The following is a 144,179-nucleotide window of genomic DNA, read 5'->3' as shown; positions in this document are numbered from 1 at the left end:
CTATTAAATATGATTACTTGGCCTTGAAAATGATGGATATTGGACAGAATTATAGAATCACTTTACAAAAGAAAGGTCTCTTTTACATCCTTTCTTGTGGAGCTTAAAATGAAGCCTGGGGAAATCCCTCAGAGGGGTTGTGGCATTTATAGGTTAGGTTTATGAAAAAGGGAATTGATATTCATATTAAAAACTGTAAAAATTGAGCAAGGTGAAGATAGTGAGCATGCAGACAGCTGTGACGTGTGTCTGAAGGGTGAGTGGCATGTTGCCCAACTGATTTACTTGCTTTAATTATATTAGTAATGTGAAAGTTGACATGATTTGAAACAAGCTCTTTGGGTTTTTCATTCAAATACTAGCCCCCAGTGACTACTTTTTATGGTCCTCCCAATTTCCAATTACTTAAATGTTCATAGCTGAAATACTTCAGAGTTCATTGCTGGGTTTGCTTTGGAGGTGGCCTATGCTTGAGTTTTTATTTAATTACATTTTGTTCCTGGTTATAAAAGTAATATATGGTCATTGAAAAAAAAACACAAAACATAAAAAATTGTAAAGAAGAAATTAAAATCACTAATAATTCTGCCACTCAGAGATTGCCATAAATATATACACATATGTTATTTTAATATAATACATATATAATATTTTATTGATATAACATCATGTACACTATTTTCTAAAATTTTTAACTTTCTACTATAGCATGACCGTACTTCCACATTTTAAGTAGTATTTTATAATGAGATACTTAGTTGTTATATGCTATTCGTTGTATGTATGTACAATCAATTTTTAAAATGACCTGCAATTGATGGGAATTTAGGAACTCTACATTTTGAGTTAACCATTTTCAGATAACTCTTTGTACATATCCCTGGTTATTTCCTTAGGATATATTTCCAGAAAAGTTGCCATCTCCTTAAGTTTTAAAATACTAGGCCTTTTTACATGTGGCTGAATTGCACATTTCTCCTATCATGCAAAGTCTCCCTTACAGTATTTATTTACCATATCTTCTGACCGTTTATCTTGCGAAGACCAAATTAGTGGAGGTAGCAAATAGAATAGAGATTACCACCATTATATTTCTGGTTAGTGGTGAATTTTTGCATTTAGGATAAGATGGGAGCAGCAGTAGATTCTAAATTATCTCAAAAAATAAAGACTCAGGAAGGAGAATGGGGAGTTATTAGTTCATGAGTATAGAGTTTCAGTTTTGCAAGATGAATAGAATTCTGGACATGAATGGTTGCACAGCTATACAAATGTACTTGATACCACTGAACTGTACACTTAAAAATGGTTAAGATAGTAACTTTTATGTTTTGTGTACTCTACCACACAAAAAAATTGAGGTGGGAGAACAAGGAAGCTAATGGAAAAAGTCTCGACTACTTGTGTTGCAGAGACACACGTTTGGAAAAAAGAAGTAGGCTCCCCATATTGCATGATGTTTTCCTGATGTTGAAGCCATATCAATACTAACCTTTATATGGTACTATATAATTTACAAGTGCATTTCTACACATAATTTCATTGATGTAACAGCCTTGTGAAATAGTTGATTATCCTCATTTTGTATTGAGACTAAGGCCAAATAACTGTTCAAGGTGAATAGCTGTCAAGGAGCAGAAACCAAACATCATTCCAGGGCCCCAGCTCCTTGTCCAAACTGTTTCCTATGAAATACGTTACAACCAAGGTGGTAGCGAGCTCCTGTACTGGGAAAACCATCAGGTGTTACCCTCTTCACTACCCCTATCCCATTAAGATACAGAGAAAATGTACGTATTTCCAAATTAAATAATAACATAAAAATAGATTTTTTTAAGTGTAGATTTTCCCTTGTTCCCCAAGTTTTCTTTGCCTATTTTTGGCCACAGGATCTGATCAAAGGTTAAAAAGTTATTGGATCTTATTCCTATTCAGTATCACCTTAAGTTATAATAGATGATTTCTCCAACTTTTCAAGATTTCTTAGAGTTTTGTCCTGGATGTCCCCAAATAATTTATTCTGACAAGCACATGTTTTTGGTAAACAGAAATCTGGTCTGTGAGATTTATTTTGCCTGTCAGCCATTTATCTTTGAAATGACAAGTATCGTAGACATCTGAACATTTCTTGTTCTTATACATTGACTAACCACATGCATTCGATACACATTGTTATGGACCTCCTACGTGCCCCGTACTGCAGAAAAAAATAAAACACAGCCCCAAGGAACTCCTACTATATTAAAAGAGAAATTAACACATACACAAGTTATTAGAAATAGGCACAATACTAAAAGTATATGCATATTCTCTGGGATCACAGAAGTATTATTTTTGCCTCTATGAGTAAGAGAAAACGTCACAGCGATAGAATCATCTGAGTTGGAACTAAAAGGATGGAAAAGTTTTCATAAGAAAAGAGATGGAAAGGTTTATGGACATATGTTACTTTGTCTCTTACTTTATGATTAGCTATTTTTCTTCAATTAATATGGGACCACACAGTACCAGACGCTCTGACGCTAACATAACAAACATCTTTAGATGTCATAGCCAGTTCATTATTCTTTTGTAAAGTCTGCATTGTCTTTAAATTCCCAAACTATCATCTTCCACTGCGCCTGCCATTGAGAGCACTGATGACAATTCATTGTTGATCAATGAACACTAAGCGTAGCTTTTAAGCTCCATGATTAATTTACCAGGGTACTGGTAGCATCAGGCTGCCCAGCCGTGTGAATGCTATCTGTGGGACCTTGGGCAGTCATCTGAAAGTCTGTTTGATTTAAGGTGTTTCTCTCCATCTCCCTGTACACAATTCTATTTCAAGTACTGCATTTTCCTTTCCAGTTGAACTATACTTATCGTAGAATTTTTAGAAAAAAAAATGCTGCCAATTATTTATGCTGGCCACTTGTCCAGTTAATTTGGTTACATAGAATTTCTAGAATGGCAGTGATGATTTTCTAAGATACTGTATCATCACCTGTCTTAACCTCTGACTTGTCCTGATACAATAAGGATCCCTGAACAATGTAATCTCCATTGTATAGTTGATGTTGATGGGTTTTGGTCAATTGATAAATGCCAGGTTTATTCAGAAATCATGCCAGCTTTGAGATTCCTGATCAAATATGCTTGCTGTGCATTCCTTTTTAACCTAATAGCAATTTGGTGTATCTCTAACTCCTTTTTTGATGGTAAATCAGCTCATAAATGGTCTATTGTCTACCATTCTGAATGGCATCTACTTTGCTTGTCCTTTGCTAATAGATATTCCAGGTCACTTTAAACTATACGTTGATTTTCTTTACATATGTGAAACAAATGGATGATAGACCAATACATATATGGTTGTTTTATACAACCTTACTTTATTTTTTAAAGTTTTATTTTAGATCTCCTCTATACCATTAGATTCCTTTAACTTTGATGTGTCTGCCTGGCAAGTATTCTAAACAATAACATTTCCTCTGATTTAGATTTTTGCCCATCAGAGGCTATAGACCTTTCCTAAGATTAGAAAATTCTTGTGAACAAAGCGGTTTGAACATCCAGTATTCACTTATAAGAATGAGTGCTGCAGGACTTCCCAGCTCTAGGATTGTTTGTGTAATGGCAGAATGAAAACAACAGATTGTAGTTGTATGAATGTCATCTGTATTATGCCAATGAGAAAAACATCAAATTCATTCTGAATCAGATCAAATAGAACAGTACAAAGAATTTTAAGAGAGGTGGAAACATCGTCAATTAATTGAATTGGGAACCATTATTTTCAGTGTTTCAACAGCATATATTAAAATGAAAGTTTCTAAAAAATATTAATTCAAATCTTTCCAAAGGATTTTGAATTCCATCACATTTATTTTATTTTTTTTTTTTGGAATCTTCCACAGTGTGGCATATCGATGCTAAGGGGTCTGCACAATCATGTGTGATCACCCCACTGTAATACTTCTGTGCAGGTCCCTCATACAATGACCTCTTCTTAGCCGAAAAAGATGGCGATGACTACTAAGAAACCAGTGATTCGGCTGTGAGTACAGACAGAGAAACACAGATTTTTCTGTCAATGAATCTGCCTCTGTAGTTTACTCACCAACAAATTGGGCACTTGGTCAATATAAAATCAAATCTATCAAAGATCAAATCTATCAATGTTTGTCTTTATTTTTCAGTCAGTAAAGGAGTGGCTTTTGGCTTTTTTTCCTGCACCCAGAAAAATACAAATACGTCTTGTAATTTATATGCAGCTTCATGGAGTTGCCTAGAGTGTTTCATTAGCAACACGTACAGTAATGTTTTAACACTGCAGGGTTAATACCCCACCTAATTCAACCTTATTGTCTTCCTGAGATATTCCGGGGATGAACAATAAAAATAATAATTTCTAAAAGAAAAAAACCATTGACATGAGGGTGATAATTAGGTCATAGCCATAGCATCTTCCACATCTCTCAGTAAATGCCAAATCTCACTTCAGTAGCATGTTCTTTTCAGATGTTTCTCTAATGTTGAATGGCCTCGTACTAAACCTCTTATCTAATAATAATAAAAGTTAGCCCTTGCTGAGCAATTAAATATGTATTGTCCCAAACACATACGTATATTATTTTATTTAATACTCACCGTAACTCTCTGAGGTAGGTACTATTAATAGTCTACTTTACAGATGAGTAAATTGAGGCACAAAGTGGCTAAGTGACAACCCGAGGTCACACAACCAATAAGTAGTAGTGTATTAAAAGCCAGCTTGTCTGAGAGATGACTGTTACTCATCAACAAAGAAAAGCCTAGTCTTATAAAACAAACAGGAAATTAAAGTTTTCCTTCTGCCACATGAGGACCACAATGGAATTTTTCCTAAAAGATTATTTTAGAAAGCAGGAGATGCACTATAAAATTATATATACTAAATTTGGGGAGGGGGGGTGAATTCCCCCAGGCGGTGACCTTTATTACTGAGATTTGATTTGGAAGCCAATTTTTATAGCTCAGTTAAAAACTGCTAAACCCAAGCACTTATATAATAGAAATGCTGACATGACCTTAATTCCAGAGGTGCAAAGGGTATAATTGAATTTAAGAACAATGTGTCTCATCCATTAAGTCATTAAAATAGATCATAATAACCTGACACATTTTGTAAGTACTGCATGAAAGTGGTTAACAATGATATGCAAATAAAACGAGCTTGCACTATTAGCTACTGTATTTTAGGTTGTGTTTGCCAAATATAACATTAAATTACAATAGTCATTTAGAGAATGTTATGGCAATATATTTTAAATGCTTCTGAACATGATGCCAAGATAGAGGAAGGGAATATTAGAGAATCTACAGGATCTTGCCAAGTGCCTATGTGTAATTCAGATAAGTTATATTTACTGTGGGTAAAATTAAACTTAAGCAGAAATACATCCTTCTGACCCAAACTTCTGGAGGGTCCCAATGGTGTGGTGCATCTGGTTGAAGAACATATGTAAGGATACCAACTAAATGCCAAAACCAGAACATTCCGCCACACAGATGTGTACGTGTCACTGTAGAGAAAAATCATCCAGATGTTTGGCATCACACAACCGAATGCCTAAATCCAAGTGAGATCGTGAGTGCAACACACATTCAGGGAATTTAATCAATGTAGACATCCAGTCATGCTCATTCTAGCTCAACCAAAATAAAACAAAGCCAAATCCCTCTCTTCTTTCTCAAGGTCAGGGCTAGAGACCTGGATTTTCAATTTATAGAGTCTCAATTCTTCATTTAATCTGACTGCTTATAAAGCCAGAAATGAAGTGTACTAATTATTTCAATCCAGTAGTACAAAACATATTGGGCCTCAGAATTCTAAATCACCTGCTCGTTTTATTTCCTTTACTAATGTAACAAATACGAGTTAATAAATAAGAATATACCTAATAGATTTTCTGGATAAGAGCTGGTCACAGTAATTGCAAATATATTCAAAGGTCATATTTTAGATTTGTATATAGGCAGCAAGTCATGGATATAAACAGTGCATTTATATAAAAAGATGTATAACACAGTGACATAAAAATTGAAAATATCAAAAACCACTGCCACAGTGAAATAAATTAGAAACAATCAAGTCTTTTAATTGAATATAGTGACGCATTTAATGTGATTGCAAAAATGGCTTCAGCTTTTCTCCCCCGTTACAGCATGTCTATACATCTCCTCCAATCAGGATGTAACATTTATTTGTCCCACCCTCCCACCCCTTGAATTGGGCTATCTTGCAACTTGCTTTGGTCTCTAGAATGTGGTAGATGTGATGGGGTGCCATACTAAGCCGAGGCCTTAGGACGCATTGTGCCAACTTCTTTGTGCTCACGCTCCCCTCTGCCATGAGAACATCTCTGGCCTAGCCTGCTGAAGAAGTAAGAGACCATGTGAAACAGAGCCATCTTGTACCAGCTGTGGCCATCCTAGATCAGCCAGCCCCCAGCTGACCCACCAGCTGACCACAGATGCATAAGCAAGCCCAACTAAGAAGAGCTGAGTCTGACACAGACCAGCAGAACCTGCTCAACAGACTTGTAGGCTTATGAGAAATAATAAATGGTTGTTTTAAGCCAATGAGTTTTGGAGTAGCTTCTAACGCAGCAATAATAGCTGACACAATGTCAGACAATATTTTATAGCAAAATAATGCACATATCATGGTTATCTCTAAGTATGAATGAATCTTAAATATCTATACATGCTATATTTGTAAACACACTATCAGACGTAGGTTGTGTGATAGGTAAGACAAATATGATTATCTTCATTTTAAGGATGAGAAAATTGAGACAAAAAAATTCAAATCATTCAATCAGCTGATGTTGAAGAAAGGAGTGGGGGTTAGGATAGATTAAAGAATACAAACCAGTTTAAATCTACATCAATTTCCAATAATCCTGATGATCTTAACTGGCTTCCTTGTGAGTTTGATGTGAGGATTAAGAAAATCAGCATTCTGGTACTGGATGGCAAGTTCTATCATCACCATGAAGAAAACGAGGGTATCACTGCCTCCAGTGACAATCTGCTAAAACCCAAAGTGAGAAAATCTCCAAAATACCTATACATAATTTAATATTCATTGTTGGTTTTTTCTTGTTGTTTGTCTCAGGCTTCCATGATGTTTACTCTTCACTGAGAAGAAAAGCGGGGGGGGGGGGAATTCACCTCTCTTACTTTGGTGTCAACCTTTGGACCACTTAATAAACCAATTAAAATACAGAATGTCCAGTCTTTACATTGAGATAACCATTGAGCAATCAATGATAATTTAAAAAAATCAATTGGTCTTCTGTAGTAATTAAATTTATCCACTTAGATATAATTGATATTGTTCACAACTAATTATCCTAGTCAGGGAGCTGAGGGACTTGGAGAGACTAAAGGACTGAACCAAAGATTCTTTCTAATATACAATTGGGCTGGATGCCATGTTTTCTCAAAAACTGATTTAGTCTTCCCTAGAAAAACAGTATTGAACCAACTCAAATACAGTTGAGGAAATCAGTATTTCCTTAGGGGCAGTTTAGCATGCTTTCTGGTACTCTCTATGTGACAGTGGACTAATCACTTAACCCTTGTGTTTCAGTGCCTTAATCCATAAAACAGACATAATAATAGTATCTACCTCATGTAGTTGTTGTAAGCATTAAGTTATTATCAGTAAAGTGTTTACAACACTAAGCCCTATGTTAATATCATTATTATTAGTTGTGTCTTGGTACTATTTTTAAAAAGAATGGTAAGATAGTCACCAATCACAAGTGTATTCCGTTGTTTCACTCTCACTTGCACCTAATTCCTATAGGCATTTTTCATTTAAGAGTTACTACTGCCCTTTCACATATTATGAGATTCAATTGTTCTTCTTGGGATAAAAGATGGCTAAAATAGGGAAATGGGAAGTTCACATTTGCTGAGTGGCATATCTGATTACAAGTTATTAAGCCAATCCTCCCTTCCCTCTCTTAAGCAATTCATTTCTCAGCACCAGAGGGGAGGAATAATAATAAAATAAAACACTGGATGATCTTATCACTGATGCTTAGCATTTGTATATTCACTTAAAAAGGTGGCAGAGCAATTTACTGCAGCCCTCAGGCGGCCTAAATGACACGTTAGCAAGTTATATAGATATGCTATTACCTATTTATTCTGATACCCAATGCAAAAATGTCAGGGAGATCCCTATTTAAGTACACTAAATTACTGACTCCTGGGGCTGGAAAGTACAGTGAGAAGCTATTAGCTACTGAACCCATCGCCTGGATAAGAATCTATGGCCCGTATAGATGTGAACCTTTCCAAATTCTAGAGAAAGCTATTAAACTATCTTCTACATTAAGATCCTCACTCTTCCAGGAAATTTTTTTCAAGGTATTCTGGCTTCAGCTTAAGTACTTGTGCATTTGTTGTATCATTTGATGGAATGAAAATGGCTGGTGAGCCTTCTGACCCATTCAGTACTTCCTTTGTCCCAGAGCTGTATTTCCCAGTACCCATAGGACAGCTTTATCTGAATGTCATCCACTTATCCTATAACCTGTCTTCTCATGAGATTAAATTACAAATATTCTATGCACTCTGATTCTGACAATATAGGAATCATATCTTGAGCTTTGCACTCCATATATGCCATCTTCAACCTTCTGAAATACCCATCAGTCAAATAAGGGCTAAGGAACAAGAATAGCATCAAGGTCAAACCCTTCTTGTTACTGCCAATAGTGGGTTAAGCTCTCTGGCCAAGGATCAGAATTTGGGCCAGAAGGCCAGGAACAGATTATAGTAGCACAGTTCTTGACACACTGTAGCTTCTAAGTAAATATAGAATTGAAAATAAGTAGTTAGTTGCATGAATGAAATACAATTTAAAAAAAAAAAAAAAGCTCTTTGGTTTCTAAGTATATTTCTTCATTAGGGTATACAACAATTAGCAGTTCAACTTCTCTGTCACCCAAACCCTGCTTCCCTCCCTCTCTTACAAGTGTTGTTCCCTAGAGCTCTCTCCTTTAAAACATGAAATCTGTCTCAGAGTCTGTTTCCCGGGGAACTAACCAATGACACTTTCCCAGATGAAATACACTTCAGGGTAACAAAATAGTTGATGAGGGAAAGTTCTCTCAGTAATAAGTAGAGAAAGAATGATATGTTAAGACACCATTTTGCAAATTTCTAATTAAATATTGGATCTAGACAGTGATCATCAATGGCTGCTGATATCACACAATGAGAGACAACTGGCTATTATGTGCCTCCTGACAGAAGTACACACCACTACCAGTGGCGTCTTCTTGCAAAAAATGTTTAACCTAAATTAGACTAAATCTCTAGATCCAACTACCAGTTTACAGGAAATACAGGGACCGAGGGTCATGTTAAATGATACCATGGGGATACAATTTTTAAAATCCAGAATGTAGAAGACTCTTCAACTAGACAACCAAGTTTCTTCAATAAATAACTTGTAAAGAGTGGGACGGGTGGGGAGGAGAAGAGGAAGGAAGAAACCTAATAACAAATGACAACAAAGGGACTTTAAGAAGAAGACACACACACACACACACACACACACAAAACTATGAGATCATCATGGAAATTTTAACACTCATTAGATATTTGATAATATTAAAGAAATGCTGTTAATTTTTTAAGTGTGATTATAGTATTGTAGATGTTTTCTAAAAGATCTTTATCTTTTTAAAATATACTGAAATATTTTCCAATTAAATACACTTACCAATGAAATAATCTTATATCTAGAACGTGCTCTAAAATAAGTGAGGTGCTTGTAAAGGGGAAGAATGGGTGGAGGTATGGATAAAACAATATTGGCTATGAGGTGATAATTGTTAAAGCTGGAGAATGATACATGGAAGTTTGTAATATTCCTTCTACTTTTGTACACATTTGAAATTTTCAATTAAAAAAATAAAACAATCCCACTGAGTGTGGAGCAAAATGAGTTAAATGCAGTGCCCAAAATTTTCCAGTATGTAAAGTGGTGATTTCTTTCATTTGTCTTCAAATAATACATTGTAATACATGGTATTGATCTGTAGTACAATAAAAGGACCATAATGATAAAATTCCTTATTGATTTAAGGTTAAAACTTGGAAGAGCCCAAGAAATACACAAAATAATTGAAAACGTAAATTAAATCCTAATCTATATAAAAAGATGAGTGAAACACAACGGCTATTTTGAAGGGAAATATAATTTTAAAGACACTAACTGATACTAAACTCATTAAAGCAATGATACTACAGAAAAATATTTCTATGGAACACTTTATTTTTTCACTATGGAATAATTAGAATGGAACTAAGTGGGGGAGAAGGTCCAAGATGGCAGATTAAGAGTCAGAGCTACCATCCCAGAGGAACTGCTTTTCATGTCTTATGCCTCAAATCTTTGAAATGTTCAAATGGGCAAAATAACCTCTGGGGTAGGCCTAAAGCAATATTATGTCCCAAAGAACTGTTTGCAAAGATAACAAGAAAGCAGATATGACTACTGGACTGATGACTACCGGACTGAAAATTACAAACATTGTTTAGAATTAATGTCACTATTGTGAACAACAAAGGGGCTTTATAATAAAGCTAACAAATTCAGTGACTAACAGTAACCTCACAGAGTGATCTGATCACAAATTTTTAACTGGGCGGGTCATGGTGGGTAGTTACACCCCAGGGATGTAACTTCCTTAGTGAAAGGTTCATTTTTGCTTTAAATTAGTCCTGCCCATTGTTCTTGTGCCTCTAGGTTAACACACCTTTGAAATCTGAGTAATCCTCTTTTTCAGACCCCTTTGAGGTATAACCACCCTCAAGAGAGCACATAATCTGTTAACTACCCTGTAATCCAACCCGCCTTGCTTTCTCCCACCTTAGTGGAATTATAACAGACTGAAATGCTCACTCCCTCTGACTACATCTTAATTCAGTTTGCATTTCTCCCAGGGCCATCAAGGAATAGCTCCTGCTATAGACATGCTAATCATTAGAAGAATTCTGCTCCCTGGGGTTGGAGTTTTTGAAGAGCAGCTCCCTTGCCAGAAGGTACCTCTCTGGAGGAGGCAGGGAAATGTGTACAAAAATAATGATTGTTAATCAAAGATTTGTAGGAGCCTCAAGACCAGACTTGGATCAGCAGCATCAACAGACCAGGAACAAAGAGATGGAAAGATTGCGCGCACTCTTCCTGGGCTCCCTGTTGGCAGGTGCCTGCAGTTGTCAATCACTTCTTGCCTCACCCATTCTCCCTTCTCTTGACATGAAAGATGCCTGAATTCTGGACTCTCTTAAAATAGATTTGAGGAGCACCTAAGGCCTACCATCTTCTCCAGCTGGCACCTTCTCAATCAGTGAACATTGCTTTACTCCAAAATCAGACATTTTGAATACTGGCTTTTTGAATCATCAGGAACGGACTTTGAACCAGTAACAGAATCTTCCTTACATTCCCTCCTTAAGGAACTGCAAAATTGTCATTCTCCAGAGCATTTTCTCAGTCTGTTGAAATCTTGCTTCCAGGCATGTCCTCTGTGTGGCTCAAATAAACTTGGAAGGAAGGAAGGAAGGAAGGAAGGAAGGAAGGAAGGAAGGAAGGAAGGAAGGAAGGAAGGAAGGGAAAAGAGAAGAACTAAGGGAAAAGAAGAGGCCTTCCAGTAAAGGTAGTCTGATAAAAAGTAAGACATCAAGTTAAATTTGGATTTCAGATAAACAACAAATAATTTTTGAGTGTAAGTATATCCTAAATATTTTTATTTCCTAAATCTGACAACCCTATTTCTGATTTTTCAGCTGTTTTTTTTCCAGTTTTATTAAGATGTAATTGACATAGAACATTGTATAAATTTAAGGTGTACAATGTGATGATTTGGGATACGTATATACTGTGAAATGCTTTTGCTTGTTTTTGTAGTTGATTTTTTTCTTTCTTACCACCATTTGACCGCCTGTCCTAAAATGTTATCCATATGGTACTTCATTAAGGCGACTGTTATTTAAAACCTCTCATGTTAAGAAGCCGAGGGAAATTTCTAGCAATGTCACCTTGGAGATTGCAGTTCTGGTACAAGTATTTAATTTTGAGATCTCAACATACCAGCAGAAAAATTATCCCCTAGAGAATGAGGAATCTGGAAAGTGTTTTTGACAGATACACCACATTCTTAGGTCAGCAAATGCTGCCACTATGTCTCTCTCTTTCCTTCCCTGTTCCTTTGCAATAACACACAAACTGTATTAATCAACCAGATAATGGTGGTGGTGAGTGGGGGTTGATGAGGGCTCCACTGTACTTACTGCACTGACTCGAACAGACATATGGCTTGAGGTGGGAAAAATGGGAACCAGAACATGGTCTCCTAGTTCCAACCACAGCCCTTTAGAGATGACCCCATCTCTTCTATGTCTCCACGACTGAGCACTCATATTTGTACTGTTTTCAAAGTTCTTTCCCACACTTTCCTTTGCTACTCAGAAAAGCTCTGAGAGATAAAGAGGTTAAGCAACTGGCCAAAGGTCACACACCTGGGTGAACCCTGTACTTCTGATTCTCATCTTGAGGTTCTTGGCACCATAATTTAAATAAGGTTGAGCTTTGGTAAAGTTAGGGATTCTATCCACCGGAGTTCCTGGGAACTGATAACAGTTCCAGACCTGGCCTTGGATCCGTCTAAGTAAGGGGCTCGCTATGCGCATAGCCTTAGTTTCTCAATTCATTCAACCAGTGCTCAATGAGATTTAATGCACATTGAACTAGCTATAAGGAAAGAGTGGTGGACAAGACAAAAGTGTTCCTGCCTTTGTTGAGCTCACAGTTTTGGAGAAAACAGGCAATTAGATATGTAATAACAATGAAATGTGATGAGTGTAGTGACAGAGTTGGCAGAACAAACACTAAGAGTCTCTAACCTCTATGTTGGGGAAGCCTCTGAGAAAGGGATGCTTAAACTGAGACCTGCAATAGCATAAGGTAAGGGTAAGAGGGTGAGAGAGAGCAGAAGAGGATTCAAGCGACGGGATGAGATGTGCAAAGACCTGGAGAAGAGAGGGGGTGATATGGGGAAGGTGTGAGAGACAAGGCAGGACCAAAGTATGGGGGCAATGCATGAGCCAGATCACTGATTTTGGGCACCTTCAAACCAATATATTTAGTATATTTGTTCAATATTTACTTGGAGGAGAAGTTGATTAATCCTGGAGAAAAAAATAGTGGGGAAAACACTGGCGGTCACTCAGCTACTCCTCTGTGGTTCTAAACAGTGACAGACTTTGGCCCCAAACTTGCACAGCTTCTCAGCCAAATAGAAGGTGCTGGTAACAGGACCTGCCTTCCTTAGAATCAGTCTAATGACCATCTATTGTTACTGAATTAAACTCGGGTGGGGTGAGAGGGCTCATCCTTTCTCCCACTCATTACCCCAAGAAGCTTCTTTGCATCTATAAAGGCAGTTCTCTCTGAGGTGTTCTTCTAAAAACCATTTCCTCTATCTTGTTACGTTTACATGTTTTGTTTTAGCACCTTTCCTGATTGGCTGGCTTTCCCCAATTCTGACCTTGTGACAGGGACAGATGAGGCTGAAGAATTGACAGTGGCTGGCGGAGAGGAGGGGGTTTTGTGCAGGGAGCAGTAGTTGCCAACATCACTCACACACTGGGCTGAGTCTTCATGCCTGTGTGTATCCTGCCTCACTGTTGATATGGGAGCAGCAGTCCTAGAACTTTCCTGACCAGCAAATCAAGGAGGCTTTTAAAAATACGGATTCCATCGTCCTATTCCTGACTGAGTTATTTTCTAGGGGTAGGACTTAGTTAGCAATTGGTATTTCCAAAATTCTCCTTGAGTGAATCTGGTGTCAAATAATTCTGAGACTCACTGGACTTTATTATAAAAAGCACAAATTTCAGAGCCAGTAAAATCTGATTTCAAACTGCAGCTCCAGCATTTATTAGCTGTGGACAAGGTTTTTATTGCTTCTCTGAGCTTCAGTTTCTCCAGTTTAAAAAGAAAAGAAAAAGGAGAAACATGACTTATTTCATATTATTAGAGGATTAAATGATATCATAACCAGCAAGTACTTGACTCAGTAGTCTATAAATGGTAGTAGTCACATACTTGACTTGACCTTACCTCACCTTACCTCACCTCACCTCACCCCACCTCACCTTACCTGACCTTACCTTACTGACCTCACCTCACCTCACTTCACCTCACCTCACCTTACCTGACCTTATCTTACCTTACCTTATAAGGATGGCAAGCTAATTCTGATCCCAGCCCCACTTGCTTGCTGCCTGTTTTTATTTCCCAAGAAGCTATCTTAACTCTCCTCACACTTACCGGCAGTTTCCTTGAGGAATAACATGAGATAGTGGTCACTGCCTGTCGAGAACAGGGACTGAAATTGAAGCCACAGAAAAGTTTGTCTACACACTTCCCACCCTTCCCTGAGGCCCCACATCAGGTGCAAAGACTTTCCTACTGAGCTGGCCATCCTCCTGATGAGTGGATACAGTTGCTGTATAATGATCAAAGTCAATGTGACTATTTTTTTGGACACTGGGATCAGCACACAGAAATAGTTCTGACGTGGGAGTGGCACATACACTGTGCTCCTCTAATGACTGGGATGATTACTTCTGAGCACATCTGTTCATTATTGAGAAAAAAGCTGTACATGGAGAAATACATCCGATTTTTCCTTTAACATTATACTTGGAATATTTAGCACATGTTTGTCAGAATTCAGGTTGTTTTTTTTAATTAAAGTTTATTGGGGTGACAATTGTTAGTGAGGTTAGATAGATTTCAGGTGTACAATTCTGTATTACATCATCTATAAATCCCATTGTGTGTTCACTACCCGGAGTCAGTTCTCCTTCCATCACCATATATTTGATCCCCTTTACCCTCGTCTTCACCCCTTCCCCCCTTACCCTCATAACCACTAAACTATTGTCTGTTTCTATGAGTTTTTGCTTCTTCATTTGTTTGTCTTGTTCTTTTGTTGTTTTCAGTTTTATATACCACATGTCAGTGAAATCATATGGTTTTTAAACTTACATTATTTCATTTTACTTACAACATCCTTGTGAATTAGGCTACAGCACATTGTTTCTATTCAAAATAAGATGTTTTCCTGATGGTAAAATTAGTATATGTTCATTAAACACAATTTGGAAAATAGTGAAATATACTATATGAAAAAGAAAATTAAAACCATCTCTAACACCTAGAGATAATAAAATTGACATTGTGATGTATTTGTTTCAAATATTTTGTAAGACTATATTTTATAAAATTGGCATAACTATATAATTTCTGAACCATGCTTTTCAAATCCACATTATATTGTGAATTTTTAGTATATTACTAAAACCTTTCTTTTTTTATTAAAATTTACTGGGGTGACAATGGTCAGTAAAATTATATAGGTTTCAAGTGTACAATTCTGTAATACATCATCTATATATCACATTGTGTGTTCACCACCCAGAGTCAGTTGTCTTTCCAGCACCATATATTTGATCCCTTTTACCCTCATCTACCACCCCCTCCTCTTACCCTCTGGTAACCACTAAACTGTTGTCTGTGTCTATGAGTTTTTGCGACAAAATGGATAGATCTTGAGATTATTATGCTAAGCAAAATAAGTCACTTAGAAAACTTTTCAAAACTAATTTTTAATGTTGACAATATTGTAGTATATAAGTATTTCATAATTTATTTTTTCCCTCTTATTGACATTTGGGTTCCCCCTCCCCATTTCTTTTTGTGTGTGTGTGTGCCATCATAAATATTAAGAGCTACCTTTCTTATTTACAGTTTACCTTTGGGAAAACAGAACTACAGAGATTAAATGGATTGCTGCAAGTCTGGACTAGAATGCAAATTCTGTACTCCAGTGTGATTCTCTTTTTCATGGACCATAAATATTAATTTATTTTAAAACTATCAATCAATGTGTAGACCAAAATTGCCACTTCAATACATTTTATTTCCTTGCCTTCATTTTTAAAACAAACATTGCTGACAGTATAGGAGGGTATGGATGGAGTTGATATATAGTCCCAACGTCGGGGAAATGCGAGTGAGGGGGTCGTTCAGAGGCCCTACAGCTTCCTTCTTCATTTCTACCTTTTCTCATTGCACCAACTTCCCCCAACAGCATTGCTTAATAGCGATGACATTACTTCCTGATATTGATTCATAAGAAAAGATAAAGCTTCTCTGATGCTCAATGTCCCCACTAAGACATCAGCCTCTACATCATAGTATTATAGTGTTTCCCTTCTTTCTTCACCTGATTTTCTCTCTCTCTCTCTCTCTCTCTCTCTCTCTCTCTCTCTCTCTCTCTCTCTCACACACACACACACACACACACACACACACACACACACACAGTCTGCTGACTGGTCTGATTTTCTGTAGAAACTGTTGGTATCTGCCATTCTGCTCTATCATATCGTTAAGAAGATAATACTTCCAATGTAAGAGCTATCCTGTGGCCATCCTTCTTCCGTGATGCTTGAAGTTATACTTCACAGAGATCACCAGGTCATGGGAAAAAACCCAGTCCCAAGAACCTGGAAGCCCAAATTCCCAGTTTTTGTCTGAGTTCTATTACTGACTTGCAGTCTGACCTTCAGCAAGTTGTTTGTCTCTGCAGTCTCATTCCATCTTTATTAGATGGTCTTGAAGATGCCTTCCGGTTCTGACATGATGTATTTTTAAACAGTCTTATTCTTTTAGGTGCTCTTTTAGACCATCTCTTGAAACTTTTCTGTTTTAAAAAAATCGCTCGTTTGAGGTGGCTTCCTTCTGGCAAGCAAACATCTTTGCTTCCATTCCTTGTACAGGTCCAACCCAAGAGGCAATGCCTATAGGAGGGGTCCATCCCGGAGTTTTCTTGTCAGCAATACTGCTCTTGTCCTATCAGCCAGGACTTCTTTCCTGGGTCCTATGCTTCAGAGGCCCCTATTCTGGCCCTCCTCTTCCCCACAGAGTGACAGGTCTGACATGATTTGCCCACCGGGAACCTTCTCTCCCTCTTCAGGCCAAGCTTTCTCTACCCAGGAAACCCAGAATTCCCTGCCCATGAAGCTCTGAGTCTGCTTCCAGGGCCTGCTTCGGCTTCTGCTCCTCTCTGTCCTCTTAAGGGCAGGCTGTATTGCCCAAAGTGTGGTCAAGAAGAAACTCTTTGGAGTTTGTGTTTGGAATTGTGCGCAGGGCTTAGATACGGAAGGTGGAGTCTACACACTTATACACAAGTTCTTTGAGGTCACTAAGGACAGAAAGGTGTGTGGTCCATTGGCTGGGAGAATGGAGATATCCATGTGCACATTTCTGCTCAGACTCACAAGTGTGAGGGATGGGCCTGCTTGTGAGATACACTGTCTTGCACGGAGGCACATAGCAGTCAAGAAGTATGGTTCTTCAAAGACTCTGTGAGTTATTTCTGGTCACATAGGAGAATTCACTAACTGGAATGAATGGGTAATAGAAAGAGCGTGGGGAAGCCACAAACTTTTCATCTTTGGCTCTAGCTAAATACAAGTTCTGGACACTAAGATAATTGATAATTTCTTGTCTGGTCTTCATATTGCCAAACTAGACTTATAATCTTGTGGATTATTATATTAATGTGTGTGATATTATATGAATGGTAATGATAGTAGATTATGGAACCGAACCTGAGTCCCATGTTGACATTATTTCTATTCGTGTGGACCATTTTCCATAAACTCCCTTCCCTGCCAAAATAAAGATCATTAAGTAAAGCAAAGCAATCTCTGTAGGCTGATCTAGCCACCCCTCAATTAACTACTACATCTGAGACCATAGTTGTAATAAATGATCTATTAAAAAGCACGTTAATTCCAAATCTGAATTATTTCTCACATCACTGTGCTTTTTAGGATTAGGAGTCATAATTGTAAATTTGGTTTTCTTAATTATATTCATCTGATAGTTCAAAAGGATCAAAAGTATGTAGCCTTTAAAATGGTTTTAGTTGTAATTCTACCCAGGTCAAAAAATTAGCTTGGGAAAATTCTACCCAGTTTTCAAATTAGCTGGATGGCACTGACCAAGTTATTTACCCTCTTGGAGACTCAATTTCTTTAACTGTAAAATGAGGGGGTTGTATTAAATGGCCTCTAAGTTTCCTTAAAAATCTAAGGTTTTATAATTGCCTATGATTTTATAAGAAGTTGTGCCTAGAGCTATTTAGCAGAGAAAATTGCAGTATGTGAAAACCTTAAGGACTTAGTGAAGAAATGAAAAGACCATTCATCAAGAAATGGGGTCAAGTTAGTGAGCAAAGAGTGTAGTTTCCCGAGCAACTTGAGTTTGAAAAGAAATTATTACAGAGTTAAACAGAGACCTATGCAGACCAAGGAGAAAGAAAAGAAAGGACAGCTCCATTTTTTTCCTGTTGCTGCCCTGGACGAGGAATCACATTGTAACTGTTTAACTTTCTGGAATAAGGTGAGGTTTAAAAGATACAAATAAACACATATATACGCAATTATAAGTTAGCTATAGTTGTATCTGATACAGCTTCATTCAGACTTTTAATCAAAGTCTGAAAGTTTGAATGCCAACTCGCCATTGGTACTTCAGTGGCTACTCACAGCATGCTAATTTTTCATACCTCTTTCAGTATCAGAAATCCCCCCCTCCAAAGTCCTGCTAGTATAATTCTATGTTGAAGCCACGGTTGAAAGCTGGTGTAGAGAACCTATTAGTGATAATGTGAGGAATTAAGACATTCAACTTTGTTGTGAAACTAAATCATGATACAAGAATAGGAAGCCATTTGGTGAAAATTTTCAACCCAAAGCTACAGTCAGACTACTCCAGAGAATACGGATGCCCCCCAAAAGGAGGGGTCTTTTAGTCTCATATCTTCCTACTGAAGTGAGAGAACTATACACTTTGCTTTGGAAATCTAGCCATATTAAGAGAAACCAATTTCATACCTGACTACCCATGCTTTGTAATTGATCAAAATGCAACAAATTACAGGGGTAGAGTGGGAAAGAAACAGTCACAAAATACCTGTAAAATCTGAGATCTGACTAATCAACTCTTGTATAAATAAAAATTGGCTGTATTTCTAATAATATACCTCACAATTTGAAAATGTAAAGTATAAATATATAGTCAATGAATTTCATATCATATTTTTATGTTCGGAAAGTCACAAATTTCTGGAGAATTCAGACAATTTTTACTGCATTGTTGTTTCTGAGATCTGACTCAATTTCTCCTAGGATGTGTTTTCTCAAATTTCTTCTTTTTAGAATACTTCGTTGAATGCAAAGCGTGTGCTAACTACTATATAGAAAATGGACACCCGGTATCTGTCCATTTCCTTTTTGACCTAAATAAAATATCATTTCTCATTAGAAGTTTAGACATCTAGAACAGACCACTGAAATTACAGGGCTGCTATGAGTACTGAATACAAAAACCTCTACAGTGAAGGAGCTGTTGAGGAGGGAAAGAAAGATTTGTGACACTATATTTTGGGCAACTTCAGCTATATTTGAGCTTTGGGAAAATTTCATGAACAGCTGCTTCTTCAGGATACTAAGAAGACCAACCACAATATCTATCACATTGTGTTACTTTATTTAACAAACACCTGTGAAGAGCTGAGTATGTGCCAGACCCTGTAAGTGCTTTACAAATATTAATCATTGATTTTTTGTAACAACCCTATAGAGTAGGTGGTATTGTCGTCATCATCATCATCCCCATTGTAACAGATGAAGAAACTGAGGCACAGAGAGGTTAAGTCATTCGCTCAAGACCCACAGCTAACAAGCGAGAACACCCGGGGTATACGGCTGCAGAGCCCACGTGCATCACCACCACACTCTGCTCTTCTCAGGGCAGGTCATTATTTGAGGCGGAGGTGGAGGGAAAGAATTAGAAAATGTCCTGGATGCCACAGCCTTTTAGCATGTCACTTCTCTAGTGTAGAAACAACATTTTTAACTTCTAGCAACTTCCACCTCTTTAACCGAGAAAGTCTTTCTCAGGTCTGTGCCTCTTGGAGGTTCATAGGATAAAACATATGATGAAGCAAACACCAAAGAAGAATTTTAAGGGTAATCTCCACAATGACCTTGCTTGAGAAACTGAGACCAATGAGCTGAAGGAGAAAATAGCAAGAGATTAATGGTTTCTACCAGATTAGAACCCTCTTAGTCACCTTTATAATTTGCATAAAAATCAATAAATTGCTTTTTGTTGCTGTATTTATAGGTTAATGTGAATGACTTATCTTTAGTTTAAGAGAAAAGAAGGTCTCAGCTCCTACAAAATATATACCTTGTCCAAGGACCGTAGAGAGTGAGGTCCTTTAAGTACAACTAAGAAATAGTACAGGGATGTTAATCTGAAAGATTGTCATATTAAATTTTTTTTTAAAGAACCTATTTACCTATCATTAGGAGAATGATTACAGAACATCCTTGCAATAGAATACAAAGCAATCATTTAAAAGGATAAGGCTGATCTGTACATCTATACACGTGATCAGAAACTACGCTGAATATTTAAATTTAAAAAAATTATTACAATAAAAGACACATTGCTATTGATCTCCCTCAAAATACTCCTGCTTGCTTCGAACACACTTTTTCTAAAGTGTTCATTCTTGCCACTTTCTGAAGCAGTTCTGGAAGTCCTCTTTCATGAGTGTCTTTGTGTGTGTGGGTGTGCGTGTGTGTGTTTTTGTTTTGGGGGTGTGTTTTTTTATTAGTTTCATGTGTACAAAACACTGTAATAGTTAGACGTTTATCATTTATATCCCTCACACAGTGATAACCCCCCTCCCCCAATCTACTACCCCTCTGACATCACATACAGCCTTTACATTTCCACTGTCTCTATTCTTTATGTTGTACTCCACTTCTTGTGACTATATATATATATGTATATGTATATATATATATATTTATATATATATATATATATATATATATATATATATATATATAAAATTGTAGTTGACATTCATTATTGTTCAGCTTCAGCTTCAGGTGTACAGTGCAGTGATCAGGCATCTACATCATCCCTGAAGTGGTCTCCCTAATGGGACAAGTGTCCATCGGATACCCTACAAAATCTTTACAACATTATTGATTATACCCCCAAATTGACTTTTGTATCTCATGAGTGTATTTAGTTGCACTGTTGTGGCTACCTGGATGTCCCGAATCAATTCAAAATGTTTACCTTTCATGGTCATTTTGACTTTAGGGAAGAGCCAGAACTCACCCAGTGCCAGATCTGGTGAATAAGGTGGATGAGACCACACTGTAATGTTTTTATTTGACAGAAATTGCCATATACCAGAAGTGATGTGTGACATAGAACGTTGTCATGATGGAGGATGAAACTCATTCCATGTTAGTACACTGTTTGTGATCCATGATTTACAGCACTTTAAACATACCTGCTCTCAGCCATAGCTCACCCCTGATTGACTGCTCCGAACAAGTTGAAACTTGTCACACACTGTTACTGAGGTTCACTGTGCAGCTTCCTGTATTGAAGATCCCTGCCTTTCTGTTGGATGGCACTCGGCGGCAGCATTCACTGTAGTTTTTGATCACACCTCCTACCGGGTCACACTATCTCGCTGCTATCCCCCTGTCATATTCCTATCCCTGTGCCAACACTCCCCCTGCACCTTTGTAAGTGGTTTCTATTAAATCCTCTTCAGATGATCCCAGTTTGAGAATGCCATCTGTTTCTTGAAGGGTCTCTGACAAAGGGTCCCATGAAAAGATATACGTAACGTGTTAAGTGAAAAAAGCAAGTTGCACGACACTTTCGTAGTATTATGCCATTTTTGTGGGAGAACGACACAAGAAACAACATTTGTTTCCCTATGTCTATAACGTAGAGGCATGTTTAAACACAAATAGAAAAAGCCCAAAAGAAGACAAACATTGTAAGAGTGTTTACCTCTGGAGAATGTGCTAGGGGGAGGGGGATGGTGGTGAAAAGGAGATAAATTTTTACTTTATAGACTTCCACTTTCTTGTGGTGGGTAAGATTCACCAAATGCACATGAGTTAAAGCACAAGGAAGCATATGGAAACCGTTAAACAATTGGAGAAAGATTAAGAAATAATCAGTTATAAACAGGCTGCGTATAAGTTTGACAAACAGACTCATGAGATATATCATGTAACCACTTTATGTCCTTCCATAATTATGCATAAATTACTGTGCTGGCTTTACTAGACTTTTATTTTGTTAATGTTATGGATTTTGAGGTTTTATTTTCATTAAAAGTTAAAGAAGAAAAATAATACTGCCCAAAGACTTATGAGTCAATTGTTAATGCACTGAACTTTTAAAATTATATATTCCTTTTAGAAACTCAAATCCACATTTACGTGAACCATCATCACATTTCCGACGGATTGGAAGGCACGTGATGTGACAAAAACAACATGGCACAGGGTTAGAAAATCAGTCCAGGTTCTATCACTGACTTGCTCATTAGCTTAACAGGTATGGGTCCCTATTTGATCCTCTTAAAAAAAAAACAACTATGATTCAAAAAAGCAAGAGAATGGTAACTCTCTTAGGTGACTGACAATAAAATACATCTCTAAGGCTGGCAAAAGCCCTGTTACCCAGCTTACTAAGCAGTGGTAAAGATGACATCTGAAACAGTAATTAGTATCCGCTCTTTGCCGCCAGCATGTTTCCCCTGCTTCCTCCATGTTCCGTTCAAGTGTCCCCTTTAAAAGTCATGACTATAGATTCTCACCTTTCACAACATGGCATGAAAGCCTCTTTCTGTCATGGCTCCCAAGTACGCTTTTCCCCCTCCTCTCCTGCCTTTCAACCCCCATCGAATTCTGCACAGGCAGCATCTTCAAGCCATACAGAAAATGTCTCCAGTTTACTATTTGCAGGCCCATATTCTCTTAGCAGAAATCCCATAAGTCAAAGGTGCTTCAGAATTCAAGGAAGCAACTTTCAGATTTTCTACAAGTAATCCCATGCTTATATGTATACAACACAATACCCCAGAGGACCTTGGGCATCAAATCATCTTCAAACATATAAACATTTGTGCAGCAAACCTGGAATACTCACATTAAGTGTGATAAGGTTGCAAGTAGCCTCAGTCAGTCCAGGTCTGATTTTGCCCGAGCCACTTCCCTTGGCCGCTCCTTCTCTATTGTATCACCCACACACCTCCCAGCTGCTCTGTGCCCAGGAAACTGACCTATCTGGGCTTCAGCTTCACAATCCGGGCCCCCAGCTTCTGATAAGGTATGGCCAACAGGGAGCCCAGCACACTATCCAAGAGGCCTGACTCATTTCCCTCCCTTGAAGGACAGCCATCTATAGTCAGTTGCTTTTTAGGCAGTCTTCTTCCCAGGGCTTCCAAGACTCACTTCCTCCTCTTGTCTCCTTTTGTCAAGGAGTCTTCACAGCTCTGCTGGTACTAGTACCGGGTCACACTACCTCACTGCTATCCCCCTATCACATTACTATCCCTTTGCCAGCACTCTACCTGCACCTTTGTAAGTGGTCTCTATTCAATCTTCTTCAGATAATCCCAATTTGAGAATGCCATCTCTTTCTTGAAGGGTCCCTGACAAACACAGCACACCAAGGAGTTCGGATTGAGTCAGGTTTCCCTGCCTAATGGATTCAGAAAAAGCATTCAGTGTTTCGAAATTTTTGGATTTTAGAATTACATCTAAGATATTGTGACCCTATACAGTCTACTGTTTCTTCTATTTAGCACACACTGCTCCTTCTATCTGGAATGCCCTTGTCTCCTTGTCCAATTGGCTAGCCTCAATTAAGTCTTTAAACACCATTTGTCCAATGAACTTCAAGGGTAAACTATCCACTGACCAAACCCCCCCAGGCACCTCCCCCTCCCCATCCAACAGTTTTGGACACCTGTAAAGTCGCTGGAACAGCCTTGGAGAACTTGTGTGTGAATGGGGCTTGAAGGAAAAATTCCACCCTAGAAAGCAATGCACTCACAACTATGAGGTCTGACAATTAAGTTCTCGACTTTGTTGCAATGATGTTGCTAAGCTTTTTTGATCTCAGGGAGATTATTCATTATGAATTTGTACCAACTGGACAAACAATTAACCAAGTTTACTATTTGGAAGTGCTGAAAAGGCTGCATGAAAAAGTTAGACGACCTGAACTTTTCGCCAACAATTCATTGGCTCTGGCATCACAATACATGGCACCGTCTGTGAGGGAGTTTTTAGCCAGTAAACAAATAACTGTATTGGAACACTCTCCCTATTCACTTGATCTGGCCCCCAGTGACTTCTTTCTTTACCCAAAGATAAAGGAAATATTGAAAGGAAGACATTTTGATGACATTCAGGACATCAAAGGTAATACAATGACAACTCTGATGGCCATTCCAGAAAAAGAGTTCCAAAATTGCTTAGAAGGCTGGACTAGGCACTGACACTGATGCATACCTTCCCAAGGGGAGTACTTCGAAGGTGACCGTAGTGATGTTCAGCAATGAGCTATGTAGCACTTTTTCTAGGATGAGCTCGTGAACTTAATTGTCCCACCTTGTACCGTTAATGTTACATATGTCAAATATATTAGATGCTTAAACTTTCTTAATAATACTGTATGATTAAAAAAATGGGTGAGTATAATGATAAATTACTAAAATTTAGTGGGTTTTAAACTTCTTTTGATCATCTTCTTGTACCAAAGACTCACAGACAAAAACAGAAACTTTTACTCATCCTTAGTATGTGCAATGCGTTCTGGCATTTTCTAGCCTGTTGTAGCCAATACCACTTTTTAACACCACCAATCATACCCTAGAAACAGATCACGCCATGCACAGTGTGGAAAACACCAAACTAAACAATATTTATTGACAAATGCTTCCAAACAGTGTCAAACAAAGAACCAGAGTGTTGGCTAAAATTGTAACCAGAGTTTAGTTAGGTTTCTTTTGCCATTTACACTTTCATGTCATTTCTCCCCCATTTTCACTGACTTGCTCTCCTGAGCAGGGGCAGGAATTCCTGTCCTAAAGTTGGATGACATCTGGCTAGAACCACAGGACGTGTGCTGAGACAGAAACCAGAGCTGCCAACAATCTGGGAGTTGGGGCTGTCTTAGCCAATTTTGGATATTTGGTCACCTTATCTGAGATTACATGTAAACTCACTTTTTTTTTCAGTCTCTCAAAAAGCAGCTTTTACTGTGTAATCTAAAAAGAATTTTTTTTCTGTGTTGTTTAATGATTTGGGTTAATTTTGAACAAGGGTTTATGAAATGTGAGCTGGTGCCAGGAAAATGTGGATCAATTGTTGCGTCCCTAGAGAAAGTAGTGGTGCTTTTAATAATAGATCCTGGTAAAGTGTCTATATTTCTTTTAGGACTTAAAAGACAACGCCAAATATGGATTAGAAAGGGACTTTCTGGTGTGTATATAGACTAAGTTACACAAGCCTGAGTAAGAAAAAAAATTGTTCTAATTAGACTCTTGCTTGTCCCAAGCAGATAACCATGTAGGTGTCCTTGAGAAAAAAGGTGTTAATTATATGGCTATTGGTTCATTTAGGATTAATATTGGTTGCATGTGACAGAAATCCAAAATTGTCAATAATAGTCTGATCTTAAATAAGATAGTATTTAGCTCTCTTATAAAAGAAAAGGGGTCGGCCGTCCAGACCTGGCGTGGCTCCACGATGTCCAAGGACCAGGATTCTTTTCTGCTGCTTACTACTGGGATTTCTAGTAATTCATTTAAATTTTAGATGGCTTAGAGGAGGGAAGGAGGAGAAATGGCATGCCCCCTTCCTTTAAGGGCATGTCCAGCAAATTGTGCATAACTGGTCCTCTTATTGCTCATTAAACAGAACGTAATCACATGGCTGTACTTAGCTGCATAGAAGGTTGGGAAATGTAGTCTCTATGCCTGGAGGTCATATGCCCAGATAAAAAAATAAGTGGAAGGTCTCTTACATAGGAAGATGGGAAGGATAGATATTGGGGGAAATGAGCAATATCTAGCCTGGGATTGATGAGGCTTTAGGCTAGATTTCTGCACCCTTTGCCTCTCCTTCTCAAATAGCCAGTCTTCTCCTTATTCTTTAATCTAGTTTTAAAGGGAATTACAAAGAGTACTACTCTCCTTAGTTTAGTTGGTTACTTTGCCCCATAGGGCAGAGCCTGCCATGCCAGGACTGCTTGTGGATGGCTCGAACTAGAGCCAATCAAACCCGAATGACAAGGTTCGAAAACAGGATCTAACCAGGAATCAGGAAGAAGGAAATGAAAGCTGGGAAGATAGTCAACAAATATCTTACCACAATGTCTAAGAAGCAGCTCTAAGTTAACATGTTCAAATCAACATTCTTGATTTCTCTCCCAAATTGCACCTCCAAATGAGCTACCATCCACCGAGTTGTTTAAGCGGAAAAACCAGAGTGTAATCCTTAAGCCTCTTTTCCCCTCACTCCTCATATCAAAGCTGTTGCCTTACAGCTGCCGAACGATTTGTTCCCTGCACCTCTCCCAGGATTTCACAAGGGAGTGCCTCAGCAAACTGAGACTCGATGAAAAGATATCGATAAAGCTCCCTTGAGGGGATGTCTCAGCAGAATAAGACCTGATGGAATAATATTGGCCCCTCCCCTTTCATCCCCTAGGGTTCTGCGTGTGTGTGCGTGCGTGTGTGTGTGTGTGTGTGTGTGTGTGTGTGTGAAGGCACAGTACGTGCTGGAGCACAATGGGGACTTTTGGGAAAACAGCCAGCAGGCACAAACTCACAGATCTTGAGCTTAACAAGCTTTACATCCTCATTAGTTAAGGAATAAAAGTTATGCGTTGGCCCAATTAGGGGCTCAGTTCTTGCGGCTTGAGTCCCTTGGCCCAGCTTGCACTCTGCTCTGGACTACTGTCTTTCCTTAACCTTGCGCCACCCTTCTTGTTTCCCACAGTTCTTGTCATGCAGGACACGACAAAAGCAAAACCAGCAACATAATTTGTGGGGCCCAGTGAAAATGAAAATACAGGGCCCTTGTTGAAAACTTATCATGCATTTCAAAGTAGCCACAGCTGAGCATTAAACCAACTATGGAGTCCTTTAAAGTGTGAGGTCTTGTGCAACTGCACGCAAAGCCAGACCTACATCCAATATACAGCTATACATTTTGTAAATTCTATCTCTGTGATAGTTAATTTTATGTGTTAGCTTGACTGGGCCACAGGGCACCCAGACATTTGGTCAAATATAATTCTGGATGTGTTTGTGAGGGTGTTTCTAGATGAGACTAACATTTGAATCAGTAGACTGAGTAAAGCGGCTGGTTATTCATAATGTGGGTGGGCCTCGTCTAATCAGTTGAGGGCCTGAATAAAACAAAAAAGCTAAGCCTCCCAAGGGTAAGAGGGAACTCTTTCTGCCTGACTATTTGAGCTGAGACACGAGTCTTTTCCTCCCTCTAGACTGAAACATCTGCCCTTCTTGGGTCTCAAGCCTGCCAGCTTTCAGACTGTGACTAAACCATTGGCTCTCCTGGGTCCCCAGCTTGCCAACTGCAGATACTGGGACTTCTCAGCCCCCATAATTATATGAGCAAATTCCTTATAATAAATCTCTTGTTCTCTCTATATATCTATATCTATAGATGCATATATATACATACATATATATGTAAATATATATGCAATATATGTATATATACCAGGGGTGCCAAAAAAAATGTATACAAGTGGACACTTTGGTCAACGTTGCTCAAGCAGTAGTTCGCCATAGTAAGAAGTGTCTGGAGGCTGATGGTAACCACTTTGAGCACCTCTTGTAATTGGAGAAGTCAAACGCGACTTGTATTCATCTTTTGTTATTGGTATATATCGAGTATTACAATTTTAATAGGTTTTTCCTTTCTTAAAATGTGTATACATTTTTTGGCACCATATGTATATATATATATATATATCACATATACATGGATATATATTACATATACATATATATGATATATATTTCTACATATATATCATATATATCACTTATACACGGATATATATTACATACACATACACAGACATAAATAACAAATATATAATATATAAAATACACATGTTTTATATGTAATAAATATATAAACTGTCACATATTTCAAATATAAAATATATTTAGATATGTAAAATAGATAATATATCACATATTTATGTATCAAATATATTTATATAAATAAAATACAGAAACATTTATATAAACATAACTACATAAATATTTATATAAAGATATATGATAAATATATATATACATGTATAGGGCTTTGTTACAGGGCTTTGACCTTACACAGCTGTGGGCGCAGATTAAACAGTATGTCTGTCTGGAGCCAGAGTCTGGGACTGGCATGTAGAAAGGATGAGGTAGATGCGAAGAACCTATAAGGATGGATTAGAATCACTGTCAGTCTTTCATTACCTCTAAGCCTCCACTTTGGAGGAGGGTATGTGTCTCACTGGAGAAGCTAATGCCCTTAGTTATGGAGCTAAATATGCTTCTGGCCCAGGGTTAGAACAGCTAAAGGAGAAATTTGGCAGGAGTTGGAGGAGCTATGGGCTGGATGTTGCCCCCAGAACAGCAAGGTTAGCCAGCAGATTACAATAATGTGGGGACACCGCAGTGGTGCCTGTATCCTGCTCCAGTCTTCCAAGTGCAAACATCATAGAACGCTGCTCTTTTTCTGCCTTCCGAATAGCTTACAAAATACTTCTTGTGAGACTGGCTGACCCTGAGCTATGCAGAGAAGGGAGTTCTGGGAAGCATAATGCTACTTTAGCTAAACTGACCCCGTACAAATACTCCACACCCCTTCAACTAACTCTAACATGGCAGCGGTAGATAGCATTTAAAAATTCAAATCAGGCCATTTTCCTTCTTAAAGCATTCCAAACGCGCCCACATAGATCTAGAATAAAACCCAACCTCTTCACCATGGTCTACAAGGCTGCACAGGATCCAACCCTACCATTCCCTGAGCTCCTTTCATTTTGTACCACTTACTTCCTCCTTGAGTGCCATTCTGAAGCCGCTGGCCTTCTACCTGTTCCTCAAGCACAGCGAGGTCATTCCTGTCTGAGGGCCTTTGCATGAACTGCAACATCTGCGTGCAACTCTCTTCCCATTGATCTGTCTTCACATCACTAGCCCTTTCTTTTTGTTCAGGTTTCAGCCATATGTCCTCTCCTCAGAGACCTTCCCTGACTACTGAATCTAAAGAGGTCCTCACATACCTCAATTCTCCCTCATGTCACCCTGTGCCAATTGTCTTTATCTCCATGAAAAATTACCTTCATTTATACTTTACTTGTTTATTTTCTCTTTCCCAACCACCATCAATATCAGACTGTAGCTTCGATAAGAACAAAGATTTAGCCTGTCTTGTTTCTCTGCCTGGCACATGACCGTACTCATAAATATTTGCCGAGGGAATAAAGAAGAATATTTGGACTTATATTGGTTTCCTATGGTTGCTGTGACAAAGGACCACAAAATGTGTAGTTTAAAATAACAGGAATTTATTATCTCATGTTCTGGAAGCTAAAAGATGAAATCAAGGTGTCAGCTGGGCCATGCTCCCTCGGAACACTCTACGGAGGAATTCTTCCTGCTTCTTTCAGGTTCTAGCAGCCCCAGGCACTCCTTGGCTTGTGGGAGCATAACTCCAACCTCTGCTTCAGTCTTCTCATGGTCTTCTTCTCTGTGTGTCTGTGTCTCTTTCTGTGTCCTCTCCTTTTCTTATAAGGACATCAGTCATTGGATTTAGGACTTACCTTAAATCCAGAATGCTTTCATATCAAAATCCTTAATTATATCTGCAGAATGCCCTATTTCCAAATAAAGTCACATTCACAGGTACCCAGGGTTAGAACTAGAACATGTCTTTTTCTGGACACAGTGCAACTCATTACAGGGCTGATGAAAAATTCCTATTATGTCTGCTGCTTCTACTGAGACAGGGTCTCCCATTGATCCAAAGTTGGGACTGCCTATTAGGACCCCAAGTGAACACTATATACCACGAGAAATGTAAACATTTTCAGGTAATACATACAAAAAGATTTTTACATTCCCCTGAAATATTAGAGCGGTGGCAGTCAGGATGTGGACAATAATTAATTAAAAGTCTGAAGGATCCAGAATTAGGAATTTATGTGACTGCAAAGCTGCCAGTGCATCCCTGGGGATACATGGGGTGGCTGAATGCTTAACAATACTTGGCAATGTGGCAAATCGCCTGGATTTGTAAATCAGATTTTTGACAATGTAACAGCTGGAAGGAGAAGCGACCTTTACATGTGTGTTAAAACCTAACAACAAAGCATTCCACATTGCTGTTGGAAAGCAGTTTGGAAAACAGGCTTGTTGGAGCAAGTTGCTGTAGCTTTGAAGAATTAAAGCAAAGCATTACAGGAGAAGCTGAGAACTTCCTGTGAAATTATCCTCTCCACTCCTTGCTCTTAAAGTAGTTATTCAAGGAGAGGAAGAGAGAAGACCTTGACTATTCAGGGTTAGATGTGAAGGCACCAGTCCAGCTGGGCACAGTGTGCAGAGCTTAGTCACCTGAGTTCAAATTTCTACCAAAGCCCCCTGACTTGGGGTAAGTGGCTTCCTTACTTTGGATCAGACAGACAGCACACCAGAAAAATCCCTAGGCCTTAAACAAGAAGCATGACTACTGAACTTTTATCTAGCTGGGAAGCCAGGTCCTAAACAAGAGATCAGTAATAGCTCACATACTTGCTCCTGGAATCTGGTGGCCACCAGAGAGACAGGTTTAAAACCTACAGCATTACTCAGGAGTGGGGGATGAGAAGAGAAATGTCTCCATCTGTTCTGCTTTTCTGAGGGTAGACAGCTTTTTGGTAGAATGAGCCTGTGTGAAGAACGCTACACTGTCCACCAGAAATTAAGATCTAGAAATGGGAGAGGGATCACAGTGTCAAACTCTCCTGACCCCATAAGCCCAAGAGCTCGGTAGACACCATTGTTTCTCCCTCCCTCCTTGGTTGGTCTAGACCCTGCTTTTCTAGTAGTCAGACGGCCGTTCAGAAGAGACCAGCAGTCAGCCCTGACTCTAAGGGTGAACAAATGTGGTCAAAGCCCTATGTTGGGGATCCTGCCTGCTATCTGGGTAAATCTGGAACCCCAGTGCTACCCAGTGAACCAACACACGGGGAGTCAGTGGGGTGGGGTAGAATGCTGCTACCTCATAAGACCCAGAAATCTAATAGGCATTATCTTCAATGGAGCTTTAGAGAAAATTTCCAGCAAGCCTTTAGTAGACTGGGACTAGCCTGTGAGTTGGAGATGGTCCAAGTGCCTTAACTAAAATACAGCTGTACTGTTTCACCTGTGATTCCAACTTACCACTCCATACCTCTACAGCCCCGGTCACCATTCCCTCAGAAGTTGTGTCACAAAATATACAAGTGGCTGCAAATATTTTTATCAAGGGACTATATGATGGGAAGCAGAGGATTTTACTCACCAAAGTCCTTTTAAAAAGGGAGAGCTGTCTTTGTTGGAAAATTTCTTTGCTAATTGCTTGGGAGTAGGAACTGCCACGTGAGATTGGGTGGATTATGTGCAGGAGGCAATTGAATGGTTTTATTGGTTGCTCCACAGAAAGAGGGGGGAAGAGTAGAGAGGAAAAGTAAGAAATGGGATGAAAATAGAAGATGTGAGCTGTCTGCTAAACCAACTACTTGGGGGCAGGAGGAGGCTTTAACAAGCACTAAAGCTCAGTTTCAAAATTTCTGCCTTCGAAATATTCCAAAAGGCATGTGAAAGATGCTGAAAGTGTGGACTCCTTTCAAGTGCAATTATTTTGGATGCACTTGGTGCAGGCTCAGTTGCTAAGGCCCCACCTCCTCCAGTTGAAGCCCTATCCCCTAGAGAGAGACTCCTAAATCTTCAGTGAAGTATTTTTTTAAAACATACACACAGGAAGGGATTAAGAAGTACCTATTGGTAGTTACAAAATAGTTATGGGGGTGTGCACTATAGCATAGGGAATATAATTAATAATATTGTAATAACTATGTATGGTGTCAGATGGGTACTAAATTTACTGTGGTGATCATTTCGTAAGTTACATAAATGTCTAATCACTATATTGTAGACCAGAAACTAATATTGTATGTCTGTACATTGAAAAGTAAAAAAACTGTAATTGAAAAGTAGAAAACGATTTTTTAAAAAAGGGAAAAAGAACCCCTCAAAAAATATTTACACACACACAACGTAGTGTGAGGGGATGTTTTCCTAGGAACTGATGAGGTAGCTATGTTCTATATCCAATGTGTGATTGCCAAAAAGGAGACAGATAGCCCTAGAGGTTAATGACTACAGAGGAGAAACACACAGGAGGAGCAAACTGCAAAAATGCACAGGTATCATAAAGACTGTCCCAGGCCACAGAATTAGATTTGCATCCAATTCTGAGGGTAGAAAGCCCCCAGCTGACAGCATGGCTATTCTGTTTGCCTCTTCCATTTCATTATCCATACTACTTCTGACTGAGGTTTCTAAGACACAAATCTAAACATGCCATACCTGTGTTCAAAATTCTTCAAAAAGTTCCCATTGCCTATTGGATTGAAAGAAAGGAGGAGGAGGAGGAAGAGAAAGAGGAGCGGGGGGGGGGGGGGGGGGATGAGAAGCTTCACAAGGCATTTAAGCCCTTTCCCAGCTTCTTGCAAAGCGCCTGGTGAGCAGTATGTGCTCTAAACGTGGAGTAGGAATGGGCAGGACTGGCTCTCTCATTTCTATAAGGTCTCGACTCAAAACCACAGAACTTCTCAGAAATGTCATCCTTGGCTGTTTACTAAGAAGCCAACAAACCCTTTACCCCAGATTTTCACAGTCTCTTTCTATGCTTATTTTTTCTCCTCAGTTCCTATCAGTATTTAACATACTATATATTATATATTTTACTTATTTAATTTATTGTCTGTCTTCCTCCCTAGGCATATACATATATAAAATATCAACTATAAATATAAAATCTATGCAGACAGGGATTCTTAATTTGTCCACTACTCTATCTCCAGTGCCTAGAACAGGAATTGGCACACAACAAGTGCTTAATAAAAATGTATGTAGGTTGGCTGGATGGGTGGATAGATCATTAAAGCTTCAGCTCAAAGACCATCTCTACCTGAAGCTCTCAGGCACATTTAGATATTCCTCCTCCCCACTCCTGCCCCATACATATCTTCTCTTATCATATTGCACTTCTTTGTTTGTATATTGTTCTGAGCTGAAACCTACATTGAAGTCAAGGGCTTCACTGTCTCATCTTTATATACTGAGAAGTGAATCTCTTGTGCTTGATACGTGATTTTTCATTGAATGAATGAATGATTGATTATATTCCCCATTTTAAAGATGAGGAAACTGATGGTCAGAAAGGTTAAATAACTTTTAAGGACACACACTATACTAAGTTGCAGAGATAAGATATTAACCCAAATGTATGCATTAAACATTTCTTTACTTTTCCTTGCCACTCTTACCATTTCTCTCTATGCTGTTCAATCCTGCCTCCACCTAATTCTATTTATCCATTTTGTAACCACTACTAAATCCCTGTTCAATTATTACCTAATGAAATCTTCCTGATAATTCTTATTCATGGTAATTTCTCCCTTTTGTTCCCAGAAGCCTCCTGCAATAGCTCACAGAGTAAATGGGGAAGATTAGGAGACAGGGTATGTGGCCTTGGAGAATAGCTTATCTGCATCCATTTGTGTTCCACACTCCATACTCAGGTTCTTGGTGCAAAGACCTATTTATTTTAAAGGTAATGCACCCTCCATTGGTCCCCAACCAAAGGTAATATTCTCTCCTAAGGATTTATGTGGCCGGTGATGGATGCAATTGTTTGCATGGTTTAGCTGAGCCGAGCTCCCAGGAGAAGCTGCAGAACAGAGCAAGTCTCCAAGGCTTATCTGAACAAACAGAATCCTCACCCTGGGATTAGCACTTAAGACACCTAAAGCTTTTCCTCTCCTCTCTCCATCTCTGCTTCTTTTGGAAGTTGGGCCTTCAACCGTTCCGAAATGTGACTCTTCCAAGGTTGCTACATGAGAAGCAAAAGCTTATTTTTTTTTAGCCATTTCCTCCTGTTACCACATCAAAAATATAGACTTAGTTTTCATTGGCCCAACATCTCCCCCCTTCTAAATACAGGAACATGTATTAACATTACAAATAACAATTTTCATTGTCAGTGGTCCCTGAGAAATCATGCAAAGTTACTTACAGTTAAAAAAAAAAAGTGCTTATCACTTTTCTCATTTCCTCATCTCTCAAGCTGAGACAGTTACAATCAGAACTACAAAAATCCACTTTTCTTTAATGTCTTTTGTACTTAAAATCTTCAGTAGATACGTAAGCATCTTATTCAGTAATAATGTACCACCCTAATCTGTAACTGTACTACATTTACCATTAATTTTGCCTACATAAAATGTTGAGATATCTATATTTTGGGAAGCAGCAGTGAATTAAAAGTGCAGGTCTGGTACCAGACTTCCTGTGTTCAAATGCCATATCCATCGTTTATCTGCTGTGTGATGTTAGGTTCCTTGACGTCTCAGTTTCGTTTTCTTCATTTTAAAATAGAATCCTATCTCTTCATAAAGTTGCTGTATTTAATATAAAAAGTCATTAATAAATTAAAATAATTTGAGGCTTACTGCGCGCTAGGCATTCTGTTTGTTGAGCACTTTCATTTCATCTAATTGTGACAGCAATCTGAAGAAACGAAGACACGAGGCACAGAGATCGGTGCATTGTAGACAACTAAACAGATACATCAAATGAATGAGGCTCCGAGAAGCTAGCGAGGCCCGCAGCGGGCAGCTAACGGCAGAGCCAGGAGTGGAGCCCAGTTCTGTCTGACCACAAAGCCCATGCCCTAGACCCCTACGCCGTATGCTGACAATGTGCAGAGTGCTGAGCACAGTGCTGGCACAGCACGCCTCTAATAAGTGGCTTTTTGTTTACCACCGGCCTTTTGCGTTACAGATAAGCCAAGAAGGCTTTGAACGCGGGGCTCGCCAGTTTCCAGTCGGGCCTTGAGCTCGATGGTCAGGGCTACAGGGTTTTCCTAGTCGAGGTTTAGGGGTGAGATGGAAAATGCACCCTTCTTCACACCTCCATTCTCGTCATCCCGAAATTGAGGCGCGGGCTAAGTGGCGCTGGGGTTGGGGACGCATCTGTCTCTGGAGCCCCCTTTCTCCCAGGGAACTCGCAGGCCGCACCAAGGTGATAGCGGCCCTAGGGCGGGGGGAGCCTGTTTCCAGCCGGACTGTGTTCCTGGGCGCTCTCGAGCGCCGCGCCTGCGCTCTCAGCCCGTCGCCGCGCCGGCCCTGCGGACGAAAGCTTGCTGCTGTCTTGCCCGCGCCTGGCCTGTGAGATGTACTGCTGCCGGGTGCGTGCCAGCTCCAGGTGCGTGAGGAGGACTTCAGGAACCCAGTGTGAGGTGGAGCGAGCCCCGGGAAGGGTCGGGCCTTCCTCGATCCCTCCAAGGTGCTCGGGGACGTAGAACGGGGGCGCCACGACCTCGGCTCCTTTTCCTCTCCCACTTCCCCGCCGTCTTGGCTGCGTCTCACGGGGAACGGGAATCTCGGAGAGGAAGGCGCAGAAGAGGATGCTTTTCCTTTGCTGTGACGGGTCGTGTCACATGAGGCATTTTTTTCCCTGCCTGGGCCCAAAGCAGTTTTCACCCTTGCTTGTCCTTCCATTCCTGGTGTGGAATTTTGCAGTCTCTGGACTCAGTTTGACCTTTAGGAGCTTAATGGTCGTGGGCGATTAGGGCAAGAGCCAGATATGGAGGTCCTCTGTACAGTGCAGTCCCCCTGGGAGGGAGAGGTGAGGATTCAAAGCCAAGAGAGTGGGCCGGGGGTGTGGAGGTGGGAGAAACTAGAAAGAGGGACAGGCTGTGATCAGTGTCGCCAGAGATTATTACCCACCTGAAAGTTGTCTAAGTTTCTGTCAGGTCTCTCGTTTCTTTTTCATTTACTTTTGTGATATCCTTACTTCGTTTTCATGGTTGTTAGTTAAAGCTAGAAAACCAGCAGGCTTTCAGCCGTGAAGCAACTTTGGAGTTTTTTGAGATCAGTTTTTACAGTCTTTTAACGGGAGTGCACCTTGCTGTTGTCGGGAGTTTTCAGATTGAACCACTGAGATTTAACTTTTATTTTTTATCTTCAGTTTAACATAGGAAAAATTACACAGTTTGGTGTTGGTTTGTTTTTTAAAATATTATTGACAAAATAAATTAATTGAGGGCTCAGAGAATAAGTTGAAGTGGGATTTGCAGCTCTATCAATTAATGTGCCTGGGGGACCGCACTTGGAGTGTTGGGGATCCCTGAGGTGTCACTTATAAATAGGAGGTGAGATCACTGCTTGCCACCAAAGGTGTTAACAGTGTAGGGCCCCCAGTAAGTGTTAGCCCAGTGACAACAGTGTCCAGTCTTAATCCTAGTGGTAGATGGTCTTTTTGGCGCAGGACCTGTAGGTAGTCAATTCTTGTTCTAATCAGAGATGGTTGTCTGTGTGTGGTTGTAGTGTGGGATTTTTTTTTCCAGGAGTGTTTCATAGAAACTATTAAAGGGAAGAAGAAATATACAGTAGGAATTGAGGAGTCGGGCTCTATGCCAAAATCTTTTATGTGATCTTTCAGTCCCCACCAGAGATAATTGCAAGGCTTTGCCTGGCTGGCCTGATCGGGGAGGAGGTCAGCTGCCTTCCCCATGCTAGACTTGTGCACGGCCAGTGCACTGCAGTTTTCTGGAGGGAATTGCAGTTAGGGACTCAGCCCTTTCCTCCTGCTAGCCATGCTGCAATCCAGGCTCAGGTACCTCCGTTCTGAGGACCGTGGCTGAGGCACTTCCCAGGCACCTCCAAGGCCTTATTAGAAGGGGACAGCCTTGACTTTTCTCCATTTTGACTCAGGACCTTCCCCCCTGCCCTGGTCCACAGGTCCATAAAGAGGTAGAAGTCTTTTGTTGGCCCCTCCTCCGCAGTAAGATGATTGCATGTACTGCATCTACCTGATCCTCACCTAGTGTTGGTCCATTTAATGGATCGCTGGGGAGCCAGTAGTACTTCTTTTAGCCTCTTCCCTGCACTGTTGCAGTAAGTGAACAAAGGCTTGACTACTTTTCTCAGTTTGGGTCATTGTCTTAATTGACCACCTTGACACCTGATTGCTCCACAAGAATTAAATAAATTGCCCAATTCTTGGCTGTTCACAGGATGCATGACTTAATTTTAATCCTCCTAACTGTTGCTGTGTTAGCACGTGTAGGGATTTGGAGGTTGTTCACAGGTAATTTCTCTAACCCAGTGTCAGGAAAATGCACATGAATGAATGGTACCAACATCTGAATGTTACTAACATGAACATCTGGGTTATGTGGTGTATTTTATAAATTAATATAGTGGCTCACAGATTATTTTGTTTTGCATAGATTTGTGTGGCATATTTCATTTGGCCTCTAATTAGATTTTTTAATTAATATTTTGGGATTCTATGGGCCAGTTGAACAAAACCAGACACTGTTTTCTTTAGTAATTCTGTCTCGTGCAATGGACCTTGATCTTACCTAGCCCCTTTGAGTAAAGTGATTGATTTGTTGTGGGTTCCTCTGCCTAGTGCTGTGTGAAGAAGTATGTCCGGAACAGCCTTCACAAACTTTTTTACCTCTTCCTTCAGAAGTTTCACAAAACAGTATTTATCCTTACTATACGTTATGCAGTCTGATATTTTCTACTCTATTAAACAAAAATGCCTATCATGATTCACTTAGTTAATTTCACTATCTGTTAATGGGTAGTGACCTGTAGTTTGAAAAACACTGTGGTAAAGCAACTGGTAGAAGATATTTGCTCAGTAAATAAATTATGGGTTTTTTCTCTATTTCTGATTCAGATTGCAGAAGAGAACCACACAGTGGATATGTTTGTGATTTTGTGTTTAAGGTGTCTTCTAGAAGAGGGCAGTAAATAGCAAATAGCATATATGTTGGACATTGGCTAAATCAGCTGACAAATAAAAACCCCTGGGTGTCTGGTAGATTTATCAACTCTGATTTCAACTAGAAGATTCAGCATTAGAATGAGAGAGCTAAAACAGGGTTTTGTTTTGGTTTGGTTTGTTTTTAATCTCTGACTCTCTGCCAACAAGATCGTATGGTGGCAAGTCTAGGACTAGAACTCGTGTTTTCTTGGACATTTTCTTCCAGTTGTCCATATTGTCTTTTTTGGTCTAAAGAAGTAATTGAGAGTAAACAGAGTTAATGATGTAGCTAAGAAATCTAACTTTCACAGGTGAGACATTCCATTCTTAAACCATGTCCATATAATTGCTTTGCTATAAATCAGGGATTTCCAAACTTTTTTCAACATTTTTTACCAAGGGCCATATGCGGTAAAATACACAAACAGCCGGGCCACTCACTCAAGGTGAAGTACGTATTGCCTCACCTGGTTTATTTAAGTAAACTAAATATATTTTTGGAATTTGCTGTGGGTCGATTAACAATAGATTGCGGCCCGCAGGCCGCAGTTTGGACACCCCTCCTATAAATGAATGCAAATATATTGTTTTCAGTATTTTTACACTGAAATACTAAAAATTATTCTTACACTGTTTATCTTTCTAAGCCAAATTTTTAAAAATAACAAAGCAACAAAATATTGACAAATCTTAATAGTGAACCAAGAACACTGGAATTAAGTCTATTTATTGTTAAGAAATTCAGCTCAGCCCCATTTTAATGTATCACCTCAATTAATTAAAATATAGCTTAAAATTATATAAATTTTTGGATATTTCTTTTAAAGGCTCATCATTTCGCATTCACATATATGTGTGAAATTAGTTTTATGATTCTAAAGTAGTCATCTAAAATGATTATTTACTTTTAAACACAGGAAAAGTCCAAGTCCCCTCCCCTTACCCTTAATATCTTTGGCCAAAGGACAGTTTAACATTTCTTTTCATATGAATACATAATGTTTAAATTAATACATTTTTATTTTTAATTTTTAGACATCCGTGGAGTTTAAGAATACTATGGAGCTCATCAGAGTATGTCACTGAAGAATATGATGGCTGAAAACAATTTAAAAATGCTAAAGATTCAACAGTGTGTAGTAGCCAACAAACTACCTAGAAACAGGCCATATATTTGCAATATTTGCTTCAAGCACTTTGAAACACCTTCAAAATTAGCTAGGCATTATCTCATTCATACTGGTCAGAAGCCATTTGAATGTGATGTGTGTCATAAAACCTTTAGACAACTAGTTCATCTGGAGAGACATCAACTAACTCATAATCTGCCATTTAAATGTAGTATTTGTCAACGCCACTTTAAAAATCTGAAGACATTTGTGAAGCATCAACACCTTCACAATGAAACCTACCAGAATGATGTTAAACAGGTCAGAAGATTGTTGGAGGCCAAGCAAGAAAAGCCGGTGTATGGAATGTATCATACTTTTACCACAGAGGAGAGATGGGCATTACACCCATGCACAAAGTCTGATCCTACATACAGCCCTACAAAGAAAAGAAAGAATATTCACTCATGTACAATTTGTGGCAAGATGTTTCCGTCACAATCAAAACTTGATAGGCATGCACTCATTCATACGGGTCAGAGGCCTTTTAAATGTGTCCTGTGCAGTAAATCTTTCCGACAGTCAACTCATTTAAAAATCCACCAACTCACACATTCAGAAGAAAGACCTTTTCAATGCTGTTTTTGTCAAAAAGGATTTAAGATTCAAAGCAAACTTCTGAAGCATAAACAAATCCATACCAGGAATAAAACTTTTCAGACTCTTTCATTGAAGGTGAAGAGTCCAGAATCACGTCCCCTTCCTAATAAATTAAATGCAAATCAAGATGGTTTTGAAAATGGTCAGATAGGTGAATCCGAGGAGAATAATCAACTTGATGTCCACTCTATTTATATCGTTCCTTTTCAGTGTCCAGAGTGTGAAGAATGTTTTGAATCAGAGCAGATTCTCAATGGACACAAGTGTTTTCCTGCCAGAGGTGGCAAAATTCCAAGCAGTTTCAAAAAAAGCTACAACTATAAAACCATTGTTAAAAAAATCTTGGCCAAACTTAAACGTGCAGGGGGTAAGAAATTAGATAATTTTCGGTCTGAAAAAAAAGTATTTAAAAACAGTTTCTTGAAAAATTGTGATCTTATTTCTGGTGAGCAGAGCCCTGAACAAACCCAGAGAACATTTATGGGTTCTCTTGGCAAACATGGAACATATAAAACCGTTGGCAATAAAAAGAAGAAAACATTGACTTTGCCGTTTTCTTGGCAAAAGCACTTCCAGAGCCAAAATATGGGGAAAAACGTGAAAGGTATCCTTACAACAGACAACACATTAACTATGGATAATTCAGTGAATAATAGAGACGTATGTATCTATGGTTCATCAGGTGAGGAATTCTTTGGTAACTGTGAAGTGCTTCAGTGTGGTTTTTCAGTTCCAAGTGAAAACATACATACTGGACATAAGATGTGTCCTTGTGACAAATGCGAGAAAGTATTTCCTTCTATATCCAAACTACAGAGACACTATTTAATTCATACTGGACAGAGGCCTTTTGGCTGTAATGTTTGTGGGAAATCTTTTAGACAGTCAGCTCACTTAAAAAGACATAAATTAACTCATATTGAAAAGATTCCTTATAGAAGATCTCTTTGCCAAGTAGAATTTGAAAATTTGAACAAACTTTTCATGGAACCGGGTGATAATGTTAACTCTCATGCTCCCCAACAATGTCAGACTCTTGGCTTTCAAAAATATGAGGTCGCTGAGTCAGGACAAATACCAGAAATCAAAGTGAAGGCAGAATCAGAGGACTTCATTCTTGGTAGCCACTATAGGAGCAGGGAGCCCTTTCCTCCTGATGCACTTCTGGAATCAGAGAAGAGCCATCGCAGTCACTGCTGTAGTTATTCAGGGCGTGCTGAGAGGAACGATGGTCTTCTTTACCAATGCAGTGTCTGTTCTAAAAGTTTTAGGTCTCCATCGAAACTGGAAAGACACTATCTAATTCACGCAGGGCAGAAGCCGTTTGAATGCTCTGTTTGTGGCAAAACATTCAGACAGGCCCCTCACTGGAAGAGACATCAACTCACTCACTTCAAGGAATGACCACAAGAAAAAATAGTTGTCTTAAATTCAGTTATGTAACTGACAGAAGAACCACCAACACATTTGTGGTCTCTCTGGCGATCATGTTCTTAAAGCCTGTGTCTCTAAAGGAGGAAGCCCTCCCTAGTCAAGTGCACCTTTGATCATCAGAGCCTTGCTAATATCGGTAAAGATGTTAACTCATTAACCTTCCTTTCCTCTATGTATCTGCCTTCTAGAGAGATTTCTAAGGAATCTATAAATGGCAGTTATTGAACTGAAAAAAAAAGCCTGTATCATCTAAAATGTATTTTTATCAAAAGGCCCGCATTAGGTTGAATGACTTCATAGGCAATTGCCTGTCCTGAAAAGTAACATAAGATACATAGAGAATTCATACAATGTCTTAGGAACAGCCAAATTAATTTTTAGAGGGAAGAACATGATCTGGTGCCATAGAGTAAGTGTTTATTTCATTTCAATATATACGTTGGCTGTATTGCAAGTGTTATAAATCCATGATATAGTACAAACAGTTCAGCCTCATTCATTTTTTAGAGCAATTATTCCTTGAGACATGACATCTCCTTTTAGATATACTCAAAAACTGAGGCGAAAAAATTGGGTTTTGGCTGCAGCAAATATTGCTCCATAGTATTTCATTTATTTTACATTTCATATGAAAGCACAGTTTTGTTCACCTATGGCTCAAATTCCATTGCAAAATTTTTTCTCGTAAGTTTAAAAAATATGAAGGCAATAAAGGTGAAAATGGATAAGAAAACCGTAGCATTATTTTCACTGGTCTTTTCTAATCCTAAGGATAAATATCCTTAGTATTCTGTGGTAGCTTCGCCTTTTTCACAGGTGATTAGAATCAGTTTTTTGCCCAGCCAGTTGTTGTCTTTCCCAGAAGAATTTAAAAGTAGGAGAGGCTGGGATGCACCTCCATACATTTACTTACCTTGTTTACTTGTCTGGAATATTGTCCAAGTGCCATAATTTTTGATAATACGTATGCAGTGTTATCTTTTCAGAGGAATAAATGCAGTTCATCTATTTGCTTATTAATGATTGATGGCGGTAGTTCTAGACTTAAGATTCACCTACAGATTTGCATCTCCAAGAGATTTTTACATTTACTTTAATAAAACTTTCTTTTAATGCCTATTTGAGTGGTCCTATGACTTAACTAAATCTATTTTGTTAAGGTTGATCAAAACGCAATGACGAGGTCTGGTTCTAGATTTTATTCCTCTATGTTTTTTTCAACATTCTGATGCTAAAGAATGTTATTTTGATCCTTAGTAAATTTTTATTTTAATTAGTAAGTTTCCTGTATAGGAATAAGATGCTTATAGAATTAGGGTGTCATTCTTCTAAACAGTACTGTCATGATTTGGGAAATAATCTATAAAAGACTTATAATCAGAAATTGTCCATATTTTCATAAAATCTTTAAGAATAACATTTCCAAGAAAAAAAACAAGCGGTATCTTTCTAAGCTGAAAAGAACAAGTGGATATTTATCCTAGGTGGGTATTTGTCACCTATATAGTGACAAGCTCTCTATTGATAATGGATAAATGAACAATTGTAAGTTTTTCATCGTACTGTAAGAACTGTCTGTGTGTTTGGGGGGAGGAGAGGTTGGTCGGCTTGCTTCTTTTACAAGTGCATTTTGAGAAACTTGGGTTTAATTTACAGAACTGAAACACCAGTAAAGATAAAAATGCCCAATGATGTACAAATGTTCAGGAGAATTCATATTTCAAAGAATAATTTATCTTAGGTTTTCTTGCGATATGTTCCTCCAGTGCAAGCAAGGTGATGGTTTGCAGAATTTAGATAAAACTTTTCAAGAACACATCTAATACATGAAAGCAAGTAATAAGTAGTTCATATTTCCTGAAAACAAAGGTTCAAGGGTGTTTTCCTTAATATATCTGAAATTACATATTTGGGGATTTTCTTACACTACTAATATAATTTTATTTGAGGTAAATGTCTCATATACTCCTTCCCCAACCCAAACAGAGAGAGTCCTTAACAGTGTTGTGCCTGTATGATTATTAGACTGTATTTGCCTAAGTGATACTACCATACTTTTTTTGGCCCATGCCTTTTTAAGCTGTTTCATATTGAAAGTTGGAATATTGTAAAAATTTTGTCAAAGATGTACTGTAGTGCTATTTAAAGTACCTATAACAAAATACTTATTTACCTTTACTATCACTGCAAGCTTCTTGTGGAAACTATAGGAATGAAAATAAACGGTATACATCCATGATATGATTAAACATTAGATGTTAATTGATGATTTGCTGCATGCCAGAACTGTTAGTGTTGTTGAATCAAACTTTGTTTGTACTTTGGTTTTCTGAAAAAATAAACTTTATAAATCTTTAAAGAAAATTAAATGAATTTTTTGTTTGGGTGATTCCAGACTGTATCATGATTATTTACTGAAGTAGTTCGATTGTCTGAGTTAGTGGAGTTATTGTTTCTTGTTTTGTACTACCATAGGTTCTATAATTTTAGAACAAAATGTGCGTGTGTTGAAGAAAAGTAGATGGTGGTTAAGATTATTGAAAAATTCAGATTTCAGAATATTTTTTAAATAAAGTTTCAAATTACACAGTTCGGACTTTTTTTTTTAAGGGAAAAATCACATAATACTGTATCAAGGTAGTGATTACTAAACACTTTCCCGGACCCACTTCAATACACCTTCTGCATTGAACTTCCTAACATGGATATTTAATCATTTACTTTTTTGTATATGTTACATTTCTTTGATAGCTTCTTATCACCTACAAAAGGATATGTTAACTCCATTGCATGTTACGTGATCTACCTGCTTATCCATTTATCCTCTTTGGCCTTCCTCACCAGATTTGTACTAAACAAATACAGAATTAGTTCCTCCAATGCGTAGTATTCTTGTTATTCTTGCCTCCATCTTGTCTACTTAGTCTTGATTTAAATTAGAGATAGACTCTCTAACACTCTTCAAAGAAGAAATTTAGTTGAACCAGATTTTATTCATTTTCCTTCCATGATTATGAGAGAAAACTAAAGTGTTTAAAACCAACTTGTAGAAGACAGATTTCAACTTACATATTATGTAAGATAACCAATTAGAATGCAGACATCTTCAGGACATAGCAACAGTCTTTGAAGTCTGGGTATCTTAAGAATCCTTTGCCAGAAGAAACATTTGCAAGGACTGTTTTATGATGCAGAATATCTGCTTTTTGGAAGCTGCAGGGAAAGGGAACATTTAATTCCTATCTTGAGATTTCTCTTATTGCCAGTTAGAAGGGCTTAGAACTTCAAGGCTAGCTTCTAGAATTCTATTAGCACTAAAAGAAAAAATTGAAAGAAAATGGTACAATGGTATTAAATGGAAAATGAAATTAATATTTTTGCATCTACATTAGCAAACTTTATTCTCTGAAGTTTGAGCTTAAATACTGCTTCCTCTGTAAACTTTTATTTTACACACACTATCCACTGTGCTCCCACTGCTTTCTGTTCATAAGTATTGTCAATTTTGACCAGTGGTATTTCCTTGTGGTTCTTGGATGCTCTGTTTGCAATTGGGACCGCATGAAGGTAGTGTGGGACAGGGAGTGAGAGAGATCCAGAAACTCACAAGAGCAAGGAACAACTTTCCCAGAAGCCTAATGGAAACCTTACTTCTCTCACCTGCCAAAATTGCCACATTTTTGAACCAACCACTTTCAAGTGAGATAGCATTAGCTGGAACTGGTGCTGAGGCTCAGCTTCCTTTTGTTTCAAGGTTGCCTGAAGGTGATACAGATACTGGTCAAATTTGAAGTTGTGTTTGAGAAAAAAGGTGGGGGTGCTTTGATAGGCAATCAATGATTTCCACTGCATCTATCTTAAAAAGAGCGGTTGGGACAAAAAACTTTAGTTTTATGTGTTATTCTGGTTACTGTTATATTTTGCTCTTTGCCTTTTTATGGTCAGAGTTGAAAATTTATACCTTCTTGCTGCATTGCCTCTTCAATCACTAACTTCTTAGCCCTTTTTTAGTTGTGTGTTCCTCGCCACCTCCTGGGAGCTGCTCTATCAATAATCATTGTAGTGGGCATTTTTAGTTGCAACCACAGCTCTCCCTCACTGTATCAGTCAGGTAATCTGGGTAGGACTGATCTTAATTGCAGCTGCAGCAACGAGTCATGATCAGTATCAGAATATTTATATCTCCCTTTCTATAATGACCATTCAGGAATGGGTAACCCAATTCTAAGCCTGTCCACTCATAGCATTACCTCAGCCAGAGTAATTGGCTCAAGAGTGAGCACTCACCTAAGTTGATCTGATCACAGTGAAACCTTGCACTTCTTTCAATGATTGATGGATAAGTGAGTGTAGAGAAACTCTCTAATCTGATACCATGACAAATGCTAGTCTGTTGATGAAGTCAAAACATAGAGCAGCGTAGGGCGGGAAGGGCAGGGAGAGCAGAGCCAAAAGAATCATTGAGAAATGGAGCTGGAAGCCTGATCAAATTGCCTGAAGCCTAACTTTTTAAATTTATTTATATGTATAGATTGCCTTTGTTTAAAAGCCAGTTTGAATTAAATTTTCTTAACAGCAACAATAAAATTCCAACTAATAACTGTCACCAATTGTCTCCAAACCCATGGATTTTTTGAAGTTATTGTCCTTTTAGCTTTCTTTGAAGCATTTCACACTATTGACAATGTTGGATTTTAAACTCTTAATTCTTGATTACCTCTTTCCTTTGCTTTCTCCCTTTATTTACAAAACACATTATAAAAGGCTTGTAAAATAAAGGAAAAACCATAAAATACACATAATTTTAGAATGTCCAAACCCATCAGTCAAAAACTAAGAGAGGTGATATGAAAAAAAGAGAAAGTGAGAAAGAGAGAGAAAGATGTTATTGTCTTGGTGTAGAATTAACTACTGGTCATTTGCAGAATGTAAAAGAATTTATGAGACATTTCAAGAGTAAGACAAGACTTATTGAAAGTCAAAAAGAGAGAAAGAGAGTTCTGGCAGAAGTTTTGCCAGGGCAGCCTGAGAGGGAGAGCTGTGGAGACAGAGCGGCAAGAGAGAGAGACACTGGCAGAAGTTTGCCAGGGCAGAATCTGATGGAGACAGCTGCACCAATGAGAAGGAGTGCAGGGGTTTTATATCTTTCCATGCAGGATGTAGGGTGCTTGCCAGTTCACAGGGGGGCTGCGGATGCAATTGTCTTCTCCTGGGAACTGTCCTGTTCCCATCTGTGATGGATGTCAGCTTGCAGGGGTTTGCTGTTGCGATTGGGAACCGTTCTGTTCTCACCTTTGATGGATGTAAGGTGCTTGTCAACCTGCAGGTGCAGTGCGAGCCAGGGGAGTTAGAGCCAAGTGGTTAATGTTTAAGCTCGTCCTGTTAGCCCACAAGTTTGCTCCTGTTGACTCTTTGTCTCATCAATTATGGTACTGCATTTTGTCATAAATCCACTAAATATTATAAATCAGAATCTCTCACATAAATCACTAGAAAGCTTACTGATCCAAAGCTAATTGGCTTAATAATCCTTTTGGCAATAAAATTATAAGATGAATTGTGAATTTAATAAATACGTAAATTGGCCCCCAAAATCTGCAAATTACCACCTGGATCTCCCCCTGCTAGCTCAGACTGTCCCTCTATAGAATGGAATCATCTTTCCTTTAAAAACCTACTCTACCCTCTGTCTTCTCTGTTGTGCTTTATGGTCCCACGGTTCTTTCTCAGGATGAACTTCTCTTTATGCTCTTTTCAATGTCTTCCACATTTATTCCTTCCTTTTCATTTATGCTGCCAGAAACCAAATTTAGGCCTTTTTACTGTTGCCTTAGATTTGCAATAGCCTCCCAAATGGTATTCCCATCCCCATGTTTCCTACTCTAACCCAACTAATATACTACTGTAAAGTCATCTTCCAGAAGATTTCCAATCAATGGTTTCCCATTGTCTTCCACAGTAAATACAGTCTGCTTTCCCTGTCTTTCAAGGCTTTTGACATCACTCATTCCTATCATGCCCCCCGCATGACCTGCTTCCATGACTGTATCTATGCTGTGACTATACTAGAAATATTGCCCCTGGTGTTTTTGCTTATCAAAATCTTACCTACTTCAAGACTCATAAAAGCTACTCATAAAATTTTATTTCACCTCTTTTTTGGTAGACTACATTTGTAAATAAAATGTCGAAAAATATGATATGCTCAAAATCTGTTGCATCTAATATTGTGATCATGCAAATTTTCATCTCTAGCTCTATAAACAAATTTTATACAATAGCATATAGAAGGAAAAAAGGATTCCGCATTTAATTTCCATATTGACAGGCTTTTGTTTTTTTCTTTCACCGATGTTTATTTTCAAACAAGTTATAAATGTTACAAAACCCAAAAGTTGAAAAAGGGTATAAAGTGAAAACAAGCCTTCCCTTAACTCCTGTTCTCCCCTCCCCCAGTTCCTCCTTCCTAGAGGCAGTGTTGCCAGTTTCTTGCCTGTGTCCATCCAGGGAAAGTCCACTGGAGATACATGTTTAATTATGTAAGGATTTGGGAACAGTAGAGTTGTATATTCGAACACAGTAATAGAAAACAAGCAATTCAATTAAAAATAGTCAAACACTCTAAACAGAGGCTTCCCCGAAGAACATACATGGACGGCAAAAAAAGCACATGAACAGATTCTCAACATCATTAGTCATGAGGGAAATACAAATTAAAGTCACCATGAGATATAACACATAACTTAAAGTGGCTAAAATAAAAAGACTAACCATACAAAGTGTTGGTGAGGAAGTAGAACTGGAACTCTCACAGGCTGCTGTTATGAATGTAAAAATGGCACAACTACTTTGGAAAACTGGCAGTTTCTTCAAAAGTTAAATATACTCGTACACCTACCATATGACCCAGCCATTTCACTCCTAGGTATTTACTTAAGAGAAAGAAAAATGTATGTTTATATTAAGATATATATACACAAATGCTCATAGAAGCTTTATTTGTAATAGTAAAAAAACTGGAAACAACCCACAGATTGTTCATCCACAGATGAGTAGGTTAACAAACTATGCTATACCCATAAATAGTATACTATTTGGCAACAAAAAGGAATGAATTACTAATACATGCATCAACATGGATGAACCTCAAAATCATTATGTTGAGTGAAAGAAGAAAGAAAAAAGTACATACTGTATTATACTACACATTTGTATAAAATTCTGTAAAAAGTAAACTAGTTTATAGTTTACTTTTATAGACAAAAAGCAGAGCATGATCACCTGAGAATAAATGGTTAGGAAGGGGGATAGGCATGGATTGCAAAAAAGCACGAGGACACCTTTAGGGGCATTGGCTATAGTTATTATCATGACTTTCGTTATGGTTTCACAGATGTATGACTGTGTGAAAACGAATCCAATTTTACACTCTAAACTTGTGCGGCTCGTTATGTCAATTGTTATCTCCAGGAATCTGTTAAGACCAAATCCCTCATGCTCGGTCTGTTTTGTTTTCTTTTTCACTACCGCTTCTTTTTAGGATCCAAAGAAACTAGATCTCCGGTTCTCACTCCTCCGTCTCTCGACCCTACCGCAAGAAGCCTTCAGGGAACACCGCTTTACTGGGCTCCTGTCCGCGACCTCAGTCCGGCTGGCTGGGTGTTTTCTCTGAAATTGCCGTTAGGTGGGGCGTGCGGCGGAGGTCGAAGCCCTCGCCTCTCTAGCGCAGAGCCAGCGCCTGCAGAGACTTCCGGCCCTTTTCCGGGCCGCTTCCGGGGGAATGTCCGGGCTGCTGGACGCGTTTCTTGTGGGACTGTGAAGGCTGAGGCTCCCCGGACCGGCGCGGATTCTAGCGTCGCGGGGGGAGGCCGCCGCAGCCGCCCCATAGAGGAAGTGTTTCGGGTTCACCGCTGCTCGGAGCGGCCCTTTCTTTTCCACTGGAGCGGAGGGACGGTGCTGCCATGGCGGCCCCTGCTCAGCCCAAGAAAATCGTGGCCCCTACGGTGTCCCAGATCAACGCGGAGTTCGTTACCCAGGTGCGATTCGGCGCGCGCGCGTGTGTGTGTGTGTGTGTGTGTGTGTGGCTGAGGACGTCCAGGCCCCGACGCCTGGGGGTGGCATTTTCCGTGGGACTGGGAGCACTTCGGAGGCATTAGTTTATCAAGTCACCCAAGTCTTTTTGCCGAGTCTGTGCCGTGTGTCAGGCGCTGTGCTAGGTGCTGGGGATGCCACGGGGAAAGAGGCCGTCCTGCCCCGAGGAGTTCACGTCCCAGGGAAGACGGACACATAAAAAGGGAGCTAGTGTGCGAGCGCTGCTGTGTTGGTCCGTAGGGCGCTGCACTGCTAGAAGGAACATCCCAGCCTGCCTTGGACTGGCAAGGACGTTTCGTACACAGCTGATCCCGAACTGAAGCGTGAGAGAGGGATACGCTTTCTCTAGTAACCTAGATTGCTGAGCGTAGTAACAGCAGTGTAACGAGACACCTGCTCCCCGTAGATGCCTCTATGAAGAGGGCATTTCTGTGCTCCGAGAGCGCTCATTTAGAACCTGGTTACCGTATTGCCTCGTGAACCGCGCGCGGTCGGCTTTGAATAGGGAAGCACAATCCTGTAGCCCTCAGCAGTGTTCCTAATCTTTATTGGTTGCGTTGGGTCTTGGATAAGAGTGCAGGTAACTCAATGCAGAAGTTAATTGCCCCACCTGTTTCTTTCTTCTCTGGTTCCTGTCTCAGAGGATTGCCACGACAGAAGCTTCAGAGTCATTTTGTGTCCTCATTTTCCCATAACCCTCCCATTTCTGCATTCTAAATAATGTCGTCAGTCTTTCTGCTTCTCCACACCTCTGTACCTTCAGCCAGGTTACCACTGATGCTGCCCGGATCGACCCATCCTTACCTGTATTCTGGTCTGAACTCGTGCTCTCCTCTGGCCCATTCTTCATGTTGCTGTCGGAGTGATTTTACACCGATGCAAATCTGCTCTTATCACTTACCTTCTTCAAATGTTTAGAGTTCTAATTGATCTTCAGACAATGACCAGCATCCTTCAGAGTGTTTTGTGACCTAGTCTGCACTTGTATCCAGTTTCCTCTCTCTTTCCCTCTCTATCTCTGTGTTTTAGCCATACTGAACTTCATTTATTTGAATGTGTCATGCTATGGTTCAGCTCCTGGCCTTTCGACGTTGTTCTCTCTGCTTCATTTCCCCTCCCCCTTCCGTTTTATGGTTAATTCACCGTCATTCTTGATTACTTTTAAATTACAATTTAAACTAGATTAGATCTTCTTTTCCCCCATATACCTGCATTTTTGCAGTAAAAATCATTAGTTTCCTTCTCTCTTGGAGCTTATATCTTACAGGGATGAGCCAGACAAACAGTATAGTTTCCGACAGTGATAAAGTGCTATCAGGAAAATGAAACGGGGTTGTTATAGTGACAGGGTGGGGTGCGTGAAAGACAGGAAAGTCGTCTCCCGGGTGACATTTGAGCTAAGACCTAAATGCAAAAAAAAAGGTGCCAGTTTTGGGAAGATGGGAACAAAGTCCAGGGAGTAGCAAGTACAAATGCCTTATGTTGTGAACATAAAGAGGCCAGGATGGCAACCACAAGTAACAGGGAGAATGGTGTTCAAAGAGGACAGAGAGTATGTAGGGACCAGATCACATATGGTTTTGGAGGCTGAAATTAGAAGTTTGGATTTTATTCTAAATACAGTAGATTTCAATTGCAATCCGGTGAATAATATTTTAGAAAGATCGTGTGGCTAATGTGTGGCAATTGAATGGGGGTGGGAGAGCAAAAGTAGTAATAGTCCATTTAGTCCAGGTAAGAGATGATGGTGGCTTCTACTTTTAAAAACTGAAGTAGACTGATACCGTATATTCTGAAACTAGAGGCAGTGGGACTTGATGATTGTGGAGGGGTGGAGGAAGAGACAAGTCGAACATAGTTTGAACAACTCGGTACATGAGTTGGACATTTACTGAGACAGGGAAGACTGGGAAAGGAGAAGGTTTAGGGGGAAGGTCAGGGCTTTTGTTTTGGCATGTTAAGTGCAGACATTCAGTTGAAAATGTTGAGAAGGCAGCTGAACATATGAGTCTAGAGCTCCTTGGCAAGATCTGGGTTTGAATATAAATTTGGGAGTTGTTGACCCAAGGTGATATTTAAAACTGTAGGATTGACTGAGATGTCCTAGAGAATGTTTGTAAACAGATAATATGTATTGTATCCTGCTTTGAATTGTGAAAGCTGAGGCTTGAGACTGTCTCTCCTTTATTCCCATGTACTTCCAGCACCTAGCATTGTACTGTGTGATGAGTATTTGCTGGAAGAATGAATAGTGAATTAATGAATAAACATACCAGGGGATTAAGATATAGTGGGAGGAATGAACGTTCTCAGAAATCTTGCTTCATGATAGCTAACATTAATACCTAATACTTGCCAGATACTGTTTTTGGTTACCCTGGGCTGCAAAGACGAATAAAATGCGATCTTGTCTTCAGGAGTTCACAGTCTATGGAAGGAATCTTTAAGAGACTTAAAGAACTCTGATCAGAGTGCAGTATGATAAATGCCAGAATAGCAACGTGAGGGAAATGCTTTGAGAGCAGAGTTTAAAATGACTACGTTGTGTAAGGAAAGAATTTCCAGAAAGAATTTTCTCATTGCAAAGTGCCATTTGAGATGGACTTTGAAACATAAATAGGAAGGTGGGGAAGTTGGTTTTGTAGATAGAGGGGGTGTCTTGGACTTAGTTGGTCCTCCTCTGATCCCCACCTCTTCTGCCTCAGCACCTGGCACACCTGACCAGTTAAGGTGCTTTTTAATTATTATTGAGAGAATGAGATGTAGAGGTTAAAATTAAGTTTTAAGATATCTGCAACTTGTGACCTCACATTTTTATTCAACTGTTTTTATTTCCTTTTTGTCTTTCAGTAAAATTTATTTTGAACAGTATATGCTTTCATAGCTATGCTAAAGCGGAGAATGGGAGGAGTTTCTATTTTACACGAGACTAGGGAGTATGGAGGAGGGCAGTGTGTTCCTGGAGGTACAGGTGTGTGAGGTCACAGGTTAGAACCCAAGGAAAAGGAGAAACTCGGAAAAAAGTGACATAATAGATGCCTAATAAATGTTTGCTAGACCTTTAATGAAGTAGAGATGTATAGTAAGCAGTTGGGATCAGAAGACAGGATTTACGTATTTATTTGGAAGTTGCTGAATCCATGAAGTTAGATCAGATTCAGGTCTCTTAAGGGAATAAGGAAATGATATAAGGAAAAGATGGCAGAGTTTGTGTGATGGCCCATAGGGAGCAAAATGAGGAAATGAGGATACCGCAGAATCATTGAGGGTGAAATGAGTGTTTTCTTTTGGGTTGGAGGGTGATCGGTAATTTGGGACAGTGTCATGTGAGTGGGACATTGCTGTAATGCTTTGGCGACTTCCTCAGGATCAACGTCCTCACTGCTAGGGAGGCTCTTTAAGTGTGTTGGCCGTGATACTTGGCTTTGGTAGCAAAGAAAACGTAGGTCCCATCTCTTGTGTTTCAATTAGGCGGGCAGGAAAGATAGATGAGCAATCAAATGATTAATAATACAGAAAGATAAGACTATAATAGAGTTACTTACAAAATGAAGGGAAGGAAGATTCAATTATCATCAAGTAGGGTTGAAGAAAGCCTCATACGTAGAAGAGGTAACATGTCAGATTTTACTTAATTCCTCCATTCATCCATGTGTCCGTGCGTGCATCCATCAGCTATTATTTGAGTGCCTCCAATATGACAGACATTGTGCAGATTAACCGTTTTATAAATATATTGAGTCTTTGTGATTGCCAGAGTTTTCTATTTTTCAGGAGATTGTAGCTTTGGTTCTTTTTAAAAATATATATCAATAAGACCATGTTGTTTCTTGAATATTGTATAATCCATCTAAGTATCTGGAGACATTGTGTATATGTTTTTAAAATTCACAATTTCCAGGTAAAACCTAATCTGCTGAAATATAACATACTAGCTCGTGTTCTCTGTAATAACCCACTGATAGACTACAGTTTGTTAGGTTGTTTAGGTGTAAAGGTTTGTTTTACAAATCAACGTTCCTGAAGATTTTGATTCTGTATTTTAATACTGGCTCAATCCTTACCGAATTGCAGTCTTGGGCAGCTCACCTAATCTTTCTAGACCTGGCTTTCCTTATCTCTATGCTGAAGATGGTTGACTGTGGTTATTCACTTTGCTCTGTTGTTTCCCTAGTGGTGGTTTAAAAAGTATGTAACATTTTTAAATTTATTATTATTTTTAAATCACAATAGCAGGGTGCAGTGCAGGGTATCAGTGGCATTTATTGAGTTGGGGCGAAGGGTGTGACCTGGCCTGCAGACCCATATAAATCCCCTTAGAAGCTAGAATTACTCTGCTTCCCAATGCATGTACTGCCCTGTTAAGAAACAGCTGTCACTGAATGATCTCAGTCTTTTTGTTCTTTTAATTAGAATCTGTGACTTACTGCTTATACTGTTTTCTTTTGCAGTTAGCGTGTAAATACTGGGCTCCCCATATCAAAAAAAAATCACCTTTTGATATAAAGGTAAGTATTTTTGGTTTGCAACGTACTTTTTGAATAGGCACACATTTTGTATTTCTGTTTTAAGAACTAATTCAACAAGGTTTTACAATTTTCCTGATCTTATGAGCTTTTATTTTCCCTAGAAATAATACAGACACATCATTTTAATGATTCTTTCTAGGACTGTAGTTTTTATGTAGCTATAGTTTATTGTTTATCTTTTTCCACTACTTTGCTTTCTGTTATTTCCCATTTTAAGGAATGTAAATGGGATTAAGAAAAATCCCTTAATGTTATTTCAATAGCAGTAATGTTTGATAGCTTTCCTAAACCAAATTACTTTTTTTGTGTGTGTAATCTCAGTAATTGAAAACTACCAATATAGGGTCTGAAAAATTTTTTTTTGAGATATTAAACATATTTTTAATTATAGGTCATTGAAGATATATATGAAAAAGAGATTGTCAAATCAAGGTAGGAATGACTTTAATTTTCATACGTAGGGATTAATTGGGACTAACGTGGATCGCTTCTGAACTTCTAAACCAAATGTGATCATAGCAGAATTTTCTTCTTTTTTATTTGTTCATCAGGAGAGATGGTGACTAGAAAGTCTTTATATCCAGCTGCAGAAGAGTCATAAGATATTTCTTTGTTTTCTAATTCTTGGCTCAGAATAGAGGGATTAACTCCATTAGGGTTTATTTTGTTTGGAAGGAATGTAGGGGGGAGTAAATACAGAGATTTTTAAATTTCAAGTTAATTAATGCAATTTATCATTTGCTGATAAATCTTTTTAAAACATTTTTTAAATATTATAAAAGTAAAAAATTATAATTAAGTACAAAATAATAAAATATGTATTTTATACGTAATGTATAAGTATATATGTAAAATAAAAATTATCTTGAAAAATATACAGAATGGGTTAAGTTTTAATAAATCTTTCCTATCGCTTAACCCTCGGTTTATTTATTTATGTACATTTCTATTTCAGTCCTGTGCCACTACTCACCTGAGATTTTTTTTTTTAAATAGGAAAGAGTTTATACTCTACATACCATTCTGCATAATGCCTTTATTTTCAAACAGTATGCCTTGCGCTTATTTCTATGTCTGCACCTGTAGATATATATGCCCCGTGTATATTTTAAAAGGATAATTAACTAAATGTTTTAATATGAAATAGAAGCATTTATGTTTTGAATGTCACAGACCTTATAAAAATCTCAGACTTGATATTTTTCATGTGTTTGAGTCTTAGGAGGTAAATTTTACTAAATATTGTGAAGGCAAATCCATGGCAGTGTCAAAACAAGAGTCTAGTTGTTTTGTTTTAATGATCAGTGAGCCGGTAGAAGTAGGCAGGGCCACCATGTTAAGGATTTATCTTTTTTAATTTGAAGATCTATGGGAAGCCGGTGAAGAGTTGTAAGCATGATTGTGACATTTTTTTAAAAATAATTTGGAGGTGACAAGACAGAAATTAGTTAATTTTGTATTATAGTAGTCAAGTTCAAGATGATAATGGCTTGGACTAGGTTGGCAAGTTGGAGAGAGTTGCCACTTTGAGAGAGATAGAAGTGAAGAGAAGTGGTGGGTGGTTGGATGTGGTGAATGAGGAAAAGGGAAGAGGAATCAAGACACTGAAGTTTTTGGCTCACATTGTTAGGTAATCAGTGGTGTTGTTACTGACTCTTTCTGTTGTTGTTGGGGGTGGAATTGAATGTAGATCATTAGTTCACTTTAGCTGCTCAAGAGCCGAGCAGATGGAAATGTAGAATAAGCAGTTGGGTATCTGTGGAGGTGAGAAAAGAGAACTGGGTTGAGCCTACTGGCAGAGTAAAGTCTTTACTCATGGAGCTTACCTTCTAGTTCTTGTCTAGATACAAAAAATATACAGACATGTAATATCAGCAGGTATTAAGTGCTATGAATTAAGATAAAGTGTGGTTACAATATAGTGACAAAGTCTGCTATTTTGGATTGAATGATCAGGACATTTGAGTAGCTACATAACGTGACTTGTTGATCTGAGGGTGGGTATGAATGAAATCGCCCGAGGAAACTTAAGTAACGATGAGTGGGTAGATAAATTCTAAGATCCTTTTTTCTTTGTGTTAAGGATATACCAATCAGAAAATTATCTTGAATCTTCTGAACTAATTCTATGCTGCTTTTCAGAACAGGCTTTCACTGCAGTGAATAGTAGTTGCACTTGTGTTTTTGTTTTCGTTTTGTCTTTAAACCTTTGTTTTTATATTTCTTGGAGACAGTTTTATATAACTAATAACTAAAAGCTGCCAATGTTTTTTAAGCTATACAGACTTGGCTAAGTTATTTTTAATTGCTGAAAGAGGTATAACTGTCATTGGCTGGGCTCATTTAGATTTATCATGGCACACTTAACAGCCTTTTTCTTGTACACAGTTTTGAATAATTGAATAAAAGTGAAATGCTTACATTCTGCCCCAAAACTCAAAGTACAAAAAGTTAAATGCACTTCTATAACACATAAAATGTAGTGCATGTTTAAGATTTTAAATGACCAGTTTTTAGACTAGTGCCTGTGGAAGCTGTGTTGCTGAGTTGTATGCTTACAGCATCTTCATTATTGGGGAATGGCTTGATGTAAGATTTATTAACTTGTTTGTACCCCATCAAAATAGGCAGTGTATAGCCCTAAGGTGCTCTTAATGTTATACATTAAGGTTCTTGTAATATACATTTTTTGCACATCAACCCTATTTCCCTAGGAGGCATCTGGGAATTAAATCTATCAGTTCTTAACATTTTTATGGTATAAATGATCATTTCTAGGATCTCAAATTAGATAGACCTTAAAATATCATATTGCCCATTCACCCCTGTAATGTGTGGGATATTACACACATGATTCGTATTTGCTATCCTTACCATTATCAAATCTGGCAAGCTTGTCTTAACATATTTTTATGTTTCCTCTCAGTGGACTGGCTGGCTGTAGAAGCCAGTTCCTTGGTAATGTTCTGTCTTTGTGCTTTTGCACAGGAAAAAAAAAAAACATCATTTCTTTCTCACTAAAGTTCTATGACATTGCTTGCTCAGCAAAACTATTTAAGAGATCAGAAATCAGTGAAAGAAGACTTTGACAGGATAATGGTCTCTTAGAGTATAATAAATTCATAATGCATACGCATTTAACTTTTAAAGCTAGAGGTTATATTTTCCAGTGGCATTGTTCTGGTGCTTTATTTCTAATACACAAAATGATAAAACTAAATTAGTGGACATTTGATCTGCCTTTGGAGAGATACTCTGTAGCTACGGCATCGTTTATTCATATACAAAAATACTTCTATTTGAAAAAAAAAGATATCATAAAGAGAGATATCTGATATTCCCTCCTCAATTTTGTAATATTTTAGACTTAAGACAACAAAGCATGTGAAAAGTCTGATTCCCAAGTTCGTGATATAGATACTTGTGCTTATAAGAGGGCATGACTTCAGAATATTTCTGTTTGTATATTAAATGAAAGAATGTTGGTCTGTGTTTAAAAAATTGAGATATGCTAGCTTTTGGCAGTTGCATTCCAATTTTGTGAATATTAATGAACATTTGTGTTTTGGTTAAAATTATTTGGCTTATGAATCTGTGTGTTATAGTGCTGTATGTTGTAGTGTGTTGTAGTGCTAGTATGTTGTAGTGCTGATTGTGTTGTTATACGGGTACGTTAAGATTTATTTGTTACTATTCTTAGGCAGTTTTTAAACATAAAATAAATTACCCTGAAACAAAACAAATAAAAAAATATAAAAGCAAATTAGCTTTCATTAGTGCATATTGATTATTCTGATATATGAATCGATATTAAAACAAAATTCCAAATTACATCGGCATTAATAACTCAAAAATGTTTATATTCTCTATTTAAATATTTTTATTCTTATATTTTTAGGTTTGCAATCAGAAAGATAATGCTCTTGGAATTTAGGTGAGTTAAAAGGTGATACTTTGATGAAGTTAAAGATGACAACATGATTTAACTTTTAGCTAAATTTTCTGTACATTACTGTGAATGGTTAAGAAAATAATTCTGTTTTTGAAGATTCATGTTTTCGTGGTTTGCTTATTTTGGAATATGTGTATGATAGCTTTTGTTTTCAAAGATGATGCTCTGTTGTCAGTATAACTTGTATTTTGAGTTGTTTCTCACTAGTTAATACTTGTACAGTGTGTGCTGAGCAATTTCTGAACTCTTACTTGGTTTCTCTAGGAATCACTGGGAGTAAATTGGAGTGCATTCTAAGCCATTGTTTCCTTCCAGGCTAAGTTGTTACTACCAAGGCAGCCTTGTTCTGACCTAGCTACTTAAAAATATTTCAGACAAAAGAGAATGTATAATTTTTAGATTATGAAGGTAGATTCGATTAGATGACAACCAGCTGTGGCCAGTAGGCTGGAAATAAAAGCCAGGGTTGTTGATGATCATAACATTTCCCATTTATTGAATACTTGCCTTGTGCTGGGCACAGTGTTAAACATTTTATATACAGAACACTTACAACAACCCTGCAAAGTCACTATTATATTATAGTGAAGGAAGAAACTGAGCTCAAAGAGATTAAGTTGTTGAAGATGATGCACTTAAGTAACTGGCAGAGCTGGAATGCCAGCGTCTGATGCCAAAGCTCATTTTTCTGCCTCTTCTCACTACCTTGATGTCTAGAGGGCATGAGAGGTCAGAGTTTGTGTGTTAACAACTGTTACTCCCCCACACACTGGTTTGATCCTCACAAAAAAATGGCATAAAGTAGGTGTTCTTATCATTTTTACAGAGAGATGTTAAAGTTCATAGTTATGAATTAACCAGTAAATTGAGTACCTACTTTTTCCTACAAATGGTATTGTTACTGAATACTTGATCTCCTTTAGTCCTCTAAATAACCCCTGTTATTTTGTAGAGGAGAATACTGAGGCTAGAAAGTGGACCCCTCTGGCCCTTAGATTAATATGCCTTTTCCATCATATCTTGCTGTCTTTCAAGAAGACAGAAAAAAACCAAGAGGATGTGGATGCACAATTAGGATAAAACCAGAAATCGACGATTCTGGCAAACATCAAATACCAAGAGCATTGTAGGGACCAAGAGAGCAAGGAGCAGAACAGATGGAAGGTACCCCTGACAGTGAGCCGTTTTTAATAACTGAAAAAGTGGGGTGTTACCTTTCAGGAACTTTTATGTAATTTCTGTGTGAGAATGCAAATTTTGAACAGAGCAACTGCAGAACAACAGAATGAAGATCTTAAAATGTGATGGAGAAAAAGACATTACTCAGAGGAAGAAAGACAAATAGATTGATTGTAGACTTCTCAGTTGTAATAATAGAGAAAAGAATGAGACTAACACAGGAAAAAAAATAACTATCAACTGAGGAAAAATTCTATGACCAGCTAAACTGTCATGAAATAAAGCTATTTCAGACAGGTTAACACTAACAGACTATTGCTAATAGAAGTTCTGAAGGACATAATTCAGGAAAAAGGAATTTAAACTTGTAAGAAAGGAATGAAATGAATCTTTATGCATTTTATTTATGAACGAGCACTCTGGTCTCTAACTTGAAGTCTTTTCACCATTATTTTGGGTAAAATACTACTTAGTTTTTTAGGTTCTTGCAAATTAAGCAAGGATTACTAAAGATAGACCCATGGAAATACCAATGTGAGCAGACCTTTGAAACATAAGAGGAAGTAGAAAAATTATAGCACATTACACCATCTAAACTGCTTAACTATATGTGTGTGTGTGTGTACGTGCACACACGTGTGTAAGTGATTAAAAAGTTATGCATGTGGAATGATTTAAAGTAGGAACAAAAAAGTCCTGCTTTTTTTCATTAGTGCCTAAAGGTACAGCCCCATATAGCAGTTGAAGCTTATTACTACCCTGAATGATAAGAAATGGCTGTTTTGTTTTAGAAATCAGAAATATCTAATTTGGTTAGGAATATTTTCACCAAGGTATTAAAATAAGAATTTTGGCATCCTGAGGAGGAAAGGCCAGTTATCTTGAAAACTGACTTATGTTGAATACCTTGTAAGTTAAGTATTACAAAGCCTCTTTTTAATTGTGAGGTCTCTTGCTTAGTCTTTGGAAGTCATTTGGTCCTGATATGAGCTAGTGTTCATTTCTCAGATACATTTATCTGTGAAACTACCCATCATATATCATTTTGTTTTAGAGCTGATATTTGTCAGATATTATTTTTTTACTCCAGGAAGTGCCGTAGATAAGGGAACATCAAGTGTTCTGATGGTGATAATTACACATGTCAGTAACCTTTGAAATGTATGAGTCTCATTCTCCAAAGCAGCATTTGCTACACATAAATTTGTAGTAGGTAGCAGTGACCTACTAGATTACAGGTAAATTTGTGAAGGATTCTCAAATTATGAATACAGATATTCAAAATGTTTTCAGAAAGTTGTAAATAACTATGTTTTTTTTCAGGTGAATGCCATATTACAATTGGTAGTGACTAATGAGATATTCTCTGCCTTTTCACTCTTCACAGCCAATACCTTGAAAATTACCTGTGGATGAATTATTCTCCAGAAGTGTCCAGCAAGGCCTATTTAATGTCAATCTGTTGTATGGTGAATGAGAAGTTCAGAGAAAATGTCCCTGCATGGGAGGTAACAGATTTAATTACTTCACAGCTTTCATACTGTGCTCACATGAGCTATTATAAAGTAGCAGAACTTTTTACTGGTAATAAATAATGCTTTTATAGCAGAACTTCTCCAATATAAAGTAAATATTGAGAAAAAGAATAGATATATGAAAAATAATATTAAATTTCTTTCGGTTTCAATACTTCAAATGAATTTACTGTTAATTGAAAAATTAAGAACGGGGAGTTATGTTTCTATTTTGTGCTCAAAACAAATAATGTCATGGATTATAAAGACTTTTATATCAGACAAAGTGAAATTTATATTAATTAGATAATGCTCAAATCAGATAATGTTTTTAGTTCCTTGTTTCACAACTAGGAGTATGTATTTGTAGTTGTACATGAATAAAGTGGTGTTTCCACAGTCAGGACAAGTTTTTATATTGTAATTTAAGTTTTATCTTTGTCTCTGATTTAGGATCTGTTTTCCCTTTTTGAAATTTCTAATAGACTGACATTTTCTGTTTGTGCCTCGTGTAATAGAGACTTGGTTAGTAGAGGTCCAAAATCTAGGTTTTCTTTGGTCATCATAAAGTGGTCAGCTCATCAAGAGTTTCTTCCCTTTCAGTCATACTTTGATGATAGGCATGGATGCTTGTCGTCTGTTTTAAGTGGATGGTTTCCAAAGTGAAAAGGTGTTAGTCTCGTTAAGATAAAATGATGGTCACTTCTCAAATTCATTAAGTGACTACCATTTTATGGCAGAATAGAGCCCGTGGGCGTTGTGTCTTACTGAGAGACCGCAAGGATTTCTTGATATTGCTTCAAACTGCTGTAGGAAGGGAGAGGGAAAGTCTTTTGAGCCAGAGAATGGCCTGATCGGTTTGCGTGTTATGAAGACCACTTTGGTGATTAGGGTTTGAAATAGAGAAATGACAATACAGATTAAGAGAAGTGGTTACACATTGATTTAGAAAGTAGAATTGATTAGATTTGATAATTGAAGTAATATTAGAGAAGAGTATTATTTTCAATAACCTTCCTGGCTCACGCAACTGAATAAAAAACAATGATGGTGCCATTTACCAAGATGGGTAAAAGAGGATTGAGAAATACTTTGGAGGGTACAAAATTGTTGATTTGAATTTTGGATTTACTGAGTTTAAATTACCTTTGGAATATCTAGATGCAATTGTCTAGTAGACAGAGGAATCTAAGGGTTACAGCTAAGGAGAGAAGTCTGGATTTGTATTTGAAATCATCAGCAGATGGTAGTTGAAGTAATGGGAAAGATACAAGAAAAATGAGGCTAGAACTGTAGGAGCACTGCCATATAAATAAGGGAAGAGGAGCCTTCAGCACATTCAAAAGAAATTGAGGGCTGGTGAGAGTCCATTGGACTTGACAGCCATACAGCTTCAGGGAGGTGCTGGGGGTGGAAGCTTGTTCTAGAGAAGTGATTGAAAACAACTAGTGTAGACCACACGTTTGGAGCACTTGTCTATGAAAGAAGAGAGATGTGGCAGAAACTACGTGGGAGGTAGATCAGAGAGGCTTGAATATATTTATATTACTTATACTTTTTTAAAGACATAGATGTAAAGAGTAAAGAGGGACTCTGCAACAGGAGAGGTTGTCCTTGAGATTAATTAGAGTGGGAGCACTGTAGTTTTTGCTAAACATGTTGTTTCTTTTGTTTAAATCAGAAGAATTAAAATGCTTCAGATCCTTTAATAAGACAGCAAAGCCTGAGCTAATTACAGGCATAATCCACAGAATGAAAAATAAAGGCATTAACGCCGTTATTTTATTAAGCAAAGATTTCTGCAACTCTCACATAGTCCTGCCAGAAACCTATATTTGACTCGCTACCATTAATATAAGTAAGCAAATAATCTTTCTGTAATTATTTGCTTTTGTTAATAGACTCCTAAAAAGTCTACCCTTGCTTGTTTCAGGGAAAAAAAGAGGTGAGCAAGCCATTTCAAGATGAATTTTTATTGTTTCTCTTTTCAGACTTTTAAGAAGAAGCCAGACCACTTCCCATTCTTTTTTAAGTGTATCTTGAAAGCGGCATTGGCTGAAACTGATGGTGAATTTTCACTCCATGAACAGACGGTGTTACTGCTTTTTCTTGATCACTGCTTCAATAGTTTGGTAAATGTTATGGTATCTTTTGGGGGAACTTCCAAGTTTTCTTGTTCTTTTAAGTTGAAGTAGATGAGATTACCTCTGTAGCCAACTCTTCATTCACAGTAGTGGGGAGTGAGGATAATACTAACAACTCAATTTTAGCCCCTTCTTAGTAAACCATTTTTGTATAAGATATGTTTGCTTTTTTAATAGATTTGGACTTGGCCTCTCCATTTTTCAGATAGACTCTAAGAAAAATAATAGAGAGAACTGAAATTTTCTACGGTAGAGCAGCAAAGCGTCTGGTTAATAGGAACTTTGAGTAATGAGATCTGTGCCATAAGTTCCACACAAAAATAGTTTCCTTACTCTTCAGTCATAACTATGCACAGGCTGCAGTTCAGTGGGAGAGTTGTTTTGAGTTGATTGATTAGGAGCAATTATGGATGCTCTTTGAAAATCTCTGGGGTTGCATATGATACATTTTGCATCCTTCATAAGCTTATCTTCTGATAAAATTAAACATTTACAGTAATTAATATTTTATTTGTGCTTCCCTACTGTGGTTATCTGAAAGTAGATACCTATTTATTTAAAGATAAGTGCTTCTGAATTGATAGTGCATTTAGACCTCTGCGGGAGGGTGCATGTGGTTCTTTCTTATCCTGAAGACTGAATGTTGATAAATGGATGATTATTACCTGTTTTCATGTACTAGGTCACATGGATCTTGTAAAGGCATAAAAATGATGCCCCCATTGGATGCCACTGTTACCTCATTTATTAAACTAAACAAAACAAATACGAATATATATTGATGTGATTCCTTATCAAAAATTGAACAGAAACAAGATTTAATTAGTATTAGTTTGGTGCCGGGTTTAATTAAAAGCTAACTTACTGAAATGCTTTATGTTTTTAAATACATAAATTGCTGTCAATTCTCGTTATTTGAGGTAGTTCTGTAAAGTAGCTGCAAACACTGAATTAGCTAAAACGGAACCACTGCTTCTAGGGAGGATCTAGGGTTACATTCAGCAAGCCTCTGGTCACAACACTTTCATCAGCCAATCCGTACAGAACCTTGTTTTATGTGTGTTTCTGTTTAGAGACACCTCATGTGATAGGTATTGTTGATTCATTAATGTTAAACTCATAGCCAACAGCGCTTCAACTTACATCTGAACGAACCTCATGTAACATATTTTCTCCACAAGGCACATCATAGCCTTCTTGAGCCCAGGAAGCCTAGACAGACTTCGGCCCTGTGCTTGGGGACCATGTTAAAAAGCAAAACCACCAACATAAAGCACAAAAACAAGAAGTTAGCACTAAGTAGACCGCGTAAAGGACACTTGCTTGTAGGAGAGCTGAACAGGAAGGCATAGCTTGCAATGCACTTGGACCACTCACATTTTTTGTTGCTCTGTGTTGACTGTGAGGTACTGAAAGCATCAGGAATATTGAGTTTGGGGTTACAAGTACGGTTTTTGCAAGTAGTTGAATTCCCAAACATAGAATTTACAAATAATGATACTGTATCTTTTTTAAAAAGTATTGAATGTCTTAATATCAAAATATCAAATATTGATTTGGTGGTATGGCTCCCCTCCCCGGACTTAAAAAGGCAGTATGCTCCTTATGTGAAGATTAAAGTTAAAATGCTGGTGTGTTTATAAACTTGTTTTCTTCGTGCTTTAAACAGGAAGTAGACTTGATACGAAGTCAAGTACAGCAACTTATCTCCCTCCCAATGTGGATGGGCTTACAGCCTGTAAGTATCTCATTTCAGAAACTACGTGTATATATGTTATAAGTGGAATGTGGTTTTTAGACTGTGTAGCTTTAATATGCATATAAAATGGTAGCTAAAAATCCCCTTTCTTGCTTAAAAACATTTATCTTATTTACTATGCATGAACTTAATCATAGATGTAGTTTTTCAGTTTTACAGTTTTTGTATACAAGCTAATAATATATTTCACCTAATTTCAATATTGTAAGGTGAAATAAGGTAATATCTATTGAGCTCATAGAGAAGGGGGGTTAATTTAGCAAAATGTGGTTATTCTTGTGTTTGTCTTTGGATGAGACTCAATACAGACTTGAATTTTTATTTTCGGTGATTGGAATATACGTAGAGCTATAGGAGAAGGTCTGGATCATGTTGATTATTAACGACTTCATTTTTTTCATCAAATCCTTATTGATAATACATGCTGGCATCAAAGCCAGATTTTCACAACAAACAGATCTTATGGAAGTAAAGTAAAACTATCAAATTTCAGTATAATACTTTATTCAGGATTCTATTTCCTGCATGTGGGTGTTTTTGCAGGTACTCCAATACGCAAGCTCATTTATAAGTACCAGTTAATGGGGATGAAAACAGACACAAAGAAATAATTAATAATAAGTTAAAAACTGCTTAGGGCCATGAGAAAGAATATGGTGATATGGACATTACCTTGTTTATTTGTGATATCTGTTTTATGTTAATTGTTTCAGACTCATTTTTCAAACTTTAGTCATTATGCTCATAAGTGTTAAATCTCATTATTTTCAACTTGAAATCCTTAATTTTAGAAATAAGAATTTAAATAATTGAGCTTAAAATCTTGAAAAGGCAGTTTCTTTTGTCTTATTTTTTTTTCTATTAACAAGTGATAGAATTGAACAGTTTTTGAAAATACAGTTATTAGTTTCTTAGTTTTCAGATTTTGTCATATTGCTTTTCAGGTTTTATCCCATTGCTCTGTGTTGTATCTATATATCAGAAAAGTAGCTAATAGTTGATCAAGGTTACTGATGATTTAATATCACATTACTCTTTCAGGCACGATTGGAATTAGAATTAAAAAAGACACCTAAGCTAAGAAAATTCTGGAACTTGATTAAAAAGAATGATGAAAAGATGGATCCAGAAGCAAGAGAACAGTATGTTGCCAAAGCTTTGTTCCATGTTGGTTTATTATGCTGGGGTGTGGATCTTAGATGATGTTGACTGGTTTGTTGTTTCCTTTACATAGTGCTGAAACAAATAAATGTCTAAGAGGTGTTTTTACCACCTTTTTCTTCTTTCCCTTCTCTCTGCCACAGTGATAAGTGTATCAGTGGTCTTCTCCCTGCCTCTTGTCCATAGTCTGTCTGTCACGGATGGGTCACAGATGTTCTCCACAATCTTCAAGCTATCAATTCAACTTTTCTTTTTCTTACTCCGTCACTCGTAACAGTGACCTTTATACAGTCCATCCATAATTCATTCATTCTTTCAACAAATATTGAGTGTTTATTGTTCTGCTAGGTACTATTCTAGGTATAGGAGAGAAAGCAGAGAACAAAATGGAGTCATTCCTGCTCTTGTGGAGCTTACATTCTAGTTGGGGAGATAGCGATAAGCAGCGGAATTATATAGTATATTAGATGGTTATCCATGCTAAGGAGAAAAATCAAGTGTAAGGATCAAAGAAGCAGGTAAGGATTATGACTTATTTTAATGGTAATTATTATCAATTGGGAAATGTCTGGTAGCAAGCATCTATTTCACTGAACAGAGTGTTATTAGTAGGACATGGGAAGGATTTGCATACTCTAAGAGGTATGTTTCTCTCTGCCTCTTTGAGGCTAACTGGTCTGACTGCTCTTGCCTTTTTTATCCCATGAGTGTACTAGCAGTAATCTTTTTTTCGCTCCACCTTTAATTGCTGTTTTCCATCCACTTCTTTACACCTCTCTCTATCTCTCTGTCTCTGTCTCTCCCCCCCCTCCCCCGCCATGTGTGTGTGCGTGCGTGTATGCTCAGGACTCACTTCCCTTGGGCCTATGATAACTTCTTTTGACTCCGTCTTATTTTTTTCCCCCACTTAGGAGAGTAGTCTGTTCATGTATAGATAGTAACTGAAGCCATGAATATGGGTGAGGTTATCTAGTGAGGTATGTAAACCATGAAAAGAGAGTTGAGGACAAAAAGAAGTGAAAGCTGGAATTACGCTTGTGGTTACTGAAAACGGGAGGAACTAAGAAAAGCTGGATGCCATACATGAGAATAAGGGAGTGAGAGCTATAAGGGCAGGATTATTAGGGTCAGAGTAGGAATATCCCTTCTTTAATTTCCAACTCTAGTCTCATCTCATTCATGGTATCTTTCCAACCAGCAGCCTTTGACTAGAACTAATTACATGATATCTTTGCATCATTTGACTACTTTTTTAAAAATTCTCTTCCTATTATCTCAGTATGATTTAACCCTAAATCTCTCTGATCCTGACTTCTGTGCTTTCCTGTCTTCATGTAACTCTCTGCTGTATACTTCTATTTGGACACATTGCCATGAACTCCAATTTGGCTTAATTAAATAGTCATTGTTTTTTCCTCCCAAGCTTACCTTTGTGCCCAGTTTCTCTTAATTCTTTTAGCCATTTGGGCTTGGAACACTCTAATTCTCTGACTATATCCAGTCAGCCAGTCCTGTTGGATTCATCTTTTGTCCTCCCTCTCATTTCTTGTCTATTCACACTGCTGTTGTCGGGCCTTTACAGCCTTTTGACTAAACCACTACAATAAATTCCTATTTGGTGTTCCTTCTAGCTTTCCTACAACAATGAGCCTAACTAGCCATCTTTGTAGAATATTATGTATAGTTCGTCATATTCCTACTCACAAGGTTTCAGTGGTTTCCTCGTTCCCATAGGATAAATGCCAGACTCCTTACAGTGACATTCAAAACCACTAACTAGGGGTGGACAGGTGGCTCAGTTGATTAGAGCCCGAGCTCTGGGCAGTGGGGCTGCCGGTTTGATTCCCACATGGGCCAGCGAGCTATGCCCTGCACAACTAGAATGAAGTCAATGAGCTGCTGCTCAGCTCCCGTGTGGCCAGATGGCTCAGTTGATTGGAGCGTGGGCTCTCAACCACAAAGTTGCCGGTTCAACTCCTCGACTCCTGCAAGGGATGGTGGGCTGTGCCCCCGGCAACTTAGTTGCCCCCAGCAACTAAGATGGAACACGGCACCTTGAGCTGAGCTGCCGCTGAGCTCCCGGATGGCTCAGTTGGTTGGAATGTGTCCTCTCAACCACAAGGTTGCGGTTCGACTCCCTCAAGGGATGGTGGGCTGCGCCCCCGGCAACTAGCAACGGCAACTGGACCTGGAGCTGAGCTGAACCCTCCACAACTAAGATTGAAAGGACAACAACGTGAAGCTGAATGCCATCCTCCACAACTAGGATTGAAAGGACAACAACTTGACTTGGAAAAAAGTCCTGGAAGTACACACTGTTCCCCAATAAAGTCCTGTTCCCCTTCCCCAATAAAATCTTTTTAAAAAAACAAACAAAAGAAACCACCAGCTGTTTCGTATGACTCTCCCAAATCAATGGGCTATTCATCGTTTCTTAAATATTCCTTCCCTAAGTTCCCTTTCCCCTCTCTACTCCACTTGATTAAAGGTTAACCTCCTAGACACTCTTCTAGACCAACTACATTAGGCCACAGTGACTTCTAAAACAAGCTGTATATTTTTTATTGAAACACCAGCTGTTTATGTAATGGTTAGAATATGTATAGTTGCTTAGAGTATTGTTCTACAATTAGACTTAGCAAGGTTTGACATTCAGTTGCTGTGACTTTGGGTAAATTACCTCACTTCTTTGAGCCTCAGTTTAAAACTGGGACAACAGTACCTATTTCATAGAACCATTTTCAACATTAAATGAGATTATTCATGTGAAGTATTTAACATAGCTCAAATCCTGGCACAGTAAATGCTCAATAAATGTCAGCCAGTTTTATTAATTACACGCTCTTTTGTATTACTAATTATATTATATGACTTGTCATCTCAAATGTGTTTTAGTCATTCCCCTCCTTTGAATTTCCAGCAGGACTAGAATAATCATTTGCAGCTATCCAATACCTGGTGATTGTTGATTAATTGGTGCATAGTGCATCTTAAACTAGTAAGGAGCAAAAAATTGTTTTTTTAAACGAACATTTAATTTTTAGACATTGTAATACTCTATTATATTTAAAACTTTAAACATATTAAAATATAAAATTGTTCATCTCATTTTTAACTACATACTTATACATTGGGTTTTTAATGTGAAGGACAGGCTATAAATGAAATTTTGAAAACTCCTTTCTTGTCCTGACCTTTAAAACAAGTGAAAACTTTTACAGTAAGAAGAAAAAGGTGCTTTCTTAGGTGGCTTATTGGGCCTGTACTGAGGCTCTTCTTTTCTTCATGGAGAGCTATGCTTACGTATTATACAAAGAAGAAGCTTTGTCTTCAAATTATAGTCCCAATTTCAGAGAGAAATGGAACATTTGAACAGTGTAAGAAAGGCTTGTTCATTAAAATTTTGCTTTTGAAATAATTATTTTTCAAAAAGAATTTGGTCAATGTTTTATCTCTCATTTTAGAGCCTACCAAGAAAGAAGATTTCTTTCACAACTCATCCAGAAGTTTATCTCTGTGCTGAAGTCAGTCCCACTTTCCGGTAACTATCTTCTCTTACACAGCTTATTTGTGAAGTTATTTAGATGGCTCTGTAGGATTTACTAATCTCTAGTCTAAAACTGCTCTTAGAATGATTTTAAATTGTAACGACAAAGTGTATGCCCTCCCTTTTTCAAATATTTTAGCAGTCTGAATATTAGGACTGCCGAAAAATTCATGTATTCCAAAGGCAACAGCATGATTATTGGAGTGTTCATTTATTTAGCAAATATTTTTTGAGCTGGCTTGCAGGACCCAGGTCCTGAGCAAGGAGCTGGGACACAGTGGTAAAAGGACAATCACAGACCCTGTCCACATGGCATTTACAGTATGGTGCCGAGTAGTGTTTTCAAGTGACGTCAAGTGTTGTTTGGAGGGGAAGAAGAAAATTATTTTTGAGATACAAGGTACAAGAAGAAATGGGAAGGATTTCCCTCCATTGAGTATATACTATGTAAAGCATATGATAATAGTACATATAGATATATATACATGTATCTTTCCTGTAGGGGTGTGTGTGTGTGTGTGTGTGTGTGTTGTATTTCTATATGCCAAGCAGGGCTAATTACATCATGCTGTATTTACAAGATTTTTATAAGCATTTAGTGAATGCAAATTGAATATTATTTACTTAATAAAGGTGTATATGTGCTATGTAAGATATATCATTGGTTAAAAATGTTTTATTTCCTAACTGGAATATAAGAGCAGCTCTCTAGATGTATCATTTTAATATTTTTGCATCAGATATTGTAGCTTTATTTAAACTAAAATACAACAGAATTACTTATGAATGCTGACCCTCCAAGTAGTATTTTTAGAACTGAGAATCATACCTATAATTCAGTGAGGAATAGACACTAATGGTATAAATCATGATTTGGGGCATAATGTTATTACCAGCATCAGTATAAAGAAAAAGTTATCATATGTTTATAATCTAAGTCACTTAGTATATTTAAGTCTTTCAGTTAAGTGGCTTAAACCTGGAAAGAGGACTTATTATATTGATTCGGTTTTCTTGCAACAATTAGTAATAATGCATGCTTAGAACTGCTAATATCTCTAATAGGGTCATAATAATTGATGTCTCTGACTATGAAATGTTTGTCTAGGGTCGTCTAGAAAGGTATAAAAATCAAGTAACAGCAACAACGTCATAGGGCCTGCAGTGATTTTAACAACCTACAAACCACTAACTGTTGCCATTATTGTTTATATTGTCAGAAAACAAAATTTCTTAGATTGGTCTTGAGCTTCAATCAAAATTTTACTCGCTGGCAAAGGAACAAACAGATGTTGAAAACAGTGTGTTGGTTCAGAGAGGCTATAAACATAGATTGCTTATACAGTTAGGAAATAGAAAAGTAATTTTGAACAGAATAAGAAGAATTGTAGTTTCATTTTACAATCATTAAAAACATGTCCTTATCAGTTGGTTCTAAAGGAAATCTGTATTGCATGATCTGAGATGTCAGGACAGCTGTCAAATGAAAAACACACACAATACACATAAGAAGCAAATGATAAGGATATATTGACATCTGAAATTGTAATAACAAGGTTTCAACTTTGAACAGTATGCCCAGTAGGGCTAACTAATTGAAAACATGCAGCTTTATCCTCCAGGGCTCAGAAGTTGAGCACCAACCATCATGTTCAAATTTTAAACAGGCCATTGCCAGTAATTTTCTCAAGCTATAAATAAAAATACAGAACATAGAATTTGCTCACTTTTTAAAGTTTGGGGAAAAAATGTTTTCCTTTGACTTTAATAAGTACAAAAGATAGCAATAGAGGATTGGTTTGAATAGATTTAATTTAAAAGTTGCTCCTTTAAATTTTTTAGTTTCAACAGTTGTCTGACCTAGACTACCTCTCAGAAAACCTGGACTCCACTTCTACCAGCCATTACTTTGTTCTCTACTTTTTTCAAGTCATTTTTTCTGGTCCTCAGTGTCTCACCTGGAAAATGAAGAGCTAGAATAGATGGTCTCTAAGGTCTTTTCCAGCTGTGAAGGTCTGTGGTTATGTAATTTCAGGGTCTGGATTATGGGCATGGAAAAGTTCCAGTTAACATTTCTGTATGTTAGTCACAAAAGTATTCACATTTCTTTTTCCACATAAAGCCCTCCATTTTCCTGTATACTGCAAATAAATTCGATAAGTGGATTTACTAAGCCTTTGTAGGGTATCTTCTACAGGTCTAGCACTGCATTAGTCCCTGCTGGGAGTCCTTGGACTAAGCAACAGTTAGGACCCTGAAATTATCCTTTTTAATTGAAACAATCTTGGTAGGATGGTTATAGCTGGTAAAATGGTAGACCATTTCCTTGCATTTGAAAGCAGAAAAACAAATTTGTACTCTGAAAGTATGTCGTCTCACAAGGTTGTAATTATTTTAAAACAAAAATAAATATTAAAAAAATTGTACATTAATGCTCATGAATAGCATAAGGTAGTGATTTAAAAATATTTTATTCTATGTGTCATTGGCATTTTAATGTCAAAAGGAATATATATACAGTGGGAAAAACGTCATAAAAATTGTACCTTTAATTAGCTTGGTGTGTATCTTTCCCACTCATAATCTTTGTATGTATACATGTATGTGGTTTTTTTGCACATGAAAGTCCTAGAAGTTTAGTATGTGAAGACAGTAAGGAAAGTAGGTTGAGTATTTACAAAAAAATGCCTTTCTATATCCAAGTTTTTATATCCAAGTTTTTCAAAATCTAATTATTTAGCACAGATTTGTAAAAGTTAATACTTTAAAAATGTTTTCGCAAATCTTATTTTTATAATGTGTTTCTGACCCAAGCTAGGTTTTTCATTTTCTTACATTTGTAAAGCTAAATGGTAAGACCTGCCTGTTTTTAAAATCTAAGTGATGTCCTTGGAATCATAGTTAGTCCAATCCTGATGAATAAGAGACAGATGACCTTGTTTTAAATAACTGCCAATTTTAAGTTACAGTACCACAGAATGACCTAAGTAAGAAAGTTCTAACACATTTTCTCTGTTATGTCTAGAACCTGTCACTATGGACAAAGTTCATTACTGTGAAAGATTCATTGAACTTATGATTGATCTAGAGGTAAGTGTGCGGTGACTTTTCTGTTGTATAATAAGGAGGCTAAGATGAAGCACATGACTATGAAATATTTATCACCTCAAACTGGTCTCAGTTAGTTTGTACCTATTTCAAGGTGTCTCACAGAAAAAGAAAGTCAAAATCAATTGACCCTTAACGTTTTCAGATGGCTGCTGTTTGTAGAAAAAACATTATTTAGTATAGATATTAAACATGAGTTTAGCAATGGCAGTTTATTTTCTCTTCATCGAGTTTAAAATAGTGGCTGAAATCATGGGTTTATGGCCTTCTCTTTAATCTCACTTTTTCAAATGTGCCTAATGTGATTGATGAAGAAAGATACAGCTGCTATTGTCAATTTTTAAAATTGAGATTCTTAAAGATTTCATACTATTAGGTGAAAGATTTTGATGGAAGGTTCAGATGCAGAGTTGGTGTAGTCCAGATCGAATTCATTTCCTTGCCTTTTCCTCTTTAATGCAGGTAATTGAAAGACAATCGTTTCTGTTTGTTCCTTATCTGGAAAGGTAGGGTGGTTTCTTGACATGAGGATTAGCGTGTTGGACTAGCCATTATTCGCGAGATCTTCATTCAGATTCTCACTTTGCCAATAACTAATTTATACCCTCTGAGGATCTCATAACTTCATCTATAAATAATGAGGGTGTTTGATTAGATTAGTGGTTTTCAAACTGATTGTCACCGTTTCTCAGCACTGTCTTGCTGACTGTCATTGGGAATGAAGAAAGTAGAAACCAAAAGAGGAATTTCCACTCAGGGTTCCCACTCCCTTTTCTCTGAAAGCAGCCCCATTTTTAAAACCTATACACAGTACATACTGGGATTTCATATAGGATTTTGTTTGAAAACTACTGGCTGAGATATCTGAGATTATTTTCCAGTACGTACTGTATTTTACTGAGGCATATTAACAATGAGTTTATTTACAACGGATCTTGCTTTGTGCACGGTATCTTTGGGAGAGTTGAGGGTACTTTGGGTGTGATTGACACTTTTGAGTTATGTATCAGTAGATTTCACCTTTAGCTGCAGAGAACCTGCAGACTTACTGCTATGGTATTTATTTTTTCTAGGCCCTACTCCCCACAAGGCGTTGGTTTAATACCATCCTGGATGACACCCACCTTTTGGTTCACTGTTACCTTTCCAATCTTGTTCATAGAGAAGAGGATGGCCATCTTTTTTCCCAGGTGAGCATTGATGTATCTGAACATACTTTCTGTTTTCATTCCCAAATTGAACTTTTCCATGCAACAGGGAGTACCAGGGCATGACACAAAGTAAATTTTGCTTTATATTGAATTGCATAATGAACATTCCTAATTAGTCATTTTTAAGTAAAAAATCAAATCTTAATGTACAAAATGAATGCATTCTTGTATAGGTGGCCTCTTGTGATGATACAACCTTTTGTTAATCATATGTGATTTTATTATTGGATTAAATGATGGGCAATGTAGTTCCACATACTCACATATTTTGATTTTATGTCGGTAACCACTGTAGAATATAATAGATGATGAGCATTAATTTCAGGCGAACTATGCCCTAATACCATGGCTCTCTGTCCATGAGATGATGGCAGAGGCAGTTGGTGGCACAGAAGTGTATGTACACTTCATCTGCTGCCTTGAGAAGGAAGGCAGTGCACTTTGTTTGCTAACGTGGATAGGAAGATGAAGTATTATGGTTTTGCATTTCCTGTAGTGTCATCCAGAAGAAAAATCTTCTAACAAACTACTCACACTTGCGTTTCAATGAGATCATAGTTAGAATGACAATTTTTGTGTTTACATATTTTAAGAAATCTTTTGTATCTGTGAGCATTCTTTTTTTCCTTATTCTCATTAAATCCCAGTGATTGCTGCATATATTAAATCCTAATATCTGATCTGCCATACATTAGAATTAAGAATAATATAAATATTTGGGTTGAAGGCAGCCAGTGGACTCTGTTGCTACAGCCACAGGGGAAAAGCAGGCCTTTCTTAGCACTAGGAACTAAGCCAAAGGAGGGGCTCAGTGGCCATGGAGACTGAGGAAAGGAATAGATTATTTAGCTTTCCCCACGTTGCTGTTTTTCTGTCATAGAAGCAGCACATAGGGAAGAGTAGCTCCAATTATAAATTCCGAAACCCTCATTCAGAAAATACTAAGTGGTGTAAGTAAAGCACCTCAGGAGTGCCTTCTGGAGGTATAGCTCTATAAGTTTGCAATGACGTAGACAATTTTTTTTCATTAAAATTTTGGCTTCCTTTGATCAGATCCTTAATGTCTTTTTACTATTGAGATAGGTGTTTTAAGTTCTTCTATGTATAAGTAGACTATGTATATGAAATAGACTTAACAGTTAACTCAAAAAGCATATGTAATACCTATTCTCACTGAAGTAAAACATTTGGGTATGTTCTAAAACGTGTATTGCAATGTTTACACTCCAGAGTTTTCCAGCACCTCTGAGAAAGTATATGGACTTGTTTATTATTTTTAATAAATAGTTTTTGTTCATGCTCTCTTGCTCTTATGTTCACACAGCTTATTAATTTAAATGTATCCTTTTAGCTTTTGGACATGCTTAAGTTCTATACTGGCTTTGAGATTAATGACCAGACGGGAAATGCTCTGACAGAGAATGAGATGACTACGATTCACTATGATAGAATTACTTCTCTGCAGGTAATTGAAACGTATTGTAGCCTTTGCTTCTGCTCCATAAAGTCGGGTCATGAATAATTTAAGTTTTGTATAGTACAAACAGAAAAAGGTATTCCTTTAATAGTGTTTTCATCTTGAACTCTTAAAATAGTACTAATTCTGATGAATTTGAAATAAAATGCCTTCTTTCATAAGCCTCCTCCTGAGAAACAGAATATTGGTATTTGACACTCAGAAATATTAGTTAACTGGGCCAATTCGGTGCATTTAAATGTCAGTTTTATTTTATGAAAGAATATTTCAATATGACAAGTAGTGTAAGCATTTTGTACTCTTAAAGATAAACAGAGATAATGGGGCTGCAATTTACCAATAAAGCTCAGATGTGAAAAAAATACTTTTGTGTTCTGTTATTGATCTTATCTTGCTCTTGACCACCATTTCCTCTGGTGGCAAGAAAGAAGTTTTTATTTGCCATTTTAAAGTAATTCAGTTCTTTTTGTTTTAAAAAGTCATTTTTTGGGTAAAGACTCAGTCAAACTTAAGTTCACCTGTCTTTCATAATCATTTCCATTATCTCTCAAGGAGTCTCTGCCCTCCCTCTTCTTTCCCAAAATGGCCTCTGGGTACATGGAGACACTAAGATAGCCTCGTTGTTTGTGAGAGGAGTGATCTGCACGCTGTCTCAGCTTAGACGTCTTTCCTTGCTTTTCTCAGAGCATTAGTGCTTTTGTCCTTCTGCCTCAGTCCTTGAAGTGACCATCACTGGTGTGGCCTGTGGTCTGTTCCCCTGGCACAGGCAGGCATGATGATTGCTCCTGAGGAGTTGGGCTGTCTCCTCAGCCCAACGAGGCCCCATCGTTGTTCTTGGTGGTGTGGAATTCTGAGAGCTAACTCTCATTTATTTCCTAGCATAGAGAGCTCACCTCGGGCTTGGATTGCAGGGTCATTTTGCTATTGCCTGTGGGAATCCCGTGGCAGCTTCATTCACAACCTTGGCAGCCGTGTGTGTGATCCACCATGGAGTACATGAAAAACTTCTGGATCTTCTCTGTGCTACATGGCGTTAAGGAAGACTAGCGTCATCTTACACTTTCTTATCAAATGAACGGAATGCAGCTATTTCTGTTTTGTTGCGGCTTATCCCACGTTGGTTGGGGGGTTACCCTGCGAGGTCCTCTCTTTCCAGGATTCCAGAGTAAAGCAGGACACAAGCAACCATGCTTTTGGCTTCTTCCTCAGCTATTGCTTTAATGGGAATTTCCCCGGAAAACTAAAACTTCCTTTTAGTTTTGTTAGGCCAGTTCTTGGTAATAAAGTGTTTCGTTTTCCTCCCCTCCTATCAATGAACCTGGCTTTCATGTATATACAAAGTCGAATTTTAGAAATAAAAAACTGAACATTGACTCTTGGGTTTTTTTCATCCTTGCTAGAACAATTTTAGCTTTTTCCCCATTGTATTTAATGCTTCTGGCTTAATAAGCCAGAGGTCACATGTGAAAAGCATATAAAAAAGAGAAGTATCGTAATATTTAAAAAAATATTTCCATTATATAATATAAATTGTTATAGTAGCAATAGGTAGACATAAATTACTGATTTTTTGTGGGTTTTTTTTGCTGTTCTTTTCTAGAGAGCTGCTTTTGCACATTTCCCTGAACTCTATGATTTTGCCCTCTCAAACGTGGCAGAAGTAGATACTCGGGAATCCTTGATCAAGTTTTTCGGACCTCTTAGGTAAGGTAACTGGAAGGGGAAATTGAATTTTAATTTTCTGTTTTGCTTTTAATCATTTTGCACTATTTTAAGTACTATTACTTGTTATGCTACTAGTGCTTGTCTCTTGCCTTTGGTATCTTTGAGTCGTTTAAGTATAATTATTCATCTTTTTTTTCCTTGGTAAAACATGTTTCATGACATGCAGTTTTCCTAAATCTTAAATTTTTCTTAGACAAGAACATAAAGCATCCCATTAATTATAAATAACATACAGCAGAAACCAAAAAATGTTCATACAGCAGTCCCCTCTTATCCACAGTTTCCTATTTGCAGTTTCAGTTATCTGGGTTGTCTGTGGTCAAAAATCTTAAATGGAAGATTACAGAAATAAACAATTCATAAGTTTTAAATTGCATACTGTCTTGATCCATCCTGCCCAGGATGTGAATCATTGCTTTGTCCGGCATAATATCCATACTGTATACTCTACCCGCCCATTAGTGACTTAGTAGCCATATCAGTAATCAGATTGACAGGTTGACTGTCACAGTATCACAGAGCTTGTGTTCAAGTAACCTTTATTCTACTTAATAATGGCCCCAAAGCACAAGACTAGTGATGCTGGCAATTCAGTGCCAAAGAGAAGTCATAAAATGCTTCCTTTAAGTGAAAAGGTGAAAGTTCTCGACTTAATAAAATAAGAAAAAAAATGTATGCTGAATTTGCTAAGATCTGTGGAACAAATCTTTGATCTTGAAATTGTGACTCTTAGAATTGTGAAGAAGGAAAAAGAAATGTATGTTAGTTTTGGCCTCAAACTGCAAAAGTTATGGCCATAGTATTACTGTGATAAATGCTTAGTTAAGGTGGAAAAGGCATTAAATTTGTGGATGGAAGACACAAACAGAAAATGTGTTCCAATTGATGGCAACGTGTTGCAGAAAGCATTGAGCCTATACAAAGACGTCAACAAAGGATCCCCTAAAATGAGTGACACCAAGCCACTTACTTGCAAGTAAAAGATGGTTGCACAGATACAGGGATAGATTTCAATTGAAATATATGAGGTGTGATCAAACAATATGGTGAATGTTTAAATAAAAAAAAATTTTATTACAGTAAAGGACACGTTGCCATTAATCCCCCCCAAAACACTCCCCCTCACTTCAAACACACTTATCCCATCATTCCTGCCACTTTCTGAAGCAGTTCTGGAAGTCTTCTTTTGTGAGTGTCTTTACTTCATCCTTCATCATGACAATGCTCTGTGTCACACATCGCTTCTGGTATGGCAATTTCTGTCAAATAAAAACATTACGGTGTGTCCTCATCCACCTTATTCACCAGATCTGACACCAGCAACTTCTATCTTTTCCCCAAAGTCAAAATGACCATGAAAGGTAAATGTTTTGAATCAATTCAGGACATCGAGGCAGCCACGACAGCACAACTAAAGACACTCACAAAAGAAGATTTCCAGAACTGCTTCAGAAAGTGGCGAGAACCATGGGATAAGTGTGTTTGAAGCAAGGGGGAGTATTTTGAGGGAGATTAATGGCAATGTGTCATTTACTGTAATAATTTTTTTTAATTCAAGTATTCACTATATTTTTAGATCATACTCCGTATTTTCCTTGGCAATTGGCATTTCTCCTGTAACTTTCTTATTATTATCCTTTGCTATTTTGTATTCCATTACTTGTCATTTTGTTGATTTTTTAAATGGAATCTTTATGTATTCTGGATACTAATATTTTGTCTAATTTGTGTTGCAATTATTTTCTTCAGTTTCTCACTTAATTTTTAAACTTTGTTTATGGTATACTTTGTTATTTACAGATGTTTTAAATTTTTAGTCACATCTGTTCATCTTTTAACAATAACAGATGCTTTATATAGAAGGCCATCATAACATTACAAAAAATATTGTCTTATATTTTTAAAATGCTACTGTAGATTTATTTTTTTACATTTAATTAGGCTACATAATCCATCTTAGAAATTTATTTTTGCCCATATAACTCCTTTACACTCTTAAGAATTATTTTAAAAGTTCTCAAAGAGTGGATTATAGCCATTATATTTACTATATTAGAAGTTGAAACTAGAAAAATTTAAATATTTATTTAAAAAGTTAATTAAAACCTATTATATGTTAATGAAAAATATATTCTTCAAAATGAAAAAAATACACAGTGAAAAGAGTGGCATGCTTTGTAATTTTGAAAATCTCTAATGAATGGCTTACTCAAAGACAGTTGGTTTTGCCAATCTCCTAGGTTCAGTTTGTTGTGAGATACTGTTTGGCTTGAAGTAAATGAAGAAAATTCAGCATTACATAGAAGGAGGGGTATTTTAATAGCTTTTCCAAATAATTGGGAATAGTCTTTGATACTAATCAAAACTTAAAAGTGATGGTTTCTTAAAAGTTAACTTTAGTGTGATATCTGAAACCATGTTAAGGAAGTCTGTGCAATTAAAGTGAATTAATTTAAAAAATGGAAAGATATTCCTTGCTCATGGATGAGAGGACTCAGTTAAGGTGTGAATTCTGCCCAAATTGATCTGTAAATAAAATTCAGTTCCAGTCAAAATCCCAGCAAGATATTTTATAGAACTTTATAAACTTACTCTACAACTAATATGGAAAGGCAAAGGAACTAGAATAGCCAAAACCATTATGAAAAAAGGGTAAAGTTGGAGGATTTCCAGTCCCTTATTTCAAGACTTACTAAGTAGTTACAGTAACCAAGACATTATAGTATTGAAAAAATGACAGACATACAGATCACTAGAACACAGTTGAGTTTAGAAATAGACCACACATATATGGTTAGTTGATTTTTGGCTAAGGTGCCAAGGCAACTCAATGGAAAAAGGAAAATCTTTTCAGCAGTGGTGCTGGAATAATTGGACATCTATATGGAAGGTATGAAACTTGACGTATATTTCATGTGATATATACAGATTAACTGAAAATGAATCATAGACCTAAATATCAAAGCTAAAGCTTATAGGAAATATAGGAGAAAATCTTGGTGATTGTGGTTTGTGCAAAGATTCTGTAGACACCAAAGCACAATACATAAAGGAAAAATATGATAGATTAGACTTTTTCAAAATGTAAAACTTCTGTTTGAAAGACATTAAGAGAATGAAAAGACAAACCCCAAACTGGGAGAAAATAGTAGCTGACCTCTCTGATGATGGACTGGTATCCACAGGGCTCAGAAAACAACTTAATAAAAAAATTAGCTATAGATTTGAACAGATACTTCATTCACCCAAGAAGATAACAGATTTCAGTAAGCCTTCAGAAAGATGCTCAGCATCATTAGTCATTTGGGAAATAAAAATTTAAATCATACTGACATACCATGACATGCCTATTAGAATTGTATATAAAAACAGCAGGGTATTGGCTCTTGACAAGGATGTGGAGCAACTGGAATTTTCATACACTGCTGATGGGAATTCGAAATGGTAGTGACACTTGGAAAAATTTCATAGCTTCTTATAAAGTTAAACATGCACTTTATAATCTAGTGTTCTCACAGACATACCCAAGAGAAATGACAACTTATATTCACACAAAAATCTGTACAGAAATGTGTAGAGTGGCTTTATTTATACTTTTCAAAAACTGGGGTACACAAATATTTTTAACTGAAGAATGAATAAACACACTGATATATCCATATAATGGACTTATTGTTACTCAGCAACAAAAAGGAACCAAACCACAGATACCACACAACAATGTGGGTGAAACTCACATGCACTATGCTATGTGAAAGCAACCAGTGTCAAAAGGCTACATAATGTATGATTCCACTTACTTAACTTTCTGGAAAAAGCAAAGTCTGGAAAGAGATTGAAAACAGATTAGTGGTTACCAGGGACTGGGACAGAGTGAGGGAATTTGGGGATAGAAGATTCGATTGTAGTTAAACAGTGGAAAGCCGTCAAGCTCATAGTGACAAAATGCTAGTTTTCCAAAATTCCAGTTTGTCACTTGGAATTAAACTTTATCTTTAGGAACAAATGCTGTCAGTTGTTTTCCTTGAAGTTACAGGTTTATTTTGTTCAAATTTGAAATTTTTTTGCCGTTGATTCAAGTTTGTCAGTTATTTCAAATAAACATCGTGTACAAAATGTGTACTCCCCATTCTGTCACACATAATTTTTAAAAGAATAGATAAGAGTCCAAGTTTAATAACATTAATAATGTTTTGCTGCTTTATCAAGGACATTCTCAAAACTGATTTTTTGTTTTCTTTTAAACTGTATGTGGTGGGGAAGAATGCTAGGACTACATAATTATAGCACTGGGTGGTGCCACCAATTTGATCCGTGCCAGCTATTTTACCCACCATTGCTTTTGCACTGTCACTGTATCTGTAAAGACAGTGGGGGTGGGACACAAATAATGCCATAAAAAAGTTGTTGTCCTTGCAGACTCCCTGAGAGGATCTTAGGGACCAGAAGAGATTTGCAGAAGACACTTTGAAAACCTTGTATTAGGGGTTTAACTTTCATTGCTGATTTTTCATATTTGCTACTCATGTCATAGAATTATAATTATTAGGTAAAACCTTTTAGGCAGTCTGTAAAATGACATGTTTCAAAAGTGAAGTAAGTGGTTAAGAATAATCTGATTTAAATATTCTTTATTCTGCAGTTCAAATACACTCCACCAGGTGGCATCATACCTCTGCTTGTTACCAACTCTTCCTAAAACTGAAGACACAACTTTTGATAAAGAATTTCTTCTAGAATTGCTGGTAAATACATATTAATGTTGTTTGAATTTTGCATGTGGTTTTCCTGAGTTTTTCGAACCATTCTTAAAGATGTAGATGGTACAGATTTTTTTCCAGATTAAAGATTAGGTAGATAATTCCCATTTTGAAATTATATCATCATTTGATTTTATCAGACTTCTTTTCTCATCTCTTGGATTTCTTTTCTCAAGTCTTTTACCTCTTACAACAGCTTTATGACATGAATTCATTCCATGAAAACATTTATGAGCAACTTCTAAGTCAGTCACTGAATTCAGGCATTGGGGATACATATAGCTGGTGCCATTCCTGCCTTTGAGAGGTCACAGTCACACACACACACAGATACAGATAATACATATATGTTCATATCTATCTAACTGTTGATTTTAAAAATTATTATTTAACTATAGTCCCTTAAACCATACCTTTATCACTAGAAAATTCAGGAAATTTTAGAAGTAGAGTAAGTTATCACGAGCTTAGTGGTTTCAGAATTCTAAAGGATTTCTCAATCATTTCAGGAAATGAGGGCTTTAATTCTCAAACTATACTTTTTTAGGTAAAGTTTTATTTTTTTAATTCAGTTTTAGGTTCAAAGCAAAATTGAAGGGAAGTGATATACCTTATTTTTAATTTCAGTAAAATATTTCATTAACTAGATGAGTATTTAACCATAGTCCCACTATGAAAATTTAGCTTGTTTGCTATGTTCATTATTACAAATAATGATGCAATCCTCGTACCTGTCCTTGTACTCATCTGTGGATATTTAGGAGAGGTACCTAGAAATGAAATTATTTGATTGAAGCCTGTGCTTACTTAAAAGATAAAAGATGAAGCCATACGTATTATCTTCCAAAAGGTATATGTTCCCACCAACAATATATTAAAGTATGTCTCCTCAAGCTCCTACCAGCACTAAATGTTATGAGTCATCCTGATTTTTGCCAGTCTCACGAGTAAAAAAGTAATAGGGGTTTTAATTTTTGTTTCCTGACTGCCAAAAGGTTGGGTCATTTTTCATGTTTCAGACTTTTTTAATACCTATACAAACATGCCCTACGTGGATGTGTATGTACATTTTTTACACACGTGAGACAGTAACGGGCACACAGTTTTGTGACTTATATTCCAATCTAATACTTTTAATGTAGGATATAAAATACAATCCCTAACTGTAGAAAGGAAGATTATATGCTAGTTTTGGGGGCAGTAACAGAAAACTATTTGTAGCAGGTGTTTTAAGCCTAGTGACAGGTGTTTAAGTGCCATTTGGAGAGAAATTCTTGGGAAGGATTTTGAATTAATTTAACTATGGAAATACTTTTTATCAAGCTATTTACTTGTATGAAATGTATGTCCTGGGTCTGGGTCACCATCTTTCCCTTCTTACAAATCACTTTTCATTGTCTCTGACTACAAGTACTTTTAAAAAATTCCTTGTCCTGTTTTCTGACACTGTAAAATCTTCTCTTGTCAATCAGGTTTTGGGGATTAATAAATCCTTACTCTAGAAAGAAATGAGGGATTGTTTTTAGGAGTCTTTCTAATGGAAAATAGGTTTGAGTATAAAGTTCATCCTGTGCCTTTTAGGGTCTTACAGCTACTAAGATTGCATTCTTAAAATTTAAGTAGTTACGCCAAAAGAAAGCAGTTTTAAAAATTTGTAATGCTCCAGCATTATCTTTCATTTCTTCCTTCTCCTTAAGGATTTCTTTAGGGTCTAAATTATGATTAAAGTTTGAAAAGCACACATAGGTTAAATAACATCACACTATCTTCTTTCCTAAAGTAATACTATGTCTACTGGAGAGAATGCGATGTATTTTTCAAATATATAATTATGTTAGCATCTGTTAATTGGGTAATACACTTACATCTGGTTTTGAGATAGAGTTCTCTAGTGTTAACAGTGGAAGAGTACATCGGGATCATCAAGTCCACCTCGTTTTACAAAGAAGACTGCCGTCAGTTTGTCAGTAAACTTTCCTAGATTGTTTAGCAAGTTAGTACAAGAATGAGAACCATAACCTAGGATTTAGGGCTCTGTTTTTTGGCTTACATTGGTGAAAGCTAAGTGCTATGGTTTCTAAGATCTTGGCATGTGCCAGGCACTTTGATACTGTTTTCTGGTCTTCCATTTCACTTTCATAAGAAGCCTGAGGTGAGTAGCGTTTTATCTTTTTCACTGAAAAGGATAGTAAGTTCAGGGAAGCTCAGGTAACTTGCCCCGCTTTTACGTAGCTCACAAGTAGGGGTGCTGGGAGTTGAACTCAGATCTGTCTGATTCCAAAGACCATCACAATTTGATATCACCTTCATCTTTGATTTATGGGGGAAAAAATGGAAAAAGGGGTAAAAAATCTCTTGTTAAGCACTACTGTAACTGAAAAACATGAAACTTCTCATTCCATACTTTTGGTGAATTTCTCCATAAATTATTTGGATTGAAAAAACATGCTTCTAACTTTCTGCCTGGACTTGTTTCTTTTAGGTATCTCGTCATGAACGTCGAATTTCTCAGATTCAGCAGTTGAACCAGATGCCTTTGTATCCAACTGAGAAAATCATATGGGATGAAAATATTGTCCCGACTGAGTACTATTCAGGGGAAGGTATGATGAAGTACAGGATCCGAGTGTAACATGAAATTTAGTTTAGAATTCATATGTAAATGAAAATGTTCCCATGTACTATATACATTAGGATAATTTTATGATACCCTTAAGTTCAACTTTAGAAGCTAGGAACTATTCAGTATTTTGAATGCTTAGCATTAAGGATTTTTATTTAAACCATGCCCGTGTGTGTGGGGGGGTGTGCGCGTGCGCGAAAGAGACAGAGAGAGATCCTGTGAAATATGACTGTAAAGCAAAAAAACTGTTTTAAGGAGATGTAATAACACAGCAAGTGTAGCTTTTTCATTATGTCACCATAGGCTTTGTTTGGTAGTGCTTGGAGGCTTGTTTGAATTCCTTGTAGAGCCAGATGACCACCAAAATAATGAAAAAAGAGACAGTGTCATTAGTTGGTAATACCCCCCCCCCATTAGTTTTTATTCAAAATGGTATTGCCTAGTTTGTTCATCTTCCTATTTCAACAGGTTTTTTTTCTAAATGCTTTCACTATAAGGATGAGAATTCGCCACAATTGAGTACATGCCAAACTGCATTCTGACACATTTTCAAGACATATTTTTTAAAAATTGCAAGAAATCTTTTGAACAGCACTATTATTATTAGAAGAAATGTGGCTATTTTAAAGACATCACCAGTATAAGTATTGCTACATTGATTTAAAAGAAAAATTGTTACTTCAGAGTCATATCTTGGAGCCATAACTAAAATAAACCCAGTGTACTAAAATTAGACTGGATTTCAGAATAGGCGGTCTTCATACCTTTTAATGTTCTGATAGTGATCAATGCATTGTTTTCTCGCTTTTCTAATTTTGTTCATACTAAAAGCATTTATGACCAATATATGTATGACATCTTTTTAACTAACAAATCCCAAAAAGACAAATACCATGTAAAAATATGTTGTCTTTTTTTTTGTTTTAAGATTTTATTGGGGAAAGGGAACAGGACTTTATTGGGGGAGCTGTGAGTACTTCCAGGACTTTTTCTCCAAGTCAAGTTGTTGTCCTTTCAATCTTAGTTGTGGAGGGTGCTGTTCAGCTTCAAGTTGTTGTTCTTTCAGTCTTAGTTGTGGAGGGCGCAGCTCAGCTCCAGGTCCAGTTGCAGTTGCTAGTTGCAGGGGGCGCAGCCCACCATCCCTTGTGGGAGTCGAACCGGCAACCTGTGGTTGAGAGGACGCGTTCCAACCAACTGAGCCATCCAGGAGCTCAGCGGCAGCTCAACTCAAGGTGCCGTGTTCAATCTTAGTTGCAGGGGGCGCTGCCCACCATCCCTTGTGGGACTCGAGGAATTGAACTGGCAACCTTGTGGTTGAGAGCCCACTGGCCCATGTGGGAATCGAACCGGCAGCCTTCGGAGTTAGGAGCACGGAGCTCCAGCCACCTGAGCCACCGGATCGTCCCCAATATGTTGTCTTTTTAATAAAAAGTTTGTGTCCTTCAAAATGTAAACAGTCATATCTAGCTTTTGGTACTCAATGATGTGTCTCTGAGTTTAAAACATATTTTGCTTGGTATAAAATACTACTTTTCTTTCATTCCTGTGATTAATGATATTAAGTGAAAAAGAATACTTCTCAAAATTTAAGTCTTTTCACCTTTTATAGAATGAAAGTATTTCAGAATACTGTTAGTCACCAGATGGTTTGACTGTAATACTGCTGTTTTCAGAGACTTGATGTCTTGCCGTTGTCCTTTATTGGCCCTGGATGGATGGTGTTGTGGGCCCTGTATCTGATGCTGTGAAATCGGCAAAGATGGGGCTCTTGCTGCATGATCATGCCAGCTGCTTCTAGCTCCCAAGGAGAGAAACTAAGTGTGAAATGTAGAATTGTAAAGAAAACCTTTGTAAAATTTGCCTTTGAAAACCTGTTTGTCATAAAATAAACACAAATATAGAAAGCCACGCAAAATAAATATAGAGCTTTACTAATTATCATAAGGGAAACCCCATGAAACCCTTGTGACCACCTTGTCAGCTATCCCAGAACTCTCCCATGTGCCTCTTTCTAATCACTGCTTCCTCTCTCTACTGGAAAGTGGCCATTTATTTCTAGGCTTTTATAGCCGTCACTATCTTGCTTTTTTTTTTTTTTTTTTTATAGTTTTATCACCCAGTTGTGCATTTCTTGCACATTTTAAACGTGTCTTTTACTCTGCAGGTATGCCCTGTATCTTTTCCTTTTCTTCCTGTTGAAGAACCTGCATTATTTGATCTGTATAGTTTCGCATAGTTTAGATTTTTTTAATTGACTATCAGCTTGTCCCTTTGCTCTTTATTTTTCTTGCAAATTGACAGCTAGAATGCAGAGGTTTGATCAGGCTAAGGTTCTCTCTTTTTGACAAGATTCTTGGTGGTGGCATGTTTTTTTCATCAGAAAGCACATAATGTCTGGTTATCTCTCTTTTTGTTGTATTAGTAGCCACTGTTGCTTAACACCTAGATTTGTTGATTCAGTGAGGGTTGCAAAATGGTGACATTTTAATTCTGTCGTTTTTAATAAAAATATGCTGTTGAAGGAGTTGCTTTCCGTCAGCCTCTGGCCTTAAAGCAATTGAATTAGATTTTAAATCAGTTTACTAACATAAATGATTTGAAATTTTTATACATCAATGTTTCTTGCTTTTAGGTGCATTATAGACTTGGTAAATATGGATAGCAATGATGAAAATCTTATGATTTCTCAGTAAAAAGTGTTTTGGGTTCTTTTTTTAACATTCTGGTGTTGCTGTTGAATGCTTGGTCACTTATTATCCAAGGGAAGTTGTGTTAACTGAGGATAATGGAAAGAATATTGTTTATTTAATACAGTCAGAGAAGGGAAGTAACTCCAGGAATAGTATATAGTCAGTGCCTTACCCTTAAAGTCTAGCAAAAAGGCACCGGTTCATTCAGAGCTCAGTAGTGATCATTGGAGATAGATTTATGCAGTGTAGTATACCAATTCAGTTTTCTTGGTAATTTTGTCTTGTGCTAAGTTAAGTATATGCATTATTCATTTTGAGATTTGCCAAGTGTTAATTAGGTGGTAAAGGAAGACTTTTTAAACTGCTGGAGATTGCACTAAAGTATATGCAGGTACTTTTTAGAAGTACTGTTTCCAGATGAATCATTGATAGTTAGGTTACATGTATTAATGAAAACCACCCTTTATTTCCAGTGCATAATAGGCAGCATTTGTTAACTTGGTTTCAGTTCTGTGAGGAAATAAAAATGAAACCTTATTAAATATGCTGTATTTTAGACATTATTAAATTAGAGTCTTACCAAGTCTGTGATGCCTTTTTTATATAGAGAGCAGATGTGTCTAATTATAAAAAAAAAATTCAAATATGGATATTATTTTCCTTTTCAGGTTGTCTTGCTCTTCCCAAGTTGAATTTGCAGTTTTTGACTCTTCATGATTACCTCCTACGGAATTTTAATCTCTTCCGCTTAGAATCAACTTATGAAATTAGGCAAGACATCGAGGATAGCGTCAGCAGAATGAAGCCATGGTTAGTCGATTGGTTCTACTTACAATGAAGAGATGCAAACAGTGGCTGACACACTTCTGTCAGAAACCTCGAGAGTATATTTAGGTAGTATACCTGGCGTAAAGCTGCCCTCCAAAATGTGAGATATTTACTCTGAGAAATTCTTTAATGAGAATTAGAATATATTAAAAGGGCTGAAATATAAAATAGGTATCTGGGTCCTTGGGGTGGGACTGGGGATAAAGGAGGGGAGGTCATCCCTCTTTGTGAGGGGGTTGGTTTGTAGAGGGGAGTAGGTTGGGCATTAGCAAAGGGTAATAAGGAAAGGATATGGGCTGGCCGGCAGGCCTGTACTAGGGCAGGACAGTTTTAAGTCCTTGGAAAATCTTACAGTAAAGCATTGTTCTGGTCCCCCAGCCTCTCTCGTGGCTGTCACCTGTCCTCTCAGTCAGCCTCTCTAAGGAACCTGGCAGGAGATGAGGGGCCTGACTGAACACTGCATGGAATGGAACGTTGCAAAGTCTTCCCTGGTCTTCCGTCCATCAGTTTTCTTGAAGAGACTAAATCTTCAGCATTTACTTTTAGGGCTGGTTGAGTAGGTCTTGTTATTTGGAGAGCTCTTCTGCTTAAGCTCGACTCCCCAGCTGTTAGCTCATTCCTCTAGCTAATTTCTTTAGCTAAGAAAAACTTCCATTCTAGGTATGGTAGGCCGCTCTGCATTATGAGGTTTGTGAAGGGCAGTTTTGCTTTTTAGATAACGACTGACTTTCGGTAAATACCCTTCATTCACTATTTCATTCTGAGTATGAAATTGATGGAGATATGTTATATATCACTGGTGACTATAAGTGAGTAAAATAGTTCTGTAAAATGAGTTTTCGTGACCTTACAGTCACACCATACATACGTATACAATTATCCTGCTTTCTGTATGAAAAGCTTACCATACTTGGAATGTGAGCCAAGTCAGGTATCTCCCAGGCTTCTCTCCTTCCTAATTACACAGAGCTACATGGACACTGTGTTTATGATCTGTTTTTTTTTCACCTCCATGTTTGATTTCATACACAGTTTTATTTTTTAATGAATTATGTAAATAGTTATTCTGGGTGAGACAATAAAACACAACATAAAGTATTTTTGACTTAATAATCAGTTGAGTCAGTAGGCAGGCCAGCACTGTGAGATTTGTATCCCCGCTGGCTGTTCATCCCTGCCCACAGCTTTACTGATTTTATTGCCTGTTGTTTGGACCCCAGGAGGTGCTTGATTGGAAAGCTGCCTTAGAATTCATGGTTACCTTGCGTTTGCATGCTGATTCTGGACCTAATTTTGTCCATTTTGCAAAAGTAGGGATTTGTTAAGTAGCAGTTCGTCAAATAGAATTCACTTATATTTTACTTAAGTGCCAAATTAAACAATAATACTTAATTTTTATGCTCTATTAATAAAAAGATTTATTTTTACTTACATTATTTGCTGCTGGAGGAAGAAAATCTCACTTTTTGGAGTTAACTTGTGATACTAATTTTTTCTAAATTTTCAGTCCTAATAGTCCATCATTGAAAACTGTTAAAAATGACAATTTCTAAAAAGAGACAGGGCTTCTTTCTGTTCCGTGTATCCTGATGCATTGCATAGCTCTCGTGATCATGTTTTCAGGCTGCTGAGACTACTGAGCAGGGTAAGAGAGGACGCGCTATGAGGGGCAGAAATCTATACTCTGAATGCTTCCTGTTGCAGGTGGGCTTCATGGGGGGGAGAATTGGGGAGATTAGATTAGTGCTTCCCTGGGGGTAGGAACAAGGATTGACTGCAGTTGGATAAAGGGATCTTTTGTGAGTATGATGGGAATGTTCTAAAATTGGGTTATGGTAATGGGTGCACAACTCTATAAATTTAATAAAAATCATTGAATTGTACCTTTCCAACGAATGAATTTTGTGGTATGTAAAGTACTGCAGTAAAGTTGTAAAAAATGAGGGTAGTGAAGGACAGTTATTACAAAGGGTTTAGATACCCGTAAATCCTTTTAGAAATTGTCCCAGTATGAACCAAATCATTGGATTGTAAATTGCTTATTTTTAATTGGTTTCACTCTTTGATGTTATGAAGTTCGACAATTTTTTGTTTGACCAAAGCCTTTACTTAGGATGTAGTTTATTTTGTAATTATGTCATTTTTGGCAGTACTTTCCAATGTTGGAGAATTGCAGCAGTTTTTATGTTACAGATTTCCCAAATATATTATTTACTGTAAAAATTAAAACACTAGTTAGACTAATATAAGAAGAAAGAATGAATGTTGGCATGTTCATGGGTCTGGTTATTGCAGGTAGCTTGATTATTCGTCCCCCCACTCCATGGCAGCACCTTTTACATGATTTAAGTATTATACTCTAAGGAGGCATTTGCACATAGGTGTTGTCATTTATTTGCTTGTTTTTAACTTTTTAAATTCTACCTTGTTCAAAAATGTTTTTGAAACAGCTGCAGAAAAACTTACACTACATAAGATAAAACATAAACAATTCAGACTATCTTGATGAACAGTGGGAAAGGATAAGAATATAAAATAGAACTAAATGTGCTGGATTATTTCATTCTTTGACAAAATGGTTCAGCTCTTATGTATATAGAGTTATTGTTTTTTTCCCAGGGGATATGGGGGATGTTCCCCTACTTCCCTTTGTTTCCTAGACCATGTTTGCCTGTATCACCCTACCATATAAATTCCCGATATATTGAGACTTAGTTGTGTGTTTTTTTAAGTTTGGAAATAAGAGTTACTACTGTTGGGACTTAACTACTAGCTAAACATTTATTCTTACTTAATAGTGTACTTGTCCAAAAATTGGGGAAAAGTTATATTTTGTTTGAGTAATCATCCACTTCTTTGGCTTTCAGGCAGTCTGAGTATGGCGGTGTAGTGTTTGGCGGTTGGGCACGAATGGCCCAGCCCATTGTGGCTTTCACTGTCGTTGAGGTTGCCAAACCCAATATAGGTGAAAACTGGCCAACCCGAGTTCGTGCAGACGTTACCATCAATCTGAATGTCAGAGATCACATCAAAGATGAATGGGAAGGTAATTTTGTATTTCAGTGTTCCCTTTTGCCTTTTTAGTCTATATATAGGCTTTCTCTTAGAGAATTAGCAAAGCACTTTTACTAAATGTTACCCTTTTGAACTTTCATTAAATTTTATCTTTAAAGTTTGATTTAAAGAATGGCAGTTGTCTTTATAATAGTAGTAAAAATACCAATGATCATATAGGAATAATTAAATACTATTTTAATAAAAAGCATAAAATAACATTCATATTAAAGTGTTTTGAAAATTGCTGTTTGCAGAGCTCAGAGGAAAGTACTTTAAATTTAGTAAGATAATGTTTATGAATTTGTACGGTCCATATAAAAGGAGTAAAAGTATTAGTGTTCAGTAAAGAAAGGGGGAACGCACATGCAGAGCAAGTAAGGAAAATGGGTATTTTTAAGAGATCAAAGCAACTAAAGTGAAGAGAATAGGGATGCATACAATTTATGGAAAATAAGAATACAAAATCAACATTAGGCAAACTCAAAGGAATTTTAGGGGGACCTGGCAAAACAACTCAGAACTAATAATAGTTTATTTGTACCAAAGCGAGAAAGTCAGATAATCAGTGAAATCGAATGTATTCAAGAATAAATAATTACAGAGAAATGAGTTATTTTTTTCTGCTCTTTAGTCAGCAAGATTTTAGGGATGGGACTTCCACAATTAATTTTATTTAGGGGTAGATATGTTCAAAGTTACTAAGTCAAATAGTTAAAACATTGGTAACACCTGTGCCAGAAATGGCCCATGAACTGATATTTTAATTGGCTCTTAATATTTTTCTCCCAGCTGTCTGTGAGCGTTCTCACTGCCTTGTTGTGAGAAATAGTAGCTGGTAGTTTTATCTCCTTCTACCTTCTTGGCATGCCAGAAGGAAAGGGATAGCTCCTTCATGGTTCAGTTTTCAGAAATGATTGCTCCCAGTATAGCTGTTTATAACCATAGGGAGTATACGATATATTTATCACATAATTCTGAAGGGATCCAGCAATGAAGCTGGCCAAATATTTAACAAATGGCCACTATAGTGGGTATAGTTTGTGACAGATTTTTTGTGTGACGCCTGTATCCTTCAAAAGAGTTCCAGTCTGGTGCATTATACATCTAGAATAATGTGTACCTTTATTATTGCTGAAACTTGAGAAATGTGTTAAGTTGCTAGAGAAGATCTTATATTTATTACCCTTAAAGCTTACGGAGGTATTAAACACTGTTTTACATGGTGGTAATAAATTGAAATAACTTACTGGCTATCCCTAGTAATAGTATTGGAAATAAAACTGAAAAAAAAACAAAGACCCTTTTTAGAGATTTATAGATGACGGATGACAAGTCTGCATTATAGTGTTAAGGGGGGAAAAGACGTTTTCCCCGAATCCCTTTCCTCTGTTACATTGGAAACTACTATCAGAAAGACATCACAGTATTCTTTTTTTTTTTAACATAGGCCTTTGGTAGAATGAGAAATAGAATGGGTGAATTTGATGGGCAAGATAGGGAATCATAGGGTATTATTGGACAAGTGATTCATATTTGGGGGCATGGTGGGGAGAAAAGTGTTTTCTAGGAGGTCAGAGCCAAAATTCAGGGCCAGTATTGATCACAGATAGAGTAGCCAAATGGAAAATGGAGGCACAAGTTGAGAGGGAGCTTCTGCAAACAGTAATGAATATTGTCCTGTAAAAACAGAAGAGCTTTGAAGAGTTTAAACTAAATATTATAAAATATTCTTCTTGTCCCTTCAAGGCGTGAAACTCAGGCCCTTATCTTCTGTCTACCTCATTTAAAATTAAGGAAATAGAATTAAGGAAATTGAAATGCTGGATTCTGTTCCAGAATGCACATTCACGGACAGAGTGAATGCAAACGATTGAAAGGAGAGAGGTAGTTGAACTCATTGTAATACAGGTATTTTTAATGTGGATCTAAGACATTCCACTGTTAAATGATCTGCTTTAGGAGGGAAAAATGACTAAATTACTTCCAGGACCACGTCTTTGGCTTTGAGACTGAGAAGTTTTAAGGTGTTGTGCAGATCAGCAGTTGTACAGGCAGTAAAACTCACATAGTAAACCAATTCCCCTTAGTTCTCATTGCTTCCCCTGCTTCTTTGCATAAAATTTGTTGAGACTTAAACAATAAAGTCACTATTATTAATCAGAATTATTTCTAGCCACACTTGAACCCCACTCCATATTGAAACAAACCAGAATGGTCCCGATACTGTTAGCCACCCACTTACATTGTTGATTTGATTTAGTTGTATGCCTTGCGACTAAGGCTATGAGCAAGGAGACTGTTTAAATTTGCCTGTATGTCATACACTAGCTAACAAAATTGAATCAGGAAAAAATGAAGATTAACTGGTATAACATGATATGCTGTGATCTAATTTTATGGCACTTGTCTTCCAGTGTCTCTTTTAATAGAACTGGGAATCTAGTTGAATCCATTATTTGGTCAAATGACTGAGAAGCCATGGACTTTGACACAAGTCTCCTATTTCTTGACATTCACTTATAAAAATTTTCAGTATTTGCCGACTGAAACTATAACATATATATTCAACCATCTTCTCAAGATGGTATCTGTAGACAATGCTTTTGTGCCTTGATGAATTATTCTTGAGTTGACCTTTTCTGGTGAAATACAATAGACTTTGTTGGAATGACTGATGGATAGTTTAAACTGATGTTAGAAACCTGCTAAATATGATATAGATGGATTATATGCTAACTGTATTTTTTATTAAGAATGTTAAAAATAAGAATGATGACGAGCATCCAATTTTGGAGCCATAGCCTGACTTGGAGAACTTATTTGGTAATGTATTCGTGGCATAAAATTTTCTAATTATAAAGAGGAACTTTCATTTTAATTATTGTTACCAAACATTGAGTGTTAGAGATTATAGAAAACCCATAATTGTATTACAGTGCAAGTATAATCATTGATCACCTTTGATATTTTAAATATTTTTTAGACCTCTATTCCAAAGATAAGAGGATGAGAATTTGCCAACAAAAGACTAAAAACAATGACATTTTAATAAGTGAAAAATGTCTTTATGTTTTACCAGGCCTTCGTAAGCATGATGTGTGCTTTTTAATAACCGTCAGACCCACAAAACCTTATGGTACCAAGTTTGACCGGAGGAGACCTTTTATTGAACAGGTTGGACTGGTTTATGTCAGAGGCTGTGAAATCCAGGGCATGCTGGATGATAAAGGACGTGTCATTGAAGACGGTATGTGATCTATATTTTTGAAAGAGTGTATGTATATAATGATAAATTACTTTGCCTTTGTTCCTTTTTTGCATGTTAGGCAATAGTTTTAGTTGTTTTATACATTAAATCGATACAAAGGATTACGTGTAAAATATGTGTAGAGTACCTACCACCCAGTTTTAGAAATAAATAATATGGTTTCTAAACTTCTATGTTAGATACTGGAAAGGACGAGATCGTTTGAAATCGCCTTATTTAAAACTTTTCCTTTTATAATACTGTATGGTATTATTTTTTTAAAAAAAAAAAAACCTCTAAACACCTTTTATAGTTGTTCAATGATATATTTGCCTAATTTTTCCTTCTTAAATTTTACTAATTCAGTTCATCATAGCAGTGGTTCTCAGCTGGGACCAGCACTACCCTGCAATTTGAAATGTGTGGTGGTATTTACATTGTCAAATGACTGGAGTAGCGGTAGGGGGTGGTGAGCTATTGGCATTTAACTGTTGGGGGCCAGGGATGCCAAGCATCTAACCAACTGTCTTGTACAAGGAATCATTCTGCCTGGGATGCCAGAATGATTTAGAAATATTGCCGTACAGGGTTAGTCAGCTCTTGGAGTTCTTAGGCTTATCACTGATTGGTCTTTGAAATTCTTTTGCTGTCCTGGCTTTTTTGGTAATACTTTTGAATTATAACTGCATCCATGTCCAGACCTTATTTTATAATCCATTTACTAAACTTCTCTCAGAGCTTGAATTAGCTTCTCTAACCTGTGAATTCAAGATCACACCATTGCTGAAGTGCTGATAATTAGGCCACTTTTACCACTAGAATAAATGAAAACTAGGAGAAGGGAATGAAAGATATTGTTGGAATAAAAGTAAGGCCACATAATGGGACGAGGGTTGGAGGTCTAAGACAAAAAGAGAGAAGGCCAAGGGGCAAGTAAAAGCCTCTGAGCTTCCAGCCGTTACTATATGACATTTCCTTTCATAGCAGTGACATAGGTATGGACTGTAGAAGGATGAATCAGTCACGTAATTACTGTATAGAAGGCAGCAGTAGGAGCTGTAAGTGACTGACGCGAGGAAAGTTCTGTGACTTCTTAAGGCTCCTGTTTCAGTTGAGGACATGTACAAATAATTGCAATTCATGGCGTTGCATCACCACAGTACATGATTATTCTGGGAAGAAACAGTAAGAATTTAGGGAAAGGAGAAATATTTTCAGCTTCTTGGAATTTGAAATAGATGGGCAGACAGCATTCTAGCTGAAGGAATGGCTGGAGTCTAAGTCTAGACAGTTTACTTATCATTTCTAGAAAAGGAATACTGCCACCTTACTTTGATATTTGAAAAGCATATATTTCATTTAACAAACTTTTTCAAAATTTTCAGGACCTGAACCCAGACCCAATCTTAGAGGAGAGTCAAGAACATTTAGAGTGTTTTTGGATCCAAACCAGTATCAACAAGATATGACCAATACTATACAAAATGGAGCAGAAGATGTGTATGAAACCTTCAATATAATAATGAGGAGAAAACCGAAGGAGAATAACTTTAAGGTAATTTGGGGCTATATAAGTAAAAGTACTTTGAACAACTTTTAAGATATAAATGCTTAGATAACTAGGTTAAAAAATGATTTGTGAAGAAAACAGTGATCACTACTTTTTGATTCTAAACAATTCTCTTAAATGCTTACCATGTAGATTAAATATAAAAACTTAACGAAATTCATTTGCTAATTCTGGTTTTTCAGAAACGTAAAGTGTAAATTAATCCAGGTGTTTTAAAGGCTAGCCTCCTTCCTTGCTTTTTGTATATCAGATACTCAGTTTATGCCCCACTGTGAGATGAGGAAAACTGCTTGTTTATTTGTTTACCAGGACTTCTTTTTTAAATCAAGAGTACGTGTACTTCCGTATCACTTTAAGAAGACTGATGTGGCACCTCAGAGCTCTGAATTGCTCTATGATATAATGTATTTCTGCTTTACTCATTAGTGGGAAAAGGGAGGTTTGGGGGCTAGAGAATTTTACTTTTATAATAACTTTGGAGAGAAGGAGTTTTAGTAAAGGGTGTTACTTTTTAAATTATTTGAAACTGTATTATAAAACTTAAACATTGAGCAGTTCTAACATTTGGTAACACTGGCTTGTGCCCAAGTGCCTTTCTCTCTCTCCCAAACACAGTGCTTCTTCAGCATTATCGCTTTATTACCTTTTTTACCCATTGTTGTGATTAAAAAGAGAAAACTTCACATACAAAGCAGTTTGTTCCCCATCTCACCTTGTTGAAAACAAAACAATGGAAGTACCCTTGATTTCTTTTGTCTCACACTCCACATCCAGTTCACCAGTCAGTCTGATTGGCTCACCGTCTCCACTGATGCCAAGTCCAAGACACCTTCATCTCTCACATCCTGCTGCCATGTTAGGCAGCTCCTCCACATAGCGACTGAATGTCAGTTATGCCTGGGTACCCCTGTGCAATACTCTTTAGTGGTTTCCCATCGCAGTGAAAGTTGTTACATAATCCCAGGGGCCCCTTCATTACCTGTCTTCCGGCTACGTCTCCACATCATTTTCTAACCCTTTTCCCTTATTCACTCCCTGCCAGTCTCACCGACCTTTTTGCTGTTCTTTACTAATCCACGCCTTTGCACAAACGGTTGCCTTTTCCTAGACAGTCTCCCTCCAGGGGAATGAATAGCCTAGCTTTCTGATTTTCATAGATCATTTTGTTGAAATAATGATTGGTAATTCTAAGAATTTGCCTTGGCATTTAGTAATTTTGGCAATGTATATTTTAACTACTGTAATGACCTTTTGTTGTAGTCCTGATTCTTTCATCCTCAAATTTGATATTTCATTTTAATCATTTTCACTTTATTTTTATGTCTTACATCTAACAATGCTAATTTTAATATTTCTGTATCTCAAATTGTGTGTCCCCCACCCAGAATCAGTTCTCCCTCTATCACCATATATTTGATCCCCTTTACCCTCATCCACTATCCCGCCCCCCACTCTCCTCTGGTAACCACTAAACTATTGTTTGTGTCTATGAGTTTTTATACCTTCATTTGTTTGTCTTATTCCTTTGTTGCTTTCAGAACTGTACACTTGAAACCTGTGTAATTTTAGTAACCATTGTCACCCAATTTTTTTAATTTAAAAAAATTAATATTTCTAAATTGTGAGATGTTTCACAATTGAGGCATACATTAATGTGCTTCTGATGGTGTGTGTTCTTAGTATTGAGGAACTATGGAGTATAAAGGGGAGAAAACCCCCTTAGCTTCTAAGAGGAAGCATTTTCTTTAAGGGTTTGTTCTACAATGTTTTTTTTGCTGTTGTGCTGACCTGATTGGATTTTCATGCTTCTCAACAGAAGTCAAATGGTAAACTCATGTATGACATTCTGTCTAAATGAACTCCTAATGGATAAACTGTTCTTGCTAAGTTTGGTCTTTTGTTTAACTCAGTGTATGGTGTCAGCTGAAAATATAGCTGTTGATTCAGTCTAGCCAAGCACCTGTCAGCAGAAAATAGCTTCTTGCCCTGAAACACTTGGGAATTCTGGGTTAGCGTGGCCAGCTCTGCATTCCACTGAACTGCAAATGTTTGAGATGTCTTCCTGAGAAATCTTTTCCTGTGCTTTTGCTCACAGGCTGTGCTGGAGACGATTCGGAACCTCATGAATACGGACTGTGTTGTACCTGACTGGCTGCATGACATCATTTTAGGCTATGGGGATCCAAGCAGTGCACATTATTCGAAAATGCCCAATCCAATCGCCACCCTTGATTTCAATGATACGTTTCTCTCCATTGAGCATTTGAAAACCAGCTTTCCTGGTCATAATGTGAAAGTAACTGTGGATGACCCTGCTCTCCAGATACCCCCTTTCAGGTAAAGTTAGAACTGGGGCTACTTCTTCCAGGCTGTCTGTAGTCAGTCTGAGTTAGACCGTCCGGACTGTAGCTAAAGTTAAGTTTTGAGTAGCATATGTGTATTTTGTTTGGGCAGTCCTCACCTTCACTGTGTAGTTACTGGGAGAAAATTATTTGACTCATTCTAATTCTTTGTGTAGCAGCTAGTTTAAGACCACAATAAAAGTAGCTGCGGGTCTTTTATGAGATCGGTAAGTGCTTGGTGTCTGAAGAGTACTATATAAATATATTTATAGCATTCGACTGAAGAAATGCTAATCTGATGTATTTCCTAATTAATAGACATAGCCATGTGATTTTGAACTTTTTTGTTTTTACGGAAAAAAATCATAACCTTACTTGCTTCCACAAATTTTAAATATTTACAATATAGTTGTATTTAGTGTTAAAGGAGCTTTGGTTTTAAAAATTGAGTGGAAATAGAACAAAGTACCTGAAGCGCTGATTGCTGTTCCCTGAATTCTATTGTTAAGGATTCCATCGCAAAACACTCAGTAACCTACGGGTTGGAAATTAGTACATACAGCTTTTAACTGTTAGGTCTAAATATAATAATCTAACTATTAAAAACATGTACCCTTTAAAGACCCAAACCTAGCCTTTTTTCATACTTTCCTAATCCTATTAATGGCAAAATCATTCTTCTAGTCGCCCCACTTTGAAATCTCAGCGTTATTTTTAAATCTTTCTACTCCTATAACTCCTGCTCTGTTTTACAGATTCTGCCTTAAGGATATTTTTTTTAATATGTCAGGCCTGACTGCTACCTCTCTAGCCCTTGTCACCTTCAATTTTTATGGTGGCAGCGTCTTTCCTGCCCGTTGCCTCCCTGAGCCCATTGCATGCTCTACTGCTATAGTCATTCCACTCCCTGGTTGAAAAGCTGATTTTTCCTGTTGCTTATCAAAATAAGGGCTGACCTCAGCCTTTTTAGTTCTTAACATTGCGCATTGTGGGGGGGAGCGCAGTATATTATCTGTCCTTCCAGAATAGAAAGAGACTGGGAAAAGTGCACGTAGAGAATTAATTTTTTACTTTAATTTTAGAGTAGTAGTCCTGGACCTCGGCCCTCCCCAGGTACCTATGAAGAGTTGCCTCTTGAGGCATCGCTGACGCCAGGCCAAGAACTTCTGCCTTAAAGGCGTGATACTCCAGCGGTGCCATAGCGAGACTGCAGCCTTTTTCTCTGCCGTATTGTCGCCATTGCACCCTGCTCTCCAGCAAAGCTGGCTGCTTACACTTAAGCTTCTGCAGTTACTTCTTTCTTCCTGGAATGTCTGCCATCCATGTTTGTATGTCTGAATTCTTTGAAACTCATCTTAGATGCCACCTCGCCCATGAAGCCTTTTCTGATTAGCTGAAGAACATGTGTAAAGCACTTTACAGTACATGTGACACAAGGATATAAATGTTTTTTCTCTGATGCTGTGTTAATCAGATGACCATTTCTAATCTAAACACCCTTAACGCAAGTCTTAGTGCTTTTAATTTTTTTTTCAGAATTTATGTACAGATAGTGAATTCTTTTAAGCCATAAATGTTTCTTACTGATCTGACCATTCTCTGTGCAATGTCACGCACAACATAGGTACTTGGTAAATCGTTCTTAATTGTAAAAGTGAATGAAGGTTTTGGTCTTCTAGGATAACTTTTCCAGTAAGAAGTGGAAAAGGGAAGAAAAGGAAAGATGCAGATGGGGAAGATGAAGACGCTGAAGAGGCAAAGATCTTAATTGTTGAACCTCATGTTATTCCTAATAGGGGTCCTTATCCTTACAACCAACCCAAACGGTAATTTTACTGTCGATGCTAATTGTAATAATGAATAATAATTTGCTATTTCATATAGATTGGTAATATTTTTAAATTTTCTGATTCTTTAAAAATCCCAGGAAACTTCTGTCGCTATACCCTCTTTCCTTCTATCAGTTGGCTGCGTAGCTCAGACATGTTTGGCCATTCTGTAGTCATATTTCATAAGGAAATATTTCCAGGTACTCTAAAAAAAAATATTAAAGGGCTACTTTAATTTGGGCACAGCATTCGTACTTCGTGACCATGTGTTACATATAGCAGCTGCCTTCATCATGTGTGCCATTACTAATCAGGTGGCATTTTATTTGGTATTCGATTGGGAACTATAACTTGACACTCCAAAATGAAGTCTGGGATGGGCTGAGGGTTTTTTTAAAAATGACTGTAGTCTTTTCTTTCCACAAGATTCAATTTTAATTGGTCTATGGAAGGAGGGGGGATGAAGAGAGTCATTCAGAGAGGTTGGTTCAGTCATGTAAGATGTGAAAATTCTAGAGATCTGATATACAGCGTTGTGCTTTTACTTAATAATACTGTAATGTACGTTTACATTTTGTTAAGCAGGTGGATTTCATGTTACATATTTCTTACCAAACACGCACGCGCATGCACACGGTGGGCCGGGAGAAGAGATGGGGAGAACAGGGACAAATGCAGAGCAGATGTTTGGACCTCTGGTCATTGTTATGTAAATTTTTACTAAATGTCATTCATCTGTTTTTTCAACTAACTTTTTATCTATTCTTATTTGCAGTAATACAATTCAGTTCACTCATACACAGATAGAGGCCATCCGTGCTGGAATGCAGCCTGGGCTAACTATGGTAAGAGAATTATTTTGTAAATGTTATGTGGATACAGACTAGAAGTGTGCGTCAGATTTTTTATATGGATGTGGAGCTCTTGCTGCTCATTTCAGTGTCCATAAATAGTTTTATTAGAACACAGCTATGCTCATTTGTTCACGTATTGCTTATGGCTGCTTTTGTGCTGCATCAGCAGAGTTTAATTACTTGCAATAGAGATTGTATGGACCACAATCCTAAAATGTTTACTCGCTGGCCCTTTACAGAAAATGTCTGGTGACAACTGATTTAGAAGTATGTTTAATTTCCAAGATTTTGGAGATTTTGCTGTTATCTTTCAGTTACTGTTTTTTGGTCTGAGTCCATTATGGTCGGAGAACATACTTTATATGATTTCAATTTAATTTTTAAAAATTTGTTAAGGTTCATTTTATGGCTCAGGATATGATCTATCTTGGGTGACTATTTCATGTGCATTTGAAAAGAATGTGCATTCTATTGTTTTGGAGTGGAGGAGTGCCTGATACATGAGGTGTGATTGAAAAATATGGTGAGTGTTTAAATACAAAAAATTTATTACAGTGAAAGACACATTGTCATTAATCCACCTCAAAATTCTCCCCCTTGCTTCGAACACACTTATCCCATCATTCTTGCCACTTTCTGAAGCAGTTCTGGAAGTTCTCTTTCGTGAGTGCCTTTACTTCATTCTCCATCATGACAATACTCCATGTCACTCATCGCTTCTGGTGTGGCAATTTCTGTCAAACAAAAACATTACGGTGTGTCCTCATCCACCTTATTTACCGGATCTGGCACCGTGCAATTTCTGGCTCTTCCCTAAAGTCAAAATGGCCATGAAAGGAAGACGTTTTGAATCGATTCAGGACATCGAGGCAGCTGTGACAGCACAACTAAAGACACTCATGAAAGAAGACCTCCAGAACTGTTTCAGAAAGTGGCAATAACGATGGGATACGTGTGTTTGAAGCAAGGGGGATTATTTTGAGGGGGATTAATGACAATGCGTCTTTTACTGTAATACATTTTTGTATTTAACATTCACCATATTTTTCGATCACACCTCCTATGTTAATTAGATTCATTTGGTTGATGGTATTGTTCAGTACTTCTCTATCCTTGCTCATATGCCACCGAATATTTCTGTTAATTACTGAGAAGGGAGTATTAAAGTCTCCAACTCTAATTATGTATTTGTCTTTTTCTCCTTTCAGTTCTGTCAATTTTTATTTTACAAACTTTAAACTTTGTCGATCTGTACATACACATTCAGGGTTATTATGTCTTCTTGGTGAATTGATGCTTTTATCATTATGTAATGTCTCTCTTTGTCACTGGTAATTTTCTGTGCTGTTAAGCCTACTTTGATATTTATATAGCCACTCCAGTGTTTACATGATATAGCTTTGCCTATTATTTTATTTCTAATTTATTATAGTTGAAATGGGTTTCTTTAGACACTATATATAGTTGGGTTGTTTTATTTATTCTGACAGTCTCTGTCTTTTAATTGGTGTGTTTAGACCATTTACATTTGATATATTTATTGATGTGTTTGGACTTAGGTCTACCATTTTATTATTTGTTTTATGTTTATTCACTTTGTTTTGTGTTCCTGTTTCCCCTTTCCTGCCTTTTGAGTTATTTGGATATTTCTTACTAGTGTTCCATTTTTATTGACCTATTTTGTTCTTTTATTATCTCTTGTGTAATCTTTCTTAATGGCTGCTCTAGAGAATTTATTAATACAATATACATTAACTTTTCACAGTCTACTTAGAATCATCATTTTGCTGCTTAAAGTGAGTGGAGGATCCTTACCTCCATATAAGTCCTTTTAACTTCCCCTTTTATGTTGTTGTTGTATGTGTTACATCTAAATACATTGAAAATGCCATCGGGCAGTGTTACAATTTATGGTTGCAAACATCAAATATATTTTAAAGAACTCTAGAGGAGAATAGTCTGTTATTACCATTCATCCTTTATCTTAAGTTTCATCTAGGCTCATTTTCTTTCTGTCAAGAATTTCTTTTCCCACTTTTAAGAGCAGGTTTGCTAGCAATGAATTATCTTTTGTTTTCTCTCATGTGAGAATGTCTCTGATTCACCTTCATTCTTTAAAGATAATTTTCAATGGACATATAATTCTGCATTGACAGTTTTTTCAGCACTTTAAAAATGTTATCCCACTTCCTTCTGGCTTCTTTGGTTTCTGATGAGAAATCCACAGTCATTTGAAGCATCCTTTTGCTATGTAATGTATCATTTTTCTCTGGTTGCTATTTATATACTTTTTGTCTTTGCTTATCTAGTTATCAACCATTTAATTATGATGTGTCTGGGCTTAGATTTCTTTGGGGTTATTCTGTTTGGAGTTTACTGAGCTCGAATCCGTACATAACTGATTTTTGCCAGATTTAGGAAATTTTCAGCTATTGTTTCTTCAAATACGACTTTTTCTGTACTGTATACTTTTAACTCTCTTTCTAGAACTTCAGTGATATGAATGTTAGACCTGTTACTGTTGCCCATAGATTCATGGGACTCTGTTTATTATTTGTTTTAATCTTTTTTTCCTGCTTGTTATTTAGGTTGGTGATTTATATTAATGTGTCTTGAAGTTTACTGATTCTATCCTGCCCATTATGCTATTGAACTCATCCAGCAGATTTCGACTGTATTTTATCTTTCAGTTTTAGAATTTCAGTTTTCTAACAATGTGATAACTTAGTAATTTGCTATGTGTTCATCTCCTTTTTAGGTTGTGGGCCCACCAGGTACAGGAAAAACAGATGTGGCGGTTCAAATCATATCCAATATCTACCACAATTTTCCAGAGCAGAGGACTCTGATTGTTACTCATTCTAATCAGGTGAGAGAGAGAGCATGTGCACGCATGACTGGAGTAGACCTGGGGGTAGCAGGGAACGCATGAAAGTTCAATGGAAATTTCTGCTTGTATGATAACCTGATCATAGGTACACAGAATACCAGGAAAAGCTGATGAACATACTCATCAGTATAGTGGTTTTTATTGACTTATTCTTGGATTATTGCTCGTCATGACCAGACTATATTGAGGAAAATATAAAAACAATCTTATATTTCTAATTGCGGGGTGGGGGAGTGGTCAAACTGTGGAAAAGCTAATAAGAATATTTGGATATATAGTCAAGTATTTAGATTAAATTAAATTGCCTTCCCCGCCCTCCATCTTTTGTGCTAAGCTAGAGCTTTCACTTTGAGATCAAAAGTATTAACCCTTACTAGTAGCATTTTCCTTCTAGTAGAATGAATATTCCTGAAAGACTAAGTGTAAACTGTATTAATACTATATTGAATTTTAAATCTTTATGAAATATACATATGAACATCTATATTACATGGAAGGACTATTTTAGGTTGCAGGTTCAATACATAGGCTTTATAAACAGCTAAAACAATAAAAACAAGCTCCTTTCTTGTAAATAATGGCTAAAAAATTGTCTTTACATCTATCTGTGTTGTGTTAGTTCTGAAGCTGTCACTATCATAGAAATGAACAAGAACAAGTAACATTTATTGGTTCTCATGTAGAACGTGACAGGAAGCACTCAGAACATGCTGAAGATCTCATAAAACTTGTGGTAGTCTAAACCTCTGAAAGTACTTATAAGTATTTTCTGTGAATACATATTAACAACGATGACTTCAGTTGACTAATTCTATAAGAACTGGTCTGCAAAGAAGCACTGGGTTTTTAGAATACTAAATGTCAGTTACTCTGTTTTCCACCAACTTTTGATCTATAGGTTTTAAAAATTACTACTACCCTGGTCGTTTACTTACCATGTTATATCTTTGAAGTTTATAAGTAATGGTGGCATGTTGTACTAAAATTATGTGGGAGATAGGATTAATTGAGACTATCTTAATAAAAGAAACAAATTATGTAAAGACATTTTTTCATCTATTCAATAAAATTTAGTCTGTAGTAATTTTTTCTATTTGGAAATTCTTAGAGTAAATAAAGAATAATTCATGTGTTACTGTTTTAACGTAGTATTTTTTAATAACTTTTATCATAACTTGATAATGACCTTCCATAGTATCCTGTACTAATGGTTGACCAGTATAGCACAATTATAGAGAAGATTAATTTGCAAAAATAGCTTAAGACTTCATTGCCTGCTAAGCACCTGTTTTGATCCTTTGATAATCAAATCATCTTCCTTGATGTCTATCAAATTGTTGTTTTTCCACAACTGTTTTGTTTGCCAGATCTTGATTTACATATGTAATTCAAGCAATTCTCTAACATCACAAATTCATGATGAAATCTTGCAGTCTTTTCTGAGATTGCAGTGTGCGAGTATATTTTGCCCTCTAAATCTATGTGGTTCTCAAATTTGGGTAGCAACTGTTTAGGTAGTGATGTGATCTGCTCTGTTGGATGTCAAGTTTTGGATGGAAAGTATTAAAAGTTTGGATATTGGGGAATTTTTTCTTAAAATTTAGTTTATCTCTTCAATTTCTGAGCTCTAATTGCTTGAATTTTGGTAACAAAGTATATATTTACCATATATAACTGTAATATTTATGAGATTGAATGTTGTACTTAATTGAATGTTGATTGTACTTAATGGGTAGGGGTAAACTGATGATAAATTAGGAGAGATATTTTAGTGGGAGCTAATTTTTAAATGATGTCTTTATTAGTGTACCTTCCCATACTTTTGCCTTTCTTCAAAACTTTGTAAATGCAGATGTTCAGATAATACTAGGATTTGAGGTCAACCCTAAATATGAACATTTCATAGGTAGAAAGGAGTGACTTCTGAGTGGCTTTCATCAGAAGAGTTGCAATAAATGAGTGCTCTGCTCAATGTTGTATAGAGATCTGTAGACTTTCAGCCTTCAGTTTGAATGATGCACTTAACATTTCCACTCTGTGGTCCTCTTGACGTATGCTACCTACATATTTACCACATGAGTGATGTATGCTACCTACATATTTACCACATGAGAGTCCTTCTCCAACTACAAAAACTCTTCAATTCTCTGCAACCCATGGACTTTCTGTTGCATGAAATGGAACTTATTGTGGTTATTAATTATTTTAGTAATTGTTACTTCTTGAGGGAAATAGAACTGAACCAAAACCTTTCTCTTTTCATCAATTAGAAGCAGAGATTTAGTGTTTAGATAGTTTTTATGGTTTCCAATTATTGATTTGGCCAAGTATACATAGGCAGGAATATCAGAATTTAATAAAAATACTATTTTGTTAATTGTAAATGGCCTAATATGTTTCCTTTTCTTTCAATTTGATTCTTATCTGACTGAGCAATGCTCTTTTCCCCCCTTTCTTCCACGTACCCGCCTTCCTCCGGTTCAAGCCGTTGTTTCGCAGTCTAGTTGTATAGGACACAGCTCCCTGGCCCAGGCTTGTATTATGAGCCTTGCGCTCCCCTGTGCTGAGGCAGTTGGTCGCCAGGCTCTCTGGTCGTGGTTGGCCTCTCACAGCAGCTCACGCCAACCTCCAGCTGCTCACTGCAGCCCAGCTCCAGGGAGAGCTGTTGTTCACAATCTTAGCTGTAGAGGGCGCAGCTCACTAGCCCGTGTGGGAATCAAACTGGCGACCTTGGCGTTAGGAGCACGGCGCTCCAACCACCTAAGCCATCGAGCAGGCTGGCTCTTTTTTTTTCTTCCCATCCTTCTAAATGTTATTTTTTGTTATTTTAAAAAGAGTGCTGATTCTTTAAAATTCACCATCGTCCTTCTTGTTTTATTGTCCAGGCCCTGAACCAGTTGTTCGAGAAAATCATGGCTTTAGACATTGACGAGCGCCACCTCCTGCGTCTTGGTCATGGAGAAGAAGAGCTGGAGACAGAGAAAGATTTCAGCAGGTGAGCAAATGGGGATGAGTTTTGAAACAGTGTACAAAAGAAATTTTAAACTTCTCCTTTTTTTCTTGACTAAAGAACTTCTAGAAGAGAGCAATGAATAATCCAATGTAATTCCGAAAGGTACTAGGGTAACCTATATAGACTGTAGGTTGACCTAAAAGTCTGGTCATGATCTCCCTTAGCTCCAGTTCTGTGAGCTTATGCCATTTTTCCTCAAGCACACAATTAGTTCAGTGAAGAGTTACTTTGTTCATCATTTTAAAATTGCAGATTGCCATTTGCTTTCTATTTATTGAGGTAATTTTTAACATTACTAAATTCAAATTGTATAACTATATGATTCCTTTTCATGTTTCATCTAGACATTTAATTTGCATATATTTTAGGCACCAATTAGGTATGAAATGCAATTGAAGATTAATGATAGTGTAAACTTTGGGGTTGTAAGTATTATTTCAGGTGCTTAATTGCCAGTTTAGCTGGAGTTTGTTTAAAATTGCATATTGTGAAGTGACTAAAATTTTACCATTCAGATTTCTTCTCCTATCAGTATTAGGTTGGTGGAAAAGTAATTGCGGTTTTTGCAATTATTTTTAACCTTTCAAACAGCAATTACTTTTGCACCAACCTAGTATTTTGTTTTTCTCCTTCAAAATTGCGTTACAGTGGCTCATTTCATTTATATTTAAATCCATTTTTAACGCATTTTTAGACAATAAGTATAATTAATGGCTGCACATATTTAATGCAGACTTTGGCTATGAACATGACCTGTGACTAAATTGATCATAGACATCAAAAGACCTAAAAGAGTGTTGAATTATTATGTTGCACCTACTTTGAGTTCTTGTATTACAAAGCTCACCAAACATTTGTTAGCCTCTGAAAAATTCCGAGGGTAAAAAACAATGCACATTAAGATATTTGGGGCTCTAGCATCTTAATATTGGATCAGCCAGTGATACTTCTCTGAATTCTTCCCATGGGTATTTCCTTATATTAAACCTAAACTACAAAAGTGAGCTAGAATCTAAAATCTAATAATCCAGAATTCGGTGAACACATAGGTGCTGATGGAATGCTAAATATTATAATTGTAATTATATTGCAGTAGAATTTATAGTTTTTACAGGATATTGTAATAGAACAAAAGTAATTCTAATTCTACTTAAAAATGATCTTAGGTACTACCAAATTTCTAGGAAAAAATGCTTTTTGCCTTCTGGTATACAAGCCAAGCCCCAGGTCTTATTAGTATGTGTGAGCTTGATCAGTAGGGCATATTCTTTCATTTCTCTCCCTTTGTTATAATTTTTTAAAAAAATAGTGAATATTCTTTCACAGTAAAAGTAATATCATTTTCCCTAAAGAAAAAATTTTAAATCTAGTGAGATAGTAGAGAGGGAGTGATCATCCATAATTCTGTTACTCCAAAACAAGTGTTTGATAGTCTTTTTTAAATAATCAACTCTAATCGTGCTATTATTTATAATTACATATGTTACTTTTTTTAATTAATAAACTTTTCTTAAGTATAGTTCTAGATTTACAGAATAATTGAACAAGTATTACATAGAGTTCCATTGTATGTTGCTTTTTAAATTTAACATTATATCACAAGAATTTTGGCATTTTATTATAAACTCTTCATAAGCATCCCCAATTTTTTCCTCATTACCAAGGTGTTTATTATAGGAAAAGTTTTAAACTATTGATGAGCAAACAGAAAAAAGTTACCTGCTATAATGTTTATTTCCTTCTAAGTTAGAAAATTCTTAAAAATATACCATGTCTTATATTTCTTTTTCATTCGTGAATACTGTTTCCCCGAAAATAAGACCTAGCCAGATAATCAGCTCTAATGCGTCCTTTGGAGCAAAAATTAATGTCAGATTCAGTCTTATAGTAAAATAATAGGTCTTAGGCTAGGTCTTATTTTCGGGGAAACATGGTATTGCTTGCTGCCTGAGAGGTAAGTCTCTGAACTCTGGGGCAGCCAGGAACATGACTTCTTCCTTTGTCGAATCTTTAAACATGAGAAGAACAGTGTTTACGTTATTTTACTCTCTTTTTTAATGTTAAAGTGTTATAGGAGGCACTTTGTCATGGTGGGAAGAGTATGTACAGGCTTTGGGATCCAATTCTGGTTCTACGCCTTTTCTTCTTAACTATATCTCTGGGCCATGTACTCTCCAAATTTCAGTTTTTCTAACTCATTCAGCAAATATTTCTGAATCTGCTAGGTTCACATGTCAAGCCACATGCTAGGATGGCAAAGAATAAGCAAATACATTTTAAAATTACTTTTCAAAGCCTTTAAAAGTCTACTTTTACGATAGTATAAAACAGTGATATTCAAAGCAGCCAATCTGTAAACTATATGTTCTTGGTCTGTGATGAGATGAACTAGCACCAGAATGTACTACTGTTTCCTTCTTTGTAAAAGTCTTGTTAATAGGGGGGGAAAAATGATAGCTGAACTAAATGGTGTATTTAGTGCTATAGTTTCCTTTCTTTCATTGTTTTAAGAACTCTAGAGCTTTATTATAGAGTTCTTTCTGTAGGGTTCTTACATGTAGGGTTCTCACAGTCACGTAGAGCGCGACAACTTCCATAAGCCTGAGCTCTTCCCATAGACCCTCCCGACTGAATGATGTAGTTGATTTTACTTCCTCACACACCACTAACACATTTGCAGATTTGCACTGTACATTGGGTACACTTTACGTAGCTTCGGAGTAAAATAATATAAGAATTACTACTTACATTTAAACATAAACTATGTTTTCTATCTTTTTTCTATTTGGCCATTTATAGTTCCTATTATGATTTTCTTGACTATTTTGTTGACACTTAACTTGAAATTCTCTTCATTACGTAATTTTGCCTTTTTGCTGAATTGAAATTTCTAGGTATGGAAGAGTTAATTATGTCCTGGCTCGAAGAATAGAACTTTTAGAAGAAGTCAAACGATTACAAAAGAGTCTCGGGGTTCCAGGAGATGCTTCATATACTTGTGAAACTGCAGGCTATTTCTTCTTATATCAGGTAAGAGAGTAGAGTTTTTAAATGATACTTCATTGTAATATGGTCTTCGGTTGGAAACTGAGATGGGTTCTTGAGATCCTTCTTGAAAGTTTATTTTTTCAGTTAGTTGACTAAAATACATGCTATTGCCAAAGCAATATTTATGAATGTTAAATGTGTTTTCTATAATCTTCAGTTTTCTCCACTAACCTACCTTGTTTCCCCAAAAATAAGACCTAGCCGGACAATCAACCCTAATGCGTGTTTTGGAGCAAAAATTAATATAAGACCAGGTATTATATTATATTATATATTACCCAGTATTATATTATACCTAGTATTATATTATATTATATTATACCCAGTCTTATATTGTAAAATAAGACCGGGTCTTATTTTAATTTTGCTCCAAAGACGCATTAGAGCTGATTGTCTGGCTAGGTCTTATTTTTGAGGAAACACGGTAACTTGTTTGATGACTCATTCAATGAAAGGCCAGTGTTGGTGCTATTTAAAGTTTTGTTTTTTTTTCCTTCTTGCTATTGAAAAAGTTTCTAGTCTTTTTTTATTATTATTTGTTACTGTACAGGTATAACTAAATATTCTAGCTACCTGGTAGTAACAAAATATAGTTTGGTAACTAACTTTTACTGTGCATATTAATCAACTAATGAAGAAAAACATAATCTCCTTTCAAATTTTCAGAAATAATTATGTTTTAGAATTAATTTTAAAGTAGGACTTTAAGTTAAAGATTCTTTTGACTTCAATTAAGAGGTGTGCTTTTGCTTTTGTTAGGGTTAGTTTTTTGGGTATGAAACTAATGAGAAACAAAGCCAAATAAAATAAATAAAAGTAAACTTTAATAGTCAGTTCATTTACTAATAATTTTAAACGGACCAAGGCATAATCGAATAATGAACATTTTTGTGTAACTTTATTTGTTCTCTTTGTACTAATGCTATTTGTATATTTTAGGTATAAATCATAACATTGAGGTTTTAAAATGTATATGAAAGAATGGTTTATTCTCATTATAAGTGGACACACAAACTAGTTGAGTCCATTTAAAATGAGCAGATTTCATGGTTTCTTATGAAACAGAGAAGATATGCATCATCTTGCACTAGACTCAGACTGTTCAGAATTCTGCATAATGGAGTAAAGATCATTCTTAAATACATATTTGGCACAAAATAGAAATCACTAGGCACTCAGTGAAAACTACTTTTAAAAATAGGAGAGGTGATCTATAAATTATGGAGGCTTAAGTAATAAATTTGGGAAATATGAACTTGAGGCTTCACAGTATAGATCAACAATTTTCAGCAGATAGGAATCACATTGGGAAAGTTGTTTGAAAGGAAAGTCTCAAGCCTTCTCCCCAGAGAGTATCTTTCAATAAGGGGTGGCATGCAGGAATCAACGTTTTTGTTTAGCTTCTGAGATATTCTGCCTAAGGACCATACTTTGAGAAACACTGAAGTTATAACAAAAAATACCTGTGAAAATTACAAAAATTGAGATTAAGTGGGAACTTTGTTGTAGAGGCATAGTTAACATTATACCAGGGTATAGTTGAACTATATCACAGAAGTCATGAAATGAGCTTTCAGATGTACACTCAGCTTAACCAGAAGTTATTTCTAAAGGGACTCAAGAGAACTGAAAAAACATTTGAAGGTCTGGGTAAAGGGTTGACAAGTGCCAGATTGATTTTTAAAACTGCTTAAGATGGACTTACCATAATGGAGAGAAACTGAGATAATAAAAAAATAAGGAATTTCTTTATTTGCTTACTTGTTTGGTTTTAAGCATCGATAATAAACTGTCCTGAGTATAGATGGAGAATCTGAAATGTCCAACATAAAGTCCCATGAGATGACCCTGAGGTTCTTTCCCAGTTCTGCATTTTTTATTAAAAAGCCTTTTTTCTACAATCTTAAAGGTTACTTTTAGAAAAAAAAGGCAGTCCCATCATAAGAAATAGTTCTGTTCGGTCAAAAATTGCTATTCTTTTCCTTTCCCTTTACCTAGCAGATCCTAGTTTTAGTAAATTTCTTTTTTAGTTTATTATTTAAAATATAGTAATTAACTAGCAAATATAACCTTAAATCCCTTTTTCTTATAGGTAATGTCTCGCTGGGAAGAGTATATCAGCAAAGTGAAAAATAAAGCTAATATACTACCGGATGTTACAGAAATCTCCACTTTTTTCCCTTTTCATGAATACTTTGCAAATGCCCCTCAACCCATTTTTAAAGGCCGATCTTATGAAGAAGACATGGAAATTGCCGAAGGATGTTTTAGGCATATTAAGAAAATCTTTACTCAGCTTGAGGTAAGGAGCCTCACGTTCTTTTCACTTTCCTTTAAAAGTTTTAAGTTTAATTGTTGTTGTTGTTTAAGTGAAGTAAATGAAATACTCAAATCTAACAAAGCAGATGGTTATTTTTAAATGAACTTATTGGAGACATTTATAGTTTTAGTTCAAGAAATAAGTAAAAATTAAGATATGAATTGAATCCCCATTATTCTGGCTCTTCTAGTGTAAAAGTCTCAGTGCTTAAGAAAGAAACATATTCTTCAGGGCATTCAGCAGTGGTTCTTTGAATTGGAATTTGAGACTGCCGCATGGCCTTTCTAAGGTCCTCATGCCTCTTGACCAGTAGGCAAAAAGTGAGGTTGCTGAGTAGCCAGGATGATTGATCCTGATTACAAAGATGAACTCTGTACAAAGGGGACAGAGAAGAGTATGTCTGGAACGAGGGAACCCCTGAGATGCTTCCTGGCTTTCTCATTCCTTATGGAAAACATCATTGGAAGATGATAGCAGTCCGGTAAAAGGACCACATTCAGGCTCAGATTCCTTGGTAAAAAGGTTTAGGATTACTTCAGGTAAAAAGGGAAGAGACTTTGTCTCTTTCGTCTTTGTATCTTTTAGATATGATTGTATCCCTACTTCCAGAACAGTGTCTGGCACATAGTAAATGTTCAGTAAATATTGATGCGTGGTATGGGTAGGTGGATGGATGAATGGATGGTAGATACAGAATAATAAATACATAGTATGATAATAAGTAAAAAGCTTAAGACCTACAAAACAATATTATGTTTATACTTACATAAACAAAATAAAAGGATAAAAACATATAATTATAGTAGCTGCCTGGGGAGGGGGTGGGGAGAAGGATGTACAGGGTACCTCACTTGTACCTGTAATGTTTTAATTATTAGAAAAACAAAACAAAAATGTTTTTAGAAAGTCTGAACTAATTATGAAAAAATTTTCAGATTTGGTAAAACTTACCAGATACTGTTTGGGCTTGTTTGCTCTTCACATTCATCTATTGTCCATCCCCCAACTCTGATCTATGGGGGATCCTCTGCCATGGTCAGGGGTTGTACTGATCCGTGGAGGTTTGATTTCATAGCCTCCCATGTCGGCTGACTTCTACCTGGGTTTAGCCAATGAGAAATGTGGCAGAAGCCAGGATAATTCTCCACCAGCTCTCTCTGCCTTGGGTTTCACCTCTTCTGCAGCTTCAGTCTCTGCTGGTGTGGCCCACTGTGGTTCCAGCTTGTTCTGATAACCCTATTCCCTGGGCTCTGCTAGCACTGGCTCCTCCCTTTATCCTTCTTAGTTTAAGAAGGGTCGTAACTTCTGCTGTTGCTAATCTCAGGGTTAATTCACTGTTCCCTGGTTGGCTTTTCTGCTCCTCTGTCACCTGTGTAACCAATCCCCTGCATTAAATTCCCTGTGTTATGAATACTTGAAATAGTTTCAGTTTTCCTGGAGGGACCTTGAGTAATATAGATACAGAGGTGATTGATATTTTATTCAGTATTCTTGTTGGTATTGTAAATGTTTTACCTTATACAAAAAACACTCCAAATTGTAGCCTGAATGTTAGCTATTATTTGAATTAAATTGGCACCTAATTAATAATGAAAAGTATGATTCTTTAGCTTTAGTTTATGATATATTAAGTTCTCAGAAATTAAGTCTGATTAATTGGAATATGTGGATGTATGCATAAACTATGTTTATTTTCCAAAAGTAATCTCTCACTATCCCCCCTACTCTGATAGGAATTCAGGGCCTCTGAATTGCTTCGAAGTGGACTGGACAGATCTAAATACCTCTTGGTGAAAGAAGCCAAAATCATTGCCATGACCTGCACTCATGCTGCCTTAAAACGACATGATTTAGTCAAGTTAGGTTTCAAGGTAAAGACTTATATTTTAGTTCCTTAATTCATCATTTGTTCAGTTGTTAGTTTTTTTCTTTTTTTTACCTAGACCATTTCCCTTGGAGACTGGTTCACCTTTTATTGAAGTTTGCATTTACAATTACTTAAAAATGTCTCTTAAAAATGATAACCTCTTATGTTTATATGATTAGCGAACATTAAATGTAATTTTTCTAAATCTAGTTATCAGTAATATGTCCATTAGTAACATTATAACTGTATGATTGTCTAACCAAATTCTAATACTTGTTAAGGTAGATTATTTATTTTTACTATGTGAAGAAAATCTCCAAACAGAACTAAAAGCTGTAAAAATAACATTTAGCAGTGTTTTCCACCTACTGAACATCTATAATACGCTTGCATTGTTCATGTTTGAAGCACACGTCCACTCTCAGTTATTTGTTTCTTCAGTAAATCACAAGCCTCCCAGGTGAGGATGGGGAATACTCTTAGTTACGCTGTAAGTGAGATAGTAAATTGACTTCATCATATACTAAAGACCAGAGAGCTAAAGGGCATGATAGCCTGTGAGCCTGTGACTCGATTGAAGTGGAATGTAATAATTAAGCAGGAAATTTTAATTTACAGCCTCTGAGACTTTGCTAGTTAAACCGACCTAAACTCTGATTTTAATGCATATCATTTAACTTCCCTGCAACTGGTTTTTCTGTTGTTTAAAATAGGGTTTGTGTACTGGTTTGAATTCAGAGTTAGGAAAACATTTGTTGTTGGTGCAAGTAACTTGACAATTTTTAGATGTTATGTGCTTGCTGGAAGATAGGTGCTAAATAAATTCAAGGTGATAGAATTGTTGTTATCTTGGATGAAAGGTTCCTCTGATGCAAGGTAGGACAAATCCGATGCTTTATTAAAGGGGTTGGTGTGAACTTACCCTTTTGCAAATTATTAGTGAGAATTTTTCACTTAAATATTGTATTCTTAGGGCTGACATAGGAAACATTCTTTGAATTTTATATTGAATCATATCAGTTTAATTACAAGGAAACAATGTGATCATAATTAGCATTTTATGCTTTCATGCAGCTTTTCACAGCATATTCTAAAACACATTATTTGTAGCTTATCACGTTTTCATTAATCACTTTCTTTACTTACATTTTGGTACATATCTAAAGATAGTTACATGAGTGCTGATAGTATCTCAGATTTTTTATATCTTTAATTTTAAAGTTTTGTTTTTATCAAACTTACACATGTATCTAGTTTAAGAGCTTAAAAACCTTGTACATCTACTTAACATTTTAAAAAGGCAGTCCCCTACTCCTTGATCCTCTCCAGTTATCCAGTCTTCCAGCTCTTTTAGTATTTCCTTTTTCTGTTACTCTGTATCAATAAGGAATGTTAAACTTCCCTTTTAGTGTTGTCTTTTGACTCTGTGCTGTCCCCAAGGAGCTGTGCATGCATGTTCTTGGGCTTTCTCCTTCCTAATACGCCCAATATAGTTATGTCATAATCTTACTTGGCGATTAAAAGCTTTGTTTTAAAACAGAATCTATAGATATATTTTTATAAGTTAAATTGAATTAGATTTTCAGTTTGTCAGAAAGCAGGGCCTTTAGGCTGTCTTCTTCGAGCTTCTCCAGTTCTGTTTTGCATATTATATCTGTTATTCTGAGAATACACGCAGAGACTTCTGTGAAAATGTGGCTTTTTGAACTCCTCTTTCTTCCCACCAGGATGACCTAATGAATCATTGTAATAGGGAAATTCAGCATCAGATAGAGCTAGAGAAGACATCCATCCACATGCCTAAACCTTTTTCAATAAGAAACAGTGCAGAATTGAACTTTAACTTTTATCATGTCCAGTGGAAATCCAGCTCAGTTTCCAATCTTGGGCAAATATAGATATAGCATATTTTGATAAAAATGAGTAGCACAGAAATTGTAGGATATATAAACAATTAGTTTAAAAGAGGAGAGTTAATTAAGCATTAAGAGTAAATATTATCCCCCCACCTTCCACTTCCCTAGAAAACAAAATAAGAGGAAATTTCCCTTATAAACAGAAAACAAAGGAACTCTAATATGTACTTAGTGAGATTCTCAAAGAAGGTTTTTACCAATAAAACAAGGAATGAGATATACTAAGTAGTGATCAGCATTAGAAGTAGAGGAGAAAGAAAATATGTTGAGAATGGACCTCCAAGACAGTTGGGCAGATAAAAGAGAAATAATCGAGGAAAGAACGAAATTTCCTTATGTTAGAGAAAGACTTGATTTTTTTAATTTCACAAATATGCAGTGCCTAACATTACTGGAAACTGGGCCAGTGGGAGGATACAGGCATCAAACAAGTAAATATAAAGATAAAATTACAAATTTTGAGGTGCTGTGCGACAAAGGAAAGGGTACTGTGAAACCCACTTTCGACTGGGAGGTCAGAGAAAGTCTGGATACAGTGGGGTTTAAGCTGATACTTTAAGAATGAGAAAGAGCCAAACAGACAAAATCAAGAGAGAGCAGCACATGCAGAGGGCCTGATGGATTTGCTATTTCTGAGAAAATGAAATACAGCAGCATGGTTGAAGCTTAGTAAGTAAGGAGGAAGCTGACAGACATATAAAGTAGAAGAGGAAGGCAGGGGCAGGTTGAATACAGGCTCTAATTAGTACATTTCTTATAGGCCATGTTAAGGGATTTTTTTCCTGAGATAGTTGGAGCCAATGAAGGGTTTGACACCAGGAGGTGAAGTGATTTGATAACTATTGTATCGGTGATTTAGGGGAGGCGAGACAGAAAGTGGACGGACTAGTAAAGAGATTGCTGGCAGTAGTCAGAGTAGTGGCTTGGACTAGAGTGGTAGTGGTAGTAGAAATGGAGAAAAATGAATAGATTCACGAGGGAGTTTTGGAAAGTAAAATTGACATGTTTTGGTGATATACTGAATGCCAGAGTGTGAAACAGAAGGGAATTGTTGAGTGCTAGGTAGGATTCATAAGGGGAAAAAAATTCCCCAAAATACTACCTTAGGTAGGGTAAGAGTACCAAGGCAAATGACCTCATATATAATCATGAACTGATTCTTGCTTATGTAAACTTAAAGAACTGAATTGAAAATATCTAAATTGATATTGCAATCTAAGAAATTATCTACAAGATCTCCTCAGTGTAGAGTTGTATATTTAGGGGGCTTCCCTGAGGCCAAAGACTTAAAATGGAGAAGCAGAGACATAATGATAAATAAGATCATGAGCTTTCTGTTTGAATAATTTGTATGTTACTATTTTTGTCAGGAATTATTTGGGGTTTTTTTGTTTTGGGGTTTTTTTTTTTTGGATGGTTGTTATAGTTGTGGTGGTAGTTGTTTGTCTTTTAAGCTGTTTTTTTGACAAGCTTTGCTTTTTCTTCCTTTCTCAGTATGACAATATTTTAATGGAGGAGGCTGCTCAGATTCTGGAGATAGAAACTTTCATACCTCTTCTTCTACAGGTAAGATACTGATATATGAGACAAAGAAAGTAGAGTTTTAAGTATTCCAGGGGACAGGATCAGAAAGCTACACGATTTGGGGTGCTAATTGCCATAATTACATATTCTCCTTAACTTCATTATGTTTGTTACTCTATTTTTAGTCTATGAATTTCCTTTAATCTCTTCACTGGTTATTTAGCAGTTTGTATTGTTTCTGAGAATACTATTTAAAAATTCATAGTTTAGTTCTAAGTTTTGAAAAAACTTAGTAATTTTATTCAAGAAAATTGCATTTTTATGCAGTTTGAAGGGAAGAGAAGCTATTTTTCATTTCATTTGTTAGAATTGCTTCTAGAATTGTTTTTGATGTTCACTGGGTACGTTGCTTTCCTTTATTTTATTTTTTTTTTTTGAGCTAAATGGTGATGTTTCAGAATGTTTCTTATTGTACAATAGTCTTTACTATGGCAGCATTAAAAACAAAATATGGAATTCCCGATTTAAGAATAGACTGCTCTAAATTTATAGATAAATTGGATTCCAAAAGTACTTTTATCATTTGGGATGTGGAATGTATTTTGCCAGGATATATTTCAAGGAACAAGGACACATAGAGTAGGGAATTGAAGTAGTAGAGTAGGAAATCAAAGAAGGTTTGATTTTTACTGCTTTGTGGGGTAGGAGTCAGAACTGGCTCTCAGCATAATCGTGATACACAGTGTTTATTTTGACATCTTTCCATTTCCCTGCTTGGACATCTGTTTCTTTCTATGCAGCTTTTGCCTAATTCTGACCTACGCCTCCCAGATCTCTTTGGATTACCCTACCTGTTAAAGTAGAATAATTCCATGCTTACCTCCTCTATCACCCCCATCCTCCCTCACACCTGTCAGCCAAGAGCGATGGTACCCATACTTGATTCACAAGTCATTCTCTAAGTTTGCCAGATTTCTCTGTGGAGCTGGCGAATATGAGTTAGTAAAGGTAATGAAGCTATTTTGTGAATGGTGAGAATCTTATGCAGTAAAATTGGAGACTAACAGGGTAATATGTTAATTAGAATATTTTGCCATTTTCTCACTTTTCTTTTTAGAATCCTCAGGATGGTTTTAGCCGACTGAAACGGTGGATTATGATTGGTGATCATCACCAGTTACCTCCAGTCATTAAGAACATGGCTTTTCAGAAGTATTCCAACATGGAGCAGTCCCTCTTCACTCGCTTTGTCCGGATTGGAGTTCCTACTGTGGACCTGGATGCCCAGGGCAGAGCCAGAGCGAGGTAAGGGAGACCCGGGTGGGGTGGGGCATTACTGCTGTTTCAGGACATCAGTTTTTTGATCCAAGTATTCGATAACTTCCATATAGACTCATAGCACTCCCTGCCGTCCAGCAATTAGGCATCTACAAATCTGAAAGCACCTTCATTGCTTCGGCAGGTGGTGTGAATTAATCAAATGACTTCCTTCACTTTATTCATTGAGATTAATTTAAGTGACTTGTAAACTAAGGGCTTTTTTTCATCGTCCCTTCCTCTTTCTTCATGCCCCAAAAGATACACGGTTAATATCATTTTGAAATCTAAAGCAAAAATGAACAAGAGAACATACCAGTTCCTACTCACTTCATAGAGTATACAGGCCCCATCTCATAGTTACCTCAAAATTTTCCTCAATTTACAGACTTTTCCCTGATTTTATAATTTAACGAATGAAGAGAGCAGTTTACCTCAGAGAACACAATGGACCTGTCATGTCTATATCTTCTGGTTTGGTTACTTGAGGTAGGGAGGCAAAGGTTGGAAAAGCGTTATTGCTAGAAAGATGAGCACATAGTGAGTAACATGAAAATTAAGAGGAAGAGCACAATTCCTAGAAACCCTCTTATGTATGTTACAAGGGGTATTACATCACTAATATTTCCTGTTTGGGGGGGATTTGTCTTTGGAAAGCCTGTGTAACCTCTACAACTGGCGATACAAGAATCTGGGAAACTTACCTCACGTGCAGCTCTTGCCAGAGTTCAGTACAGCAAATGCTGGCTTGCTCTATGACTTCCAGCTCATCAATGTTGAAGATTTTCAGGGAGTGGGAGAGTCTGAACCTAATCCTTACTTTTATCAGGTAAGAAAAAACATAAAACTTTTATGTTTATTTTGCATTTGCAGGGCTGAATTACTACTTAAATCAATGATACTGAACCATTTGTCTGACCATTAAATAAAGGAAAGTTAGATTCCCCCACCTCACACACATCAAAAAAATTTAATTTCAGATGGATTAAAGCTATATACACAAAAGAATCTATAAGCATACTAGAAAGAAGAAAATATTGGTGAATATATAATGTTGGGGTGAGAAAGATCTTATTAAGCTCATTAGTAAAAATCATAAAGAAAAATACTGATTTGAGGAAAAATTTATTTTCAACATCTAACAAACAGTGGGTTAAAGTCTGAATGTATATAGAACTCCTAAAAATCACTTTTCAAAAAAAAAATCAGTGCCCCCAAACAGTCCAGCCAATAGCCAGACAGCACAACTTTATTAGGAAAACAAACGAGAATGTGAGAAAAGAGTTTTGGCCATTGTTGAGCAAAGCTTTGGAATGATTCATAATAGACAACTGGTCTGTTAATCTTTTTCATCATTGTGCTTATTTACCTCTCAGTAGAAAGGCTAACAAATTTTAAGTGCCACAGGTTTTAAGGCTTCTGCAGAAAAAAAAAGTCCTTCAGTTTAGAACCTACAAAAGCTTGTATATCTTGATTAATATACTTTTTATTACATGATATGAACTAAGTTATTGCTTACATATATTTGTGATATATCCTGTTTGTACTGTGTTTCCCTGAAAATAAGACCGGGTCTATATTAATTTTTGCTCCAAAAGACGCATTTGGGCATATTTTCAGGGGATGTCTTATTTTTTTATGTACAACAATGTACATTTATTCAAATACAGTCATGTCATCTTCTGGAACATCGTCATAACATACTAAATGTGTCCATTTTGCTGACGATCTTAACGGGGGCTTATTTCCAGGGTAGGTCTTAATTTTCGGGGAAACACAGTATTTTTTTCCAAGTGTATAATGTTGGTGTGAAGTTTCCCTGACAAAATATACACATTTTGTAAATCTGTACTTTTTTCAAATATTGAATGCCTTATTTTTGAATTCTTTAGATTTTTAAATTGGAGAAAAGCACTTAAAGTTTTTTTTTTTTTCATATATGAATATTACATGTACAAATGTTAAAATACATAACTTCAGTGGGAGGGTGGGGGGAAGCCCCAAAAGAAAAATACAGTAAGGACAAGAATACATAACTCAGACAGAAATATATAGCAAGTACAAATCACTGGAACATATTTTCACCTCTGATAATACTCTGTCGGGGTAGGTTTAGGGAAAATCTATACTCATGCAATGTTAATAGGAAAGTAATTTGGTAGATAAATTGTCAGTATGTATTAAAAGTGCAGTGTTCTCATTTCTAGGAATTTATCCTAAAAAAAAAATTGGATGAATTTGCAAAGATTTATATGCTAAAATGTTCGTTATATCTTTTACTGCAAATTATTTTGGCAATGAGAAACAACCTAAATGTCTTATCAGTAAGGATTAATTACATTATATAATTAAATACTGAATAGCCACTAAGAGTGATAATATAACTTGGTTAACTCACAAGAAAAATGTTTATGCTATATTAAGTGGAAAATGTTTATGCTATATTAAGTGAAAAAAAATCAAATTGCAAAGTATAGCTGTAGTGTCCCATTTTGTTTCTAAAAAGGAACAGGAAAACATACATATCGAAATATATACTGATAATCTATACCAAAAGATCTGGCAGCATATACACCAAAATATTTGTTTTATCTATATTAGAGTTGATGCTTAAATAAATGTAGTTTGCTACTGATAAGAAAATGGAAAGATTTACACAGTCATGTGGCTTCTTTTCCCTCCTGTCTTCCAAAGAACTAGTAGAAAATTTAAGAGATAACTCAAGCTATGTGAGTGGCACCAAGTGTCACCAGAATATAAATGATTTTTCTAAAGATCTTCCTGTAATTTTCGTATTGCTTTGACATGAAATCCAGCTTCTTGTCTTTCTTTTTTGATTTTCATGTTGTTTATATTCTCATTTAACTCTCTTCTCTCATCTATTACTTTTCAATTTAGTCTCCACTGAACTGGACTAAACAGCCTTGTGTATGCCTCCTCACTTTCAAGTTCAGTTAAGCCTTGGTTTTAAGCTCCTTCCCACCAATCTTTAACCAGAGTCTCTGATGTCACAGTAAGCCAGACTGACCAATTTGAGGCCACATCCTTTCCCACCTAAAGTGGTCTGTAGACGTAGCAACCATCAGTAAGAGAACAAACAACAAAACAAAAAATACTGTGAAGTATGAGTGAGAAGGAAAAATACTATGTAAAAATTAAGAGTTGTCTACAGCACTGCTAGATGTATATGCTATCAGACTGGATTTTCTACTGGCTTTTACGATTACCTTGCTTCTTTATGTTAATTTTTCTTTCCATTACTATAGTTGCAGTACACTGTAGCATAATATTATTGATCTATATTGTGATTGTTGTGGTCCCAGAAGTTGGTAACTTTTATTTTATGATTGTTCCATATATTGCAAATGCATTGCAAATGTCAAAGGGTTATAATTACATTATTTTATTTTTATTTATCAATGTCAGTCTAGGATAAGGTTATTCATCAGTTTTTATGTAAGGTATTCACTTGTCCACATTATTAACTCTTCACTTCTTGCAGTGTGATAAATGAATAAACTGTGCTGGTGAATCATTTTCTCTATAAAGTTGAAGCAAAAGGAAATAAATACACAATCTGATTATGTTTGCATTACAGAACCTTGGAGAGGCAGAATACGTAGTGGCACTTTTTATGTACATGTGTTTACTTGGTTACCCTGCTGACAAGATCAGTATTCTAACAACATATAATGGGCAAAAGCATCTTATTCGTGACATTATCAATAGACGATGTGGGAACAATCCATTGATTGGAAGACCAAATAAGGTAATTTTATGAATCTTACGATGTTGGCAAGATGGGAAGATTTGTATTTATTTTGAGTTATTTATATTGCTCTACTTTGTCTCTTTGCTATCTCTTTTCAAGAAATGTAAGAAAATGAAATAATAGGAACTATAGATAATTCTCTGGCAAGCCTACCGGGCAGTGTTATTGGTTTGCTATGAGCTTCTGTCCCAACTACCTACCACACTGAAGATTTTTATTGATAATAAGCAGAAATCAATGTTTCTAAAACTTTCTATTGATGAAATGATGAATAAAAAATGACATTATTTATATACCATTAGAGTTGAAAATAAGAATTGTATCATTTTTGTTTTGTTTTGCAAAGGTGTAATCTGTATTTCTTACTCTGTGTGGATAGGGGAGTGGTTTTTCTTGGAGATAAAGGAAAATTGTAAAGTGCATCCAGACCCAGGATTCTTTTTTTTTACATTTTTTATGTGATGTGATGGAGTAATATCAAATAAAAATGAATATTCTTGATTTTATTAATAAAGGGTTCAGAAACTAGAAAGAATAACAAAACACACGTTAGTAATGATGAAAGTAGGACTTTGGTTGTGAATACTATGACTATATTGAAAGCTCTTTCACCTTTTCTTGGAAATCATCCAAAAGTAAGAGGAAAATGGGAGGAAGAGAAGACAAACTCCATTTTTAGTGAGATGATACAGATCAGGAAGAAAATGTGGCAAGAAGAGAATTTAAGGGACCAATCTTGAAAGTGCCTGCAAAAACACATTTCCTGAAGGTAGTGGTGTTCTCTGAAGTGTAAGAGCCACATCCCTGTTATTAACGATGGCTGCAACAATTGGGGTGAGCAGAAGCCTTCCTGGTCCCAAATTGGTTCAAAGAAGCCTACAGGCGAGCTGTATTTGCAAAAAGTAGACTGCCTCTGTAGTAGCAGAGGAAAAGAGAACGTTCTGTTATAAAAAACCTACAGCCCTTATAAAACAGTCCTGCTCAACCCACCCTGATTTCTTGCATGTAGCTAATCTAAGAAACCCACTTACTCAGTGATGAAATATTGGGAAAAAGGAGACTAGTACAAGCTCGATTTATATAGGGAAAAAAATCAGGTAAAGAGCATCAAAATATACTAATTGACAAGACACATGTTCCAGAAAACATGTTAGCCTGGAACAGATGAAATGTTGAATACACATTGGCTTTGAATTTTAAAATACTTAAAGTGTTTTTAACTAATAAAGTCACCATTTCTGTGAAGGAAGGCTACAAAGCAGAGAAATTAAAGAACTCAGGAAGAAGAGATGAAATGTAGAGAAGAAAATAAAGCAAAATCATAGAAATGGAGACAAAATTGAAAGGACCACAGTGAGGATTATGCGTTGTAGAATACTCCGTGAGGGCTATAGAAAGTGAAAATGAGAAATTAATAACTTTGAAATGTAGAAGGTTTAGAAATAGAAGGACCTCAATATCTGAGTTCTTTTATTTATAATTAACAGAAAAATTTAAATAATAAGGAAAGTTACTCGGTCCCATAACAAGGTGAAAGTAGAGTAGCTCCAGGTTTGGGTTCCAGTGACTCAGTGATGTCATCAGAGACCAAGGTTCTTTCAGCCATTTGCTCTGCCATTCTCAGTTTGTGAGCCCACGTTTCAGGCCAGCTCTCTGCATGGTCAGTATGACAACAGAATTTTCAGGTATAATATCCACACATAAGAGCAAAGGACTTATATCCAGAATATAAGAACTTCTATAAAAATTATTATTAAATGAAACAACCCAGTACGAAATAGATAAATGTATTGAACAGATACTTCACACAAGACAACATATGAATGGCCAATAAGCACATGAAAAAGTGCTTACCATCATTAGTTGTCAGGGAAATGCAAATTGAAACTATATTGAGGTACTACTACACATTCAAAAGAATGGCTAAAATTACAAAGATTGGCAGCATACTAAATATCGGCTACGATGTGGAGCCAACTGGAGTTCTGGAATTGGAATATTGCTGGTGAGTGTGTAAAGTGGTTCGGTAACTTTGGAAAACAGTTCGACAGTTTCTTATGAAGTTAAACATACACTTTCCATACACCTCAGCAATTTCCTCCTAGATATTTGCCCAACAGCAATGGAAACACATGTACACAAAAATATTTATACATGGATATGCATTGAAGCCTTATTCAAAATAGCCCCAAACTAGAGCCAGCCCAAGTGCCACGAAGAAGTGAATGGAAAAACAAATTGTGGAAAATGCATTCAGTGGAATACAAGTCAGCAGTAAAATGATAATGAACTTCCTAATATACAACACATGGATGAATCTCAAAAATATTATGCTGAGTGAGAGAACCTGGACAAAAAAGAGTACAGAATTTATGATTCCATTTTTATGGAATTCTAGAACTGACCAAAAAAAAATCCGTAGTGGCAGAAAGCAGATCATTGCTTCCCTAGAGCTAGAGGATACAGATTTGACAATAAAAGGGCCTGAGGTGATGGCAATTTTGGTTGTGGTGGTGGTTATATGGGAGTATATGTTGTCAAAATTTATCACATCATACACTTAAAGTGAGTATATTTCATTGTATGTAAATTCTGTATTTTGCATTGTATGTAAAAAGAAATGTTTTGTTAACTTTCTAAAGATAGGGACCATGAATTATAGATTGTGTAGGATAAACATTTAAACTTTTTGTTGAATTAATGAAAGAGAGAAATGCCTGAGTGTCAATATTACTCTGAAACCTTCCTGAACTCCCCTATTTGTACATATATTTTCAAACTGAACAGAAAATACTATGAAGATTGTTTACTTTCTGACAGAGGAGTGCTGTAGATTAGAGCTAAGGAATGTGTTAAATAATAGGTGAGCAAGCTGAGTTATATTGTTGGGCATCCAACTAGGATACAAGCTAAATGCAGTCCCTGCTTTCATGGCTTTGAGTAGTCTAGTAGGGGAAGACTGTTAATTCCACAGATAGTTTAGTTATCAGCGCAGGTAAAGGCGAGTGCTGTAAGTGTGACTGACACAGGGGCATAGCCTAATGTGGTTACAGTGGTTTATTTCATAGTGTTCATTAACTTGTTCTTCCAAATCCAAGTGTATGGTCACATTTCTTTGGGGATTATTTTAAGAGTTTTTTTTTTTTTTTTTCTAGTACATTATTTAAACAATCCCTCTAGAACAGGGGTGTCCAAACTTTTTTCAACGTTTTTTACCAAGGGCCATATGCAGTAAAATACACAAACAGCCGGGCCACCCACTCGAGGTGAAGTACGTTTATTTAAGTAAACCTGGTTTATTTAAGTAAACTAAATATATTTTTGGAATTTGCTGCGGGCCAATTAAAAATGGATTGTAGGCCGCAGTTGGCCCGTGGGCCGCAGTTTGGACACCCCTGCTTTAGAGTCTTCTTATTGTGCTTTTGAAAATATACCATATTTATCTTTTTGTTTTCTTTTTAGGTGACAACTGTTGATAGGTTTCAAGGTCAACAGAATGATTATATTCTTCTTTCTCTAGTACGAACCAGGGCAGTGGGCCATTTGAGGTATGTAAGGAAAAACTTTCATGATATTATTGAACTTTACTATCTGCTGCAAATTTAAACTTCTGTAGCTATGTAGTTTTACCATTTTTTTGAAAGTGTTAAGTAATTGTTATGGTAGCTTTTGGTGCTTTTTGTTGGAATGTAACTATCAGATTCTTGTATAGTTAACCATTGCTTCTGAATTTTTTTGAATCTTAAATGCTTTAGTTATGGTAACATTCAGAAATAGCATTTTACCATAAAGTGTGTGTGTGTGTGTGTGTGTGTGTGTGTGTGTGTGTGTGTGTGTGTATTTCCTATATCTATTGGGGAAAAGTCAGAAATTAAAGGAGGTAAAGTGCTAAAAAATCTCTTCGGAATGAATGTTTTGTTGTATACAATTTCTGACATTTCTAACCCACACAGTCTTTCGACTTCGGTGATAGAGGATGAAGGAACCATTTGTTCTCCCAGGATTAAGAATTGTTGAAACAAACAGTAACCTATTTTTATCATCTATTGTGATGTATTTGTGTACTAGAGATTTATGGGAACATATCTTCTTATTACAAGGTTCGGTTTATATAAACCTTCATCACATATTACTTAATAGCAAAACTATATGGAGAGTTCAATTATTGTTTTATTTGGTGGATATAAAAAGAAAATTCTCCAAGCTCTCATAATGTTATCATTAAATCAGGATCTGTTTGGAGCTTAGCCCGGTGATCAGGTTCCATTAGACTGATAACTTTTATGTAAAAGTAAGCAAACATGTAATGTTCACAAAATTATTTTAAGATTATTGCTTCTAAAAGACAGTTTATTTTTGCTTATTTACTTAAGTATCAAACATGTAGTTGGAGACTAACGTTTCTAAAAAGCAATTCCTTTGCTGCAGTGAGACATAGCTGCTGTCTGAATGGGGCGTCACTGTATTTTACAAATTAAAATTCCTCAAAAACAACAGTATGAGTACATGAATGATGGTTCCTTCCCTCTCCACCTTTTTTCTTTGCCTTTTTCAGATTCCTCATGGGATCTATGCTATTCTTTTCCAGACTTTTCTGGAAACAAACAAAAAAAATGATGGTAAAATTTTTGTAAATGAAGGGGTAAAAAAGGATCTGATTTCAGTGTTGTCATACAAATCAAAGTTTTCTAAGCAAAAATACCATTATTCAAATAATGTTCTTTGTACTTGCCAAAATTTGCTTTTAAAAGTCCAACTTCTTCATTGGGCTTGCTGGTAATTGTGCTGGTGCTGTTAAAACATACAGGTGAAATGTCGATTCACTATTATTTGTGCTTCCAGTTACCCAGATGCCTCAGGTATCTTGGCTAGAATTTTATCAAGCTCTTCATAGAATATTTTGGTTTATTTCATTCATTTCCGTTTCTAATATTTTGTTTCTCAGCTTTCAAGAGACCAAGGAAACCTGCTTCCTTCCATATTTCCTTTAAATAATAGCTTTATTGAGATATAATTCACATACTATACAATTCACATACTATACAATTCACAAGTGTACAAGTCAGTGATTTTTAGTATATTCATAGTTATGCAGCTATCTTCACAATTAATTTTAGAACATTTTCATCATCCCAACAGGAAGCCCTGTGTGCTTATCAGCAGTCACTCCTTCCCCTCTCCGCCAAGTTCTTGTCAACCACTATTCTACTTTCTGTCTGTAGATTTGCCTATTGTAGATACTTCATATACATGGAATCGCTGGGTTTAATGTGTTCAAGGTTCATTCATGTTGTAGCATGTGTGAGTACTTCATTCCTTTTTATTGCCGAGTAACATTCCATTGTGTGGCTATATCATATTTTGTTTGTCCTTATCAGTTGATGGATATTCGGGTTATTTCCACTTTGTGGCCATCATGAATAATGCTGCTATGAACATTCATGTACAAGTTTTTTGTGTGGAGATATGTTTTCCTATCTCTTGGGTATAGACCTAGGAGTAAAATTAGTGAATCATATGGTACCTCTGTGTTTACCCTTTAAGGAACTGCTGAACTGTTTTCCAAGCACCTGCCATATTTCTTTTACTCACGTATGTTTTCTTTCGGGTAGACTAATCAGGTGATTGTGTAGGAGTCAGACTATTCAGCTTTAGTTCCGGAGATCTGTATTAGGACACCGTGGAGCCATTTAGAAGCCAGAGTAATGAGACATTTCTAGCCCCTTTTCCGACATTCATTGTTGTCTGCCCCCCACAACACACACACCAAATTTGAATGGTCCAGGAAACAATAGAAATGCTTGTTCAGTGTAAAGTAGTGAAACTGTAACTTTCCTGTGTTGTTTCCTCATAGAGGTTCAATCAGAATGATGGCCTGTTGTTTAACAATGCTGTTTTTCCCAGCCACATCTGGGGCTATGAAATAAGGTGGTAATTCTCATTGCCCTGGGTTCAAGATGTAGCTCCAAGGAAACCTGTCTACTCATTTATGATTTTGCCTGGTAGTTTGTTATGTTCATAGTGTTTGCTCATTCATTTAGCAAATACTTTCAAATCGATCTATTATTTAATGTGCTGGGTTCTTGATATCTAGTAGCAAATCAAACATTTATGATCTCTACCCTCATGGCGCTCAGAGTCCAGTTGGGGAGACATTAAACATACCCTTAGAAGATACCTATATTTGAATCTGCGAAGATTTTAGTCCAACTCTCCTCATGTAAAGTGGAGATCAAGCTTGTAAAGCCACTTCACGGCACTGTAGCACTGAGACCTAGAAGGGAACGTTTCCTGAGAAGGACTGCAAAAGCACTGTGTCTGTGCTCTGCAGAGAGATGAAGAGCCTTTGGGAGGTGAAGAGGAGAACTGAACATGCTAACACAGTGGTTGCCATCTTTTTTCCCTGACAACATTGTTTTAACCATAATTTCCTTTATAATGTTTGTGTGAGAACTCACACTAAGTATTTCTAGCATTGTACATCTAGCTACCAGTGTTGGAACTATCTACCTGTAGCATAACGCCTTGGGCTTCTCAGGAAATGTGGAGAAAATAAAACAATTTGACTTGTGGGGAACCTAGAAGACAGTGTTTTCGTCATGAATCCAGTGTCTCAGGTAGAAGGAACGAACATTACTCAAAACGCTACTGCGAATGGGGTATGTTGCGCCTTCTACCTAAATGAACAGCTCTTAGTTTTGTGTGGATGAGGGGAGCACCACACTCCTCTCCCCCCACCCCTCACACACACAAGAACATAGCTGATGTGTGCTAATGTCATGTGGTACCTCCTGGTAAGGGAAACTAGGTCCCTATCAAGGTCATTGATTCCTGGTTCTCTGCCTGGTTATTATATGGTCGTTGTAACATTTGATCTCTGTAACACTCTTAACACTTTCTTTCAGGGATTAGGGGTGATTTTACTAGACTTTATTATTATTCATAAAAGTCCTTTTGTTTGCACAATACTCACAAATTTAGTCATCTAAGAGCATCTCGAGAAAACAAACTGTCCTCTGTATTTAAAACGAAAATTATCTCTTCTTACTAAAACACATTCTAACTAATAGTGAGGTGAAATTAGACTTAATATATAGCCCTTCTTTTATAAATGTATTTGATTCCAATAAATTCAAATTAAGTTTTAAAAACATGTATTCCTTTTAAATGAAAGAGCACTGACATGTAGTAGATAGTCAGCTATATGTGTAGTTGGATCATTCAATTTAGCCATTTTTATTACTGTTTATGTGAATTTTGAATACTTATTATTGGCCAGGCACTGAGCCTGGATACTAGAGTAAATACATGACTAAGACATGGTATTATGTTATATCATCATACCGTGTTGTGATTATTACTATAAATAAGTATAAAACAGTGTAATAAGATTTATCTAAGAAACAAAATTTGACCTTGACAGTGTCTGAGAATTTGGTAGGTGAAGAAGCGGAGGAAGGGTTGGTTCAGATTGACTCTGTGGTGTGGTGGTGACTGACAACTGAGCTGTACCGTCATCCCAATCCCATGTTTCCCCGAAAATAAGACCTAGCCGGACAACCAGCTCTAATGCGCCTTTTGGAGCAAAAATTAATATAAGACCCGGTCTTATTTTACTATAAGACTGGGTAATATAATAATATAACATAATATAATATAATATAAAATAATATAATACCGGGTCTTATATTAATTTTTGCTCCAAGATGCATTAGAGCTGATTGTCTGGCTAGGTCTTATTTTCGGGGAAACAAGGTAGAGCTACTTAGACCTTTTTAATCAGTACTTTCGTTATTTTGTGGTTTTCTCTGCCCTCCCCCCAAAAAACCAACATAGAGATTATAATAAAGCATAACTTTTTACTTGGTTTACTAATCTCATAATATTGATTAACTTAATGTTTGCTCTGTTAAGTTTTTTAGTACAGGTGCTGCTGAAGCAAGCACACTATCGTTTTGAAGAAGCTTAACCATTTATCGCCACAGCTTAACAGGACTATTTAGTGGAATATATAAAAAAAAATAAAAGATTTTGAAAGCTGCATAAATATGCTGTTAATCTTCATGTATGTTAATTAATTTTGTTTGTTTCCCAAAGGGATGTCCGTCGCTTAGTGGTGGCCATGTCTAGAGCGAGACTTGGACTTTATATCTTCGCCAGAGTGTCTCTCTTCCAAAACTGTTTTGAACTAACTCCTGCCTTCAGCCAGCTCACGGCCCGCCCACTTCATTTGCATATAATTCCAACAGAACCTTTCCCAACCAGTCGAAAGGTAGGACTTCTTTCCTCATGGTATAGAGCAGCATTCTGTTACAGGTGGCCACGTGAGCTAGGAACATCCGCACAATTAGCACTAAATGAGGTTTTCTATATAAAAAGAATACGTGCCAACATGTATTGAGCACTCACCATGTAACAGGCAATTAGCTCTTTACATACATTTATCTCATTTCATCTCAGTAACAGCCCTGTTCAGTAGGTTTTCTTATTAACCCCATTTTACATATGAGGAAACTGAGGGTTAGAGAAGTTTGGCCATGCATCTAGTAGATGGAGAACCCAAGATTTAAAAACCCAGGCAGGCTGACTCCAGAGTCCATATTAATAATCATTGTGTTGTACTGCCGCTCTTGAGCTTTGTAAGGAGAATTTAATTACTTGATAACAGAGTGATAAATGGTTTAGCTCTGGAGAAACCTTAAGAAGCTTACATTCTGGGGAAATGGGGCAGGGAACGGAACATATACTTAACAAAAAGATATACTCAGAAAAATGCCACTCCCTCCTTATCCATCCATCCATCCCTGCTACCTGTTTCCTATTCTCCCTCCTTTCTCTTTTCCCCTCTTCCTCCCCCCAGTCTCTTCATATATTGTTTTTGCACAAGGAGCAGATAGCTGTTTATTGTATTGTTTTCTTTCTTACATGAAGGTTACCATACTATACAGACTTGGGTTTTGCCTTTTTCATTTAATGAAATGTCTTAGAGGTCCATTGGAATTTAAATAAAACTCTTTTAAATGTTAACAATACACACTTCTCCCCGCTTCCAAAAAAAAACAGGAATAAATTCTGTTTGTTTTATAATAATGCTATGTATATTTTTGGGGTTTTTTTAAATGCATTTTTTTCTTTTTAAAGAAAAATTGCTATAGAGAAATCGGAGGAAGGCTGGAGATATATGAGGGGTGGGGTCATGTAAAGCCTTGAGTGTCAGGCTCTGGGATCTGGACACAGTTCTGAAGCCCTGAGGTTCTCGATTTTTTTGTAAGCTGATGACTAAACAGGATGATTCCTGACAAGAGGCCTGAGGCAGAGGCTCGTTGTCTTCAGGTTTCCCACACTTCTCCCAAGTGCTTCGTGTCCGAGGGCTGCAGGGACACATCTGGAGAAACCTGGAACGCAGATCAGGCGGTACCAATGAACAGAAGATTTGGAGACTGTGCTTTACCCAGCACCATGGATTCTAGCCCTGGGGGGCTGAGGGCTGAGAGCAGCTCCCCATCCTCTGCTCAAGAGGCAGTACGGGAGGCAGGGAGGGCCGAGTAGCCAGCACCGCATCTCAGCAGAGGCAGTTCCCAGGACAGCTACCAGAAAATAAGCAATGAAATCAAAAACAAAACCAACAAACAAAACCCTTCATGTTTTGAAGGCAGTAGTTTATACTTGTAATAGCATTGGCAGTCTTCGCCCACAGATGTTGTGACCTTGTGGAAAGTAACAGTTACCAAAAGAACGCCTGCTTACATGCAGTCCTACCCTCCTGCTTAATTCTGAGAAATGCTGTTTAATGTATTAAATAGTCCTAACTTTATGTGCTTTAAATAATTTGGCACTTTAAAATAAAATCCTTTTTCTTTTTCTTTTTTTAACTTTTTTTTTTAAGACTTTTTTGTTTGTTTATTGGGGAATATCGGGGAACAGTGTACTTGTCCGGAACCACTCAGCTCCAAATCCAGGCACCGGTTTCAGTCTTTAGTTGCAGGGGGCGCAGCCCACCCTCCCCAGGAATTGAACCGGCAACCTTGTTGAGAGCTCACGCTCTAACCAACTGAGCCATCTGGCCGCCCCTAAAATCCTTTCTTGATATATGTTTTACATTTATGTTTTTCGGAGTTGTTCTTAAAGTAAGAAAGGGTGAGACTTTATAAACGTTTTATAATTGACTATAAATAGAAAAGTTGTTCATCTTTATTCTGGGATGGTTTAGGAAGATGTGCGGATTTCGTTCTTCATTTACTTTACCACCTCACCTACACTGATAGAGTAGTGTTTCTCAGATTGTGGTCAGAAACTACTCCACCAGAACCGCCTCATTCTGTCTCAGGCTTACTGAATATAAATAAATCCCTGGGGTCTAGAGCTCAGGCTCTGATTTAGCATTCTCCCCCAGTTGTTCTGATCGATACCACAGAGTTCACACTGTAGACTTCTGTTTGTCAACATTTTTGACTACACTTTATTAGCTAATTCTTTTAGTAGTATTAGTAATATTCACCTTCATTACTAACAGTCTGTTAGCTTCTTATTGTAAACGTTAGCTTCCTATTTTTTAGAAAAGCATAAACAGGAAGAACAGTTTTAGTATTTTCTTTTTGAATAATCTTGAGAATTGCCTTGGAGCAGCATACACACAGTATAAGAGACCACCACTTTACACCATGTTGATTTTTCTCTCTATTCAAATGATTGCTTATCTCTTTTTCTTCCACATTAGTTAGTAGACCAAAAGTCATGTTTTAATTACTGAAATTGTATTAAAAGCTAATGACTCTTATCTTCCTCCTCATCTCTACATTTTCTAAATTTAAATTGAATCACTCTTTATGTATTCTTTATTGGACTCTCACACCTGCCATCTTTCTGTCCCTTAAATCCTAACAGTGCTTATACATTAGATGGAGACATGTTCTTTTGTTGGCTAAATGTTAGCTTTTAGTGTTTGTCATTGTGTTCTTAACTTTCTTTTTGCCTTCTAGAATGGGGAGAGACCATCTCGTGAAGTACAGATAATAAAGAATATGCCTCAAATGGCAAACTTTGTATACAACATGTACATGCATTTGATACAGACTACACATCATTATCATCAGGTGAGTTTTCTCAAAACTGTTACTTTTCTTGCTCTAGAAAGAATCTTTTCTGTTGCCGAATAAGGTTTATATATATTTCAGTATAGTTGATATACAGTGTTACATTAGTTTTATTAGTTTCAGGTGTACAATATAGTGATTTGACATTTTTATACCTTGCAATATGATCACTGCACTAATTCTAGTACTCATCTGTCACCATGCAATGTTATCACAATATTATTGGCTATATTCCCCTTCACCTCGGAATAAATCTTTAATAAACCAAAATAGGATGTTATTATTCATGTAACATTCATACTTTTAAAACATCTTTATGTCGGTATAATTTGGTATGGAATACATTGCACATATTTAAAGTATATAAGTTGATAGGTTCTGACGTATGTATATACCTATGAAGCCATCATCACAGTCAGGATAATGAACATAGCCATTCTCCCCAAAAGCTCCTCATGCCTCTGGATAATCCCTGGCACCCTTCACCAAGTGTTTCCCACCTTCTCCAGGCAACCAGGGATCTGCTTTCTGTCACTATAGATTGATTGGTCTCCATTTTCTAGACATTGAAGTAAATGGACTCTTCTTTTTTCTAGCTATGGGCATAATTATTTCAAGATTCATTCATGTTTTTGCATGATCAGTAGTCCTTGCCTTGTTATTACTGAAGAGTATTGCATTGTGTGGACGTCTTGCATTGTGTGGACGTCCCAAGTGTACCCATTTACCTGTCGATGGACATTTGGGTAGTTTCCAGTGTGGGCTGTTACAAAGAAAGCTCCTATGAACATTCTTGCTCAAGTCTTTGTACTTTTTCTTGGGTAAATTCCTAGGAGTGCAGTGGCTGAGTAATGTGGGAAGCATGTGTTCAACTTTTTAAGAAACTGCCAACCTGTTTTACCCAGGGGTTGCAGCATTTTTATTTCCACCAGCTGTAGATGAGGGTTTGGATTCCTCTGTATCTCACACACACTTGGTAGAGTTGTTTATTATTATTAGTAGTATCATTATTATTATTATTATTATCATTTTAGCTATCCCAGTAGGTATGCAGTGGTTTCTCATTATGGTTTTAATTTGCATTTCCCGAGTGACTAATGATGTTGAGCATCTTTTCATGTGGTTATTTGCCATCTGTCTTCTTTGAGGATTTGTCTGTTCAGGTCTCTCGCTCATATTTTAAAATTGGGTTATTTGTTTTATTATTGAGTTTTGAGAGTTTTTAAATTAATTCTGACTATGATTCCCTTATCAGATATGTGTTTTATGAATATTTTCTCTTGGTCTTGGACTTTCAAGTATCTTTCAAAGAACAGAAGTTTTAAATTTTGATGAAATTCAGTATATCAAGATGTTCTTTTATGATTCGTGCTTTTTTATGTCCTAAAAGAACACTATAACCCAGAGTTACAGCCTTTTTTCTGATGTTTTCTTTTAGAAGTTTTAGAGTTTTAGGTTTGCATTTATTGTGAGTTAATTTTTTGTATGATGCAAGGTAGACTTGAGTTTTATTCATTTGCATGTAGATATCTAATTGTTTTAGCACCATTTTCTGAATAGACTGTTTTTTCCTCTATTGAATTGCTTTGTCACCTTAGTCAAAAAATCAGTTGGCCACATATGTGAGTCTACTTCTGAGCTTTCTGTTCTGTTCCATAGATCTGTGTATCTATCCTTTTGCAATTACCACACTACCTGTATTAAGAGTAGCTTTATAGTAAATCTTGAAATTAGATAATGTGAGTCCTTCAGTTTTGTTCTTTTTTAAAATTGTTTTGGCTATTCTATTTCCATCACTTTTCTATATACATATTAGAATCATCTTGTCAATTTCTACCCCAGAAAAACATGTGGGAGTTTTAATTAGTTTGTTTTGGGAAGTAAGATTGCTTAGGATCAATTTGAGGAGATTAAGTTAACATCTTAACAATATTGAGTCGTCCGTGAATATCATCTCTCTCCATTTAGTTAGATGTTTTTTTAATTTTCTCATCAATATTTGGCAGTTTTCAGCAAAAAGACCTCATATATAGGTTATTAGTTTCATTGCTAATATTTCACATTTTTTACTGCTAATTATGAATGGTACTTTTTAAATTTTTCAATTTTTAACAAGAGAAGCAGAGTCCCTGAGGAGAGAAGCCAAGCCTTATTAGCTCTAGACTGCCATGGGACAAAGGGGAGGGGAGCAGATAGAGCTGCTGCAGTGTTCTCGTTTAGTAGGACAGACCTTGTACCCTGCTGCTCCCTCCCTGCCATGGCTTTCTCCCGAGGCCTGGGTCCTCCCCACACCTCACAGGGCTCCTTGACTGAAGTTGGCCCTTCTTGAGTTGGTGTGTCAATCAGTCCTAATCAGCCACTGTTTTTCCAGAAGTGTGACCGCAAATTCCTTTGTTAAAAAATCTAATAGATTTTCACATTATTTCCCTTTCTAAAGATTTAATATGTACTTTGATCATTATTTGTAATGTCTGTATTGGCACATTCCTTGGAGTTAGCAAAATCTAGGCCATTGTCATCAGAGTTGTTTCATCTGTAATATATGGCCAGCAGTGTTTCGGAGAACTCTAGAGTGCACAGTGTTTACTAGGAAAATAATGTTAATGTGACAGCTTAATATTATAAGCCAGTGTTTTTTCACTTGAGTTAGTTTATATTGATATTTTCTTTTTTTATTAGACTTTATTACAGCTACCACCTGCTATGGTGGAAGAAGGTGAGGAAGTTCAAAGTCAGGAAACAGAATTGGAAACAGAAGAAGAGGGCATGCCTGCTCAAGCCGACATACCCAGTCTAACAGATGCCAGCTCCAGTCAAGAAACGTTAGCCTCTCAGACTGAGCCCACCTCCAATCAGACTGAGCCCACCTCCAATCAGACTGAGCCCACCGCCAATCAGACTGAGACCGCCCCCAATCAGACAGGAGCTGGTTCCAACCCAGAAGCCATCTCTGCTCTATCTGAGATCACCGCTGCTGTGGCCGGACCTGAGGCTGTACCAGCAGAGGCTAACACCCATCCAGATGCCACATCTGCCCCAGAGGAGACCAAGTAGCCAAATGGTCACCTTTCTTAGGACATTTCATTCATAAAGTCTAAGTAAAGTTAGTTTTTGTATTTTATATTTGCTTCTGCCATTTTAAAGGTAATAATTACTGTTCAGTCGTTATTTTTGTTAACTGATTACAGTGTTTGTTCTTCTTGGATATAGTTTTTTAAATGTATGTGTATGAACAACTCTGGTTTCATTTGTTCAAACGGAATGGCAAATAATCATTCCTTTGATATTTCTATCATTAACTGAGTGTATCTTTAATCATACCTACATTAAAAGAATTTTTCTATAGAATATGTAAAACATTTACATTTTTAGTGAACTTCTCTAAAGAAAAAGAATACACTGGCACTAACCATAAATATCCTTAAGCAAGTGGTGAAATCGGGGAGGAAATAGTTTCCTCCATCATAGTATGAGATGCTCAAGTTGTGTTTCCTTTTGTCTTCCTTGATGTAAAGGCATTAACAACTGCAGCAAGATGCAGGTTTCTCAAGTCCATCAAAGAGGAAACGTGTTTCTTTCACCAAAATCTCATAATGTATCCGAATCTCCTAGGGTGTCTATTTCTTCTTGGGCCCACTCTAGACCTAATGAATCAGAATCTCGGGGTTAGTACCCAGGAATCTGTACTTTAGCACGTGTTTAGCAGGTACTTTAGCTTCAGATGTTTGAGTTGTTGGCAGAGTGGCATCAGATAAGGCTGGTGGGGCTGAACCAGGATTTGTCATTCAGCTAAGCAAGAAGGAAAAGGCACATCTGGGCTGGAAGAAGATCCACAGTCTGGGCAGTGAAAGTCAGTGAACACCTGTGTATAGGATAGAATTCACCCAGTGAAGAGGTTCTGTGTTTTTTGCCCTATGTAGTTCTCTTGGTAGATAACCAGCCACAAGGAGACCTTAAGGTAAAATGTGCTCCTAATTTGGGAGGACGAAGATACTAGGATCCTGCTACTCAAGTGTGGCTTGCAAATCTGCAGCATGAGGGTTCACTGGAGCTTGTTAGAAATGCACGTTTGGGCTCTACCCCAGACCTGTTAAATCTGAATCTACATTTCAGCAAAGTCCCCAGGTGATTCATAAGCACTCTGTAGTTTGAGAAGCACTATACTGAGATTACTGAGCTGTCCTCACATAAATAGAAGGTGGAATGACGATTCTCTGATGATAGAATTAACTGTGTGACTAATGTTTTCTGACAAGGTCCTCTGCTTATAAGGTCCCTGGCCATGGTGGCCAGAAAAGAGGTGAATATGTATACGAGCGGTGTGGAGAAATTGCCCACTAGTTCTCTCTCCCCCATTTTGACATCTGCTAGAGTGGCTAAGAGAAGAATTTCCCCAAAATATCTCTTCTAGTACATTTACCTATAGGCATGACCATGTCCGGAGATCCTTTGAAGAAATAAATGAGAACTGCACACTGCCATTGAAATGCTTCTGATCCTGACGTTTTGAAAGACGGATGAATTCATTAGAAAATTAAACCCAGAAAGTCAAGTCAATGATAGAGTATCTTTGAGTGACTGGTTTTGCTGCACTTGACCAGGCTGTGGTGGGTGTGACTCAGGCTCTCATCTTACAGGGTGTCCTGCATCTGCAATCTTGGGTAAATGTTGGGGGAGGAGGGAAAAGGAAAGTGATGACGGGATGATGAGGAGAGTGAAATGCCAAGGAAACGATACTAGGAAACGTAGCTCTGTTTGTTACCAGAGTAAGAATGGAGCCAGACCGCCTGTTACATAATTTCTGTGATTATAAGAACTTGAAAGCAGATGTTGTGGGCATCTGTAATGAGGACTAGCACTCACCGAATTATTTTCATTTGTGAACATATAGTATCAGGCTAAGCAAGAGGGAAAGAAGCTTTACTGTCTTTCCTGGAAAAGACTGATTTTTCTCTCTACCTTTTAGAGGCTTTGAATCATGAGACCTGCAACCAACATAAGCAAACTTTTATGCTGCTTTCTCATTGAGTAAAGCATTTTCCAAACACTGTAAATCACTCTCTAGTTGGGTGACCAGACTTTGTTCTTTGCAGCTTGATTTTCTACTACACTAAAAGGAAATTTAACTGAAAGATTGGTAAGTCCTTTGCCTTTGCCAAAGAAATTTTTAAAAGGATCATGACGATGCAGTTTGAGTTGTTTTAAATTGCTTATCCACAGGGGAGGTCAGTGAGTTGCAGTTGATTGTCAAATCATGGAATTTTTAAAGGAACTTAAAGAGCTCTATTATTTTAAACAATGAGGAAACTGAATCAGGTCGTCTTAGCCAGGGTGGCTTCTGTGGGAAAGCAGGAGAGACTCCAAGTCTATGGTTCTAGGATAGTATTTTGTTTATTTTTTTCAATCAAGCACGAAGGAGTGATGGCTTAATAAATGCGAGAGTTTTCTAATTGGGGCGACCGGATGGCTCAGTTGGTTAGAGCGGAGCTCTCAACAAGGTTGCTGGTTCAATTCCGGCGTGGGATGGTGGGCTGCGCCCCCTTCAACTAAAGATTGAAAGCAGCAACTGGACTGGGAGCTGAGCTGCGCCCTCCACAACTAGATTGAAGGACGACTTGGAGCTGATGGGCCCTGGAGAGACACACTGTTCCCCAATATTCTCCAATAAAAATTTAAAAAATAATCTCTACTTCAGTTTACTACAGACGCAGGTCCTCCAGCCGTTGACCATTTCAGGTTGGTGTCCTCACTGCTCTCCATCCTGTCTACCATAGTTGAATAGGCAGTGATTTGGGAGTCTATTTTTAAAAGCAAACCAAAAAGATGCAGGAAAAGAGAATGAGCATGAAAGGAAGCAGTTCAAGTATTTAGACTTTTTTTCACAAAATGCTGAGTTAAGAAAGTTCACTACCAGCAGTTGAAAATAAATAGCTCCATTGATTGGGGCAAATGAAGGAGAAGATCTCAACATGATCAGGTCTCTTCAAGTTGGTGTGATAAAAGTTGAGATGTTTTGCAAGATCCTGAGAGACATGGTATAAATGGGCCATTTATGCTCCTATATAAAATGAAGTTTTTTAGGATCAGGAGACAGCATGATATTAGAAAACAGACTTTGGACTCACCCAGATCTGGCTCAAATTTTAACCTAATTTACTCATCAGCATTTGGTTTGACCTTGGACTGGTTTTATAACCTCTCTAAGCCCCAGTTTTCTTTACAAAATAGGGAAGATTTGTTTATCAGTGAGGTAATGTGTATGAAAAATCTGGCACCTGGGTGCTCAGTAAATATTAGTCACTTTCTCCACTTTTCCCCGGATCTTGGAGACAATGTAGGATTTTGCCAACAATCTCCTGACTTGGGTGCTTAACTGTGCCCCTCTCCAGGGAGCATGGAGGATGATGGCGAAGGGTACATGTGGTGGCAATTGACTTCGAGGATAAAGAATCAAGTCTATGTATTGATTGGGAACCTCTGAATCAGTCCATCATGACATTGAAGATGGTTCCTGATGAAAATGAAATTCTGGCAGCACAGCATAAGCAGAGGAAAGACACTAGGTACCATCATGCTTCTGATGTATTGATAACTAATACCGATTCCGAATCCTGTATCCTCCCACCCCCAAATCATCTATATCATTGCAGTTCTTTAGCTTTGTACCTTGAATCCACCCGTTCCTTTTTATTTTGCAGCCACTCAAATGGTATTTTGAGATATGTTTCTCAAAATAAGATTAAAAAGATTTTTTAAAGCACTGACCCTTTTGCACAAGCCAGAAGAGCAATTAAAGACAAGCAGTGCCTTGCTTCCTGTGAAGAATACTTGGCAGTTAGCCTTTGTAATTAGAAAGCTATCATGTTAATAGATGTTGAAGAATAATGCAACTAGAGCTGTACTGAGCCAAGGATGGAAATGAACACGAGACCATTTTTTCTTCAGCCATTGGGACTCTGGTGCCCAAGAAGGGATTTTAATTCAAGGGGATCCAGAGGCTTTGGATGCTTTAGTTTTCGCTCCTAGGGACAAACCAGAGCTGAATTCCCAGGAGCGTGATTCAGAATGCCGCATTGTTCCTGCTAACTGACACTGTACCAGTTTTATTCAGTTAGCGCTCTCTCGCCCTTTTGCCTTATACTTACTTCATTGGCCACTTAAACTTTTGCACTTACATGCAAAAATGGCTGATCCCATTTCTCAATATATATTACAGGAAACACTAGTCTTGAAAAATACTTTGAAAAACATGCTCCATGGTCAAATAAGTTTGGGGAACACAATGAATCATTATTTCCCTTTTGCAGAATCACAATGCGTTGTTAGACCATTCAAGATTCTGAGACTTCTTGCTAGAAACAATCATGTTTAATTTCATTTAACTTAGCATATCCCCAACTTAGTTGACCATAGAATTCTTTGTGTTTTTTTTGGGGGGAGGAGGGTTCTTTGTTGTTTGGGGTTTTTTTTATTGTTTTTTTATTAATAAGACACCTAAGGGAACTAGCTCTGCAAAATGGGAAACAATATCTTTACAGGAGCAATTGAACTTCAATTCCTGCCTGGAAAATTAAGGGGGTCATAATGTGCCACTTTGGCATAAGGATTATTTTGAGTGGAAGGCAATTGAGAAGCAGTGGATGCAGGAAGAACTCTGTCCTCCTGCCTCTGCCTAAAGCAGGGCATAAATTTCCCTTTGTAAAGGTGTCTCCTTTCACCTGTACCAGGAAGAGAAAAACTACCCTTCCCACTGGAAACAAAGATGATACTGAGGTGAGTCTACAGAAACAAACCTTAACTAAAATAATCCTTCTCTTCATCAGTTTCTTCATATATTTACTTTCCCACAATTTACCACCCCTGAAAAGCCCAAATCCGCTTTTCCTTTCCCTTTTTACTTCACAATTGATCACACTTTGTTAAAATAGTATATAAGTTTCCCAGCCTGACTACTTCTTTTGGGTTTTCACTTCTTTTCTGTATAACATCTGTGGAAGTAAAGTTTAAAATATCAATTAAATTTGCTTTTATAAACTTGGCCATTGTGGGAGGGTTTTTTTCTTCTGATTTTTAGTTCAGTTGTTTACAAATATGTATGCTTTATCTCCTGTTTATCAGTCTTTTGTCAGTTTAATTCACACCCCAGCCACAGACCTTGAGAAGGGATAAAGTTTTTCCTCTCTTACAAAAAAAAAAAAAAAAAAAAAATGCTCTAATACATTTTTTTTTCCTGTAAGTAACCAGAGGCTGAAGTAACAGATGAAGGAGAGACTAGAGGTGAGGTGAGTCATACAAAATGTCATGTTGTAGTATGATTTGTTGAGTGTCATATGTTATTAATAGCAATATCCAGAAATACAAATGAATGAAAGTTTGATCAATGTACCTTGACTTTTTTTCATGTGCGCCTCTGACGAAAAGGTCACTGAGCATTCTGTTTTAATTTTAGACTTCAGCATTTCACAGTAGGCTTTTCTCATTTCTTACTAGTCAGTAGTGAAAGAACAGTTCATATTTCTAGTGTTTTATTTTCTTAGTCCTTTAAATGTGTGTTTCTTTAAAAAGTTTAAATGTGTTTCTTTAAAAAGTTTAATTGTTTCCTTTAAAAAATTTAAGTTTTAAAAAGGGAAAAGAATGGCCAATAGGAGTGGACTAGAAATAATAGAAGAAAATAAAGGCAGATACAAAAAATGAGAAAATGTCTCCTCATGAGAGGACCCCAAACGTTGCCTTGAATCAGACATGTTGAATTCTCTCTCCAGAGGTGACTGTCCCCGTAATCCCTTTTCTCTCCAGGTGTGACTTGTGTTGCATACTCACCTGACACTTTCCTCTTCTTGCAGTAAATCTACGTAAGTGCAGGAAAATCAATGGTAGGTGCTTCTCCGTGGGAGATGCCCGGTGTAATATGAAAGCTCTTTTGAGAAACTGAATTTATTGACAATTTTCAAAAAGTCAAGTGTTCTGGATAGAAAGTGATCATATAAAATATTGTCTTTTCCTTCTTTAGTTCATTGGTTCATTTTGCCTGTGGGAGTCCTGGTTCTTAGTTCGGTTATTTACAAATAAATGTGCTTATTGTTGTCACTGTATTTTCATCATCGCTTTGCTTCTAGCAACACCGTCCAGTGCTGGTTTCTTCTAATCCCAGACTGTCCCAAGAAGAGTAGAGCAGGAATAGACCTAGTTAATTTGCATTGTATTTTGCTGGTTGACGTCTTCATGGAAATGAATTGAGTTAAATATAATAAAAAGGTGGAAGATGTCTTTGAAATGATCTAAATTCTCATGCATTCATAGACTATTGAGTGCCTACTGTGTGACAGGAAGCGATGCCAGAAATAGCCCCATTCATTCATCAATGAGAACACTGAGGCATTGGGTCATTTGCCAAGGACACCACAGTCAGTTGAACTGTGGCACTAGAGCCACCATCTGACTTTCAGGCAAATCCCTCACCATGCTGTTTTTCAAACTTATTTGTTTGAGACAAATCAGAGCAGAAAAAGCCCATGAATAAGACAAGCCTGCTAAAGTATTCCTCCCTGGGTTAGACTAGCAGAGGGGAGCCTCTCTTGCAGAATTAGGATAGGAAATAAGAGGTCTGTAGAAAGTATGCTTCAGTGTGTGCAATGTTTACACTCATGGGTAAAGGCCAAATTAATACCTGTTTTGGTTTGAAAAACGTATGAGAAACGTATAATGGAAAAGGACTCTAGGAAGTAGTACTTAACCTATCCCTCCTAAATGCTAGTTATCCTAAACCCATCTGGTTTTTAAGCTGTCAGACAGGTTAACTAATAACAGTTTGTAAAGAGTGTAATATATAATAAGTGGAAAGATAGAATTTACTGAGACCTGAACTTTAAATTACCATTATACATCAACTGCTTCAACCTCCCAATTTAACTCTACCTATCAGAATGCCAGCATTAGCACATTTGGGAGCTAAACAGAACATCCAAGTGAGTTAAAGTTCCCTAGAGTAAAAATTTGTTTTTAAAACAACTGCAAGTAAAATGCTCTTATACAATTACAGAAATCAATTGTGACAAGTTTTTTGGAAGCTGCCGTCGCAACTCTTGATCTAGTTGAACTCATTAAGTAAATGGGCTCATCTGAGCAAGTACAGAATGTGTCTCCTCTGCAGAAATATAATCCTGGCTTTGATGAAAGCCATGAATGTCAGCTGTCATGGATGCTTCAGAAATTAAATTGATCGGGTGGTTTTCTAAATTGCCATAGTACCCTTAATATGGGCATGGGAAGTGAAATTCTTGGTTCTTGTCTAGAATTAACAAGTACAGGGATTACCTGCCCTTGACCTGGCTGGTCTGAAATGTTGAATGCAGGTCTCTTACTTGGTGCTCTCAGAACAGATTTAAAGTATCACCTGTGAGGAATTTCTAAATTAGTGGACCTTGCGTAAAGTAGGAGGTGTTGCATATCAGTAGGCAGTTTGGGATCCTGAAGGATGCATTTGCTAATACATTGTATGAAATGTTTACATTTATTTTTAGGAAAAAAATGACACTAGAAGAAGAAGGATATTTTGTATGTAAAATACACAAAACTCCTTTGTTTCTGGCTGGCCATGTGTAGACCACTTGTTTTCTGTGAGTTAATTTTTTAGTGACATATATCGAACATACAGAAAAGTACACAAGTCATAGGTGAACAACTCAATAAACTTTCAAAGTAACAACGACCATGTTCTCATCACCTAAATCAAGAAATAGAACATTGCTAACTTTCCAGAAATTTCCCGTTGGGCCCCGACCTGCCATTATTCCCTGCCGAAAGAAACATCCTGTTTTCTGTCACGATTAGTTCTGCCTGTTTTTTAGGTTCATGGGAATG

General features: G+C 36.9%; 2 protein-coding genes across 3 annotated transcripts; both read left to right on the top strand.

Annotated features, from left to right (window-relative positions):
- Positions 1–35,441: 35,441 nt before the first annotated feature.
- ZNF770 (zinc finger protein 770) lies at positions 35,442–43,751 on the top strand. Of its 2 annotated transcripts, none has more exons than XM_019725548.3 (2): positions 35,442–35,582; positions 39,195–41,479. In XM_019725548.3, exon 2 carries the CDS (start codon positions 39,236–39,238, stop codon positions 41,330–41,332), a length of 2,097 nt encoding a protein of 698 aa, XP_019581107.3. In that variant the 5' UTR covers positions 35,442–35,582; positions 39,195–39,235; the 3' UTR covers positions 41,333–41,479. The 2 variants fall into 2 exon arrangements, with proteins under 2 accessions (XP_019581107.3, XP_074184030.2); XM_074327929.2 differs by having other exon boundaries at positions 35,513–35,616; positions 39,195–43,751.
- Positions 43,752–49,128: 5,377 nt separating this feature from the next.
- Positions 49,129–136,667, top strand: AQR (aquarius intron-binding spliceosomal factor). Its single transcript, XM_019725550.3, has 35 exons — positions 49,129–49,398; positions 53,905–53,961; positions 54,374–54,414; positions 57,881–57,916; positions 60,501–60,621; positions 62,619–62,759; positions 64,441–64,509; positions 65,572–65,672; positions 69,156–69,232; positions 72,264–72,328; positions 73,420–73,536; positions 74,909–75,022; positions 76,635–76,738; positions 81,402–81,504; positions 84,002–84,122; positions 87,501–87,642; positions 90,528–90,706; positions 93,797–93,964; positions 95,350–95,519; positions 97,630–97,871; positions 99,556–99,702; positions 100,481–100,550; positions 103,318–103,428; positions 106,335–106,444; positions 109,357–109,492; positions 111,603–111,812; positions 113,564–113,701; positions 117,108–117,179; positions 118,255–118,442; positions 119,112–119,283; positions 122,053–122,223; positions 125,689–125,774; positions 130,324–130,498; positions 133,206–133,319; positions 135,999–136,667. Exons 1-35 carry the CDS (start codon positions 49,324–49,326, stop codon positions 136,371–136,373), a joined length of 4,518 nt encoding a protein of 1,505 aa, XP_019581109.3. The 5' UTR covers positions 49,129–49,323; the 3' UTR covers positions 136,374–136,667.
- The last annotated feature ends 7,512 nt before the right edge of the window (positions 136,668–144,179 follow it).

The sequence above is a fragment of the Rhinolophus sinicus genome, chromosome 3, assembly GCF_057876585.1.
Source record: "Rhinolophus sinicus isolate RSI-liver-muscle chromosome 3, RSI-T2T, whole genome shotgun sequence".
Taxonomy (NCBI): domain Eukaryota; kingdom Metazoa; phylum Chordata; class Mammalia; order Chiroptera; family Rhinolophidae; genus Rhinolophus; species Rhinolophus sinicus.
This window is presented reverse-complemented; position numbering and strand designations above follow the sequence as displayed.

Coding starts and splice junctions, on each gene's coding strand:
- ZNF770 (XM_074327929.2), top strand. CDS start 39,236: ATGTCACTGAAGAATATGATGGCTGAAAACAATTTAAAAATGCTAAAG.
- AQR (XM_019725550.3), top strand. CDS start 49,324: ATGGCGGCCCCTGCTCAGCCCAAGAAAATCGTGGCCCCTACGGTGTCC. Junction 62,760..64,440: donor ATCACTGCTTCAATAGTTTG/GTAAATGTTATG, acceptor TGCTTTAAACAG/GAAGTAGACTTGATACGAAG. Junction 118,443..119,111: donor CAGGGCAGAGCCAGAGCGAG/GTAAGGGAGACC, acceptor GTCTTTGGAAAG/CCTGTGTAACCTCTACAACT.